Here is a 126,281-nt window from a genome sequence, read left to right as displayed (position 1 = left end):
TATGAGCTTTTCTAATTAAGTCTGTAGTCACAGCAGATATTCCCCAACTGATTTATTCCTAATAGTAGAATATAGGAACACAAACTGCCATACAAGATCAGACCAGTAGTCCAGCAAGCAGTATATTCTCTCTCTGGCCAATACCAGATGCTTCAGTAGAAGATGCAAGAAACCCTGCAGCAGACAGCTATAAAATAACCTACTCATAGGTAAAGTTTTCTTCTTAACCTCCATTAGTTAGAGGTCTTGGACTCCCATACACATAGGCACCCCTTCCAAACTCTTGGCCTTTACTTTGTGTGTTTTTAAAATCCTTTTTACTGTAGCTCTAGATGTAACTCTAGATCAGTAAAAAGAACAGGAGTATTCGTGGCACCTTAGAGACTAACAAATTTATTTGAGCATAAGCTTTCGTGGGCTAAAACCCACTTCATCGGATGCATGCAGTGGAAAATACAGTAGGAAGATAGATATATATATATATATACACACACACACACACAGAACATGAAACAATGAGTGTTACCAAACACACTATAATGAGAGTTATCAGTTAAGGTGAGCTATTACCAGCAGGAGAGAAAAAAAAACTTTTTGTAGTGGTAATCAAATTGTCAACTACTGGAAATGGGCCATTTTGATTACCACTACAAAAAGTTTTTTTTTCTCTCCTGCTGATAAATTTGTTAGTCTCTAAGGTGCCACAAGTACTCCTGTCCTTTTTGCGGATACAGACTAACACAGCTGCTACTCTGAAACCTCTCGATCAGTGGTTCTCAATCAGGGGTCCGGGGCCCCCAGGCAGGTTTCAGGGGGTCCACCAAGCAGGACCAGTGTTAGACTTTCTGGGGCCCAGGGCAGAAAGCCAAAATCTCACTGCATGGGGCTGAAGCCTGGGCCCCTGAGCCCACCACCTGGGGCTGAAGCAGAAGCCTGAGCAACTTAGCGTCACGGTGCCCCCTGTGGTGTGGGGCCCTGGGCAATTGCCCTGCTTGCTGTCCCTTAATGCAGGCCATGACTTTCATATGCAGAAAACCAGTTGTTGTGGCACAGGTGGGCTGTGAAGTTTTTATAGCATATTAGGGGGTAGGGTTCAGAAAGAAAAAGGTTGAGAACCCCTGCTCTAGATAACCATAAAACTGGAAAGATGCTGAGGCTAGAAAGCTAAGAGCAGTCTGAGGGCTAAAACTTGCATTCATTCTACATTTTACTGTGCGATCCTGCAAGATCTCACCAAGTAACCAAGGGCAGGCTGCATCAGTGTATAGGTGGGAGCCCAAGAGTACATCTATACTACCCACCGGATCAGCGGGTAGTGTTCGATGTATCGAAGATCGATTTATCGCGTCTCATCTGGATGCGATAAATCGATCCGCTAATCGACGCCCGTACTCCACCTCGGCAGGAGGAGTAAGCGGAGTTGACGGGGGAGCCGCAGAGGTCAACTCACCGCCAGGTAAGTCCAACTAAGATACTTCGACTTCAGCTATGTGAATAGCATAGCTGAAGTTGCGTATCTTAGTTTGAACCCCCCCCCACTGGTGTAGCCCAGGCCTAGGGTGACCAAATGTCCTGATTTTATAGGGACAGTCCTGATATTTGGGGCTTTTTCTTATATAGTCCCCTATTAACCTTCACTCCCTGTCCTGATTTTTCACACTTGCTATCTGGTCACCCTACCCAGGCCCAAGTAATCACCTGGATGCTGCAGTAAGTGGTGTTGATGATTCAGTAGAAGACTCTCTTTCCCTCCAAGTTAGTACTGAACATACACCCCAATAGGAAAAGGTAAAGCACGTGGGAAAGATTGGTTGTACCATTCTGCTTCTAGCTGACACTCTGAAACAGACCTTGTCTACATTAGACTTCTCTGGGAAACCTTTCAGTGTGTATTCCACTAGTAGAGCTCTACTCGCATTGACAACATTGGCAGTGCTGGTGTAGAGCTGTGTTCACCAAGACTTACAATCACATCATCTAGACCTAAGCACAGTTAGTGGATACAGTAGTAAAATCACCAATTACCTGTCTACACTAGCACTCCAACCAGTGGTTATAAAATAATGAGAAATGTCCCCAATGTCACAGAGGCCCCTTGGCAAAGACTCCCTTGTTCTTTACAAACAACTCTTGCCTCTTTACAAACAACTCTTGCCCAACAAACTCTGCACCAAACACGTCTTACAGGATATTTATCCATAAAGAATAACATGCAAGGTATCGACAGAAAACTTGTAACTTATCAAGATTCATAATCAATGAGAGACATATATATGGGTAATATTAAGAAATAATGTATTTATATCGAAAGTAAGCTTTATATGGACTTAGAGTAAAAAGTTAGTCACCAGGGGACAATACATGAGTGGGTAATTGCCCATTCAGGCAAGGGGGATGGTCAGCTCACTCTGGTGAGCCCATGACATTGCAAGGCTCAATTGTATAGCCTTGTTCCATCCCAAGACTTTCAATGGAAAGCCATCAGAGACAACTGCCAACAATTGAAACCACTTGGGGTTAAAAAAGGAACATTACATCAGACAGGGGATCACCCTGCCAATGAAAAAAGACAAAAGACTGTTTCAGTACAACACAGAGTTGGGGAAGGCACTCTGGATCCTTGTACTGAGCAGACATCTTAGGGAACAGGGATGTTCTCATGAAAAATGGGATCCTGGTTCCTGTGAAGCCAGCCAACTCTACAACAGACTGAACTTTGGAGGAAATCCTTTATTAGATAGGAAAGTTAATTATTGCTGAGTGTAGATCCAGGCCCACTTTTTATGATTTTGTTTTCTGTTGCAACCATTTGTTTCCATCACTTTCTTGTGTTTCTAGTAGAATTTCTATTCTTTCTTAAGGAAACCTTTTGTTTCATTACAAATGCTCAGTTATACAGGATCAGGGAGTTTAAAGTAAAACTGGTAAAATGGGGTACAACTGCTCCTTTGTGGGGGGAAGGAGATTTGATATTTCTGTGAGTAGCCAGTGGCAGGGATTCGAGAACCAGAGTGTTCTTCTTGGTAACCTGCAAGACAAAGACAGTGCTTGAATGGCTGAAAGGCTGCTGATGTTAGGGACCTAACACCCAGGTAGGCAGACACAGGGAAAACTCCGTCACTCCGGAAGCAGAGGGTAGCAAGGTGACTCAGTGCTGGGTGCCCTGAGAACTGTCGCACCCCACTCCCCCACAAAAAAAAAGTCTAATGGAGATGCAGCCTCTGAGACTGCAGAAGCAGTCCTAAGGGGCATATACTCATCCCCTGGGTTGAGACTCCTGAGGTAGCACCTTGATTTGCCCTCCAGTTATGCATTCTGGTCAGACCTGATTACAGGTTTAAATTCTCTGGGAGGAGTTCTGCAGAGTCCACTCTTCTGGGAGTCTGGTGAAATATGTTTTCAGACAGTGGGACATTTCTATTTTTCACTCGGCAAATCAGACTATAGGTCAGACACTGTCACTCCGATACCCTGGAGTCCTCCTGAAATTCTCAGGTATTTGACAGACCTCTGAAGAGCCGATGAGAGGTAGCATTCCCAGCTGTTGTGGTCAGAAGCAGCTTTATTCAGGGTTGAAATTCATTGCAGAAACAAGGATATCCAGAATAGTACATTACTTTCAAGACTGTTGTCTAAGACACATCAATTTCCACTCTTGGGGAAACTCATGAAAAAGCCTCACACACAAGTACCAGTGTTCTGAAATAGTCTTTCCAAAGATGCTCACTTATGTCTTTAATCGAAAGTGTAAGGCTGACTGTGAAATTTGCAACTGAGTATGCTGCAAAACTGACATAAAAGTCTTAGATATAATTGAATGGTACATATCCATAATTTAGAAATAAATATATATAGAGAGAGATAATTATAACTTAGTCTCTTAGGTGTATAATTCAAGATTTCTAAAGTTAGGTGTTTACACAGACAGGATTTCAGAATACTCTGTTCACTCATGTTAGGGACAATGAAATTAAAAGGCCTTCCTAAACATGATTAGAGATACGTCCCAGACCAGAACATGAAATGACATGAACTCCCCAGCCCCAAACACCAGGGTGGGGTTTTCAAAACTGGGACATATATTTAGGGAACATCTCTCTGTAATAGGCAAAACAGACACCACCACTCCCCGTCTCTGAATTTGCACATGCCACGTTGTTATGTAAGTAACAGACTCCAAAGCTGATTTGAACTGTCAGTGGCCTGGGCCTATCTTATTTATATATGGTAGCACTGCAAATACCTAAGATGCTGTGCAGTAGGTGAACCGTGATGACCAGCCTATAATTACAGGCCTTTTATAATCATCATGTGGGCAGGAACTGGATTCCTTATTTTGAAATCTACCACTTTTCACTGTGGTTCTATGTAGTGGTTGTCGGTTTACACTATAACCAGGAATATTATGGTATTCATGAAGCACAGATTCAATAGTTGAGACTGATATCTGGATCCTTTTCTAACATCTTTTTCAGTTTTTTTGTGGGGGAAAATTGGGCTGAAATTTTCCATAGATGGTCTCCAAGCAAAGGATGCTCCCTACACTCTGGGAACTTAAGAGCAAAATTGCTTGAGGTATTAGAGAGAGTTATATCTGCATTAACAAAAAGATATTTTCCCCATATATTCCAGCTGACATGTTTGCACTTGTATAACTCAAACTGTTAGCGACAGAACCTTTAGATTTGGCTGCTTCTCTCCCCTCCCTCACCACTTTTAATTCCTCTTCAGGAAAGGCAAAACAATCCAAAAATGTCTTTTCAGCATTTTTTATCATGCCCATGGACCTTAATTCATGCTTGCTCCAGCTTCTTTATGCTGGGGAAAAGGGGTGGAGTGGTGTCAAGGGGCCCTGAACGCCTGTATCTGGCCACAGCAAGGTTCTCTTTGCACAGGCACTGTGGACACCAGCTGCAAGGCTGCCTTCCCAGCACCACCTCACGAGGCTGGAAACAGTCAAAGAAAGGTTACAGTTTTATTATTTTCTGTTTATTTCAAGCAAAGGAAATAGAAGAAAGGAAAGTGTAACAATGAGTAAGAAGCAGAAAAGGCAGGAGGAGCAAAGAAGCAGATACTGAGCTCACCAAGAAGCAGTTAGAAGAGCTGTGTGCACCGTGAGATCCGTCAGCAGCTGATTAAAAGTCCGAGCTTGTGAACATGCTGCATTCATATGCCATGAGGCAGGATGAGGCACCTGCTCCATATGAGGCCAGAGAAGGTCCCTTTTTCTCCCACAGGGCTGCCTGGCACATAGACATTCAGGGTGTGACCTGCATGCTGTTAGGTTGGGAGCTACAACAGCAGAGAATTCTAAGGCATCTAAGGTTACAGGGCAAGTGGTGACACACCCCCTCGGTGGTTTGGTCTGGATTTGCACCCCTGAACCATGACACCCTGTGACACTGCACTTTTACCTAGAATAATTTAAAATATTGAACATTTGCAGTCAAGGATCCATTTGTTTTTGTAGGTTGTTTTTGTCTTCTTTTTAAAAAAACATGGAAATTTAATTCAAACATTAATGAAACACTAAGGTTGGGGAATCTAGGATGGAAAAGTCAGGAAATATAAAACATTCTGTTTCCAGCAGAGTGTTACTTACTTCTGCCAATTTGTACATAGATAGCATTTTCTAATCCTGTTATCTCTATATATGTGGGTTAGTCATAGTTATTAAATGTATATCAAAGTACACAGCATGTGCAACATGATTCAATTAAGGCTGAACTAGGAAACTTGCCTTTTAGAATTCTTGATTGTGTGCTTGATTGCTGTAGCCTAATTTTATCTTAATATTAGGGTTGAAGATTGGTACTGCTCTACTGAAATCAACAGAATTTTTAACATAGACTTCAGTGGGAACAGGGACTCAAGCCCTTACCAAATAATGTAGGTTGAAATTTTGTTTTACATGTCTGGACTTCTGATTACTGCCTCTTTAAATGAGAAGCTACAGTCTTGAAAGCTTGTGACTTTCTTCATTTGCACTTTCACCCCCAATAAAGCTGAAAAACGTATTGTAGGTGGTGCTTTCTATCCTGATAATTAGAAACTAGGCAAAGTTTTCCCTTCTCATTAGTGTATATGTTGTTATGGATAAGAACAGGCATACTGGGTCAGACCAAAGATCCGTCTAGCCCAGTATCCTGTCTTCCGACAGTGACCAATGCCAGGTGCCCCAGAGGGAATGAACAGAACAGGTAATCATCAAGTGATCCATCCCCTGTAGCCCATTCCCAGCTTCTGGCAAACAAAATATTAAATTACCTTCTTGTCTCCTGATACCCAGTACTGACTCAGGCATGCAGCTTTAAATATTCAGAGATTTTGTTCTCTTGCTTTTTCTTAGTTTCCTGGTGTGTTTTAAATTATCCCTTTTAAATCTTTTTTTCTAGGCTGAAAATGGACACTACCATGATGAATTGTATGCTTAGGATTTTTCTCTCTTAATGCAATACCCTCCCAAACAATAAAAATGACACCTAAACATGGACTTAAAAAGGGTTCTGTCCCCCACCACGTTAGTATTATGTAAATATTTCACAGGGCACCTTCTCAGCTGCCAGGTTGAAATGTGCAGCAATATAAGTACTCCACAGAAAAGGCTTTAATCACATTAAACTTGAAAAAAAAACACCTTTAAAGTATTTATTCATTCATTTTCGGCAAGGCAGAGCAAATTACTGTTGCAGCAGGGGCTCAAAGTGGAAATGCATTATTATATGGGTAGTATTTTCATTGTATGGCTTACCATTGTTTAGTTGAGCACACCCTTACCTCTAGGCCAGAATGGCAGGACTTCAAGTCCCAAACAAGGACCTTGCTGATGCATAGTATTGTGTCAGGATTGCCACCATTGCAGTACTAGGGAATGCTGTACTAGTCGAGATATATTTGAGAGAGAACTTTTCCAGTGGGGGCAAAGGAGGGGAAAAATGGTATGAAATCAAGTTAAAATTTCTCAGTTTGATGAGAAATTCTGTGAAAAATGCCCAACGAGACAAAAATTGTCCAATTGCTTTCCAAATTTTTCTTTGAAACCAATTGTCATTTTTCAGCCAATTAAATTAAATTAAACTATTGGGGAATCCTGACTGATATCGCCTGACTTAATTGGAGCTACTGGAGAGAATTGAGGGGGTATCAGAGGATTTAAACAGACAAGTCTTGTGTGTGTGTGTGCGTGCTTATTTGCGTGCTCTCTCTCAGCCTGTAGCTGCATGGCCTCCTGAATCACAAGAGTCAGGCAGAGATCTCAAAGAAATGAGCTCTCAATATCTTTTACGTCTCCAGGGCTGCCCAGGATCTAGCATTTTGCATGACATTTGGCAGCTATGTCATACAGCCCTGCAGTCCTGCTGGATCCTCACACCACTATCCAGCTTGGCTGCAGTTCTTCCTCCCAGCCACCCACAGGGGACTACTGCGGTAATAGGTCAGAGGCTATCTGATCAACTCAACTCCCCCTGCCACAAGGAAAAAGCAGCAGCTGAAAACAGGGTTGAGAGTGGGAGGAGGTACCAGTGGGCTGGCAGTGGTCAGTTTAGAAGGTGGCGGGGGAGGGGGGTAGTTGCTGGCCCAAGGTTTTCCACAAACTTCCTTTTCTGCCACAGATTCTCCCTTATGTCCTTGTCTCCCCAATAATGCTGCTCTCCTAAGACCTCCCATCTAAAATTCTCCCATGCTCTTCCCCAAACTACAGTCTCCCTCTCTTGCCTACAGTGACAGAAATCTGTTCTTGCCTTCTTCTCCCACCCATGCCAGCTGCCCCTAGGGTGACCAGACAGCAAGTGTGAAAAATCAGGATGGGGGGGGGGGGATAATAGGATCCCATCTAAGAAAAAGACCCCAAAATCAGGACTGTCCCTATAAAATCGGGACATCTGGTCACCCTAGCTGCCCCTGCTTGGGAAAAGGGAATCAGCAAGAAATGTCACACAGGATGGAGCTTTGCCTCTCTGGTATCATAATTCCCAAAATGTTTTAGCTAATTGTCAGCAATGCACTTCCTAGGAAATCAACACAGCAGGTTTCCTCTATGGTGTATGTTTTTGTCCATAGTGTACATAAATCCTATCAGTTATTACACACAAAACACTATGTTAAAAGATTGGTAAGAATACAAAAATCACATTAGGAAAATCTAGAATTAAGGTTGCTTATGCTCTAACACTCCACCTAAAAAAATGTTCCTTGATTAGATTGCTTATGCTTTGGGGCGTGTTATCTAGGTGCATCTATTAAGAGGTGGGTCTGTTTATTCCCCGTTAGCAGGGATAGCTAGGAAGGTGAATCGCAGACCCTTATCTCTCTAAGTCTCACATTCTTAAGCAGAGACAAGTTGGGTTACGTAGTATCTTGTATTAGATCAACTTCTGTTGGTGAGAGAGACAAGCTTTCGAGCTTATACAGAGCTCTTATTCAAGAACGCTTGTCTCTCTCTCACCAACAGAAGTTGGTCCAATAAAAGATATTACCTCACCCATCTTCTCTCCCTAGTATCCCTGGGCCCAACAATGCTATAACAACACTGCATAGACCTGTAAGCAGGCAGTTTGGGCTGCTCTGGTATAACATTAACATTCCAACTGTCTCATAACAGTGAGTGTTTTCTTTAGCACTCTGTACCATCCCAAATAGTGAAACTGTGCATGTTATTCTATCCAATCCCAATATGCCGGGGGAGGCACCTTTCCCTTATTTTAATGAGGATTGTCTCCATCTGTTAATAATAATAATAATTTGAACTTAGATGGTATCTTCTAGCCAAGGATTTTGAAGCTTTTTGCAAACATTAGTAAATACTGCCTTACAAATACCCCCATGAGATGGTTGAACATTACTACCCCCATTTCATAGCTGGGAGAAACTGAAGCACAAGAGATGAAGACCAGATTTGCCCAAACTGAGATGCTTTGGGCCTGATTTTAGAGGTACTGAGCACTCACATTTCTCATTCACTTCATTTGCATTTACAGATGATCACCTCCGAAAATCAGGCCCAAGATGATTCAAACTGGGCTCTCAAAAACTGAGACAAACAAAATTAGAGGCCATTTTTGAAAGTGTAGGCCCATATGACGTGCTCGTGTTCACACATTGAGTCTGAAGCAGAGCCAGGAATAGTACCTAAATTTCCTGACTTACAAAATAGCTTCCCCCACACTCCTGTGCCTCCACAGGATCTTTCCCCACCCCATCAATTGATTTGCTTTGCTTTCCTCTATCTATTGTAAGAAGGCATTTAGACAACAGAAAACAGGATGTTGTAGTTTCAAATCAATGGTCTTTCTTCCCTTTTAAAAAGTTATATTTGGTAAACCAGAAAGTGCTGCACCTGGCACTCACAACTCAGAAGAAAATAACTTCTGGTCCACTCAAGCATTGAAGTGTGAAGAATTGTTAATTTATAATCTCATTTGAGCTGATTTCTACATGTGCAGTGGTTCAAGCGCACACAGCACAGGAAACAGAACAGATGTCTTAGCTCATTTCACTCCAAGCCTGAGAACTTGAGTCTTCCCATTTAAAAAAAATACATTATTTATTTACAATATGTTATCACCACATACTTATCTAATATGCAGGAGAGTATTCCATCCTTCTCTTCTTTAGGCTGACCACTATGATAAACAGTAAAAATAGCAATCCTCTTCGGCTTTTGTGTAACAGTACAATAGTTAATGTACAATATTAGATGTTTGTACTGTGGTGGGGGGGGTGTTTATATTAACCTCTTAAATAAATAAATATATGGAGCTATACCTATCTCATAGAACTGGGAGGGACCTTGAAAGGTCATCGAGTCCAGCCCCCTGCCTTCACTAGCAGGACCATGTACTGTCCCTCTTCATTTACAACTTTTTAAGCTCAGGAATGAGAGGAGGACAATGACGACAACGCCTGAACATAAATAATGCTGAGTGATGAAGTATCTGGGGGGAGAGTGAGAAATATCGAGGGCATGAAGGAAATGGAGTAGTTGTGGGTGAAGCTGGAGGGATGAGCAGTGCATGAAAGATGCTGGAAGTGAGGCATGCTTCTAGAAGAGAAGCAGCAAAGTGACTGGGGAAGGACCTAGTAGCAGCTGCCGACAGACAGCAGCTACGTGGAGCATTCAGTCACCTGGGGGAGTAGCAGCAGAATGCTCTCAGGACAGCTGGCCCTGCACATACTGCAGGGAAGTCAGAGAGCTGCTGTGGCAGCCCTCTGACATACCCACTTGTCCCTGCCATGCCATTTTAATGGCACATTAGTATGTGAGCTAAAACTGAATAGACCAAATATCCACAAGTCAGCAACCCATAAAATCATTAAACATACCATATAAATATGGTATGTTTGTGTGTGTGTGTGTATATATATATATATATATATAAAACTGAGTTTTACCCCAGCTAGGTATAGAATTCACATCACCCCATGCAAATGAGCACCACTCTAATAGCACTGTCCCAGTACACAGCACCAATTCATAATTCTTCCTTTCCAGGAGCAACTCAAATGTGAAGAGACCAGCACTTGTGTTGGTATCATGGTACCTGTACATGTGGGGTGTTATACATTTGATTTAGAGTCCTATCTCTGGGGGTCCTGTGAGGAAAAATACTATCTGATTATGTAAATACAGACGGTATCATAATGCGTAAGGCAGCTGGATTAAGGTTGCACAGACATTTCCTAACTTTGGAGTGTCTGACTTTGCAACCTTAACATTCTTTATATATTTTTTTAAATATATAAAAGATTCTTATATGTTGAGAACTCTTGAAATGTTACAATATTGTAATGCCAGAACGTGATCCTATTTTTATTTTAAATCATTTTTTTTAAATACATTTTGTGCTTAGGATAAGTGTTGGTTTTAAACTCCTGAATATTTTCAATAGACTAGAGATGGCTAAGGCAGCAGCAGTACACGCTTCCCCACAGTATGGTACAACTTGGCCCTGGTGGCCCCAACTGTCAAAGTGAAAAGGCAATCATTCCCTCTGCCAGTTCAATCCTTGGTCTTTGCTGAAGCTGTCATTAAAAGTGCAAATTGAACAGCTTTGCTTGAAGCTGGTTTGAAAAAATTGGAACTTTTAGTTCCAAACTCCCCAAGTCTGATCTGTTCAGCCCTGCTAACTTTTTTTTGTTTCCATTAGTAAGAAATTCTGGGGGTAAAATTTAATGTATTCCCACCCCCCAACATTCTTACTGTTTTCTATTTGCCCTGTTCTTTTTTTTTTGCCAAGCCCTTGTCAGTCTTCTATATCAGTTTCCTATATTATTCTCAGTGGAATTTTAACTCTTAATTTTTCCTTTATGTTTCTAATGTCTCATTTCTTCAAGGCAGCTGTTACCACAGCCTCTATCATTTCTCCTATTTAGTTCCTTAATGTCCACTTTCATAGCTTTTTATTTCTGTAAGTTGACTCAAAAGACTGGCAATGGTCTAAAAATATCTTCTCACATTAATATCTCAATGTAGCTTTGATATCAGTCAGATCATTAACTAGTTTCCAGATTTATCAGATATAATTAGCCAAATTTATCAATTATTCTCATCCATCCCTGACCCATCTGATTTTAACAGAAATATCTGGGGAAATATTAGGATCTCTGGCATATCCATAAACTTGCTTTAGTGAATAGATAATGTTCTTCAGGACCATAGAACTAATAGAATTATTTGTATTTCCTGAAATAGCCACATTAATGATTATGTAAGTTGCTTTTAAAATATTTATTCATTGAATATCACCTCTTTTTCTGTTTCCATGTTGCCCACAAACAGATTACAATTTTCTCAAATGCATTCATTATTTGAAATTAGTTTCTGAATAACTTCTGCAACTAAATATTGCTCTATATTTATTTATTTTCTCAATTTAGAACTATAAAAAAAAGTACAAACACATAAGCTCTGAGTGCCCTTGCCAATTATTTAAAAATTACAGATCAAATTGAAATTTCAGTCCTCTCTCCCATTCTACTAAACAGGAGATCTAAATTCATATGATAATCCACCAATACATTAGCCAGTGCTTCACTCTCTCCTAATTCTCCTTAGGGGTCAGCTGAAATAAATTGGCCCTACCCCATGCCCTGAACATCAGCAAATCCAGCCTGTTTCAGACCAGAGGCAAAAGAGCATTCCAGAGCTCCAGGACTCTTACTGAGAATGTCCTGTCGGCAACCTCGTGTCTATTATATCCAGGCCAGGGGATGTAACATCAGTGCCTCAACTAATCCCAAGCGTGGCAGTGAATAGTGGGAAACAGATGGTATTTCAAGTAGGCTGGTTTCAGGCCATTTAGACCTCTTCAGGCCCAAAACACCACCTCAAAAATCTATCCAGACTCTACTAGGTATCCTGTAGCACAGCTGCTATGTGTTCCATACAGAACCCCTACTTACTGAGCAGGTAATCCCATCTTTGAATAGATTTATGATGTTGCCCTTCATGAGCAATTCTGAAGAACATTTGGACACATAGCTCATACGGTATAATTCTGTTTCTTAGCTAGACAGACATCTGTCTTATAATCAGTTATGAATTTGACATTCAGTGCCACCAGAACATTCACCAATATTCATTTGCAATTCAAGGAATTTCCCTGCCAACAAGTTCACCTACATAAATAGCTGGTATGCCATGCCCTGCTGGACACTGAAGTGATTTCATTTTCACTTCAAACAAAGATTCGTGGAAAAGTTTTGTTGCTGTGAGCCTGTATTCAGGACAAAGAGTTTCTGCAGACCAACATTTCTTCAGAAGCTGATGATGCTGTGAGTTTCTTTTAAAGTGTAAAAAGGGAACTATACCTGTGAATTCAGTACTGAAAGTTAACTGGCAGACAAAGTTTGAGGCTAAAGCTGGATGGAAATGTTTTGGAGCCCACACCTCCTGGGGAAAAAGCACTTTAGTGTGTTCTCTAAAACTACTCCCAGGCTTGTTTTATTACTTGTTAAATGTGAACATTTTAGAACTCACAGATGTTATACCAAAAATCTAATATTAACTGTAAAACATTTGTGTTACAATACTTACTGGAATACTGTTTTCAGTACACAACTTCTGCCTGACAACAGAGCCCACTCTATTGTTAATATTGTGTCAGTAAGAAATAGGGTAACTTAAAAATTATTACATCCTAAAATTCCTATCAGTCCCCACAACATGAAATAATAGGAGGAAATTTTAATTGCCTGTGTCCATGCTGTAGCGGTCTGTGAATAAATCAGATGCTGCCCAGATACCACTGACAGCCATTTTAGAAATATATAGACATATAGTAATCACTAGGGCTGTCAACCCAGAAACTCTCCTTAGCTGTACTACTTACTTAGACTCTAAACTCTTTGGGCAAAACTCTTTGCTCCATTGTTTTTCTTGGTGTTTAGGATAATGGAGTCCAGGTCCATTGGGGCTCCTAGATGCTATGGCAATATAATAGAAATATTCAGTCAATAAATAATAACATTTACTCTCAAATTTTTCAGTTTAAAAATATTTGGGAACCTGACAAATCTGGACAGTGTTCCTTTAAAATATAGACTTTCATAAACTGCTTCTTCCTCAACCCCACCCCTACCCGCACTGGGCTGCCTTTTTATTTTAAATCAACGAGGCAGGGGAACAAACTGCTATTTAAATAAAGTCTTTACTATTAAATGCAAATTTGTTCTTTTCCTACTGTCCCCCTAGAGTATAAAGTTGCACACTTTTATGTCCTCAAACATATCAAACAACAGTTTCAAATGCTGTACTTCAACAATAAATGCTTCACAGGAGGAAACATACAAAATAATAACCAACTCTAATATAGCAATGTACTTCTATTAAATAGCTATGGTTTTGTAGTTTTAACTCAAAAAGTTACCAATTGTGTAAACATACATATATCTGCAAAATTCACAAAATCTGCAATCTCAGCTAACAGACAAATGTCATGGCCATAGTTATAATTCTAAGCTGTTGTTCTCCAGAGATGAGTGTCTTATGGTAGGCTAATTATCTTGCATCATATCTAAGTCATAGCCAAGTTGATGAAGCATCTTCACTTATATCATTACCTATGGTTTTTACTTTGTCTATTGCTTTGGTACACTAACACTAACATAGACCCCTCCTCTCCTAACACACCCACATGGCTGTTTCACAGCCATCACCCTTTCCACCAAAGCAGCCTTGCTGTGTCTTTCCTTGCCACTCCCTAATGCTGCTACTAAATGACATGGTTAGGCCACTTCATGTAACTGAGGAGCGGGAATGGTCTCAAGTTGCAGTGAAGGAGGTTTAGGTTGGATATTAGGAAAAAAAACTTTTTCACTAGGAGGGTGGTGAAGCACTGGAATGGGTTACATGGGGAGGTGGTGGAATCTCCTTCCTTAGAGGTTTTTAAGGTCAGGCTTGACAAAGCCCTGGCTGGGATGATTTAGTTGGGAATTGGACCTGCTTTGAGCAGGGGGTTGGACTAGATGACCTCCTGAGGTCCCTTCCAACCCTGATATTCTATGAAAGGAGCAGGATGAGAAAGCAAAAGATAGGAAATGAGACAGGCTTCAGACTACTAACTGCCTATTCCTAAACACCGAAATGGTCTGGGATGTTCTACTTTGCCTAGACTGCCAATGGCCTCCAGGGGCCATTGCAGCAGCTGGGGATTATCAGGGCATCTACCAGGACAAAGCAACATTCCAGCCACACATGCTTTCCTTGGCCATACCAGAGGGCTTGTCCACACAGAGACATAGAGCACGGCAAGCCAGGGTGTAAATCTACAGTGTACTAGCCTGCTGTAACTAAGTCACTGAGTGGGCTATGCTACCATGCACAAAAAGTCTGTAGTGCACTTTGACGTACTGCTGTTTGCAGTACATCAAGTGCACTATGGACTTTAGAGCATGGTAGCAGGGTCCACATGGCCAGTTAGTGTGCAGTAGGCTACTACTCTGTAGATTTGCACCCTGGCTTTCTGTGCACAAAAGGTGTATCTACACTGGGGCTGGAAGGTTTAATTTCCAGCTTAAAGAGACATACTCATGCTAGCTCTGACCGAGCTAATGTGCTAAAAATAAAAAAGTGTAGGCACAGTGGCACGAGCACAGGATGAGCCAGCTGCCCGAGATCATACTTACAGTCTCAGATAGGATCATACTTTGGACAACTAGCCCCTTCCCCGTTGCTTGTGCTGCCACAGCTATACTTCTATTTTTAGCACACTAGCTCAATCAGAGATAGTGCAGATATATTGACTCAAGCTGTAAATTACACCTCTAGCTCCAGTATAGACATATCCTAAGTCTCCATGCAGATGAGACCAGAGACTAGGGCAAAGAGAAGGGAGCATAGGAGTCATTGGCTTTCCACCTGCTTTGCCCTGTTTGACTCATAAAGAAGAGAGAGCAGTATCTGGCCCATTATGTATGTAAACAACATTCGTACCATGCAAAATATTTCATATCTTAGGACACCCTTTCCTTTCTGAAACCTGCAGAACTAATGTCTTTGTTTGACTCCTTTTTCTGGCCATCGCAGCACTGTTCAAATAATGAAAAGGTTTAGGGCTGAACTGTGACTGGCTCTTGGGTGGGCACTCAAGAGAAGGAAGATTCTAAGGAGCCTTCCTCATCCATACCCCACTCTCTATGTTCTGCCCTAGGGTCACTCACAATCACTCTCCCTGCACTTGGCCAAGTCTCTCACGGTGTACTAACTATTTAGAAGGGAGGCAGGAAGGAGGCAGGGCCCAAGCGATGCTGCCTTGGTGCAGAGAGAGGAGCAGCACTCAGACACTCTTCTCAACTGTACTCCAGGCAGGTGGGTGCCTCTCGTTGGCACAATCATGCCTGAAGTCTCCTCTGGGAGGAGAGGTTCCACGTGGCCCCCACATGGCCCCAAACATTTAAAATTCAGCATTTGATCATACAGCAACATTTTAGTCAAACTTTCTTTTTTTATTGTGAAGAACTGATGATAGTAAAACTAAAAAGCAGAAGTATAACTGTAGACAGTGGGTTTTGTTCTCAGGGGAAATAAAACACATTGCCTGTGCAGGTGTTAAACTGAGTTTGTTCCAGTACGAGAAACTCAAACTGCATAGTGTTGTAATGATACTGCCTAAATACAGAACTCTTGTTCTTTCTGTATTGAAGCTAGAGATGTACCCCAATTCCTATCAGATTTTATTTTAGATACTAAAAATAGATCCACCTTCTCCTAGTCTTGCTATTTGCCTGCTACTTACCACACTTTGAGTGAGATATTCACCATGCAAAGTCATAACCAATTTAGAATTTTATGACAACTAATGCCAGTTTCCAAGTTTCTTCCAAAGTTAACATAGGATTGCACTACTGTGGTATAGAGCAATTTGACCCACAGCGATGAGATGCATTGTGTGAAAAAGTACACACAAAGCATTCATTTAATTTATTTGGCACAGAAAAATATGATGTAAATGAAAAAGGCCTATCTTCTCTAGGGCTGGTGATTGAGAAGTCACTGTACTTCTAACTTATACTTCTTTCTGTGCTAGAAGTTAGTGTTTTCCAGTTTAAAACATGCCACTTAGGGTTTGTATACATGGTGACTTAGTGTGCGGGAAGCCAGGGTGTGAATATACAGTGCACCAGCTTGCTGCATACTAACTTGCCATGTGGACACTGCTACAGCGCAGTAAAAGTCTAAGCTGCACTGCAGGAAATAGTGATGTCTCTCAGGAAACATACTAATAGACTCAGACTGAGTCATGTGACCTATATACAATCCTTTTGGGTGTTGGCTGGAAGAGCTTTGTTGTGCTCCAGTCAGTGTTTCCTAGAGAAGAAGCCAAACAAAAATTACTTGTCAAGCAAAAAAATCATGAAGCATCCCTTACAAGTAAAATCTTCATCATCTTCTGTTTTGGCACAGAAGTAGGGAAGTTCACTAATAAGCAAAATACACCACAAAACAGATTGTGCATGAAATCAATTTTAAAACTCTCTGGTAGCACAGTTACACCTTTAGTGTGGGCAGGGCATAGTGTGGCTAACACTTTTTGTGAAAATCATTTTCACAAGTAGGTAGAAACTGATTCTTGAATATTTCTGAAAACCATTTTAGCCACAATATGCTCTGTTCATGTTGGGGATAAAACGGCACTAACTGAAATCAATTTTAAAAGGGGGGTTTCTAGCATGGTGAAGAAAGAGAATGCCAGGTTCCAAATATGAATATAATTGAAACCTGAATCATATTCTAATCTATTCCTAATCAAGATTCTTAGTTAAAACTATATTGAAGTTGTAAAGTAACACTAGAGTGTAAATCAGAGCATTAATGCAATGTGTAAATTAGTTTCTTCCTGAAACAGAGCAGTGCGTGATTCCTGGGTATTCTCTGTGGCAATACTGTCAACCCCAAGCATTCAGAAATCACAATACTGGCTTAAAAATCATGAGATTTTTCAAAGTAATAAATTTGGGAGTTCTTTTTATTTATCTTCTAGTTTCTAAACTTTTAGGGTATGCTTGGTTCACATTTTCCAATGAAAACTGAGACTCTCACCTTATATTACTCCAGGAGCCAGGGCTTTAAGAAAAAACACCAAATACTGTGAGACTCATGAGAGTTAGCAATACTCATTTATTTATAATTATCTGGGTTACAACAATAATTTATAGTATTTTGTATCACTGCAGAGCTACTCATGAAACTGTAGTGAAGGTCCTAACATACAAAACCAGTTAATTTAGGGAGTTTTATTATACAATGTATTGACAAAGCCGCAAAAATTATTATTGAGTAACAAACCTTGTTTATGAACTGTGCATTGTAAGGTATTATTAACTTCAATGGAAAACAAAGGAAATAAAATACACATCCAGTGTAGACAGTCAGATACAAATGTAGAATCAAGGAAATTCTTAAATCTTAATCCATCCTCTTGTGCCTGATGCTAATCAGCATCTGAAATTTATCCAAGGAAAATAACTATGAGCCAAATCAATTGAGAGGAAGATTTAATCACAAAAATGTTCATGATAATTGAGAAATCATTCAAGAACACCTAAAAAACCCAAAATCCCATAAATGAGGACAAAGGCAATGCTGGTTAAAAAAAACTGACCTGGTTTAGAGGAGAAGAGAAGGCGGCTATAAAAAAGTAAAAAATAGTATATAACAAATGGAAGAAAGGGAAAATTAATAGTAATGAATATAAATCAGAAGTTAGGAAGTATAAAAAAATCAATAAGGAACACAAGGAGATATATGTGGCCAGCAGAATGAAAGACAATAAGAAGGAGGTTCTTAAACATAAAGAATCCTGACAATGGTTTTGGTCCATTACTTGATGTAAATAGTAGAATTATCAATAATAATGAAAGAAGGCAGAATTGTTCAATAAATATTTCTGTTCTGTATTTGGGGAAAACAGCAGATGATGCAATTTCATCATGTGGTAATAACACGCTTTCCAATCACTAGTGTTCTCTAGAGCAGTGTGTTTCAAACTCTTTTACTGGTGACTCCTTTCACATAGCAAGCTTCTGAGGGCAAACCCGCCCCCCTTATAAATTAAAAACACTTTTTAATATATTGAACACCATTATAAATGCTGGAGGCAAAGCAGGATTTGGGGTGGAGGTTGACAGCTCATGACCCCCCCCATGTAATAACCTCACAACCCCCTGAGGGGGTCCCGACCCCCAGTTTTAGAACCCTGCTGTAGAGGATGGTAAACAGAAGATACTAGAGTTAGACATTTTAAAGCAGGTCCAGATAACTTGCATCCAAGAGTTTTAAAAGAGCTGGCCAAGGAGCTCGCTGGACCATTAATGTTGATATTCAATAAGTCTAGAAACACTGGGGAAGTTCCAGAACACTAATGTTATGCCAATTTTTAAAAGAGGTAAAAAGTATGACCTGGGTAATTATAGGCCTGTCAGCCTGAAATCAATTCCAGGCAAGATAATGGAGTGGCTGATACAGGACTCGATTAATAAAGAATTAAAGGAGGGTAATGTAATTAATACAAATCAAATGGGTTTATGGAAGATAGATCCTAACTTGATTTTTTTATGAAATTACAAGTTTGGTAAATAATAATGTAGATATAATATACTTAGACCTCTGTATGGTGTTTGACTTGGTAATGGATGACATTTTGATTAAAGATCCAGAATGACATAAAATTAACATGTACTTGGTCCTGTACTATTAACATAGTACTTGGTCCTGCTAGTGAAGGCAGGGGGCTGGACTCAATGACTTTTCAGAGTCCCTTCCAGCTCTATGAGATGGTGTGACAAAGTTCCTCCTCTACTTTGGTGGGTCCTGCGCTTATTGGCAGATTTGCACACCTTAGTGACCTTCCCCACAGTCTGGGTCAACTCCTCCTGTGTCTGATCAGGAATTGGGAGGTTTGGGGGAACCCGGGCCCGCCCTCTACTCCGGGTTCCAGCCCAGGGCCCTGTGAATTGCAGCTGTCTATAGTGCCTCCTGTAACAGCTGCATGACAGCTACAACTCCCTGGGCTACTTCCCCATGGCCTCCTCCAAACACCTTCTTTATCCTCACCACAGGATCTTCCTCCTGGTGTCTGATAACGCTTGTACTCCTTAGTCCTCCAGTAGCACACCCTCTTGCTCCCAGCTCCTCTCACACACTTCCTCTCCTCCGGCTCCCCCCTCCCTGACTGGAGTGAGCTCCTTTTTAAACCCAGGTGCCCTGATTAGCCTGCCTTGATTGGCTGCAGGTGTTCTAATCAGCCTGTCTGCCTTAATTGGTTCTAGCAGGTTCCTGATTACTCTAGTGCAGCCCCTGCTCTGGTCACTCAGGGAACAGAAAACTACTCAGCCAGTGACCAGTATATTTGCCCTCTACCAGACTCCTGTACCCCACTGCCCTGGGTCTGTCACAATGGGTATAATGCATGGAAGCTGAAGCCAGACAAATTCAGACTGGAAATAAGGCATAAGCTTTTAACATTGAGAATAATTAACGATTGGAACAATTTACCAAGTGTCATGGTGGATTCTCCATCACTGACAATTTTTAACTCAAAACTGAATGTTTTTGTAAAAGATTTGCTCTAGCAATTATTTTGGGGAAGTTCTATGGCCTGTTCTACTCAGGAGATCAGACTAAATAATCCCTTCTTGGCTTGGAATCTATGAATTATATAAATAGGCAAACTAATTATTGTGTCCAAAGCTATGCAAAGAGTCACACTCTCACAGACATATCAAAGCCACACTAGGATAGACCAGCCTGGGTCTAGCATTGGAGTAACCCTGTTTATGCATCATAAAGAAGCAAGAGGTTTTGTTTGTTTGTTGTTTACCTAGAAATATCAGGAATATCAAGTTGAGCCTTCCCTGGTTTTGTTGGAGAAGCTTTTGGGAGGGTGAAAGCTGGGCATCCTCAGAGATGTTCATTAAGAGCTCTCCCACCTCCATAGAAGGGATGGGGAGGCTGGATCTTTAATACAAAATATAAGCTCTTTGGGGCAGAGATGGTCTCTTTGTTCTGTGTTTGTACAGCACATAGCACAATGGAGTCCCCGTGCATGACTAGAGCTCCAACCTATGCGCTGTGGTCATACAAATAATAAAAATAATTAAAAAGGCAATAGGATAGTCTACAAAAGTAGTACTGATTTAATTAAAGGTGTGATGTTGCATCAATTCAATTAATCCAGTGCAACTTTGTGTATAACCACTACAGGTATATCTACCCTAGGAGACCATAGTGGCCCAGCTCTGTCAGCATAGCCCTATAGTGTAGAAACAGTCTACACCGACGGAAGGAATTTTTCTGTCAGTGTAGGAAAACCGCCTCAACATAGCTGCATCTGCACCAGGGCTTTTGTCAGCATAGCTATGTCGATCAAGGGGGTGGTTTTTTCACAGCCCTTACCTATGTAGCTATGCCAATATAATTTTTCAGTATAGCTCAAGCCTGAAACAGGCTAACTCTGGTTTTCAGAGGTTTATCCTGCCCCATCTGGTTTAAGAGTGCTAAATCAGAGTTTCCTCAGTTTAATTAAATCATTGCAACACCCCACCTCTAGTTAAATAGTCACAACTTCTCCCACGCCAGGTCACCTCTTCCCCCAAACACTCATTAGGTACTGAAATGGTGTTTTAAACAGTTTGACTCAGGTCTGCACCTAAAACTTAAGTCCCACCTAAGTGAAAATGGGACAGCGCACAGGGCTAGCCCCAGTCTCCCCACCCCCCACCTCATGCAGGGCTGGCATTGCTGCTTGCCCAAGCCCCCCTTTGCACAAAGCTGGCAGTGCCAAGCATCTCCCCTCCCAGCCCCCTGAGTGGGGCTGGCCTGAGCTGCTTGCCCAAGCCCACATGAGGCTGGCTCAAGCCACTTGTCCCAGCGAACCCCCCTCTCCCTGAGAAGCCTGGCATTGCCGCTCACCCCCTTGAAAGTTCCCCTGCACCCCACGGGGGGGCATGCCTCACCTTTTTTTTTTGGCAAAACTGGGCATTTGTCCTGTTTGGTTTTGCCAGCTGATCATCAGTTGGCAAGGGAAAACGGAACAAATCCCAGTTCTGTCACAAAACATGGTTGGGATGTCCGGGTAGGGTGACCAGACAGCAAGTGTGAAAAAAATTGGGACAGGGGCTGGGGGGTAATAGGAGCCTATATAAGAAAAAGCCCCAAATATCATGAATGTCCCTATAAAATCGGGACATCTGGTCATCCTATGTCCAGAATAGGGCTTAAAAATGGGACTGTCCTGGCCAAAATGGGGCATATGGCCACCCTACCCCTGAGAGATGTAGTTAAACTGACCAAACCCTTGATGTAGACCAGGGGTCTCAAACACACGGCCTGCGAGCCACATGCAGCCCACGAGGTTATTTTCTTCGGCCCACAAGCTCCTCACAGCCCCCACTCTCCCCCAGCGTTTACCTAGAGTGGCTCCGGCCTGATGTGCCCTGGGGGCAGGGCAGGCTCCCTGCCTGCCTGCCCTGCCCTGCCCTGCCCTGCCCTGCCCCCACGCCACTCCGGGAAGTGGACGGAACCTGGGGGAGGACAGGCACAGGGGTGTGTGTGTTGCTGTTAGGGTGACCAGACAGCAAATGTGAAAAAACAGGACAGGGTGTGGGGGGTAATAGGAGCCTATGTAAGAAAAAGACCCAAAATCCGGACTGTCTCTATAAAATTGGGACATCTGGTCACCCTAGTTGCTGTTGCTTCAGGCACCACCCCCAGCGGCTCCCACTGGCTGTGGTTCCCGGCCAATGGGAGATGCTGGGGGCAATGCCTGAAGCAACAGCAACAACCACCCCCCCCCATGCCCCTGCTCCCCCATGTTCCAGCTGCTTCCCTGCCTGCCTGCCTGCCTGCCCTGCTCCTGGTGTGCTCCAGGCCAGAGCCCACCCCCTGACCCCCTCCTGCAGTCAAACCCCCTGCCCTGAGCCCCTTGCCGCACCCTGCACCCCGATCCCCTGCCACACCCCTCTTGCACCCCAACCCATTGCCCTGAGCCCCCTGCTGCACCCCACCCCCTGCCATACTCTGCACCCCGCATCCCTCCTGCACCCCAACCCCCTGCCCTGAAACCCCCGCTGCACCCCTCCTGCACCCCGATCCCCTGCCCTGACCCCCTGCCGCACCCCTCACCCTTCCTGCACCCCACACCTCAACCCACTCCCCTGAGCCCCCTGCGGCACCCCTCCAGCACCCTGATCCCCTGCCCTGACCCCCTGCTGCACCCCTCACCCTTCCTGCACCCTACACCTCAACCCACTCCCCTGAGCCCCCTGCAGCACCTCTCCAGCACCCTGATCCCACACCTCAACCCACTCCCCTGAGCCCCCTGCAGCACCTCTCCAGCACCCTGATCCCCTGCCCTGACCCCCTGCCGCACCCCTCCTGCACCCCACACCCCAACTCCCTGCCCTGAACCCCGCCACACCCCATACCCCTCCTGCACCCCCTGGGGGCAGAGAGGGGGCAGAGTTGGGGTGGGGATTTCAGGGAAGGGGTTGGAATGGGGGCAGGGAAGGGGTGGGAAGAGGTAGGATGGGGTGGAGTGGGGGCAGGGCCAAGGCAGCGGGGTGGGGGGAGGTGTCAGTAATGCGGCCCTTGGGCCAATGTACTTACTAGTCCCCATGCCGCCCTCGTGGTCATTTGAGTTTGAGACCCCTGATGTAGATGCTGCTGGGTTAATGGAAGAATTCTTCCATTGACTTGCTACCACTTGCCAAGGTGGTGAATTTACTACAGTAATGGAATAACCCCTTTGTCTGTAGCAAGTGTCTCCACTGCAGCACCACAGCTGTGCCACTGTTAGCGCTTGTAATGTAGACATGCCCTGAAATTCCCTTTCCCAAAGGTAACTGTTTAATTTCCAGTCTCTTGCCTCTAGTCCTCCAGTCATCTGGGAGTCATCCAAGGTAGACAACACTTTCCTTCCCATTATACCCCCCTAGTAAGATCCTCCCCACTTCTCTGAGCTTTTAACAACCATGTTGCTGCACTCGGTCTTCACAGGGCAGCCCCCAACTCTGAATTCCATTGTTTGTCTGTGGCGATGTTGACACTCAGCATTGTTTTGGAATGGAATGGAGTTGTGAAACACCAATTTAACAGTTGGCAGCTGCAGGCTACTCTGGAAATATCACCACCTTCTCCTGAAAGGGGGGAAATAGTTTCAGACATATCTCTATGGCTGTTTGGAGTAGAGTCATTAAAGGAAGCTACAGTGATGCCAAACCGAAGCAGCGGCACATGGATAATTTCTCAGGACACTGAACGGGATCATTCCTTCCGATAGCTCTCCTGCACTTTTCTGCTACCAGGAAGTAGCCAGAGAGCAGGCGTCTGTGGTGTAAGTGTTATATTTTCCAGTCATGCTATCTGATTAAAACACCAGCTGCATGTAAGACACAAAGAGGAAGTAATAGAGAGGGACTTGAGACACATTCAATTTCAGGGGATTTTTCACGCCCCATAGGTGTCGGCCATCAAGTTTGCATAGCATTCGGGAGTCAAAGCAAGCCGCCTGGCTGGCTGTGTGTGTCACATGATGAACTAGAAACATGAAACTCAAATATGTGCTCGGGCAAGTTTTCAGGTCTCGTAATAAATGAGTATTCTCCTTCTCACAACGTAGAAACCAGGCAGAGACAACCCGTGGGATTCTGTCTCAGGTCAACTGCTCCGTATAGCATTCCTTTTTACGGTCATAGGAAACAGCACATGTTCTCATTAAATGGTCACTAGTTTACCTGATACTATCAACACGGAACATGGACAAGTTAAATAAGATCACTGAGCCAGCTGGTCAGAAGCTAAGGTACGATTTTTTTTCCCTTTTACATTTCGTTTGTTATGACTTTCTGTGTTCCTTTAGTGCTGTGCCAAGTCAGAGGACAGACTGGGTTTGGAAATGGGAAATGCACGCTGTTACAGATTCTGTTAGTACAAGGACTATGCAATTCCAAAAGTACCTGTTGTGTCGAATGCACCTGCCATCGCTGGGGCTAAAATGCTAACTGAAAACGAGTACAACCGATCAAGTGTAGTGTATGAAGGGAAGTTTAGATATAATACATGAGCATTTTCTTCCTCAGTAAAATTAAAATCTATTTCAGCATTCTGCAGGCACAAGAAGTTAAACAGAATATTGAGTATAAAAGAGGATCATTATCTGTATACATAGCTGCAAAAAGAGTCAATAAAATAAACACAAAACAATGTGACTAACACTCTGATACAACTCAACTGTTCGCACTGGAGACTCTGTCCATGCTACTTTTATTCTCTGTGAAAAAGCAAACTGCTTGATATATTTTTGTTTTAAAGGTTTTATTTAAAAAATCGTTAATTCACCATGAGCCTTAAGCACATTAGTAACATTTGATCAGGAGTTTGTTTATGCACAGTAGATTTTGTATTAAGAGGACTCCCCGGTTAAACTTCTTTGGTATCTCCAAATCTTCAAATGGGACAGTGTCATGTAGATAAACAGGAAGCATAAAACACTCTGAAAATAGCACACTTTTAAGTGCACTAGATTGTTACAAGGTAGTATTTTTAGGGTGACTGGATTTGTACACTGGAAATGGTGTCTAGAGACAGAAATAGTTTTTCCATCCTATGAACATTTTTGAAATTTCAAAACATTTTCCTATTCTGGGGAAGAGAAAATAAGAGACCCCAGAATATCCAATAGCCTGATGGTTGCTAGGGCACTCATCTTTTACTCATGTGGGGGAGTCAGGTTTAAGTCCCTATGTCTCCAACATCCCAGGGGAGTGCACTAGCACCAAGTTAGAGTTAGCATCTCTCTGACCCAATGAATATTTAGTTCTTGAAACAAAGGGGAACAGTTCTAAGAAGAGGCATTAAGCGAGACTCATCCACCAATAGCCTGATGGTTAGGAGTCTCACCTTGGAGATAGGAGACCCAGGTTTAAGTCGCTGCTCTGAATTAGGCAGTGTCCTAACCAGCTATTGGCTATCCTGCAGATGGCTGTCTCTCTTTCTTGAGAAGTTTTTGTTGAAACTCATACACTTCTGTGAAAACTTTTGGTTTTGACTAACTGGTATTTTCAGACAAAAAACATTATGTTGAAACATTTCTAAATGGACTACAATGGAGTCTTAGCTTTTAGACCAGCTGTTTGAATACAGCCCAGTTAGCTAGCTCCTGCTCCCCATTCTGTTGGTGGAAGAGCTGGTGAGCCTAAAAGAAGGACACAGGCTACAACTTCACTGCCAAAAAAGGAGTGTTTTTACATGGAGCTAGCCAGCTTAAGATAGCTATCACAATGTAAAATCCTGGTGGACACAAGGCACAACAGTTTTTACTTCCAAGTAGTTAGACAAGACCATTTCCAGGTGGGGGGCGAGGGGAAGCATTGACCTCAACTAGTTATACTGAGCTAAAAATTAGCTGTGCCGTGTCGCCATAAGGATTTCACAGCAAATTAGCTATCTCAATGTAAAAACCAATTTTTTGCAGCAAAGGCATAGTCATAGAGCAGGGGTGGGCAAACTTGTTGGGGCGAGGGCCACATCTGGGTGAGGAAATTGTATGCAGGGCCGGGGCAGGGCGGGTGGAGTGCGGGATGTGGAGGAAGGGGCTCAGGACAAGGGATTGGGGCAGAGAAGGGGTGCAGAGTGTAAGAGGGGGCTCAGGGAAGGGGGTTGGGGTACAGGAGGGGTACGGAGTGCAGGATGGGGCTCAGGGCAGGGAGTTGGGGTGCACGGGGTGCAGGGTGCAGCAGGGAGCTCAGGGCAGGTGGTTGGAATGCACAGGAGTGCAGAAAGGGGCTCAGGGCAGGGAGTTGGGTGCAGGAGGGGTGCGAGGTACAGGCAGAGGGCTTAGGGCAGGAAGTTGGGGGGCTGGGGGCAGGAGGGGTTTGAGCTCCAGCCCGGTGCCGCTTACCTAAAGTGGCTCCGGGGTGGCAGTGGCGCACACCAGGGCCAGGGCAGGCTCCCTGCATGCCTGCTCTGTCCCCACGCCACTCCAGGAAGTGCTGCGGCCCCTGGGCGGGGGGGGAAGAGGGCTCTGCGTGCGCACATGGAGCCCTTTGCCTCCCGGCCCGGGGACTGCTTCTGAGAGCAGCGCCAGGCCCGCAGTACCACCAGGGGTAATCCCACGGGCCGGATCCAAAGCCCTGAACGGCCGGATCCGGCCCGCGGGCCATAGTTTGCCCATCCCTGTCATAGAGGTTCCCACACACACCATTACATAAGATGAAAGTAGAATTTCCTTCAAGCACTAGGAGGAGGTGCCAGCTGCCATGCTAACCTGGGCATGATGGCAAGTTAATTATGTATGTTTCTATTCAAAGCCCATTTCCTCCCTACTGTAGCTTTAGCCAGGCTGGCTCAGCTCCTGTTCCTCCCTCTTCAGCATGTCTAGTTCTAGTGATGTCTTAGCACAGATAGTGGAAGGAGACTCTGCTCCCTTCTGATACCTCACAGTATTATTAAGGCAGCTTCTTCTCCCCTCCTCCTCCTTATGGCCAGTACATGTCTGACCAAAACCTTAACTCAAGGAACTTCAGTATATATCTACCTTTAAGCATGTGAGTAGTCCCATTCTAAATGCACATGCTTAAAGTATCTTGTTGGATATGGGTCCAGATATTTGACCATATCACACTCATGCCCGTCACCCCAATCGGGGTATGGGCCGCCAACCACAGATCTCCAGAGTCCTCTATCCTGGGCCATTCGCTCTAGCTGGTTCCAGGTATAGCCCATTTTTTTCCATGTGCAGATGGTAATCCTCCTGGTTGCAAGGAGGGTGATCGGCTTAGTGGCTTCCTCGTGGCTTTCACCACCCAGCGTCATGCGTCTTTGAGTTGAAGACCCTTCTTTTTCCAGGCTAAAAGTCTCTGTTATCTCTATTGTTGGCGTTTCTGTAGCAAGTTGATTTTTTTACAGGGTGGAGTTGCTAGCCCCACCCCCAACCCTCCTTTACCCTGACTTGGGACAGGCAGATGGCCCCAAAAGACCTCTCTGGTGGAGCTATTTGACCATATGGTTTTAATAAAACTTCAGGCTTTGCTGATTTTTTAGCAATGGTTGCTATAATTGCCTGGCCTGTTTAGAAAGAGAAACCTGCCCAGATTTAAGAGGGATGCACAAGCACAACAAAGTATGAACATAATGGAGCTGCAGTCATTGCCACCCAGGAGTAGTCAATTATTTTTTTCAGGGTCCAGATTTCTTGGTCAAGGTCTTCAGACTTCAGAGAAATATTTTTCACACCACAGTAACAATAATGATAATAAGTAAATAAAAAGATTTTGCGATCCATACAAAAACATCTGGCAGTCCAGATTTAGTCTGCAGTTCACCTATTGACTACCTCTGTCCTACGGTGACCAGATAGCAAATGAGAAAAATCAGGACAGGGTGGGGGTTAATAAGTGCCTATATAAGAAACAGCCCAAAATATCAGGACTGTCCCTATAAAATCAGAACATCTGGTCATCCTAATCTGGCCTCACCCCTTGACATAATCACCCATTTACCTATTTTGTCACCAGCTCATACTACATGGTACTGTCCCAGATGTGTTGGCAAGGCAGTTGATTATATAGTAGGCTCTATCTTCGTTTCTCCTTTACAAAAACTATTTGCCCCAGTGTTTGCACTGAATGTTACATTGGGGAGATATTTGCATTTGAAGTCTAACTATCTTCATGGGCCTATGATTGCAGAGACAAAAAAATCCTACTGAAACAAAGTACCACTTGTGTTATTATAGTCCATTTTCTAAGGCAGTTTTCTTAAGAGTTAATTCAATAGCTGCAAGAATCAAAGTGGCTTTAGTGCTGTATCAGCATTTGTTTGTGCCTAAAGCTTCAAGCTTATCAATGCAAGTCTGAAAGGTTTGATTTTGTGAACTGGGTTTGATAAGCTCATGTTGATATTTATCAGCTTCTCTCCTGTGCTGTATTTTTTATTATATCTGATGTATCTCTTTGTTAACATAATTGCAACAGCATCTCTGGGTCTGTATTTTTAGCTCACTCATCTGCTTCACTTATCTGGGTAAGATGGGAAGTAAGGGAGAGTCATCACATGGCTCTTCACCCGGCATGTTGTAGACTTGGATATGGTGCTTGCAATTGTGAGAGTCATTCACTTTGTCATCTGTTTAATATCACTTGGGTCTGAATGCAGACACCTTGTAGAATTCTACCATTATTATTTTTATAAAGTGTATTGTGCATGCATGGAATTATATCATATACCATGCATGGGATTATACTTTGATAAACTGTCTGCATGTATTGTCATTGTCTGAGTTGCCAGGAAACCTTGGACTCCAGAGAGAGTGAGGTTTTGTCAGGAGAGGAATGAATTATGTGGCATAGACAAAGGATCCGATATTTTTTACAGCAGCATTTCCCAAAGTGTGGGGCACAAAAGACCAGCTGGAGGGACATGGAACAGTATCAGTGCAAGTGTCTGCATGCTGCCCTGCTAATATGGTGGGTAGTGCATCTGGACTCAGCTTTCAAAAGTTAAGGTATTGCTGCTGCATAATCAAATTGGTCCATAAGCAGATATACTGATAAAAACGGAGAATAGTCAGCAAAGCTTAAGTGCAGTTAGCACCAAACTTTCAGAACCACAGCAATAGCTTTTTGGTTCAAGTTCTTTAGAGAGACAGTGATTCTGCAACTTCTGCTCCTACAAACTGTTTCCAACTGCTGTGTGACTGTGTGCTAACTTGGCAAATATATTACGAGCACAAAACTTAAGAACGGCACCTTGACATTTAGGCCAGGTTTAAATGTAACAATTAGATCAACCTGGTTATATCACTGAGGGTTGTGAAAAATTTTGCACCCTGTGCAATGTAGTTAGGTCGACCTACCCCCACTGTAGATGCAAAGCTAGCTACTCAGAGAGGTAGATTACCTACATCAACAGAAAAAAACCTTCACTACAGCAGCACTGCTGCAGTGCCATAACTGTGCCACTCTAGTGTAGATATACTCTCAGCTCGAAGAGGTCTTCATCTTTACCCCCTTTTTCGCTCCTCCAAATGCCTTGCAATGTAACTTAAAATCACCACCTCCAACCACTGCTCCCAGGTATTATTTGAAACCACCATGAAAAGTATTTCACTTTGTTCTGGGGTTGGGTTTACAGTTGCTTTGCAATACAAACGATAACCTTATTGGATTCCCACTTTAACACGTTGGATAAAATTCTGACCTTATTGAAGTCAGTGGGAGATCACCTAAGAGCTTGAGTGCTCACTTAAGTGCTGTTAATGGCCCATTAAGTATAAAAGTATTTGTAGTCCTCACCAGTTTTGTACTGACCTAGAAGCCTTGGAAGTTAGAGTATTTCAGTAAAGTATTAGTTTTGTAGCTTTCCCTCTTCTGCTTCACCAAGTTATTCCTCTTGAACATGCAGAACAGAAAATGAACTCATTTGGGAATGAAGTGACATTTTATTGTAAATCAGCACCTACTATGTTATCCTATACAGGATACTTTATTACAGGGAGCAGTTTTCTTTTTTGAGAAAAAATCAGTTGGGAATATTAGGATATGTCTACACTACAGTTTATGTCGTCAAAATTTTTGTCGCTCAGGGGTATGAATACACCACCCCTCCCCCAACCAACTTAAGTTACACCAACATAAGCGCCAGTGTGGACAGTGCTATGTTAATGGGACAGCTCCCACCTCTCACAGAGGCTGGAGTAGTTAAGTCAATGGGAGAGCTCTCTCCCTTCATCTTGGGGTGGCTACATTAGAGAGCTTACAGCAGTGCAGTTTGAGAAAGTGATGGAAATTTCACCAGTTAAGTTCCTGTTAGTATTAATAATAGTCATTTAATCAAGTTTTGTAATCAAACTTTGACACACAACATTTCATATTTAGAAAAAAAATACCTGGAAAGGTTGCAAACAGGGATAGAACTGTTGATCTGCCAAGCTGCTTATTATGTACATGGTCCTATGCAGTTCACAGATTCAGAATGTGCTACAAAATATACACCACCAGAGATTTCAGCAGCAGGTTCTAAGCCTCCACTCATCTCATTTCTAGCCATTATGGTTGCAAAGTCAACCCAATGTAATCAATGCTTGTTGCCCAAGTCTGCAGAAAGCATAAAACATCAGCTCTAAAAGAAGCATGGATTGCATCATCCATCTGAACTGTGTAATAACTCTGAAACCTAAGGCTTGCTTTGTCAGCATTAACTATTTCATTGCTGATCATTTTAGGGGATACACCCAGAAATTGTGCTTATCTACTGTTGTCACATGCATCAGCTGATATTAAAGCAATGATACAGCTAGTTCAGGGGTTCTCAGACTGGGGGTCGGGACCCCTCCGGTGGTTGCAAGTTTATTATAAGCTGTCAGCCTCCACCCCAAACCCCGCTTTGCCTCCAGCATTTATAATGGTGTTAAATATATTAAAAAGTGTTTTTAATTTATATGGGGGTGGGTCGCACTCAGAGGCTCGCTATGTGAAAGGGGTCACCAGTACAAAAGTTTGAGAACCACTGAGCTAGTTGCTATCAAGGGTTGTTGGGGCGGGGAAACTAGTTCAACCTCTCTCCACCTCCACGCCACCCACAAAAAAGTCTCAGGTCTCTTCTGACCCTTACCACCATGATGAGGGGAGAAAAAGAGATTCATTTCTCTACCAGCCATCTCACCTCCTCCACTGCCAAAAGCCTCAACTGCCTCCTGAGTTCCCAAACCATCTCTATGCCTTCCTGGGTGCCAAAAGTCCCAGCACCCACTCCCATTCCTGCTTTCCCCTGGCTGTTTCCGCCAGACATTGACATGTTGTCAATACAAAAAAGTGCTGTGGCCTGTTGAAAATTGTAGTGCAGCCAGAGCCGTCCCTAGGGTACAGTGAATGGGGGTGACCATCCTGGGTCGCACGCTTTGTGAGGAGGGGGCGGGGAGGTGATGCAGGAGGCAGGTGGGGGGGTGAGGAGGAGCCCTGCCATCAACCTCCCCCTTCCCCCCAGCACCTCCTGCCCAAAGCACCTCCGCTTTCCTCCTAGAACCTACTGCCGATCAGTTGTTTCACGGTGTCTGGAGATGCTGTGGGGGGAGGGGAGAGAAGTGAGGGCCCAGCGCACTCGGGGGAGAGGATGGAACTGGGTGGGAGTGGGGCAGGAAGAGGTGGGGCGAGGCCTGCACGGAGCTTGGGGGGGGGGAGCATCCCCATCAGATAGAAACTTGGCACCTATGTCCCGGGCCCTGCACCCCCCTAGGGATGGCCCTGTGTGCAGCATAATATAAACTGACTCTAATATTATAATAAATCACATGGGGACAGCATAGAAATCTTTTTTTTTTAATCCACTCAAAGCTCATGAATATTTCCCAGGCTGCCTCACTAGAGGTGTTCACAGGATGTAGGCTCAGTTTGCTACAGAGTAGACAGAACTCTGATTATTTAACTTCTGTTTCCTGCAGTTCTTTGTAATTTCTAATCAGCTACTGAAACTTCCTCCTATTTGGCCTCCATGCATCTTATCTCACCCCACTTCAGCCTCTATAAAATACTGTTGTAAAAATCAATTTTCTCTCCAAGTGCAAGATGTCACGGAGTCCCCGGGTGAAGCTCTGGAACTGCTCCCCACAAAGCCAGGCAGGACTTTGGGGAGCCTCCTCTCCCTTGGAGCAGACTGTCTCCAGGGCAAGAAGCTCACATGGCTTCACCTCCTGGGTCTCTCCTTGGAGCATTCAGCATCCTCTGCCCTTCCGTGCGCTTCCCACAGTGAGTCCACACAGGCAGGGTCCTGGGGGAGCCAGAGGGTCCTGCACCCCCACTTCGCAGTCAGACGTGACACTTAGCCAGCCTGTAAAACAGAGGTTTATTCGATGACAGGAACACGGTCTAAAACAGATCTTGTAGGTACAGAGAACTGGACCCCTCGGCCGGGTCCATTCTGGGGCCCAGTGAGGCAGACCCCCATATCTGCCCTCACTCCTCATCCCAAGCCAGCTCCCAAACTGAAAACCCCCTCCAACCTCTCCTTCTCTGCTGAGTTCCTTTCCCAGGCCAGGAGGTCACCTGACCTCTTTGTTCTCCCACACCTTTTGCTACCACCTTGCAGGAGGGAAGGGCCTGGCCATTAGTTGCTAGGCGACAGAGGGCCGGCCAGAAACTGAAGCATCCACACAGTATTCAGGGGAAACATTAAGAACAGTCCCCACCTCGTCACACAAGAACTGTGTGACCTTCATATGTAACTCATCTGCCAGATGGAGTTGGCAGCACCAAGGGGCAGGTTCAATATCTAGGAATTCCTCTTAAAAATACAAAACAGAACCAGTTCAAGCCCCATCCAGTAGTCTGGGAAAATCTAACATCACTCCCAGGAGCCTGTAAGAGGCATACTTCCCACAACCAGGCACTGAGTCTGAGTATAACAAAAGAGAATTTTTTATTAAAAGGGAAAGGGAACCACCCCCAACCACATTCAAAAGCATGTGACCATAGCCAAACCCAATCCTGCAGCCTATTGGACAGTGTCTTTTGCCTCAGTGTCCCACCATGCAGTGGAATGTCCAATGAACGAAGGTCCCTTTAAACACATCATTCCCCTTTCCCTCCACTTCACCCGACTCACAACTGGCTGTCCTTGGTTAGGGAATACTTGGAGTTTAGAGGTGCATTCACAGGGTTCACCTCCCACCCCGAGGTAAGGGGGCGGGAGGTTGAGCAATGCCTCCGCGGCTGCTTCTGCAACTGTCTCTCTGCCACCGCTGACCACAATTTCTCTGCTGACACCACTTGCTGCTCCCACAACGTTACATTCTGAGGTTTCACCTCTTAGCCCAGCTCTTAGTGATTTCAGCTCTCAGTAATTTCAGCAGGTAGTGAGGAATCTGTCAGGTCAAACTGTGCCTGCTACTGTCATGACGGTAGATGATACTACCTGCGGCTCATCAAACAACTGCTTTCTAAGTAGCCCAGGAGGGTGTAAGGCTAACAGAGCAACCCCTGACAGAAGAGCCTCACTGCCTTGTGGGTGGGTTCGGTAGAATGTAAGGCTCTGAGGGTAAACTCAGACAGAAAATCTGGAGTGGAGTCCCAAAGGCAATCAGGCACTAACATTTTAGTATTTTTCTGGCAACACCTGCAGTGGATTGGGTACCAGATGTATTGGTTCTTCCTCTCCTCTGGATTTAATTGGTGATGCCAAGAGGGAGGTCCTGATGCATGGGCAACTCAGGGGCTCCATATCATGTGCCCAGGTTTGCACCGTGGGCAGGCACTCCAGCTTCGCTTCGAGCGTCGACACAACATGGGAGGCAGCAGTAACCAGTTCTAAGCTCTAATTCGATTGGCGTAGAGTTGAGTGCCAGGGGCTGTCTCCGATGGTGGGAAAGATCATCGTACGGTATCTCACTGGACAACCACCGCCCACCATAAAATTGGGCAGCTCCCAACAATAGGGTGTTGTCCTGCCACAGTCTGCCTGCTTCAATGGGTGCTTGGAGCTTAGAGATTATAACTTGACAAGTGGATTTAAAGATAGGGTGCTGGAACATTCGCACCATGACAACTGGATTATCTGAGGACCTTCAACAGATCAATGGTGCACACAAAACTACCATGATCAATGATGAGCTGAAACGGCTCAATGTGAATATTGCATCCCTCCAAGAAACACAGCTAGCATCAAGCGGATCGCTCAAAGGAAAAAAAAAGACTACACATTTTTCTGGCAGTAGAAAAGTGCAGAAGGAATGCGAGAGTACAGAGTGGAATTTGCCATTAAGAACTCACTTCTGGGGATGAGTGAGCTGCCTACAAATGGATCCAAGAGAATTTTGGCACTAGTCTTGTTTACAACTGAGGGCCCAGTCAATCTTGTGAGCCCCAACACTCTCCTTATCTTCCGACATCAAGGACCAGTTCTATGACCAGTTGAACACGACCATCAGCAAGATTCCAAAACACAAATATGCTAGGGGACTGCAAGAGTGGGAGCTGTTCATGAAGTATGGACCAACTGTCTTGATCAAAACAGAACTAGTATGATGAATGGAAACAGTCAGAGACTGCTAGAATTTTGTTCCCATTATGACCTCTGTGTAACAAACTCATTCTTCCAAACAAAGCCGCAACACACAGTATCTTGGAAACATCCCAGATCTGGCCACTGGCACCAACTGGATCTTATCATCACAAGGCATACCAACCTGAATGCGACACAGACCACTCTCTGGTATGCAGCCAGGTCAGACTTAAACCAAAGAAAATACATAGATATAAAGTAAAAGGATATCCTTGTATTAACATCAGTGCCATAGCGGACCAAAAAAAGTCACAGCAGTACAAGAACATACTATAACAAGCCCTTGACACCAGTTATTGTGCCACAAGCACCCAGCTGAAGTGGCAGCAACTGAAGAACACAATCTAGGATGCAGCTCTGTCAGTCTTTGGGAAGAAGGAAAACAAGACCAATGACTGGTTTGACGCATATTCCAGTGTGTTGAAACCAGTCATAGGGGCCAAACGCACAGTCCAAACCAACTACAAGAGAGACCCAAATGAAAAAAAAGTATAAGCATTGAGAGTGGCAAAACTGCTCTATGCTGCACCAATAACAATTGGCTGCACTTATGTGAAAGCATCCAAGTCGGAGCTGATGCAGGCAACATTAGAAACATGTACGATGGGATCAAGAAAGCCTTGGGTCCAGCTTAAAGAAGACAGCCTCATTGAAATCAACAACAAGGGAAACAATCAATAACCACACCAAGCAGATGAATCTCTGTGTAGAACACTACTCTGAGCTTTACTCTCGTGAAAAATATTATTAGGAATGCAGCCATCAGTGCCACCAAAAGCCTGCCTGTTATGAACTAACTCGATGATAAACCAACTGTTGAGGAGCTTAGCCTTGCCATAGATGGCCTCCCCGATGGAAAGGCCCCCGGAAAAGACTGCATACCATCTGAGGTCATAAAATGTGGAAAACCTATTCTACTGCAACATCTTCATGAGGTGCTCTGTCTGTGCTGGAAAGGAGGTGAAGTACCAGAAGAAATAAAACAAGGGTGACAGGAGCAACTGCAACAACTATCATGCAATTATCATGCAACAACGATCATGTCATTTCCCTTTTTAGTAGTATAGGAAAAGCCTTTGCCCAAGTTGTCCTGAACAGACTTCAGACCCTTGCAGACAGAATCTATCCTGAATCACAATGTGGCTTCAGAGTGAAATGTCTACTATCAACATGATCTTCTCGCTGAGACAACTACAAGAGAAATGCAGAGAACGAAAAAAGCCCCTCTACATAACCCTCATCGATCTCACAAAGGCTTTTGACTTTGTCAGTAGAAGTGGACTATTCACACTTCTAGAAAAGATTGGATGTCCCCCCCAAGCGCTTAAGCATAATTCAATCCTTACATGAAAACATATACAACACAGTCCAATATGACAGCTCAGTCTCTGAAACTTTCCAGATTCATAGTGGAGTTAAGCAAGGTTGTGTACTTGCTCAAACTCTGTTTTGGATCATCTTCTCTCTGCTACTGAAACAAGCTTTTGGTTCCTCAACTGAGGGAATCTACTTTCACACAAGATCTGACGGAAAAGCTGTCAGGTTCCCTCCCCACTTGGAACTCTGGGGTACAGATGTGGGGACCCACATGAAAGACCCTCTAAGCTTATAAGTACTAGCTTAGGTTAAAAACTTCCCCAAGGCACAAATCCTTTCCTCGTCCTTGGACAGTATTGCTGCCACCATCAAGTGATTTAGACAAAGTATTTAAGAAAAAGACCACTTGGAGTCCCTATTTCCTCAAAATATTCCCCCAAGCCCTTTCACCCCCTTTCCTGGGGAGACTGGAGAATAACATACCAACCAAGTGCCTATAATAAAAGTACAGCCCAGACCCTTTTATTCTAGGACACTAAAAATCAATCAGGTTTTTAAAAGAAACTTTATTATAAAGAAAAAAAGTAAAAGAATCACACCTGCAAAATCAGGATGGAAGGTAACTTTACAGGGTAATAAAAGATTTAAAACACAGAGGACACCCCGCTGGACTCAACTTTACAGTTACAAAAAACAGGAATAAAACTACCTCTTAGCATAGGAAAAATTCACAAGCTAAAACAAAAGATAATCTAATGCATTTCCTTGCTATTACATTCAATTTCTATAATTTTAGATGTATAATTTCAGGATCTTTTTAGGAGCTGGTTTACTTGCTTGGTCACTCTCTTTGTCCCAAGAGAGAACCAACAAAGAGAGCACAAACAAAACCTTCCCCCCCACCCCGCTCCAGACTTGAAAGTATCTTCTTTCCCCATTGGTCCTTCTGGTCAGGTGCCAACTAGGTTAATTGAACTGATTAACCCCTTACAGGTAAGTGATTCTGTACCTCTGGCCAGGACGGATGTTATGTTACTGCATACATAAAGGTTGTTACCCTTCTCTTTATATTTATGACAAAAGCTGATCAATCTTGTAAGACAGATCTAAAACCAATACTCAGGAGGCCCTTATCCAACACCTCCTCTTTTCTGATAACACAGCAGTGACAATCCACACAGAAGCTCATCTTCAAAGCCTTATGGACAGTTTTTCCAAAGGCTTCCAAGACTTCGGGCTTACTATAAGCTTAAAAAAGGATGAACATAATGTGCCAAGGAACTGAGGAAGCACCCTCCATCAAGATCAACAACTATAAACTTGAAGTGGTGAACAAGTTCACATACCTGGGGTTCAGGACTATTGTCTGCAATACGTCACAGTACTGGTGTAGACAGATCTTATCTAGCATGATTTGTGCAACATGTATGCAAAGGCAGTTAGTTGCTACACTTCTGTTGCTAAAGGGTGAAAGACCAAAGAGAATGCTAATCTACTCCCAGTTCAAAGCAGTGTGACAAGAAAGTGTTGCTTTGAAGAATAAGATGGAGAATCCATCTGAGAGACTGAGAGGGATCAGACCATAAAAGACAAAACAATACCTAAATTCCATCTAAGTATTTGTTTCTTAGATATATAAGGCTCTTGCTGAATCAGGGCCAAGACCATCAGACAAGTCAAGATAGATTTTTAGTTGCTGCTCAACAGATGTCCAGGGAACAGAAAAACAAGTCAGATCTGAGGTGCAGTGGAATATCTATACAAGGGGACTTGCCATGTAACTGTCCCTGGTATGCTAATCTCAAACCTATGATACCAATCCTTCATTCTTCTGTATACAACTGACACATAAAATATACAAAATACAAATGATTTCCATCAGTTAGTTTGCTCTTTGCATCATCTTTAATGGAACAAGATAGTGGTTTCAGCCCACATGCCTGTAGGAATGTTATCTCATCTTTCAAAAATTCTTCTAGGATCTTGATTAATAGTGACATCAGATTCAATGGGTTATAATTCCCTGGTGCCACATTATGCATTTTCTTTATTGGTTTCCCTCCAGTGATTTCATACTTCCCTTTGAAGAGCAATAAAAACTCTTTGGAACCCACTATCCGTGCTCTGCCATCCCCTTCAGGATTTTAGTGGTTTTATAATTTGTATAGGCCTAGAGCTCAGTGAGTTTGGGTGTGTATAATATTTGTTTTTAGGTGAGTGTTAATGCCGTTGGTTTCAAACCATACGAATGAAAAGCTATTCAGAAGAATACAATAGGCTTCATTAAAAAAAACTGCAGTTATGGATCAGCTGTTTACTGACTGACTGATGCATAGAAAAGGTCTATCTGCCAAATAAAATCAATCAAAACATAAGAAACCAGGATCAGGATAACAAGTATCTCAAATTGTTACATCCACAGATGAAATTATTACAACTGCATCAGTTACTTGGTGTACATAATAAAAATGAAAATAATAACTAGCTCTTATTCATAGCACTGTAATATAGCATTGGCACAAGAGATCAATGTTTTCCTGTTTGAAAATGAAGTTTCAGTGTCACTTTAGCAGCAAGGCACCATTAGCTGTTGGCCATATTTGATGGTATTGGAATTACCTCTTAACTTGTCATCATGCTGAAACTAGAGCCCAAATTTTCAAAATATACAAAACAACAACCTCACCATCTATTATTACTGAGTGCGATATATCACCTGTCTCATCTATCAGCATGCTTTACAATGTAGAAGTGAATACTATAATCAAAAACAGCTCAGCCGCAAGTTATGAGGCTTGATGCAGGAATCAAGTGATGAAATTCCTCTGGACATTAAAAATCTATCAACTTACGAAAAAAACATTGAAATGAATCCCCTTCCTCCACGATTGCAGGAGGTCCACTGGTAGCAGAATCCATGCAGTTCTGAATCCAGGCTGTATTTTATGAATGCCAGTTCATTTCAGGCTCCTTACATGGCAGGATGAGAACAGGCCGAGTGAAGGGTCCAAATCTAAAAGTAAAGGTTGTATACTGCTTGCCAAGCAAAAGAATCAGAAAAGTTGCTTGGTCATCCCTCTCTTTCAGCATCCAGAAGAGCCACCAGAGGACCCCAAGATGTAAGATGAGAGAAAGCAGGCCTATCACCCCCATCCAGACCAGAGAGACAGAAATGTTCTATTGCATAAAATATGAGAGAAACACAAAGTTATGACAGATATAATATACTGTTTGTACATATAATATATTGGTCTATTAAAACCAAGAAAGGTGGCTGTCTCAATTTGCACCATTCCCACTGTAGAACTTCATATCACACCACTAGTTAGTTTCCACTCAACACTTAATTCCATTTTTGGACTAATTTACAGCAAAGGTGTAATTTATACTGCCCTTGACTCTGCCACAGATTTTAATGCACTCTGCCTATGCAAAGTAAACCTTCCCTTACAGAAAGGAAAGAATGACATCTTTTTTGTCAAGAGTACCTAGAGGACACACAGAGATGGAAACTAGGCTAAATATTTATTATTTCTGGACCACTGTGTACTATGTAAACAAACACCTGCTCTAAATCTACTTCTACTTTTAGTCTTCAGATGGAGTAGTGAATTATTGAAAAATCAGCAAAATAAAATAGTCTCATGGATTTAAAAAAATTAAAAATCAGATTGAGGAAAAAGGATATTCTTCTACTTTCTTTGGCTTATTCCTTTAGAGAAGTGGAGGAAAGAAATACGGTTAGTTCTGCCTGCCCTGTCCTAAGTGTTGAAAACGTGCTAGGTGCTTGGAATTGATTTCTCCCTATAAGCCAATCAAAACTCTATTTTATTTATTCACAGCTTTCAGATATCTTCAAAGGGATAACATAGGTCTTATAAAATATAAAACCAGATGCACACTTGATATATATGCCAACATTCTGGCATTCTTTGACAGTCACGCACAGGGATCACAATGAAATAGTGGGATAACAGCAACCTGAATCCAAAATGAGGCAAACTACAGTGTACAGTAGGTACACTGTTGTATCAAAATTGGAGGAAGAGACTTGTAACTTCCAAAAAATTCCATTCAAGGGGAGACTTGGTGCTCTTGAAGTAAAGCAGAGAGAAACTGGTGTCAGATATATATGGAAAGTTTAACTTGGCTAATATTGAATTACAGGAATGGGGTGGGAGGGGGGGAAGATGGTGTTTGATGATTAATTTACACACTTCTATCCTTTTAAAATGGGATTGTTTTAGAAACTGAAAACAGGCAAGTAATAAGGACTTTGCCTCCTTTTTTGAAAGAAAGATAGATGAAGATAATACTCAGAAATATTACACTACAAACAGAGCACTTCGAGAGAGCGCTGCTCCTGACCATTATTTTGAACTGCACATACTCAGACAAAGATGGTAAATCATTATTCCATTATTTAAGTTTCTGAAGGTGAAGACAGGAGAGATTTTTGAACTTTTCTAAGCCTCAGGCAGCACATTTACAAACCCTGTTCAGAGCTTGCAAGCTTTATTCATGGCAAGCCTTGCTCTGCACCTTTGTCTAGAAACAATAAACCTCTTCCTTAACTTCTTGCTTGCAGACCTGTTTATAAAATTACAAAGCTAATAGAGAAACCAATCAAAATAAACAGATAAATACCAGGTGGGGGAGACTATTTTGAAATGTGTGTGTGTATATGAGAGAGAGTGTCACCATGAGGAACAATAACAGAGAGGGCTGGATGTGTGTTTTCATTTGCATCATTTCACATTTCAGTCTCTGTATTTAAGTTTCCATCGCTACAGTCTGTTTTGGTTTCTTTAAAATGTTCCTGTGACATACGTTTTTACCCCTACTGCTTCCTTTATATTTTCCCTTCTTTTCTGTTTTCCATATAACATTTTCTGTAGTACCTTTATGGCTATGACAGTGTCAAGTTGTAATTCCCAACTTGAATTTATTAAATATCCCTTCTTATTCAAAGTTCGCACTGGGCCCACTATCAGAGGAAGCATTTGCTATCACAGAACAAGATTGTGGTGGGCTCTTATGGAGAGCTGAGGGAACATATAAGAGGCTTCCTCTGCACATCCTGTCACAATACACCACCTGCACAAGGGGGAATGAAGGCACTCCTCTTTCCATGTGTATCTCCCCAAAAAGGGGCTCTGGCACCACCTTCTCCACGTGTAGAGGACACCCTCCACTTTGGAGAGCAGGATTCTGGACTACAGAGGGGAGATCTGTTAGGGGCAGCTCTGATTTTTGTGTTATGTCATGTTTGAATATAATATATAATTGTTAAATACAAGTTCTCATTACTCTAATGCAAAAACTAGCACACTCCACAGCAGCTCACGGAATGATCTTGTGCACTAGGAGTCTATGACCTCCTGAACACTTCCCTTGCACGCCAGAAAGCTCTGGGTAGAATTCTGGAGAATTACTTGCACAGCTCCCAGTAGAGCAGTGTCCCTCTGAGCGACCACAATGCCAGGCTGTGCCTAACTGGCACAACTGAATCAGTAGTGCACAAGGTTTCTGGCGGGGCCTTACCTCATGTTCCAAATTATGGGATTTGCCTCCTCCACCCAAAAAAAAAAATTATTATTGGTGGTCACTCAGAGAACCCAAATGAGGGCCAGACCTATTGTGTGGTGTATGACATATTAAAGTGACTGTGGGTGGTTATTGTACGCTTAAGCTATGGAACATTCTAGATCCAGAATTCAGAGGAGCCTTGTCAGCTAGAAACAGTTACAGATGGAGATGTGATGTCAACTGAACCCAAGAATGAAAATAACAAATTAGTAATTAAGGGACCCACTCACTTTGCTAACTTGTTTAGTTGTAACTTTATTTTATTTGTGGTGTTATTTTGAATCAGTTAAAGTCATTGCTGTTAAAGGCATGACTGAATTTAGGAGACGGAGCACGTAGGTCACTTGATAGTTTATAGATTTAAACCCAACTCACTATTTCTTCCATAGGTTCCCTTTTTGCCTTTAACTGGTTCCTAATCCTGCTGCCAGAGCAAACCCTCTTCAGTGTGGAGTCCTTGATAACTGGAAAATCTGAGCCTCTAGCACAAACTTAGCTGAGTGTTTCTCCTTTTGCCTAGTTTAAGGCTGGAACTCTTTCCTGAGGTGCAAAAGACAATTTAGCAAGAACTGCAGATAGCAGAAGTTCTAGGGGGCAGGCACCCCTTATTCCTGGAATTCCCCCAATACTCTAGATAGAAAGCTGTGTGCCTGTTAGACATCTATACAACTTCCTGGGTCAGCAATTCATTTCCAACTTCTAGAGCTTTGTTTAGTTTCATTGCCACCACTCCCCTCACTGTCTTTGCTGTTGGCATTGTGCCTAAAACTATTTATATTATTAGCACCACACCCAATTCTGACTTCATCTCTGCTCAGAGTATGGATTCTCCTACAACACTACTAAAACTCGGCACACAGCTAGAGGATTTCTTGAAGAACAACTGCTCAGAAACTCACCCCAGTCCCATTCTCTCTAAGCACCATTTTTTTAATGTCATCACAAATACATAATATTGATAGATACAGGATCAATCATTCATGTGTCTGGAGAGAGAATCTCCTTATTACATAGATCTCACTGAAAATAAAATAGACTTTTCTCTCTCTCTCAACCTGGTATAATTGAAAATCTTAGTTGAAAGCATATAACCACACTTTGTAAAGTTGTTTGCTGATCTTTAAACATGCTCTTTGAGTGGCTAATGTGTCACATGAAAGAATTATGATGAGCCCAAGATAGGGTGGCCATATGTCTCCAAGGAAAAATAGGACACCATGTGGGGCTAGCCTGAGCCCTCCCGCCCATGCCCCTGCAGGGCTTGCCCAAGCTGCTCGCCTGAGTCCTTCCTCCCACCCCCATTCCCCCTTCGAGGCTGGGGCTGGCATCGCTGCTCGCCTGAGCCCTGCCCCCATCCCTGTGTGGAGCTGGCATTACCGCTTTCCCCACACACACACATCACATGTTCCTCCGCACCCCATTTTTGCCAAAAAAAACAGGACAGCCGGGACAGGGCTTAAAAAAGGGACTGTTATGGCCAAAACAGGATGTATGGTCACCCTAGCACAAGATAAATCATTACCTTTCTATTTCACATACGCTCATCCCATGCTCAGCCATCTATGGGGCAGCCCAGCTGGTCCTGAGGCACAGTCAGACATTTAGGGCATGTCTACACTTACCTCCGGAGCAATCGATCCAGCAGGGGTCGATTTATCACGTCCAGTGAAGACGCGATAAATCGACTGCCGAGCACTCTCCCGTCAACTCCGGTACTCCACTGGAGCGAGAAGCGTAGGCGGAGTCAACGGGGAAGTGTCAGCAGTCGCCCTACCGCAGTGAAGATACCACAGTAAGTAGCTCTAAATAAGTCAACTTCAGCAACGCTGTTTTCGTAGCTGAAGTTGCGTAACTTAGACCGACTTAGCTTGCCTCACCCCCACTCCCCCAATGTAGACCAGGCCTTACAGAGCACAAACAAGTTCTTCTTTCTTGATCTACTGCAATTGCAATCATCAGCATTTCCAGTCTGTGCCATATACATCCTAGTTTTCCTCTCACCAACCATTTCGAAAGAACAACCCTGCTGTGCTGAGGATACAGAAAATGGGTTACTTATCACTTCTTTTAGAAACAAATATACAGGAAAAGTTGTAGGACATTAAAGACACTGGTTTTCAAAAATACTTTTCGTGTGCACATAGTCCTTGCCCAAACATTCAAGGAAAATGCCCCCCTTCCTATGATCATTCTTACACCTATTTCCTATAAGTGTACAATTTTCAAGTACTGGGACAAGCAGGTCTAAGGCCTGCCCAAAGCTAGATGTCCACCCCCTCCACTGAGGGGGAGGAGTCATTGGACCCAGGCTGCAAGTCAATACTGGAGACAACAAATGAAAAAACAGGGACAGGAATGAAGGTTAAAAGTTGGTATCCAGCGGGGGACACCCTGCAGAAAACCCCCGACAGCACCCACTGCTCCTCAAAGTGTCTAAGGAATCAGTGGACAATGCCCAGAGGAACTGTGTCAGAGGTGTGATAAGACAAGGGACTGAAATTAGGCCCCTCACTGACAGAAGACCCCCCAACCCATCCAGCTTCCTCTTCCTGGTGTGAAAGACAGGATCTTGGCCAGCCCCAGGAGGGGGCTAACAAAGAGTCTTGCAACTTTGTGGGGAACCTTAGTAAAAGGTTCTGAAGGAGCTGGAAGAGGAGCTGTAACCTGACACATCTTACATAGATGTGCCCCAGAGTCTCCCTCTCACCACAGAAAGAACTGGTGTCAGAGGAGTTTGTGAACCATTCCAGGTACAAACATGTGCTTATGTTTCCATGGAGGAACTACCCACTGATATCCCCAGCGGGCCATGGAACCAGAGTGGCGTACAGTGGAGATACAAAGCCTCTGCCTTCAAGATGCCTACCATCTAAAGATGCACAATAGGTCTCACTGGAGAAGCTCAAGAATATCCATTTATCAGGAAGATTATAAGGAGTACAGAATCAATCCTGCCACTATGCCAGGGTATGTGATCTGGGCTATCCTTTGGATGGATTAATTGGGTAGCTATCCCAAGTACATGAGGCACTGTGAAATAAGGTACAAAATGGGGACTGGAGACAAAGGGATCAATCTATGAAGAATCTTTGAGGAGTATTCCCCTCCTCCCCCACACAGGGGGAGAGGGGAGAGAAAAAAAATCCCTTTCTGACCCTACCACGTGACCAGCTGAAGCCCTCAAGCATGAGCTTATAGGAACATAAAACATAAACCAGAAGTGAGCCCAAGGGCTGCTGAGCCTTACCCCCTATCATCACAAGTTGCACTCATAAGTTTGTCCAGCTCTTTCCTAAAACTAATTACGTTGTTTGCCCCCAGAACTCCTATTGGGAAGCTGTTTCAGAACCTCACCCCTCTGATGGTTAGAAATCTTCTTCTAATTTCCAGCCTGAATTTGTTCCTGGCCAGTTTATTTGTTCAGGCACCAACATTGTCCTTTAGTTTAAATAGCTCTTCACCCACCTTGACGTATTTATAGAAAGCAACCATATCCCCTTTCAGCCTTCTTTTTGCTAGGCTAAACAAGCATAGCTATTCCAGTCTCCTGTCATAAGATAGGCCGTCCTTTCCCCTGATCATCCTATCTAGTAGTTCTTCTCAACACCTGTTCCAATTTGGATTCATCTTTCTTGAAGATGAGTGACCAGAATTTTATTCCAAATGAGGTTTTACCAGTGCCTTGTACAATGGCATTAATACTTCTGTCTCTACTGGAAATGCCTTGCCTGATGCAACTGTGATACGTGGATGTCTTTTTCACAGCCTCCTCACCCTGGTGGTGACTCATAGTTGACCTGTGATCAACCCACAGATCCAGATCACTCTCCTCCTCTGTCACTTCCAACTGATGAGACCCCAGCTTGTAGAAGAAATTCTTATTATTAGATCTAAGTGCATGATCTTGCACTTTGTACTAGTGAATTTCATCCCTTACTGGCATTCCAGTGTTTAAGGTCATCCAGATCTTCCTGTACAATATTACGATCTTCCTCTGTATTGATGATGCCTCCCCAACTTTGCATCATCAGCAAATTTCATTAGCACACTCTGACTTTTTGTGCCAAGTTCATTAATACAATTATTGAAAAAAAGATTAGTCTCAAGACTGCCCCCTGAATAATTCCACTAGTAACCTCCCTCCAGTCTGATAGTTCACCTTTCAGCACAACCCGTTGCCTTCTCCACTTTATCCAGTTCCTTATCCATTTTACAATCTTGTACTAATCCCCATCTTCTCTAATTTAACTAATAATATCCCATGTGGCATTGTGTCAAATGCTTTACAGAAGTCAAAGTAGATTAGTGCATTTCCCATCTCTAAGAAACCACTTATCTTCTCAAAGAAGAATGTCAGGTTAATCTGACATGATCTATCTTTGCTAAACCCATGTTGCATTGCATCCCCCTTTCCACTTATCTCCATGGTTTTAATTATTCTTTCCTTCACAGTTTGTTCCAAAATCTTGCATAATACTATTGAGGTCAGACTAACAGGCAGGTAATTGCCTGCATTAGCCCACCTGCATTAGCCCCCCTGCCCCCTTTCTTAAATATAGGAATGAAGTTAGCTATTCTCCAGTCATATGGTACCACCCCTGACTAGATAGATTTATTAAAAATCCTTGCTACTGGACCAGCAATCTCACATGCCAGTTCTTTCAATATTCTGTGATGGAAATTATCTGGTCCCCCCTTTTAAGTGCATTAATCTCTAAGTTTTTCTTCTACTTTAGATATGGTAGTTTCCATTTCTATACAGTCATTTCAATCAGCCGTCCTGCCTTCCGCCCCATGTTCTATAACATCATCCTTATTGAAAACCAAGGCAAAGTATGCATTTAGTTTTTGGGCCATACCTCGATTATTTTTAATGTCCTCCCTATCCACACTGTATAGGGGCCTAATCTCATCCTTCCTTATTCTCTTCTCTTGGAAAAAATATTAATTCAGTTTGACTTTTAACAATTCTTATTTATTCCTACTTTTTCTGACCTCTAAGTGGCAGCTTTCTTTGCTGAGGTTTCCCTTTTTCCATTCCCTATAATTTCTCTGCTTACTCCTAATAACCTTTTTGGGGTGATTATTCATCCAACTGGGCCTGAAACCTTTCCCTACAATTTCCCCCCTTATTTGGATGCAAAATTGTAACTAGTTTTTGTATTGCATCTCCTCTTGGTGGTTGAGAGACTCTTTGATGAAGAAAACAATCATCTATCACACCCAAGAATGATTATGCCCTACCATTATTAGTAGCATTTATTCTCCAATCTGTATCTGGGCAGTAAGTCTTCCATTATAACACAATTCCCAATAGTATTTCTCTTTCTAATAATAGCAAAGACATCTCTATGCATGTAAGAGTTGCTTGGGGGTCTATAACAGACCCCTAATACTTTCCCAAAAACACTTGTCTTATAGTCCTTCCCCAAAGTGATTTTAGCCCCCAAAAATTCTGTTTTTTCCATACTATCACTTATTTCTTTCATGACATCATTGATGTACAATGTAACCCCACAACCTTTATTTCTCTCTCCCCTAAACAGTATTTGTATTCCAATCCTGAGTGCTATTCTTCCATGTTCCTGAAAACCCTATTTCAGTGGATTGCATTTGTGGACCCCTAAAATATTTCAGATGGAGTTGGAGACCCCTTTGGAAATCTTAAACATAGTCTGTGGAGCCCCAGAGGTCCACAGACCACAGATTAAAAATCACTGCTCTATAATATCCAGTTTACCCTCCTGTACCAGCAGTTCCGGTACCTCCATTTCATTGCCCAGAGTCCTTGCATTCATGTGCAAGCATCTCAGTTGTTTCCCTCAGACTTCTCCCAGTTTTCTAGTTGGATTAGTTATAGACCCTTCCCTAACTTTATCACCTACTTGACTACTACTCCAGTCAATATTTGTACTTTCTTTCTCCCTGCTGTCCATACACTGACCTGCTGGTGTTGCTTTATCCCTTCCTAGATCCCTTTATCCCTTCCTCCTCCTCCTGTGTATTGAAGCCAAGTGTGGAAATTACCTTCTGGCATCAAGGCTGGCATAACTGATAAGAATGGCTTTAAACTAGGATATGAGGGGAGAAACCCGGAAGAGACTCGTGTAAATACCCCAGAGGCTCACCAGTCAAGAAGAGTCTTCTTTCTGTGAACACCTCCCAATAGTTCATCATACCAAAACCTTCCTCAGAACACCAATCCTCAAGCAATCTGTTGATCTTCATTATCTTGTCTTCGCTCTCCGTTTCTAGGGTCTGGAAGTATTACACCTAAGATCACCTGAGCTTCCACTTCTTTAAGCATCTTACCCAGCCAAGCATAGTTGTCCTGATCCATACCAGTGGAAATCTAGCAGTGTCATTCATCCCATCATGCAGCACAATCAGTGTATTTTTCCCCACTCCCATCTGGATCCTTTTCAGCTTCGTACCCACATCTCAGATCCTTGCTCCTGGCAGACAGCACACTCTTCTGTTCTCTGGATCTGGTCTCATGACGGGCCTGTTGAGTCTTCTGAATATGGAGTCCCCAGTCATATAGACCAGTCTCTTTCTGTGTTGGTATGAATCCATCTTAAGTTATTTCTCTCAGTCCCCTGTACATCATCATCATCATCTTTCCTTGGGCTCTGGTCCCTGGCTATCGACATAATCTTTTTCTCGCTTCTGCAGGGACTGGTTTCCCTTCTTTTCTTCCTCACCACCCCATATCCTACCTGTTTCTCCTCCTCATTCACCAGTGCAGCAAACCTATTACTCAACTTGATTTCACCATCACTAGCTGGTCTCATCCTCTGCCTTATTCAGAATTCTTTAGACCATAGCTCCAAGTCTAGCCTTTTAATGAAACTTTAGCTAATTGTCATGCAACGTATAGTTGACATGACTGTGATCACAGTCCCGTGTAATGTTAGCTATCCTGATGTACAAAGTAGGTATTAAAACACACATGCAGTATTCTCAAAGAAAGCAATCAGTGAGTGTGATTAATAAGGGACTAGGGCAGCGGTTCTCAAACTGGGGTCTGCAGACCCTGGGGGGTCTGTGAGGGTACTCCAGGGGGTCCATGAGTCATCTCCAGGACCGCCAGCCCTGCTGATAAACTCCTCCCCCTCCCTCCCAGTGCCTCCTGCACACTGTGGAACAGCTGTTCAGCAGCAAGCAGGAAGTGCTGGGTAGGAGTGGAGCAGGGATGTGGCGCACTCAGGGCAGGGGGCAGAAAGAAAGAGGCAGGAAAGAAGAGGGGCAGGGGTGGGGCGGGCAGGAAGAGGTGGTGTGGGGCCTTGGGTGAAGGGCTGGAGCGGGGCCAGGGCCTGAGCGGGGTTCAGGAGGAGGAGGCAAAGAAAGGTCACAAACAATTCGATGAAACCTATTAAAATTCATGAAATATTTTAGTGGTCACCAAATCTCCAATTTTTTGTTGCAATATGTTTTGCCCAAAAAATTTCGCCCAGCTCTGTGAAACAGGAGCCTGAAGTTATGTACCTAAAGCAAACAGCACTTTCATAACCTCCCTTTGTAAGTGCATTAACCAATCAGGTAGAGTGAATGTGCTCAGCTACAGTGGTGATGTGCACTGTATGAGAACTTCAGTTAACAGAAACGCAAACATTGCTAAGAACTGAACACCCTTGAAAACTATACCTCAGAAAAACTTAACACTAATAAAATAGTACTTAGAGAATGAAAACCATGGCTTCAAACAGATGAGAATGAAGAGAAACCATGTGTGAATTCTGTGAAAACCAATTATATGAAATTCTTAAATTAAAAAAAAAATTTTTTTTCACTGTTTCACTGACTAAAGTTCATCTGTATAGCAAGAATAACAGATTTCACTAGTGGTATCACATTCAGTTATCTTCTAAAATAAATGTAATCCACTTATTTCTACTATAATTTGTAATTAATTAAATTCCCCTTTGGTTCTTTAATTGAGCAGGAAATAAATAGCAAAAAATGCTCATTTCAGTATCAATCAGTACAAATACAATATCACAGTGATCAACTTTAGTTACTTCACAACAACAAGTATCAGAGGGGTAGCCGTGTTAGTCTGGATCTGTAAAAGCAGCAAAGAGTCCTGTGGCACCTTATACACTAACAGATGTATTGGAGCATGAGCTTTCGTGGGTGAACACCCACTTTGTCGGATGCGTCCGACGAAGTGGGTATTCACCCACGAAAGCTCATGCTCCAATACGTCTGTTAGTCTGTAAAGTGCCACAGGACTCTCCGTTGCTTTCACAACAACAATTATCACATAAAAAGCAACCACACCTAGGAGCTGATATTTTAAGTAATTTTGTTCATAGTCAAAGGAAGTGTTTCGTATAAAAAGTAAACTGCTTTTCAAAATAAAGCCATAGTTTTACCATCACAAAGATTCACAAGTGGATCCATGTGCAATGTTCGGATCTAGAATTCAGCAACAAGGTTTGGGATGTTTTCATCTGGGATTTGGGCCCATCTCTAAAGAACAATAAATGTTGGGAACAAAAATACCTGATGCCCAACCGCAATTCTGATTAAGGGCTGGCAAGCCTGTTTGGATACAACACAAGCTCCTGTTGCACACTAACTAAGCCATTTAATTCTCTTCTGATTATTCTTATTCCCTATCACTTTTCATTTACAGACACATCAGCCCAGATTCCTCAAAAATATTTAGGTATCTAACTCCCACTAATTTCAATGAGAGCGAGGCACCTAAATACCTTTGAGGATCTGGGCTGACAGATTCCAGCTGGCACTGGAAGCAGAAATGCCAAAACTCTACAAAAATGGCTATTTATGGTGTTTCAACCCTGACCAGAAGCTGAATTTATTAAAGCCTCACAAAAGAGTCTGTTCTTGTGAGATATGGAGCCTACTTTTGTAAATCCAAATGCACTGATTTATTCAGATAAGAATCCAAACTTTTGAGGTTCACCCATTACTACTTTCTCTGATGGGTTGCTGTTTTAACACCTATAATTTATATTATTATGTTTTAAATGTGATTAGATGGCAGGAGGGTTATTCCACGGATTTCCTGTTCAAATGAAAACCCAAAAAGCCAGTATGGATTAGGTTCTAAACAGAAGTAAGAATATAAATTAAGACAAAGATTTAGGAACATAGGAATTGCCATGCTGGATCAGACCTCAAGCCCATCTAAATCACTATCTTGTCTCAGACGCACGGTGGAATTTATGCCTACATTAGCCACCTACGGCCATATTTAAAATCCTAAACACATAGCCTAATTTCCAAAGTGCTGAACACCTAACATTTCCTATTGACATGTAGGGTATCTGTTTAAGCAGCAAAGAGTCCTGTGGCACCTTATAGACTAACAGATGTATTGGAGCATGAGCTTTCGTGGGTGAATACCCACTTCGTCGGATGCATGTCTCTGTTTAGTTATCAAGAGAGCCTTGTTAATATACAAATAAAACTTGTTCTTTTATAGTGCTTTCCACCCAAGAATCCCAAAGTGCTTAAACAATATTATTCAATTAAGCCTCTGAACACTCCTGTTAAACAAGTACCATAAGTAGGAGTATTCTCATTTCACAGATAAGGAAATGAAAGCACCGAAAAATTAGCTGTCACTCATTTGAGAAAATCACTTCTAATCAATAGCAGAGCTTGGAAGAAAACTCAATAAATCTAAGTCCTGTGCTCTAACCACTTCACATGCTAATTACACACATAAACTCAGGGCCTGAGCCATTGATTTCAGGCCCACACATACGTAATTACACACCTGCTAGGCAAATTACGTTATTTTCCAATTTGGTTTTATTGATTCTCAAATAATTCCAATTTCCTTTGAAAATGATTTTAATTAGTTTAAAGAGACACCCAACATTACTGAGGATAAGCTGGAAGTTACGTTTTGTTTTGGCAAGTCTCACCTATCACTCTGCCGTTTCAATATTTCTGTGCATTAAGACTTTCAGATTATTAAGATTCTAAAAACATACAGTTGTATCTTGAGGATTTTACTGGTCTATGTAGGCAAACCCTCCAACAACTTCCTAATGGACTTCTCCTCCTTTGGAAATATAACAAAGTGAAAATAAAATATGGAATGAGATAACTTCTAATGATTGTAGGCAGGCTTTCAAAAAGACCATTTTTTAAAATCACATTTATTCTTCCTGTTAGTAATGATTTGATCTGAAGATTTTATCTAGTATAGTGCAATTTTTCTCTGAGAGTATTCTGAGGAGAAAACAAAGAAAACTAAATAAAATGGTGTCTCTGTAGAAGTTTGTATTAGGCTGTGCTCTCCCTATTAAAATTTTAACTCATTCTTCCTTATAAAATATATATGTTTACAAAGAGGTTACTTTATGTCATTGGAGTCACCTTGGGTACCTAAATCATTTTCTTTTTTGTTAAGAACTCAGCTTTATTTCATTTAAGTGGTACTCAAATTACCTTACTCACACGAGCATTCCTCCTGAAGCCAATGGCACTAACTGACATTCAGATAAATTGGCTTTAGCCCTAAATATCAGATCATGTAACCATAGTCTAGAACAGGGGTCAGCAACCTTTCAGAAGTGGTGTGCCGAGTTTTCATTTATTCACTCTAATTTAAGGTTTTGAGTGCCAGTAATATGTTTTAATGTTTTTAGAAGGTCTCTTTCTATAAGTCTATAATTTATAACTAAACTATTGTATGTAAAGTAAGTAAGGTTTTTTAAATGTTTAAGAAACTTCATTTAAAATTAAATTAAAATGGAGAGTCCCCTGGACCGGTGGCCAGGATCCGGCCAGTGTGAGTGCCTCTGAAAATGAGCTCGCGTGCCGCCTTCAACATGCGTGCCATACAGGGCCACCCAGAGGATTCAGGGGGCCTGGGGTCTTCGGCGGCAGGAGCCCCTCGCTGCCGAAGACCCAGCACTTTGGCGGCAGGTCCCAGGGCGGAAGGACCCCCCGCCACTGAATTGCCGCCGAAATGCCAGAAGGACCCCCCGCCACAGGTCTTTGGGGCACTTCGGCGGCGTGTCCCAGAGCGGAAGGACCCCCGAATTGCCAACGACGACCTGGAGTGGAAGACGTTCCGGGGGCCTGGGCCCCATGAGAGTTTTCCAGGGCCCCCGGAGTGAGTGAAGGACCCCGCTCCAGGACCCCCGAAAAACTCTTGTGGGGGCCCCTGTGGGTCCCGGGGCCTGGGGCAAATTGCCCCTCTTGCCCCCCCCCCGGGCAGCCCTGGCACCATAGGTTGCCTACCCCTGGTCTAGAAGATCATGGGCTCTCAGCCTAACAGTCATGACTAGAGTAGAGTGAAGATTTTGGAACAAATCTTTTATTCTCCAAAAATGCAGTTTGGGTCAATCTGAAACATTTGACATGAATTTCATAAATAGCTTTGGCAATTTTCTTTTCTTTACTTTGGCACCATTCACAAAATAGCTGGAGGAGAAAGAGATGATGGTGGTCCCCATTTATATCTTTTAGCTCGTAGTTGGACATTCAACCAGCATGTGGGGGATTCAGGTCCAGATCCCCCCTGTGCCTGACGAAGCAGCAGAGAGAGAGAGTGAAAATGGCTCTGTAGCCTGGTTGTTATCGCACTCTTTTGGGTGGGGGTCACCCAGTTAAAGTCCCTGCTCCAAGGACTATTCAAATATTTTATACAAAATGGAACAGCTTCAAAAGAAGAGAGACCTGGCTTAGAATAGTCTCTAGCCCTGAGGTCTGGGTACTCTATTTGGAGGTGGAAGACCCAAGTTCAGATTCCTGCTCCATATCAGACAAAAGGGGGAATTGAAACTGGTCATCCCAATTATTTGCCCAGCTCTAGTCATGACTCCACTAGGGGACTGTTAGATGAGATAGGAGGCAGGGTTGGAAGAAAATGGTTTTTCTGTTGTAACATAGGGAGCGTGGTATGGAGGAGATTGAGAAGCACTGATCTAGATGATTCATATAGATTAGAAACCAGAGAGAATTCCCACCACACATATAGAAAACTGTCGATCCATTTTCTGAAAACATTGCAGAACAGATTCAAGTTTCTCACTTTAATCTAGGTAGTGATGCATCTTGATTGCTTTGCTGCTTCAGCCATTTGCTTGGACTTAGAATGCTGTTTAAACTTCACCAAACTTTGGACTCAAGAACAGGGGCGGGCAAACTTTTTGGCCTGAGGGCCACATCGGGTTTCATAAATTGTATGGAGAGCCAGTTAGGGGAGGGGGTCGTGGCCCGGCCCCCACCTCCTATCTGCCCCATCTGGGACTCCTGCCCCATCCACCCCTCCCTCTTCCCTGATGGCCCCTCTGGGACCCCTGCCTCATCCACACACCCCCGCTCCCTGTCCCCTGACCGCCCCTGGACCCCCGCCGCCCCATCCAACCCCTCCTCTCATTCCTGATGCCCCCTCCAGACTCCTGCCCCATCTAACCACGCCTTATCCCTGTCCCCTGACTGCCCCCAGAACCCCTACCCCTGACTGCCCCCTGCTGCCGCATCCATCCCCCCCTCCTTCCTGACTGCCCCCCCCGGACCCCTGTCCCCATACAACCCCCTGTTCCTCCCCCGACCACCCCAACCCCTATCCACACCTCCACCCCCTGACCACCACCCCAAACTCCCCTACCCTCTATCCAACCCCTCCTGCTCCCTGCCCCCTTACTGCGCTCCCTGGAGCACTGGGTCAGGCTAGGCTCTGCAGCTGCACTGCCCCAGAAGCTCACAGCCCCACCGCCCAGAGCATTGTGCCAGTGGCGGAGCAAGCGAGCTGAGGTTGCAGGGGAGGGGGAACAGCAGGAGAGAGGCCGGGGGTAGCCTCCCGGGCCAGGAGCTTGGGGTCCAGGCTGGATGTGGCCCGCGGGCCATAGATTGCCCACCTCTGCTCTAGAAGGATAATCTTTCTTTCCCCAAATGTAGAGCTTGCCAAAGGGTTCTGTTGAAAGGTGGAAAGATATTGCATATGTAAAGTGATTGTAGCAAGTGAAATACTTAATAGTGAACAAACTCTTTTTGATGTGTCAATTACACTGAAAGGAAAATAATTGTAATACTTTTAAAAAAATAGCCTTATCAGCCACACTATACGATTTTCATGATGTTTTGTCCAATATCTTACAGGCAGCTTCAAAAGATGGTACATGATATCAAGAAAAATGAAACTGGAATAATGAGCAAATTCAAAAAGTAAGTTATAAATGTTGATATAATTGTACCTTGTTTAAAGCTCAGAATATCTAGCATTTTGTATGACTACTTTGAGGGTAGGAGTGTGTGTTTCTGGATAGACATATACTAATAACAGCTTTATTCCAGAGCTGCTCCACATGCAGGATTGTCATTAATATCAGTGGAAGCGGCTGCAGAATCAAGCCCAAAATTATTCTAGAGTGTAATCTGCTGACGGATCAGTTTGAACAATATCTACATATAATGTATTTATTGAGGTTGATTCTCCCTGGCATGTTTGTGTGTCCCCTTTCTCTTTAGGCCTCTGTTCAATCTACCCCCTACAATTTAATTTTAATTTGAACTCCTACCTTCATGCAACTAATCAGCCATAATATTCAAAACTCAATCCTGAACATTCCATACATAATAAGTTTTAAAAGAAACCCATAACACTAAAACCCTAACCTCAAATTCTTAGTCCAGCAGTAAATTGCAGAATGATTATCATTAAATAATCACAATGTACGTGTAGATAAAGCCCGGTGTTTCTTCATGCGTAGTTATATGAATAAGACATCCTTTATTTCCAAAGTCAGACTCATCTTTTAGCACAATAGCTATTAAGCATGCACACTAATTTTTAATACAACATATCTTTCACGTGGGATTAACATATATATGTGACATTCTCATTGATAATCCATGGATCATTTACTATAGGTGTAAGAAAGATGTGCACAAGATATATTAATGAACTTTAAAAAAAATGTTATTTACCAGGTTTTCAGGAAGCATTTGCAATGATAGGACAACACCACACAGAATAACTCAATATAGTCTATCGATGCAGCTCTCATACACAATGGAAACTAAATAGAAGCACACAGAACACTGTGCTTAAGTAACAGCAATCATGATGGATAAATTTGAGATTGGAAAGTATTATTTTAGTATCTGCTAAGTAGGGAGTGTCTTCCCTTTGTGGGGGAAATGGACTCAGTTGTGTGATAGAGCTCTCTCTCACAGTGACCTGGTGATATACATGAGAACAAAGCAGGGAAATTCAAAGCTAACCATAACACTTTTTCCTTCACTCACCCTGTTGTGATTAAGTATTGCTGCAGCTTGCAGAAAATCTCATATTCAGATGTTACATAGGATCTATACCTATTCATTGCCTACACATGGGCACAACAGCACAAGTGAAGGGCTAAACATCTCTTACCTTTGACTGGCACTTCTTTTGTCAGTTAGGTAGAGCCTTCAGTAACTCAAACATACTTTGCCTTTGCAGGGGGTTTAACATGGTGTATGTACAAACTGCAGCGCTCTGGACCTTGATATAATGAGGAGGCTGCCCTCATGGAGCAGAATCAAAGCCCTAGCTTTTATAAAGAAAAATATCACAGTAACAGCTTTAGAGCAGTTAGACTTAATAACATCACAGTGCATCAGCAGCAAATGTCTCAAAGATGAAAGCACATAACAAAAACGAGAGAAGGATCTCAGAGTTATAATTTACAGAGACAAATCATTTTACCATGGCTGCTTTCACCTGGAGATGTATGGCTTTAATGATGTGTCCCCTCTTTAAGAAGAAGGGGGAAAGAATAAAATCTAAATGTACTTACAAGCTGAAAGGGTGGGAGGTGCAGCCTGCATCAGTCAGATACAAAATGGCCATTCTAGGGCTGCAGCTGCCCAATGCTCCCAGATTTAAAGAACCAGTTACCAGAAGAGCAGGCTGGAGAAGCGTTCTGTTAAATGGTGAACCCAGCATAGAGCTCAATAGTAACCAGGAAACTATGAAATAAGCAGCTTCCTCAGGGAGTAGGGAAGTATTGCCAGAAACAAGTATTCAAAATCACAGGTCTAGCTTCCAACAATCATGTGATTGCTTTAAAATAATATTTTTTTAAATTGCCTTTTTATTTGCCTTTGAGATGCACTGGGGTCACATTTTCATGCTTTTCTCTGAAACCCTCAGGACTAGAAACTTACTGGGGGTTTTTAAAGCTGAGATTCTCATATTCACATGGAGCTAGGGCCTCAAGAAAAACACCAAATATCATTAGATGATTAAATGGCAGGAGTTGTAATAATAGTAGGAATAGAAGATTCCAAGGTTCAGAGACAGGACCTGGTGGAAATGAGTCAATGTCTCATTATGTTTTTAGACTATATCCTTGCAGTCCCTTCCACCCCTATGATTGATTCTTTTTGTGGACTGTGGCTGCTTTCTCTGCATAAAGGTGACACAAGTCTTCTAGAATGTCAAGATTTTGTGGAAAGACAAGGCTTCAAAGATATGGATACATGATAGGACAAAAACTGAATTTGTTTGATGCAGCATATGTTTTCTGTGGACACCTGTCTTTACAATGAGAAATGAAAAATATGTTGGCTCACTTGCAGGTCAAGTATAAGTGGGATCCAACTTCACTGATGTCAGTATAAGTGCACATGCTTACACCAGGTCTGAATTCATCCCATATATTATTCATAGAACATTTATATTGCAAGCCTTAAAGACTGACTGTGTGCTCCTGTAATACATTCTGTTTATTATTAATTTGTATTAAAACAGTGTCTACTGACCCCAGTCACAATTGGGGTACCATTGGGATAGGTGCTTTATAGATAAGTAAACAAATTAACAGTTCCAGCCTCAGAGAGCTCATATTCTAGGCTACTTAAAATTATTTGTTGAGAAGAAATCAGAATATATTTGATTGTTCCTTGTGTGTGTGTGTGTGTGTGTGTGTGTGTGTGTAAGTCCTGTTGTATGAATATAAGTAACTACAGAGAAGAGAATCAGGGACCAGACTCTTTGTTTCTTAAAAGCTTATCTGCTCTTCTTGTTTATTCCCCAACCTATGTCACAATCTTCCTGTGAAACCAAAAATTTGGCCCCATATCTTGCTAACATGCCCATGTTTACCTTTAATCATGTGCATAACTGGTTATAGGTTGGGAGCTTTAGGTCCTGTGGAGATCATGATTTCAGAGAGGATTATAAATTCAATTATAGAACAAGTAATGGGTATAGTAGGATTTGTAAGCAAAAGAGAGCTTGTTTCCATGTCCATGTCCTTCATATTTCAAAACAGGGAAATAAAAAACAGAAGTTATGGGCTTTATGCCACAGGGTTTGAGTGCCCTCAACCCCCATTGTATTCAATTGGCCCTGATTCAGCATACTATTGGGTAAATCCTGGCCCCATGAGATTCAATAGCAAAATTCCCATTGACTTCAACAGAGTCAAGATTTCACCCTTAATGCTTAAGTAGTTTGCTGAGGCAGGGTGTGGGAGCTCAGGACACTCAGCACATTGCAGATCAAGCCTTAGATGAAGTATCTGATGAACTGTCTCTACATAAAAAAATATTTTCCAAAATTTCCTGGGGACATCAGTGACACTTCATTGACAAAGCCAGCAGCAGTAAGTGAAATAAAGAGGCTGCCAATAACCAGAATCTGTCCATTCCTTGAGATGACCAGAATCTGTCCATTCCTTGAGATGACCATGCCCACATGGTCAGCTACTGAGATGACACAACACCTGAGATCCTGCATGCCTTACACAAGCAAAACACCCATAGACTTCAGATCTCTTCTGCTCCATAACTCTGTAGCACTTATTGTGCCTTCTGTTTTCATACAATCCTGCAGATGGCAACTGGAACTGTGGTATCTTACACACTATGCATTGAGTATATAATATTGCAAACTAGTCAGGGAAACAAACTGAAGCACATGGAGAAAGAGGTAACAAAACAGAAACAGTATAATCATACATGTATCTTAGCTGAACCAATAGGAAACTTGTGTTTCCATTTATGTACCAATGTAATGTGTTTCAGATTTCTTATTATTGATGCTCAAGGCCTTTTGTTAATAAATGGGACAGTCCATTAAAGTCAACAGTATTATATCATGTAGCCATAAACATTACAGTACCACTGTTTTGTGCAAAGAAAATATGTAAAACCATACTAAGTACATTCATAACACTCATGGGCAGCTTCTTAAATATTTTAAAGAGTTTCTTTATCACCAGACACTTCCAAAGCAGCAACGAAACATTCCACTCTATCATGAGATTCCAATTTGGGATCAGTTTGTTATCAATCAGTTTAACAGAACTAGTTCAGAGTTTTGACAAAGTTTTGACAGGTTCAATTAATTTATTTTTTTAATAATAGTTGGATTTATGTAGTGCACCCAGGGCACTGCACAACAATAAATACAGTAAAAACATAATATCAACTAAAGAAAGCGATATAATAAAAAAAAATCACACTGTAAACAAAAATGGACCAGAAGAAAAGGACACATCCTGTATGAAAGGCCCAACAATAGTAAAATTAAAGTACATTTTTGAAAACAAATTTTTTTCAGCTGTTTCTTAAAAGCTGGGAGAGGTGGGCTGAAATGCAGGGTATAGAGGAGAAAGTGCCAGTCTCTAGCACAAGTGGTGGACTCTCTAAAACAAGTATTCTAGGAACACAGTGTCAGGACAAGGCTCAGGGTTCAGTCCTGAAGTTCATTAAACACCCTGTCTGCAAAGCACTTACACTTACACCCTGTCCGCAAAGCACCCTTCAACATCAAGTAACTGAGTAGTACCTCTGATTTCAGCGGAGTATTCCTATGCTTAAAGTTCAGGACATGCCAAAGGGCTTTGCTGCATCAGCCTCAGAGTGCTTAGCACATTGCAGAGAGGAAGAGTCAGACCATGGTACTTTTTAAAATTGAAGTCATTCATTCACTTAACTGCCTGCTAGGTGCTATCTAGTGTATGGTGTGCAAAGCTGCTAAAGCAGTGCTGGTCTCATATTAAATGAAATGCCTCAAATACCAGCTGATTATTTAGTGAAACTAATGATGCAGAAAGATGTGACGTTATTTTTTAAACAGCTGTAAACATTCTCAAAAACCTGTTTGGATTTATTTTTCTTTTGGATGAGTCTTATAGAATTGAAAATTATATCTCAGCTATGGAATTTCACAAACCTCCACAAAAGAAAAAATCATTCTCTAAGAAACTTATGGGTGAATGCCTGGCCCCACTGAAGTGAATGGGAGCTTTGCCACTGACTTTAGGGGGGTCAGGATTTCAGCCTGTATATTTCAGAGTTGAGTAATTTCTGTAAATCCCTATTCAGGTCTATAAGACTTTTCCAGAAGGATTAACTCACAACTCTATCAAATGTAACTTAAATACGGAACAGAGTATATTTAGGGCACTTTCAAAGTGGGTGACATTGTTTACCACTGTGATTTCTTTTGGAATCACTTCTGATGTAATTGCCTATTTTGCAGATGAAAGATCTGCTAAAGAACAACTATAATCTCTCCCTTGAACAACATGACTTGACCCTCTTCTACTGAAGCCATTTGGAGTTTTGCTATTAACTTCAACAGGAGCAGGATCATGCCCATTGGCATTGCGTACAAAATGAAGCCCTAAAGAATAAAAGTATTATAAATGTACAAATATACAAGTATTATAAATGCAGGGCTGGCTCCAGACCCCAGCACGCCAAGCGCGCGCTTGCGGCGGCGTCCCGCGGGAGGGCGGCAGGCAGCTCCGGTGGATCTCCCGCAGACGTGCCTGCGGAGGGTCCGCTGGTCCCGCGGCTCCGGTGGAGCATCCGCAGTCATGCCTGCAGGAGGTCCACCGGAGCCGCGGGACCGGCGACCGCCAGAGCGCCCCCCGCGGCGCGCCGCCCTGCTTGGGGCGGCGCAAATCCTAGAGCCGCCCCTGATAAATGTACGGTAACTAGACAGTAAGCTCCCAGGAACAGGGATCATGTCATTTGTGTTTGCATATTGCAAAAATAGTGGGTGAAATCATGACCCCATTCCAGTCAATGGCAAAATTCCCACTGACGTCAATGGGACCAGGATTCTACAGTGTTGACACTCACTAAATAATATTAATACGGTGCAGTAACTTTTCTGTGGGTTTGTGTTTGAATTTTAGAATAACTAACATATTTGAAGAGACTAACAAATACAGATGTGGCCATAAATTGTTTCATTTCTGTGACGGAAATATAATTTCTTTTCTATTGCTATTTAGGTTCCAAAATGAACAAGTGGCCTTAATTTGCAAAACTGGGAAAAATACTTGGGATCGGTATGCTATTTCAGAACCACACAAGGCATGATAGATGGCTCAGATACAGAGCTCTTCTGTGCTTCACATGCTTTTGTTATAACATATTTACATATTCTGCCAGGGCCACAGCCAGGATTTACAGTGTCAGTCAAAACACTGAAGCAAGCCTTCTCGATGTATTGTCTGAATACTTACAGTATGGGCCAGGCCACACATCCCTCTCCCTCAGAAGAGTCCCTATTGGCTTCCTCTCCACCCTTTTCCTTTGTCTCTGGTGTCCTTGTGCACCTCAGCACAAATCCAGCATGGAGCAGCCTGCTGAATTTGGGGCCACCCTCTCCATCAAACCTAGACCTGAGACAAAGCATCAGCCATTTCCCCTGGCAGTGGCCCTGGTTTCTTCTTTTTAACATGCCTGTGCTAACCTGGATGAGATACGGGAATAATGCTGTTAACAATGCTTAATAACATACTGCCTGCAGGATAAGTTATACTCATGTTGTCAGGCACTAGTAACCATTCAGCAAGGAAGAATTACCTGTACTTTTTTCTGACACCACTAATCAAGAGAGCTGGGCAAACTCTGTGAAAAATGTTCCATGGATATTTTCTTGAGCTTGGTAATGAATGTATTTTGGCCATGCCTGCATCATGCATACATGTATGTTCACTTTTTACAACTATATGAGCAGTAGAGTTTCACTAGCACGAACTGTGGAAGAAATCATTTGCAGAAACCAAATCTTAACATTTGCACATCTGGGTATTCAGTCAGATGCACTCACCCAATCAGGGTACAGAAACAACATTTAGCTGTGGGTCTTAGCTGAACAGTCACAAGTAAGCAGCATGCCCAAGTCTTGAATATTGAGTATCAAATTATTGCAGCAAACTGTTAAGAAAAACAAAAATAAGAGAAAAAATTGAAGGAAATCACAATGGCTCAGAAACCTTCAAGAGCACAAGAAAAAGTTACAGTCACTGTGGACATTATTCCTGGTGAATTATACACTCAGCTCTGCAAACAAACATAACATCCCAAGAAGCACTTCTTTTGGGACCTGATTGAAAGCCCATTGGAGTCAATGGGAGTCTCTCCATTGACTTGGGCATTGGCTCAAACCCAGGGTGTGGTTTCATCAGTGCTAAGGAAAATTGTTGGATTATATATTAAGAATGAGTATAAAAGAGCATTTTAATGCAAATGATATTAATGCTTTATATTAATACAAAAAGCAAAACATTACTAGCTTCAGATACTTCTGCTCAAGTATGTAATAGCCCAGATGCACCATTGGATCTGACTTGAATAACTTCACAGAAATGTGTCTCTCTTCTTATGAGGTACTGTCAGATCATTAATGGAATAATAAATAGATCACTACACTAAGCTCCTGGGGGTGCTCTCCCAGGGCTTATAATTAAACAAACAGGAACCTGCATGATTTTAAATTCTAGGTAAGCATAGCACAGTTGCAAATGAAGAGAAGCCTATGAAGAATGTTTCAATCTTTCTATAAATAATCTTTTGGTTCACTCAATACTACAGAATCAAAGCTATTCAAATTGTATTCCCTTATGAAAAATAATTGGTGTGAGACTTTCTGTGTTAGTACTTCCATTATTGTACCAAACATGCAGTACCTCATACATGTGACAAGTGCAAAGGTTGAGAGCCCAGATCTGATCTGATACCAATGTAAATCAGTAACTCCATTGACTGCAGGAGCTATACATGTACAAAATCATTGTAAGTGAGATCAGAATCTGGCTCAGAGACAGCCTGGGAAAACTTTTAAGCCTCAATTGGAATTTAAAGAGTATGCAAATCTAAAGTTGTAAATTAGAACCAGAGAGCACTGTACTCTTTTATCACCTCATATATAAACCTCTTACTAGGATTTTTATGAGCCTCAATCAGCTTTACTTCTTTAAACAGATGTGCACATATCTATAATGTATAATGCTGCCTGTAGCTTCTGCTCCTCTGTATGTGTGTTTCTTTAAAAAAAAAAGTTCTTAACAAAAAACTCGGATTGCATTCTATATTCTTGGCTGTTTCCAAAAAGTACTCTCTTTTCAGAGCATTTGCCTGCAGCAATTGGCTGAATATCTGTGACAATGACCTGTGTCTTCAGTTGCAGATATCTTTTGTCATCAGCTTTTTTTATGTGTTGCCTTCCTGCAACTATTACTTATTGGATCATAAATGTAAAAATTATTGTTTACAGGCTAAAAAATAAACCCCCACCAAGTGTACCACAAAGGGATTATGCTTCAGGTAAGGATGGCTTAATGGAACTTTAAACTGTATATTTTTTCTAAGAGTGTTACAACTGCATATTTGCTCACATTTATCTTCTAGGTGTGGTGAATCCTAAACCATGACCAATAACTTATAGTGCAATTCTCTCTGGTAAAACGATGGACAGCAAACTGTGGAGAGCTTCCCCAATGGGAAGAACAAAGACTAAGAAGTAGTTGATAGCCAGCTCAGTGATTTGAGCATTGGCCTGCTTAAACCCAGGGTTGTGAGGTCAATTCTTGAGGGGGGGATCTGAGGCAAAAATCAGTACTTGGTCCTGCTAGTGAAGGTGGGGACTGGACTTGATGACTTTCCAGGGTCCCTTCCAGCTGTATGAGATAGGTATAGCTCCATATTTTTAAGTGCCCTGCTAGCTGACTCTCAGAAGCAGCTTTCACCTATCCTATGGGATCCGGCCATTCTCAAGGGGGAGAAGGCTCCATATCCAGCCATGCTGGATGGAGTGCCAGCCCAGTTCAGGGCTTGTGAAGTGAAAGGAAAGAAAGAAATATGGGCAAATAGGTTTCCTTCGCACAAAAATGGAATCTGATGTTGGTGCTAATATAATGATGGCATCAAACATTATCTTCAAGTGTGAGTGGAGCTATATTTGCTTATTTTACACCTTCATTGTTTTACCTTTGTTTTGAAGTGTTAAGAATGGTTTTGTTAAGGAGAAAAAGTAAAACAGCAGCAGACTAGGTGGGGAGTGACTGGAAGTTGTCAATCTAATAATTGTTCAGTGACTTCTATAGCCAGTTCCAAGTGGACAGGCTTCCACATCCCTAACACTATCATAGTTAATTGGCATCCAATTTGGAACTTCACCAGAGAGGCCAAGAACTGAATTGTCAAGAGGGCTGAGTGAGCTCTTCCTCTCTCTTCATTTCCTTTAAAAAAGGGATTCACGGGCATGGCAGTGTGGGGAAGCTTGCATTGCTACTATTCAGACTGGGGATAAGTAGAGGACTGTGTTGTCCAGCACATCAGTCTGGGACTCTTTCATGAGCACTCCCAATTAATTTCTAAAACCAAATAAGCAAAAGAAGCAGAATTCTAATTATCAACACTATTCAGCCAAAACCAAGTGTGTTTAGCACAAACTCTCAGGAATTTTGTGTGTGTGTGTGAGAGAGAGAGAGAGAGAGAGAGAGAGAGAGACTGGAATGTAACAGAGCCATTCTATTAGTGGCTAAGATGAATGTTTGTGATCACTATTCCATTCCCTTAAATAACTCAAATGTTTGGTTTAGAACATGCAGAGGATGAAGATGAACAATGGTCTGATGATTTTGTAAGTATATTTTCATGGGGTCATAAAGCAGTTACTCTTTCAATTAGGACCACACATGAGATAATAATGAAAGTTTAGTTCTGAATCAGATACTTTCAGTCAAATCTACATTTCCACTATTAAAATCCTACTATATTCATGAGGTTGAAAATTTTCTAAAGTAGCCACTGATTTAGGTTCCCTCGATTTTTGGGTACCCAGCTTATAAATACCTTAGCCCAATATTCAGAAGCATTGTTAATGGTAGCTGTAGATGATCAGCATCTTGGAAATTTAGGGTTATGATATCTCAACTTGAGCATCCAAAAAACAGGGCACCCAAAATTAGTGGCCACTTTTGAAAAAACACTGGACTATTCTTGTTTAGAAGATTTACAGATACTTTTAGATTTCACTTATTTATCAGTGTTGTCAAATTTGTGGTTAGTAACTTATTTTTTGACATCACTTATTTAGACAGTGGTAGCACCCACAACGTGTTAGGCATTTTCCAAACACTAGAAAAAACACAGGGTGAAATCTTGCCCCATTGAAGACAATGGCAAAAGTCCCATTGATTTCAGTAAGTCCAGGATTTCACCTACAATTCCTGCCCCCAGAGACCATACAATCTATATAAATTCACTGTCCTCTGTTATAAGATTTGGTCTCCATTTTCTGACATTTCAAATATATTTAATGTTTATCCATTTTCCTTTATTCCATGCTACTTGAGGTGGACCTGCTCTAGAATCCCAGGTCTGAACATCCCTAAATTTGCATAAATTTGAGGAAAGTTCAGATCCAAACTTTGTAGCTCAGGACAATCTCTAATTGTTTTATGTTTGAGATGCCCAGATTTTCCTTGCATAAAGCGTGTGAAGATTATTCATTAGCTCATAGAAAACTAGCTAATTCCCAGGTAGATGCCAACTGGTGAATGGCTATTTTCTTGGGCTTTAGTGGCAAAGCCCCATCAGGTAGCATTGAGGATGGTAAGGTCTCCTCAGGACTTTAGAGTGAAGCAAATCATGACCCATCCTGCCACAGGGCGAAGAACACGCTTTATTCTACAACTTGCTTCCCTAAAGCCAGCTGTTTCCTCCTGGTGCTAGTTCCTGACCTCTCCCTGAACACCAGAAACCAGAAAGGGGAGATAGAGGTCACATCAGCAGCTGAGGTTGAGACTAGGAAGGAACTGGTTCCCAGGGTAGTGGGCTGGTGGACAAGCATAAGGTTGTTGACTCACAGATGTGGGGGAATGCAGTCCCAGCTTAGCAGAGGGCCTGTGGTGATGGGAGAGAGAAGGCAGAAATAGGAAGTGAGAGGTCGGTGGTTTCCAGTGGTGATGAGACGAAGGCATAGGGGTACTGAAAATCAGGGTGTTAGCACTTTGTTAAATCCTTTTTCTCCAGAGCAAAAATATTTTAAATATGTTTTATGATGAAATAGAGTAACACTAATGAATCTGACCATGTTCATAACTGTCATATGACAAGCAAGTGTTTTTGTAGGTTAGCAAATAATGCAACTGGTGGGATGTTTGAGTATTACTTCCACGAATGAATCCACAAATGTTTTACAAAGTAAGAAATGGGAAGCTGTGTGTTTCTAGGACAGCGATTATGAAAATCCAGATGCCCACTCTGATTCAGAGATGTATGTGGTTCCGAGTGAAGAGAACTGTGATGACAGTTATGAGCCCCCTCCAACTGAGCAAGAGAAAAAGAAGATTCCCTCGTCATTTTCATTTTCAAGGGGAGAATACGCAGGTACCTATGAAATCTTTGGCTACGCAAGCCTGTCAGCCCCTCAGCTATTTATACCAGTGGCACCATTAACAAATTGAAAAACAAGAAAAGAATTTCAGATGGTGTCAATGTGGTGTGAAGCCCGTCCTTTTCTCAGGAGTTAGCCTCAAAAGGAGGAGGGGCTGTTTGTTCCCGACCCCAAGTATCAGGGTGCCTACTTTCTGGAAGGATTCATGGATTTGCTGGCAGGTGAGACACCCCCTCAGCATTGCCGCTGTCTCCCAAGTTTTTGTAGTATATTTTGTAGAAGGCCTACAGGCTTTGTGATGAGCAGTTATAAACCGAATAATAAAACAATATGCATGGGAACATTGGGGAGAAATTTCACTGAGCACGCCCCAGAAATCACCCAGTTAGCCTAATCTGGGGATTGGTTCTTCCCTAGCTGATTTAAGGTCAAGCAGGAAGGGCAAAACATTAAAGGACCGCTGTTTTCTATCTTGTTTATACCCTAACTTGTTAGCCAAGCAAGTGCAAAACAGGGGACATAACAGCATAGGTGCCAACTTCCCCTCTTCCCATAGGTGCTTGACCTCCCCCCGTGCCCTGGCTGTGCCCCCACTCCACTCCTTCCATGAGGCCCTGCCCCCATTCCAACCCAAAGTCCCCACTCCAACTCTACCCCCTGCCTGCCCCTATTCCAACACTTTCCCCAAATCCCCGCCCCAGCCCCGCCTCCTCCCCGAATGAGCCACATTCATACTCCTCCCTCGACCTCCCGGGAGCATGCTAACGCTGCCAAACAGCTGTTTGGCAGCAGCAGCCGGGCATGAAGCTCTGGGAGATAGGTGGAGGAGGGGGTACACGGCGCGCTCAGGGGGAGGAGGTGGGGGGCAGCGAAGGAGGGGAGCTTGGCTGCCAGTAGGTGCAGAGCACCCACAGAGTCATCACCTCTGCATAACAGTCCCAAAGATCTAAGCCTAAACTGCCCTTAACAATTGGGAGTAGGAAGCAGGTAGCCTTAAAAACAGGACTGGAAGGAGATGACTCTGCTTATATCGCACCAACAAATAGACCCTTCTCTTCCCTTCAACATTATATTCTGAGCCAAATACTGTTCCCATTGAAGTCAATGGAAGTTTTTATATTGACTTCAGATGGACCAAGATTTGGGACATTGGGAAAAGGAATATCAACATAACCATCCCGTCACTGCACACCTCTTCCCCCGTCTCTTTCAGTTTCATTATATGAGGCTCGGGTACTGGATATATATAAGGCACTTAACTACTATAGTGCCAGACAAGTGGCTGGATAGGTAATAAACACATTAATTGCACACTTCAAATAATGAGGAATTGTATTACCCATTCCTTGTAGGTATTTTGGTGGTACCCCAGAGAAGCTGGCCATATCATCTTTTTCAGTCTCACCCACCTTGCTGCATGGGAACTTATATGCTACAGTACTTAAGGACTATAGAACATAATAGATTCTCGTCACTTCCAGTCACAGAACATTCTATATGACTTACGCTACAGGCAGAGTAAAGATGCTCAGTTTGCATAGATATTAAAACAACTCTTTGCAGTTAGTGAGTAATTATGTACTAAACTTCTCATTTCCCCACTCATTTAAAGACAATCGCACAACCCACCAGGAGCCACTGCCAAGCAGGCCAAGTCAGTCTTTAATTAAACCCAAGAAACCATCTAAACCATCTCTGCCATCATCGTCTGTCGCTCCGAAACCAAAAGTGCCACCCAAGACCAAAGAGTTCAAAGAGGATGAGGTAATATTCACAGATACATAAGTCTTTACAGTACAGGTGAATTATGGCCCCATAAGTATCATGAACTGTATGCGGCACTTGTTTAATATGCTAGCCTTTCACATCTGACTGCTGTGGTTCAAATCATTACATAGGTCATAAAAATAAATGCATACTCTCACACTAGTTTCTAGTGGACATTTACCCACATCGTAAATCTGTGGAGCCATTCAGCCCACTTAGCATTCTCTGTTCACCAGAGACAGATTGCTGACAGGTGGGGAAGGAACGGAAATATTGAGCACCAGGGCAGGGCTACAGAGTACTGAGACAGTAAGTGATCAATCAGCTGTGCCACAATTGGAGCTGTTTGGTGAAGGAGGAAAGTCCATGGAAAAGCCCAGCCTTATCCAGCCACAGAGGGAGTTTAGATGCCTGAGACAACCATTGGCGTTAGTGAATCTTGTCCATCCCTGACAAAACAGGCTTGTGCCATGTGGTGTATTTGACATGTAGCTTAGCTTGTAGCTTTTCTCTGCATTTTTCTCAGGATGATTATATCGTGCCTGTAGATGATGAAGATAACTACATTGAACCTACGGAAGGCAGTACTTCACAATCTACAAAACGTGAGTTTTACATGATAATTTTACTCTAGGGTAAACACAGTGCCACTGGATGTCTGTTGCTAGGGTTCATGGTACGGCTGTCAAGCTATTAAAAAAATTAATTGTGATTAATCGAACTACTAAACAATAATAGAATATCATTTATTTAAATGTTTTTAGATGTTTTCCACATTTTCAAATCTATTGATTTCAATTACAACACAGAATACAAAGTGTACAATGCTCACTTTATATTTATTTTTTATTACAAATGTTTACACTGTAAAAAAGAAACAGAAGAAATGGTATTTTTCAATTCCCTCATTACAAGTACTGTAGTACAATCTCTATCGTGAACATTAAATTTACAAATGTAGAATTATGTACAAAAAATAACTGCACTCAAAAACAAAACAATGTAAAACTTTAGAGCCTACAAGTCCACTCAGTCCTACTTGTTCAGTCAATCGCTAAGACAAACAAGTTTGTTTACATTTGCAGGAGATACTGCTGCCCAAGTTTGCTTACAATGTCGCCTGAAAGGGAGAACAGGCGTTCGCATGGCACAGTTGTAGCTGGCGGCACAACATATTTACGTGCCAGAAGCGCTAAAAATTCGTATGTCCCTTCATGCTTTAACCACCATGCCAGAGGATATGTCCATGCTGATGACGGGTTCTGCTTGATAATGATCCAAAGCAGTGAGGACCATCACATGTTCATTTTCATCATCTGAGTCAGATGCCACCAGCAGAAGGTTGATTTTTGTTTGTTTGTTTTTTTGGTGGTTCAGGTTTTGTAGTTTCGGCATCAGAGTGTTGCTCTTTTAAGACTTCTGAAAGCATGCTCCACACCTCATCCCTCTCAGATTTTGGAAGGCACTTCAGATTCTTAAACCTTGGGTTGAGTGCTGTAGCTATCTTTAGAAATTTCATATTGGTACCTTGTTTGAATTTTGTCAAATCTGCAGTGAAAGTGTTCTTAAAGTGAACAACATGCTGGGTCATCATCCAAGCCTGCTATAACATGAAATATATGGCAGAAGGTGGGTAAAACAGAGCTGGAGACATACAATTCTGCCTCGAGGAGTTCAGTCACAAATATAATTAATGCATTATTTTTTAATGAGTGTCATCAGCATGGAAGCATGGTCTTTAGAATGGTGGCCAAAATGAATGTTTAGCATATCCGGCACATAAGTATCTTACAATGCTGGCTACAGAAATGCCATGTGAATGCCTGTTCTCACTTTTAATTAAGAAGCAGGCAGAATTAGCTCCCATAAATGTAAACAAACTTGTTTCTCTTAGCAATTGGCTGAACAAGAAGTAGGACTGAGTGGATTTGTAGGCACTGAAGTTTTACATTTTTTTTATTTTTGAGTGCAGTTATGCAACAAAATAAATCTACATTTGTAAGTTGTACTTTCATGATAAAGAGACTGCACTACAGTACTTGTATGAGGTGAATTGAAAAATATTATTTATTTTATCATTTTTACAGTGCAAATATTTGTAATAAAAATAATAATATAAAGTGATCGCTGCATACTTCGTATTCTGTGTTGTAATTGAAAACGATATATTTGAAAATTTAGAAAAACATCCAAAAATATTTAATACATTTTAATTGGTATTCTCTTAACAGTGCAATTAAAACTGTGATTAGTCATTGTTAATTTTTTTAAATTATGATTAATTTTTTTTGAATTAATTGTGTTAATTAACTGTGATTAATCAACAGCCCTAGTTCATAAAGAAGAAGGGAAAGTACTAAAGAGACTGCAGTCAAGTGAAGGGCAATGTGGGACCCGTAGCTAGGACAGTCCCAGGGCAAAAGTTAGGGTTGTCTTTCCCAACTGGATGTTTGGCTCCTACCTCTCTTTCCATGACCTTTCACAGTCATGCATCCCTACAACTGAGAATCTTGGTTTGGTTTGCCATGCCTCTCTTCTCATCCAAGAGTTCTGCTTCATTAAAATTCTCCACATGCTGGGGTGTCCAGGCAGATTTTTAACAAAGAGATGTGGGGCTTCCTTTTTTACTTCAATTGCACCCGGGGTTTACTTAGCTGGGAATTAAACTTACAGTGCTAAAGTGAAAAGTCAATTGAATAGTATGTAACTCTGCACTTTCATACGGTTGACAATCTTGGATATTTACGGCAAGGTGGAAGCACTGAGAATAAGGTTACTCACATGAGTCAGAGGCTCTTTTTCTGCCACAAATGAATTTCTCAAGGTCTCTTGACTAGCCCTCAGACCTTCTTTGTATTCGTTCTCATTTCATAGATGTGACATTGGTATGTTTGTCTCCTTTTTTGTTTTAAGCTCCTGTAAACAGATCTATCAAGCCAACAAAGCCAGTTCTTCCTAGCTCTGCCAAGTCCTCTCCTGCTCCTGTGTCTCCTTTCATGAAAGGTATGCAATGTTTATATTGGTGTAAGAGGATCATCTTGCAGACACCCTGTTTTGACAAAGGGGTTTGGAAATGCAATAGTATGATTTCTGGATGGAAAAGGTATTAATATGTTGCACATAATTAGGGAGAGCTGAACCAACTCAGACATTTGCTCCTCCCTGGAAACAGCCAGCTATTTGTCATTTATTTCCTCCAGTGGCACTTGGTGCAGGGGCCAGTGGATAATCTTGCTCCCTATCTATAAAATTAGGAAGTCTGAAAGCTGGCTATTCCCTCCAGTGGCAGGTATTCTTCGGAGTGTGGCCCATGCACCGCAGGTTCATCCTCATGCCTCACTTTCATTTTCAGCGAAAAGATAGGCTGTGTCTACACTGCCACTTTCAGCGCTAAAACTTTAGTCATTGAGGGGTGTGAAAAAACACCCCCCTGAGCGACAAAAGTTTTAGCACTGAAAAGCACCAGTATAGACGGCCATACTCCCGGCGATAAAGCTACCACCGCTCATTCGGGGTGGTTATTTTTTAATTGCCGGGAGAGCTCTTCCCCGACGATAAAGCATGACTACTCTGCCCACGTCACAATGCTGCCCTGGCCGTGCTGTAACATTGGCAGTGTAGACATACCCAGATAGCATTCTGCTTAGCTGGAATGAGAGCCAGTAATCCTTCCTAACTGGGTATTCCCATTGATCTTGTTGCTTGGTAATGTAAAAGGAAATTCTGGAGCATTCAAGATCCTTCCCTACATTCCCACAAGCACTACCCATCTACATGCTCGGAGATTTTCCAACACTAGGAGGCATTCTGGTGCATAAATTCCAGAGTGCTTGCATGGTTGGTTTTTTTGTTTGTTTTTAAGTTTAAAGCAAGGAGATCAGCTCATCCCAATGTAGGGCTTGCTGGGTCATGTTGCTCCAGAGCTGTTGAAGAGGTTGCCCAATAACCCACTTGATGGTGAGTTAGCACAACACTTGATCAGGAGGAGAATGCTGAATAGGACTTGATGATGAAAAGAGAGGAGACCTATCACAAGGGGTAATAAGCACATGTAGGGTAGAGCACAGCTCTTTTGACAGCAAGGTAATTATGTAGTGAGGATTGGTCACAAAGCTGGCAAGGGACTTAAAGAACTTCAGGTTACTTGTATAAACACACACACTCTCTCTCCCTCTCCCTCCCTCCCCATCTCCCCTGCTGCCTCCCTCTCTCTCCACACTGAACCTGACAATTCTGACCTAAACCTCTTGTGACTGTCTCATTGCTACAAATAAAAGTACTATTCTATAAACGTTTTTCTGTATTCTCCAAGTCCTATTAAAAACCTAGTATTAGCCCAAAGCAATTTACTGGGTGTTTTATTTCAAAGATCCATCTGCTCATCTCTTCTATTGCAAAATATTAAGTTACATTTGATGTGTTCAAAATATAAACCTATCACACATGTCTGTAAAATAAAAGCAAGTTCCCCTTCAGGTATTTCTAGTTTATAACAGCCATTTTGCCTATATTGTGTTTGAAATAGATCCCTGCACTATAAATCTGTTTAAGAATGAATAAAACTGGAATAAGCTACTTGTCTTGAATTCATTTCTGCTTTTTATTATTTTACTTTAGTAAAAGTCAGACTCCAAATGGATCAACATAAGCTAAAAACACTTACCAGAACCAATAAATCATTGCTCAATTATCTCATTACAGCATAGGATACCAAGATGAGTTTTTAAAATACTGAATCAAGACTCAATCTTACTGAGATTATGTGGATTCTGATCACTTTGTATATGCTTCTTTTGTTGTCATGTACTGTAAAAGGAAGTTTATTTGGAAAGAGAAAATAAAGCAAATAAAAGGGTGGGATATTTTCTTCTGTAATTGCAAACATGTGTTTAATCTTCTTTAGCTGAGTAGTTCCAATTCTATGCTGTATTGCTTTCTAGTCATGGCATTAATTGCCCAGACTGTAACCTTTACAAACTAGTTACACAATTCTTACCAAGCATTGCACGTGTTCATTTTCATTAGGAATTTGTTTAATTTCCAAGCCATAGTTACAAAAGATCTCTGTGATTTGCAGTTTTATCACATAACTTTTCAGACATCTTTAAACACCTTTTCAGTGTTGTGATTTCCTGTTAATCACAGTTTCTAAGAGCCAATTTTCTTGATGATTTTAAACAGATAAAACAGCTCCCTCTAGTGGGTATTAGAGCACTTGCCAGATTACAGTTCTTACTTTGCTAAAGTTAAAATATAATACAACCTAGCGTCACTACCCTCAGTGAAGTTGGATTTAGATTATGGCATTAATTATTTTAATATTTGTTTTTTAATATTCAGGATTTACAATCTGTTGGGATTTTTGTGAGCAAGTAAAAACCCTGCGATAGTGAGCAGGAGCTCAGGGCTAACAGTGTGGCGATACAAAGGACTCAGCCCAGTAGATTCTCACTGAAAGTTCAGGGTTTATGATTCATTAGGTCCCTTCTTCACCAAGGTTAGAGGAAGGTTCAAAGGTCATCCAAATGTGATAACGTTAAAAACTGTTCCTAGTTCAGGCTCTTTTCTTGCCTTTTGCACTAAGAATGGTACAAAAATAAAGCAACAAAGAGTCCTTGTGGCACCTTATAGACTAACAGACGTATTGGAGCATAAGCTTTTGTGGGTAAATGCCCACTTCGTCAGACGGTGCTTTATTACTTTTTACAGATCCAGACTAACACAACTACCCCTCTGATATTGGACAAAAATAAAGGTTATTTGGGTGCAATGTAATTCCTGTAGTTGTTGACTGTGAATATGGATTTTTGTCCTTTTCATCATGTTTACAGTTAAAAAGGAGTAAGGCACAGTTTATTATGAATAAGACAAGAAGAATCAGTCCCTAAGTGAGAACAATCACATCTCAGAAAATTACCTTTTCCCCAGAAGAATCTTATTTTCTCTTTAAAAGCAGAACTTTGATGTAAATTCCAGACTGTATTTCTGTCAAAAGAGACCTGTGATCCGCTTTTGTAACTACAGAATATTCTTTTTCCTTCAGACGTGTATGAGGTTCCCGAAGAAGAGGTAAGAGCTTATGTACATTTTATGGGTCATAGTTCCCGCACTATACATGCATGCTGCAACTTGAAAGCACTGTATCCTGTGGTGCAAAATCATTCAGAATAAATGTGAGAGTAAGCCATTGTATCAACTCTTTAACAGAGAGGAAATTGGAACAAACCTTTGCCACTGCGAATGGTGCCCCATTTCCCTGGTAACTTCATAACTCCATGTCCCTCCACCAAATGGCAGTGAAAACTTGTTCTACCTACTACAAGTTGTTAGGTGGGGTAAGGCTTTCAGCTCTGCTTAATGTGATCCAGCCTTAGAAGCACAGGCCTACTGGAGCATTTTCTAGAAGTGATGCCCCAGCGAAGGAAACATGAACTGTTTTGATATGATCATTTCCTTCCCACCTCCCAGTACTGACATGGCACATAACTTAGTAGCATGCTTGGGGCTACACTGATATAGCAGTGGTCATTTTCTGGCTACCCCATCTTTACGCATGTTCCCAATAGGCAATGTTTTGCTGGAGATACATGCTCCAATAAATAAGATATCACAAAGGCAGCTTAAAATCCTCTATTAGCACAAATGCATTTTATTAAATACAGATATGACCAAGTTATTAACAGTGCATTTTCTCTTAAAGGAAAAACCGTCACCACCAACAAGCAGGTAATACATTACCATGAAATTCTGTTCATTATTAAAAGTTTCTTAGACCTTGTCAAGAAATATACTTTGATAACATGTGAGCATTGTCTAAATATCTATATATTTAATACCTATGTATCACAATAGAAGAGGTACCAAATTAATAAAATATTGTAATATTTCTTGATAAACTTTGAGAATGAGAACACACAATACATATACTCAAATACATTGTGTTGTCTAGGATTACAGAGACTTTTTTCTTTTTAATTCAGTGTTTTTTGTATAATGTTTCTAACTTCACCTGTGTTGTCTTAATAGGATCACTAAACCTCTTCCACCCAAGCCTGTTCAGAGTACAGGAGGACATTCCCACATGCTCAGCTCAGCCAAAGAATCCTCTAAACCAGACACTTCTAGGTTAGTTAAAATCAGCTTACGTCTCCTCAAGTGTAGAGCAAACACTGGAGTAAACAGATTCTTCACCTCGCCTCAGAGTGCCTAGCTATTGCATGGCCTTCAGAAAATGAATGATTATTAGGCCATATGTATGAATTACCTAGGCAAGAGGGGGTGAGTTAAGAATGAAATTTCTCAATTAACTCTTAGTATCCTGGTTTTAATAGATTTGCCAGAGGTGTAATACTTCCTTAATGTATTTTTTGCTGTTTAACGTAACATGAAGCAGGAGATTGCAGTAGCTGATCCCTGACAACACAAATGATTTGAGAAGTAGGCAAGGTTAGGACGCTTATTATCAAAACCAAACCCACATACCCATTTTGAAAAGAAGTGTTAGAGCAAGATAGAGGGGTAGCCCTGTCCTCTCCCTTACCAAGGCATGGAGGGTCAGGACAGTGGTGGAACAAATGGAATTCCACCCACTGGAGTGGGGACACAATTCTGGGACCCAATAATTATGGAAGTGAGAACCCCCTGCATGCCAGAGCCAAGCTCCACAAGGGGTCTCTGTGCCCAAGCAAATATGGAGTTTTTAGGTTGGGTGCAGATTGAGGGGTAGGGCAGGACTACATGACCCCCACCCATGGATCAGGTGCATAGGAGCAAAGCTAGCTCTTGCCTATAATCTCTTCCTTCCATGTGTCTCCAGGAATAATACAGTGCCCATAAGAGAGTGTGGAGGGGCTGGAAGGAGACAGGGGCTCATCCCCACCCATTGCTCTTACAGAGTAAGCCAGGGTCACCAGGAAAAAGCAGGCTGCCCTCACCCCATGCATAAGAGGGAGCATGGGGAGTGAAATTGCAGAGCTGCACCAGGCCTCCCCATGGGATAGCACAGCTTCACCCAGTCTCCAACTCAGGGCTGTGTGTTAAGGCACAACCTTACCCAAAGCAAACTGCAGCAGAACATAGTTATAACTAACAACCTATTTACTAAGGAATACTATGTATCTTGAAACTGAAGAGAACTTACACCTTTGGGCTCAGCAATTTTAAATGAAATCAGAAAAATATTTACCATTTAAATCATTTTGTGTGTTTTCCAGAAATATTCTTCCTCTTCCCAGAAACCATGCTCCGCAAAAAGCAGTGAGTAGCTAAACACCATTAGAAAAGAATGCATTTAAATGGTGAAGGGCAGTGCTGGTATCTGCATTATATACTGCTATTTGTTATTATCTGTATTAGAGACAAGTATAGAATTGTAGATTACTCTGGAATGTAAACAGATCCAAAGCATCAAAGAGCTGCAGACTCATGTCATAATATTATAATTGTGGAATTAAAACTCCAAATGTATCCTTCGTGTTCAAAATATTAACATGATTTCTTACAAGTCCTGATGGTATGAAAGGAATAGCTGACATATACAACCAAGATGCTGATGCTTTTACATCCATGAGTAAACCCTGTGTAGCCCTGTTAAACTGAGTAGACGTATTTGCGTGAGAGAGAAAATGGACCTTTTTCTGTATTTTCCACCCTTTGGGGTCTAATATCTCCCATGCATTGATGGAGAATACATTCATAATCCCCATTAAATCCCCAGTCTACAAATAAAGCCTTTTCAATGGAAAAATTCCAGTGCCTGCACCCATGAACTTGTTGTGAGTTCAATCCTTGAGGGGGCCACTTAGGGATCTGGGGCAAAAAATTGGTCCTGCTAGTGAAGGCAGGGGGCTGGACTCGATGACCTTTCAAGGTCCCTTCCAGTTCTAGGAGATTGTTATATCTCCAATTAATTATTATTATTATTTTCAAAAGTGACTAGTGATTTTTGGTGCCCAACTTGAAGCACCATCAAGGATCCTGATTTTCAGAGGATGGATGATCAATGCTTTCCGAAAATCAGGCCTCTTTCGAGGTGCTCACTTTATATTATTATAAAAATGATAAAAAAGATAGTTCAATCTACAAGTTGAAGCATGAAGGGACATATGAATGTTTAGTATATCTGGCATGTGAATACCTTGCATCACCACCTACAACAGTGCCATGCGAATGCCAGTTTCCACTTTCAGGTGACAGTGTAATTAAGAAGCGGGCAGCATTATCTCTCATATATGTAAACAAACTTGTTTGCTTTAACAATTGGCTGAAGAAGAAGTAGGACTGAATGGACTTGTAGGCCCTAAAGTTTTACATTGTTTTGTTTCTGAGTGCAGTTATATGGGGAAAAAATCTACATTTATAAATTGTACTTTCATGATAAAGAGATTGCACCACAGTATTTATATGAGGTGAATTAAAAAATACTATTTCTTTTATTTTTTTATAGTGCAAATATTTGTAATAAATATAAAATGAGCACTGAACACTTTATATTCTGTTTCAGAGGGGTAACAATGAGGAGTCCTTGTGGCACCATAGAGACTAACAAATTTATTTGGGCATAAGCTTTCATGGGCTATAATCCACTTGGTCAGATGCATCAATCTGATGAAGTGGGTTATAGCCCATGAAAACTTATGCTCAAATAACTTTGTTAGTCTCTAAGGTGCCACAAGGCTCCTCGTTGTTTTTGAATTCTGTGTTGTAATTGAAATAAATACATTTGAAAATTTAGAAAAAACATCCAAAGATATGTATAATATATTTAGATTGGTATTCTATTATTTAACAGTTTGATTAAAACTACGATTAATCGCAACTTTTTTAAATCTTAAAATTAATTGTGATTATTTTTAATCGTTTGACAGACCTATAAATAATTAAGTTATATTTAATAACCAGACAATTCATTAAGCGCTAAATAAATTTTAAAAAAATTAAAAAAGTTAAAACAATAGTCAGAACAAAATACTTTTATTTCTATTTTGAATCTTTATAAAATATTGGTCACATTTATCAAAATCAACAAATTCCCATTAAACTTCTTGATTTTGAAGAAACAGCATTTTCTGATGGAGGAAAAGTGTTCCACTGAAAATTTTTCAGCCAGCTGTAGGTTTTATATTATCGTTTCTGAGGCACAGAATCAGTAGCAGAGGTGGGAACTGAACAGTTCTGACTCCTCAGAATTTACTCTAATCATTATGCCAAACACCCATAATGACTCTTATGATAGCAAAAGTCGTAACTAAAATTAAGTTGGGACCTTGATTATAACCCTACATTCTCATATGCTCACATCTGAGAGACATTCTTCTTTGGTGTTTAACCTTTTCATGCTTGATGATGAATTTTTTGGAAAAGTATGAACATGATCCTGTCAGCATTTCTGAGTTATTAGAAAATTTAAAAAACATAACTTTCATGCATGGTACATCTTGGAGTTGGTTGCTCACACGAGTTGCTGTGGAGGAGGGAACTAAGTGTTCAAGACCCCTAAAAGTCACCTCTGTTTACAAGAAGAAAGGAAAGATTAAATGAATCTCCTTCCCGCTGCCAAAGTCATCAACTGTGTTTTGGGAAACAGAAACCCAATACATTTCCTTGTTATCAAGTGCCCCAACGGTTCTCCAGATGTCAACGCCTCTGACTGCTTCTAAAATGTAGTGTTTTCAATGATAAAAATAACTATAGCACACTGAGAATTTGGGGACAGAGTGAAAAACACAGTTGATGCTCTACTGATTGTATTAGTGAATTTTTTTGTTCCCTGGTCTGGCATGCTATGTGAACTAGGGTATCTTACTGCTGAATTTAGCTCCAGTTTACTATGGAGTACTTGGAGCCTGAGGTTCAGTAACATCTACTATGCTGGGGTGTTAAGAGTTAAGGAATGGTTTGTTAAGTGATTTCAAATAGCTGGATGAAATGTACTAGAGAGGCTTAATATAATATACACTCTATACGAACATTTTAGACATTGGTGCAATTCTATATGGCCCATACCAGAACATCTTAGTCCCTTCTCCATAGATTCTACTTACATATTTATCATTTTTTACAATTGCTGCATTGTAAGTGTGAGCTGACAAATACTGTGTATTTCAATTTCAGGAGCACGATAGAATTGAAGAACATAATGATGAAAGTAAGTATTTTGCACTGAAGACATGGTGATTGCTAGAAAGATTTTTGGTCAACATATTATTGACGACCTCAAATGCAGTAGTACGTTCCTTTAAGTTTAAACTACAACCATCAGTGTTAAGAAAAGGAGTTTAATGAACAGTTAAAGAGCTTAGTCAGTGTAAAGACAAGTCAGTAAACAACTTGCTTTAGACTTGAGTTGTTGTTTTTGCACTCAGTGTAGACCAGGAGTTCTCAACCTTTGTGTGCCATCCCCCAAGCCCAACATGCTGTAAAAAGTCCATAACCCACCTGTGCCATGATAACTGGTTTTCTGCATATAAAAGCCAGAGCTGGCATTAAGGGGTGGCAAGCAGGGCAATTGCCTGGGACTCCATGCCACAGGGGCTCCCGCAAAGCTACGTTGATCACGTTTTGGCTTCAGCCTCGGGTGGTGGGGCTCAGGGCCCCAGGCTTCAGCCCCATGCTGGGGGGCTTTGGCTTTCTGCTCTGGGCCCCAGCGAGTATAATGCTGGCCCTGCTTGGCAGACCCTCTGAAACCTGCTCACAGCCCCCTAGGAACCCTAGGGGCCCCCCTGGGCCCCTGGTTGAGAACCGCTGGTGTAGACTATATACAGAGATGCTCTGTACTGGTAGAAGTAGTGCTTTCACCAATGTGACTTACCCTGGAGAGTTACAGAATGAAGACCTACTGTACTTCATTGCATTAAGGGTTTGCACTGATGTAGTTACACCAATGCAAGTTTCCCAAATCTAGAAAGCTCTTAATCATGAATTCCCCTCCATAGCTATTGATGCCCAGTGTCCCCTTACCACAGTCCTTGATGGCAGCAATGTAGTGGAAGCACTCACCACCACCAAGGAAGTATCTCTCCACTCAGAGTATGAAAATAGAGTGATGCATAATCTTTTCTTCAGGGACTACAAGTGCCACCTAAGCACATTTCAGTATGATTATTAAAGAAAAAAACAATGCTCAGATATGTTAAATATTATATACTAAATATGTTGTGTGGGTATTTAGATCACAGCAACAGTGGAGCTCAGGAATCCAAATTTCCCTCTATTGCAACTCCATCACCATTACCAAGGGCAATGTGAGTAACAAAATATCACTGCTTCTCTTTCATTGTTAATTGCTAGATTTAGTAATAACTAAATCCTGCTCTTACTGGAGGCAGCCATCGAAGCAAGAGTTATCTATCCACGAACCATGAGTCCAGAGCAAGAGGCATCCTGCCCTGGCAAGAACAAGGTGGGATTGCTAGTTGCAGGCCACTCTACTATTTCTCCAAGCTGGGCCGGTTTGCATGCTGGAGTTGTTTCCAATTACTATATGCTGCTGCTGACAGAAAACCTGCTGGCCTGCTTGAGACAATCAAATGCTGCAGTGATGAGATCTTCAGCAATACCTGTGCATGTATAAAGCCATTCTCCTTCTCTTACAAACCACCCTCCTAGTAGCCATGGCCTGGTTCTTTGCAGGACATAGCTTTCTCACACACCTTGGTATGGTTCCCACCGCTATCTTTGAAACCTATATTAAATGCAACATAGCCTCTCCCCCTTTTTCTCTATTACATCAGCCCAAGGAAGGGCAGGAGTCAACCCAAAATCCCACCTCTGCCAATAATATTATAGTAACAGTTAACTATATATACTTGATTGTTCAATGCACTGCATGTGTCTTTTAAATGATCACTTACTTTTTCAATCCTCAGAAAGAAGACACCTAATCCAGTAAAACCAGCAGTAAGTGGACGTTGTATTTTTATAATGATACTGTACAGTATCCCACCTGTGATTCTTAATATGCTTGTAAAACTGAACTTGGTCATAAATACGGTTTCCTTAATGGGAAGTAAGGAAAGAATTAAGAGTATTTTTGCCCCTTGATTAATTAACATTGATAGAAGTTACATACAGAATTGGAGAGAGGAAGATATACTCCAGAGTCTGTTAGCACAAGAATGGCAGAAAATCCTCTGGCCTGCCACAGAGACTATTCTAACCATTGAAAAATGTTTTGGAGCCATCATGAAGGTTTTAATATATAAAATGTGTGGCGGCAAGAAGGGTGGAAATCAATCATGATAGCATATATGCAATTAAAGGGGGTCCCAAAGACTTGGCTATGGAATGTACATTAACTCAGCAGCAAAGGGAAAAACACCTGGGCATTGCTGGAAACTAATTTAGATTAAATACACCTGGGGTAGTCTTTTTCCCCCAGAGAGTTATCAGTATATGAATTCTCTTCCCTAGGAGATAGTGGTAGAATCCACATTAGTGGGACTCAAGAAAATAAATGAGAGTTATTTGGAACCATGTTCTGCCCTCAGATTGCGTCCAGAAATTCCCACTGATGTGTGTAGGAGTCTCCCCTAGGGAATGAGAATAAAATATCACCCTAGAACAAGAGTCATATCTCAAGGTAAAAATGGGCTTTTACCTTGGTCTCTCTTGCTCACATAAACAGGGTTGGAGTCTTTCCAAGTTTATGTTACAAAATCTATTTGATCATATTTACACAATCATCCATCTGAATTCTTTGTATGAGAAGGTAATGCCCTTATCTCCCCAAGCACAATATCCCTGTCAATTTCAAGTGTAAATAACAAGTGGAAAAATCTTTTCTTCAAAGTAAACACACACATCCTTTTGCCAACATGTCATATTGCTTTGCATGACTATTTACTGTTGCAATGTTGCTAAAGAATGCATTAATTGGGATACTGTTAACTTAATCATACTTTAAACAAGTTCCTATACCTACCAACAACTTGGATTATTAAATCTGGAAAAAAAATTAAAAACAAGTTCATTTCCAACTCTTTTTATTCTGCACTTATTTCTTCCAGCTTGGACAATGAACGATGCAAAATTTAGCTTGCAAATATTACACAGGAGCATTGGTTTCAAAATGTGAACACTATTTTTATAATAAAAATATGTTATGGAAACATTTTTATTGGGCTTAAGCTTTTGGAAAACCCTCTTAAAAATCTAAATTTTGATCCAAATTTAAGGGGCTAGCATCCTTTTAACGTGGTAGAGAACTAAGTCTACATTGTGTAGCATGTTTAAGATGCAAACAGAAAACCAATAACCCTCTTAATCTAACTTTTGTATGCTATTATTTTATAATGGTTGTTTAGGGGTACGTGCATGTTTTGAGCTGTACATATACATGCAATTGTTCGCCACTACAGGTATCGGGGAGTTTTGTATAATACTGAAACAAAGATCCTCTACAGCAATGTCTATTTTACAAAATATTAACTGGATGTCATTTAAGTATACAAAATGTTTTGATTGACATTTGTTTTATTATAGAAACCAAGTTTACCACACAAAGAGAATTTAAGTGTTACTGAAGGTAAATTATTTCTCTTACACTGAAAAAAGTTCACGTTCACAAGAACTGAACTTTTGCTTTTAGTGATTTAGAACATGAATCTGCCCCCGTTTCTTGCGCTGAGTAGCATTTTTCTCCGCAAACAGTCCCATTGAAATCAGTGGGGTCGTAGGCAGAGTAATAGACTACTCAAAGGGTGAAAGTCACACCACAAGAGAGCCATTTGGAGGACATAAGTGGGCCCCCAGGACAGAGGAGAATGCCACCGAAAGTGAGTAAGAGTGGAGGAATCTGGCCCTCCTTGTTTCAGTTTTTCATTTGCTATTGTTATTAGTTAAACGTCCTGTGCTTTAATTCACTAGCATTAAGGGGCAATATCACACCACTCATTTGTAAACAGTCCCCGTTTAAATCAACAGAGAGCACTGCCTGAAAATCTGTGGTACAATATGGCCCAGTGTGCATGAGCATTTCACTTAGTGTGTGAGTTAGAGAAAAGGCACAGTCTAAATAATGTTTATTCTACAAATTAAAACAATGAATTAAAGTTGTCATCTCCCACTTGGGGTGATTATTTTTAAAGCTAATCCTGAATTTACAATTTTTTCCATATTACAGAGAAACCTACAGCCGCTGAACGGCGACGAGGTCCCAACCAAGAGCTCCCACTTCCACCCCTACCAACGACAGCCCAAAAGTAAAAGCTAGTTTCATTTCCTTTCTTATAGCTATAGACACGAGACTCGCTACTAAGTTTGAACAAAATGATGTGAGAGATTCAGAGGGAAGCATTCTTCTCTCTGCAGCTTTTACTTCCCTTTTAAAGTTTTATTTCCTGAGACTTTTACTTCAGTCCTCAACCTCATGGGGGAACATATACATCACCACACACACTCTGTTATTGCTTTCTTCCATACACATGCTCAGTTATTCAAACATAGGTGTTAGGTAGACATCCTCATACCTTTCGCTAATCTCTAAATATTTATTTCAGGCCATTACCTCAAAAGCCACCAGCCCTACCAAGTAAGCACAATTTATCTTTTATAGTAAGTCTGGGTTTATTTCAATTGCCACATATATATTCATTGGATTCTGAATATGTTGGTCTCTGTAACACATGAGATTAAAATACCCAGCTGGTTGTATGGTATTAGCTTAATTAGTACAATTAAGGAAGACCAGTGGGACTTACTGGGAAAGTCAATGGGAGTTGTGCACCTAATTCCCCTTTGTGCCTCTGAAAGTCAAAACCTAAGCCAGTTTGGGCTGAATTCTATAAAATTCCATCTGGCTTCCATACCACACAAGACCCCAAATATAACATTTTTCTGGGCTGGTTCAGTCTGCAACTTGGAAGCCAGATGACGTTTTTATTGAATCCAGCCATTTGTTCTTGCACTACAGAAAAAAATGGAATACTTTCATTATGACTAATGCTTAAATTCTGCTGTAAATAATACTTTTAAGAGGCAGTTGGAAATATTTCAATTTACAGTTTCAGATTTAGGGCAAGATTTCTTATATGCAGTTCATTATTTTTACACAGATAGAATTGTAAATTAGATAAAATGATAATATATATCAGAAAGATTTCAGCATTTCCATTATATGGTTATAAATTATCCAGAGAATTTTAATAGGCTCCAGAATTTACTTTTATGAAGATATTGGTCACTCTCTTAAAGTGGGATGGATTGTTCTCCTTATTCCTTTAGCCAACAGAGTTGTGACAATCTATTGCATCATTGTTTCCTCCTACCTCTGCCCCCAACAAAATAATAGGAATAGTTACATTGGACACTTACACGTGTTACACCTTGTTCTTCCCAGAACCGCTAGACACTGCAAACCGCACAATGGGCACTCTTCCACGCAGCAGCATTTCAGCTAGTTTGGATACTACAGACCAGGTATGAAATTAGCTAAGGGTTAAAAGAGACACATGAGGAAGCATGTGCCATCAGGTTCTGTTGTAAAAGGAGTCTTACAGAGAGACCCCTGGCTCTCTGATCCTACACTTCTTCACACCATCTACTCTCCAAGAAAGCATAATCCTGTGCTGAGGGTGCTTGTGGTCCATTTCCTTCCTTATGATAACAACTTTGGCCCTATCTACAGTGAAATCTTTTGTCAGGGTATAAGTCATCTAGTTGCCCAGTTCCAGCTCAAAATAGGTGGAACACACAGGATGTTAAAGCCATGCTAAACTGTAGAATTACGATTAGATAGAGTTATACAAAACCTAGGCAGGAAAAGTTTTCTTGTGCAATGTAAACAAGAACTGAAAAGCAGCGTAGTCAAACTTCTGTTTCAGGTCTTCACTTTACTCGCTATGGGATTGTTTGATGCAAACAGAAAATGCCTTATTGGTATATTTAGCCCAGTCCTGGGTGCAGATAGATATAGAGTGCACTTCATTGCCCTTTTCCTTTTTGTATTTCATAGCTGAACTCAGCTGCTCACTAGCCTTTCTGAAAGTATGTGTCCACATGTTTAGTCCAAAGCCGTGCAAACTGTCTGCAGTTGTTGTGTCAGTGGATAAATAATGAGAGATCCAAGAATACACTAGTGGGAACACACACTTGTGAACCATGCTAGGTAGAGATCCTCCAGCCTTGTTGGAGCATGAGTCTGCCAGAGATAGTACAACACAGCAGCACAGGAATGCACAAGACAGAGTCATATTTAAAAACATTGCCCTGTTTAATGCAGTTTGGTTCGTCAGCAGAGATGGGATCTAAGAGACTAAGTGAGAGGCCACTGGTTGCCCACACCCTTCTCTATGAAAACTACGATCCTTCCACCTGACAAATAATCTTAGTCCCTCCCCATCAGCCTTGCGCCCTGCTGCTCCCTAAAACAGATTTCCTTTCACTATAAACCCCTTTTGGAATTAGTGCCAAGTTATCTTTGTGAATAACTGGAAAACTTTTTCTATTTTGTATTTCAACATAACAGGTTTGAAAAAATCTAAGAAAATATGGCTACTTTTATTTCAATATGTCCCCTTCCGTCTCCCTTTGGAAGATGGCAGAAGACAGAATGCAGGAAGTCATCCTGTCTAGTAATCACAAACGAAGTAGAAATAGTTCTGTTGAGGGCCGAACAAAGGCTCTATTATTGCAGAACCAGTAACACTAAATGTTCTAAAGGCTGATATGACAAAGATAATACAGCAGCAAGGGGAACACAAAGAACTTGCAATTGTGGAACAATTTTAACAGTCGGTCATAGTGGATATTATGAAAAATCTTTTTTCATAAAAATAATCCAGCAGATACAAAAGCAAACAGCTTGTAACAATTATATTTGGAGCTTTTAATATAGCAGCTATGGACAAAACCAGAAGATTGACTGACTAAAAGATCCATTTCACCAGAAAAAGTGAAACATTGCTGATGAAATCAATGATATTTTCCCCAAAATTATAATTTACACTGGCATTATCATTTGCTGCAGCAAACTGTACAGCATAGGTGCTCTTTGAGTTTGTTTGGTTCATGAAGGCAACACCTTCATTAAATGGTTGACTGCACAGCTGGCATGAGCTCTCTGTTCAGCTAGGTTATTCCCAACAGTTTGTGACAGAAGGAAGAAGGAAGGTTTCAGGGAGAAGCTGTTTTTGTCTATTCTATATAGGTTTTTATACAGCGCTAATCACCACAGTACGAGAGCATTCCAGATTTGCCATTGCTCCCCCTGCTCCATTACAGTTAACATAACAGTTCCAGTCACACTGTATTATGTTTGAAGGACTCGTGGACCCCTTGCACTGTAAAGAGGAGAGGGGTGGGTTGTTGTTAAACCTTCCTGTGAAAGCAACAACTTTATTGTAATGCAGTTAAGATGATGTATGAAAATAAAATGACATACTCCTTCCCTCAAGAAAAAGTGACATCATATGTACACTCATGGAACTCAGAAATGATGAAGGTTAAATTTAAAATGAAGACAGGGTGGCACGGAGTTCCTGGGTGATGCTCTGGAACTGCTCCCTACAAAACCAGTCAGGACTCTGGTGAGCAAACTGTCTTCAGGGCAAGAAGCTCACATGGCTTCCACCTTCCTGGGTCTGACCTTTGGAGCATTCAGCATCCTCTGCCTCTCCGTGCGCTTCCCACAGCGAGTCTGCCCTGGTGGGGTCCTGGAGAAGCCACAGGGTCCTGCACCCCCACTTCGCAGTCAGACATGACTCTTAGCCAGCCAGTAAAACAGAGGTTTATTAGATAACAGGAACATGGTCTAAAACAGAGCTTGTAGGTACAGAGAACAGGACCCCTCAGCCAGGTCCATCCTGGGGGCAGCAAGCCAGACACCCACATCTGCATTCACTCCTGGTCCCCAGCTAGCTCCAAACTGATGCACCCTCCAGCCCCTCTTCCTCTGGGCTTTGTTCCTTTCCCGGGCCAGGAGGTCACCTGATCTCTTTGTTTTCCAGCACCTTTAGCTATCGCCTTGCTGGGGGGAAGGGCCCCGGCCATTAGTTGCCAGGTGATAGAGTGTCAGCCATTTATGTGCACTGGCCCTTTGCTCTGCAACACTCTCACCCCCTAGAGACTTAAGAAATGCATGGGGAAACTGAGGAACCCACACAGTATTCAGAGGAAACATTAAGAACAGTCCCACTTCGTCACACAGGGTATATTCTAGCAAATTCTATAAAGAGTCTTATGAAGAGGTTGTATGCATGACACCCACAGAACAGCACTAACTATACAATGAACATTTATTGTGACAATTCCAGCTGTTCGCAGTAATAATTGCTAACTTAGCAGCCACTTGACATACAAACTATAAACTCACAAGTCTGCATACACACCCTTAAAGGGAAAAAAAAGCCCCAGATCATTCTCCCACTTTATTTTTTTTATGAAAATCCAATAGGAAGGAATAAAAAAAACCCTCTTGGGATTGTGTGATGGGAGAGCTACAGGAAGTATAGTGAAAACATTAAGATTTGCTAAGCTTACCTGCATCTTCCCTTACTTCATTCTGTACAACTCCATATGCCTAACCATTGAATGCTTTCAGAGCCAGTGGCAATCTGGAGTCCAGTAAGTCATTACGGACTTATATCCAGATTCTGTCATCCTATATTTCACTTTTGATTCTGCTCACACATACAAATACAACTGATGTCTTGCAAATATACTTGCACTCCTGCATTAACCGCTTTTATAGGGAAATGGGAGAGGCTTTTAACACATAGGGCCCAGGGTAATGGCATTTATAGCAAAATGATGGATGCATTATAAGAAGTTAGATGGATTAGAACTATCATCTATAGAGAATGAAAGGCAGTCAAGAATAATTGTTACTTCCAGGGGGGGAGATAAATAACTATTTTAGACATATTTGGAGGCAGAAATTCCCAATCAACAGTTAGCACAAGCAACCCTTAAAAATAATAACTCATTATCAAAAGGAAGCTTCACTCTGGAAACACCCTACCACAAAGAATTGAGTAACAATCTCTCCTTTTAAAAATAAAAATAAAAGATAGAATAAAGATTCACTTCCCCAAAATCTGGAGCAGTTAGGGAGAAAGTATTTTGACTGTAGTATTTAGGCCAGCCCTCTTTCTTTTCTTCCAGGGACATGTGGGGGAAGGTCAAAGATAGCAGAGAAGTGCTGAGAGTCAAGGATGTGCTGAGCTCTCTCTTTCAGCCTAAGTACTAGCTCTATAACAAATTTTAGCTCACTTCAGCCATACTTTGACCGTAAGCTCTCACATATATGAAGAGGCCGTGTTTTATTCCTGTTGTCTTTGCTGCTACACCTTAGTACCCTAATCCAGTCCTTTACAGACAGAGGCTGCCTTGAAGGTTTCAGATCTTTTCAGAGGTCCTAGTTTTAGTTTGTTTTACTTTTTACCTGGTTCTAATTAAATGATTGAAACCACTTTAATGCCAATGCTATTCAGACCCATACAGTCTGGGGTTCCTGAAGTCCTGGTTATTTCCCCCACTCATGACTCTTCCCTTAGGACAGTACTCTTTTGTTTAATAAAATGCATGTTTCTAGTGAAGGGTCAGCGGGTCTGGCGGACCCTTGCATCTCAGTCCATCTGTGTGTACGTTATGTACCGCATATCATCATATGATAGAATAAAATAAAGCACATTTTTAAAATATTACAATAATTCCCCTTCCTGTACAGTAAGTACCACTGTTCCCCAACTGCAAGAAAAAATTTAATCTCCCCTCTGAATTACAGGAAAATAAATCTGAGCAAAAATATGTGCTTCCAGATACGCAATTAAGGTAATTTTTTCTAAAGCACCTGAGTGACTTAGGCGCCTAAAGGACCAAGTAATTTTGGAAAATGGGAATTAGGTGATTTTGACATTTTTGTCCTTACTATTTTTCTATACAGAAGATCCCAGCTTTTAATGATAACACTCTGCCCTTATAAACTGAGGTTTCAAAACATTTCACAGATATTAATAAATAAGTCTCACAACACTCCAAGAATTAGAAAAGTATTGTACCCATTTATAACTGGGAGAACTAACGCAGAGAAGTTTAGTGGCTTGCCTAAGATTATATAGCCAAGTCAATGGCAGATCCAGGGCCTGACCCCAGGAACTGTGATTCCTGCAGAAGGATCCTTTCAATAAATAATCAAAAGTTATCAGTACTCACTGGGGAGGGCGGCTTGTTCAATACACAGTCCTGCTGTCTGAGAAATGTTTGGAGGTATAAAAGCAGCCATCACCTCTAGCATCTAGGAGTATCCACTGGATGACAGAATCCAACTGGAGTGGAAGAAAAGAAATGGGGAGAGTGTAGTTTGCAGGATGCTTTAACCAGTTTTGAAAACTCTGTCAGTTTGGAGGAGAATGTGGTATGAATAGAATTAATGGCTGCTGCTTTGAGGAGCATGGGAAATTGATAGAGCAAAGGGGAAATCAGAGTGAAGTTTCCACCCATACAAGCTAAAGTTACTGTTACCTCTTTTTGAGCATCTAGTGAAAATATGGGTCCCTGCTGATTGTTTCAGCTGGGAGGCGAAATGGAAGTTGGAGTCTGGTACCTCTGATGCAATCTTATTTACAGAAAACATACAAAATTCTATTTCCCCAAACATGGGAGGAACCCCATAACAGGAGACAGTGTCCTCACTCGCAGCACTAAAAACTTTCTCTCTAGGCTTTCTGCAGTGTAATGCTCCCAGGTGCTTGTTCAGGCCCTCTCTGTCCTGCTTCTCTACTCACTCATACACTCTCTGTCTCTCCCCCGACCTCTCTGGTTAAGTCTACACTACGAGCTAGGGGCATGATTCCCAGCTTGCATACACATACTCTCAGAAGCTATCATTGAGCTAGCACATGTATAAATGGTAGTGGATCTGCAATAGCACATGTCAAGTACAAACCTATCCGAGCCCCACGGGTATGTACTTGGCTAAGCTGTGCCGCTGTTGCAGTCTGTGTTATTGCAGCTACATTACTATTTATACTTGTGCTCAGTCTCATTGAGCTGGTGAGTATGTTACATGAGCTGGGATTCACACCCTTAATTCACAATGAGACATAGCCTTACACACACATACACCCCCCCCCGTACCCAAAGACAATAACCTATGGAGCCTTCTACCCACATGGTCAAAATGACTGGGTAGGTTCATATACCCTTGGTCTTAGGGCATGTCTACACTACAAAATTAAGTTGACCTAACTTATGTCGGCATATAAGCACCGCACTAATTACATCACTTGTGTGTGTCTACACTTTGCTTCTTGTGTCAGCAGTGCGCATTCTCACCAGGAGCACTTGTACTGTCAGCATGAGGCATTGTCGGATAGCTTCTGAAAGCCAGTCAATGTAAGCAACGCAGTGGCTACGCTGATACTGCCTCAACCTAATTACATCAATATTGATTCTATGCCTCTCCTGGAGGTGGAGTCAAGTTATTAAGTCAGCGTAGCAGAGCAGTTACATCAGCGGGAGTGAAAATTTAGTGTAGACACTTACATAGTTAGGTCGATGTAAGCTGCCTTGCATCACCCTAACTCTGTAGTGTAGACCAGACATCATGTGGGGCTGTTTAGCTGTCTCACTCACCTATCTTAAATGAGGGGGTGGAGGTCATTACAGTTTAAATGGGGTTTAACCCAACCCACAGCGATATATTCAGAACTGAGAACAACCTTAGGTAGGGCGGAGTCACCACATTATACAACTTGCTTGATCTGGAGGGTGTAAAAGAAACCTGGCATCCTGTGGCCAACACCCACTGCAATACACAAAAATATGTTAAATCAGTATGTAAATATCAGCAAAAAATTATATTTAATTATTAATAGTTAAAATGACTCACAAGTCTCTCTCTTAATCCCTTCTCTTTCCACTGGAATAGTCTTCTGCTATACAAATGCCAACTATCCTCCATCTCCACATGGATACCTCTCCTTAAGATCTCCTCTCTTAGCATTCACTGACTGGTTTCAACTCATCCTTCATTTGAACTGCATCTGTCCAGTTAAGACCATGAGCTCCTGACAGAGGCCTGTCTTAACTATGTGTTTTCTAAAGTGTTCTGCCCACTTATGGTTCTCTATAATCATCATCATTTGGCAATGGATACACTACAGTATGTGTCCATATTTTATGATCCCTATCTTATAGCTGTGTAGTACAGAATATCCAATGAAGAAACCATCATTCTATTTTGCTGTAAGTTACAGAAGAAAACCAGGCTTTTCCACTGCATTGACAAAGGTCTCCATCTCTCTCACAGGATGCTGGTGTTCATGATAAAGCATGGTATGCAGCTTATTGTGATCGAAAAACTGCAGAAGATGCATTATACAAATCAAATAAGGTAAAGCAGGGAGTTACCATTTGCAGTATGCCTCTTTTAAGAACATTTTAGACACGTGGAATGGGGAATAAAACTTGAATTGTTCCCAGACAGTTTGGGCCCCACCCTGAACAGGTTAGAGTAGTGTTGGCTGAAGTGTGTCTACACAGTTTAGATTTGGTTGAAATGGTGATCTCTAAAGCCAATTAAAGTTGCACCTGTGTAACTCAGTACAGATTTTTGGCCCACTGGAGGCAATAGCATTATAGCAGCTAGAGATGGAAAAGATCTATTAACTCAGATACATCCCTTACAATGCAAGAAACAGGCCACAGATACTAAACAAGCTCCATCACTGCCCACTGTCTCATACTCAAATGCTGGTATCTGTAAAATTGGTCCTACCACTTTATTTCAAAATGATAACTTAACAACCCCCACACACACCACTGAGCCCTCTGACCTGGGCTTTAGCCTTTGTCTGAACTTCCTGACTGAGACTAGATCAGCCTGCACAAAGCTCTAATGCCACAGGGAGCATCACACTTAGGGCAGCACCCTATGTGCCAGGTAAAGGCACAGTCTTTCAGACTTTCTTTCCCCCAACAAATATTTCTTTTTTTATGGCTCCACCACATGGGACAGAGGGACAGAAGAGTGGGGTAATCTTTAGGATAGGATATCGCTGGCTAGGGAGCATTAGGGTAACCCCAACACTGGCTCTCAGTGTTCGTTTGCTGCTTTTGTAAAGCTGTTGAGAGCATTTCATCTGCTCAGGTTCTCTCTCCTTCCTTGCCTACCTACTGCCACTAGTGGCAGCTTGTACAGTCTTCACTTCCTAATGTCCTGTGATCCCCAGGAAGCTGTTATTACCTGCTACTAAACGACACCTGTATAAGCTAATATTGGGGGGAAACTCCCCCATTTCTCCCAGTGAATTTTGATACATCCTCAATGATAGCAACAAAATAAACTAATAAAATATTATTGCATTTCCTTTCCTTGATATAGGATGGATCTTTTCTGATAAGGAAGAGTTCTGGTCAAGATTCAAAGCAGCCGTACACACTGGTTGTGTTTTACAACAAAAAAGTGTATAATATCCCTGTACGATTTATTGAATCAACTAAACGATATGCACTGGGCAGAGAAAAAACTGGCGAGGAGGTGAGTGATTTTTCCTTTTTCAATTTTATGCCCTAATAAGTAAAAATGAAGGGGTCTATTTTAATTACATTGTTAGGATGTAAATCTTCATTCACCAAGATAAAAATATACCTCATCAAATAATTGATTTATCCTTCAGACTGAAAAATCCAAAGAAACAAATATAAAATAAGGTACTTTAAATCAGTGGCTCTCAACTTTCCAGACTACCATACCCCTTTCAGGAGTCTGATTTGTCCTGTGTACCCCCCAAGTTTCACCTCACTTAAAAACTACTTGCTTACAAAATCAGATGGCATACAAATTCAAAAGTGTCACAGCACATTATTACTGAAAAAAATTGCTTATTTTCTCATTTATACCAAATAATTATAAAATAAATCAACTGGAACATAGTCTTACATTTCAGTGTATAGTATATAGAGCAGTATAAACAAGTCATTGTCTGTAGGACATTTTAGTCTGTACTGACTTCGCTAGTGCTTTTTATGTATCCTGTTGTAAAAACTAGGCAAATATCTAGATGAGCTGATGTATCCCTTGGAGACCTCTGTGTACCCCGATTGAGAACCACTGCTTTAAATCCACCTCAGAAGGCAACTTAGGTTACTGCAAATTGGGACTTCAAAGTCACAGATTAGTTTAAAATATACAAATATATTTTATCATTTTGGACAGTCATCAGGATCAGAACTTCTCTTACTAAGTGTAAATTCTCCATCCTTTCTTGAAAACCAATCTTCTAACCATCCTTCATGCAACAGCTCCCATTGAACTCAATGGGATCTTTGAAAAAAGAACAGTTACATTTAAATACTTAGGGAGAAAATTATTCTGAACTGCTCCCTCTGTCTCCCCACCACTTACCAAAAAGAGAGTTGATATCTTGGGTTGCATTTGCATAACTGTTAAAACTCTTCTGGAGTGTAATCATAGAATCGTAGACCTGGAAAGGACCTCAAGAGGTCATCTGGTCCAGTCCCCTGCACGCGTGGCAGGACTAATTACTTAGACCATTCCTGACAGGAGTTTGTCTAACCTGCTCTTAAAAATCTCCCATGACAGAGACTCCACAACCTCCCTAGGCAATTTATTCCAGTGCTTAACCACCCTGACAGTTAGGAAGTTGTTCCTAATGTACAACCTAAACCTCCCTTGCTGCAATTTAAGCCCATTGCTTCTTGTCCTATCCTGAGAGATCAAGAAAAAAAATTTTTCTTCCTCCTCCTTGTAACAACCTTTTACATACTTAAAAATTGCTATCGTGTCCCCTTCCAGTCTTCTCTTTTTCAGACTAAACCCCATTTTTTCAATCTCCCCTCATAAGTCATGTTTTCTAGACCTTTAATCATTTATGTTGCTTTTCTCTGGTCTCTCTCCAATTTGCCCACATCTTTCCTGAAATGTGGAGCCCACAACTGAACACAATACTCCAGTTGAGGCCTAATCAGCATGGAGTAGAGTGAAAGAATTACTTCTCATGTCTTGCTTACAACACTCCCGCTAAAACTTTTTGCCCGAGGGCCACATCTAGGTATAGAAATTGTGTGGCAGGCCATGAATGCTCACAAAATTGGGGTTGGGGTTTGGGAGGGGGTGAAGGCTCTGGGGTGGCTCCAGAAATGAGGAGTTTGGATGCAGGAGGGGGCTCCAGGCTTGGGGGTGAGAGGTTTGGGGTGTAGGAAGGTGCTAGAGGCTAGGACCAAGGGGTTCAGAGGATGGGAGGGGGATCAGGACTGGGGCAGGACATTGGGATATGGAGGGGAAAGGGCTCCAGCTAGGAGTGCAGGCTCTGGGGTGGGGCTGGGGATAAGGGGTTTGGGGTGGAGGGTGCTCTGGGCTGGGACTGAGGGGATCAAAGGGCAGGAGGGGGATCAGGGCTGAGGCAGAGGGTTGGGGCACCAGGGGGTGGCTCAGGAGTGCAGGTTCGGGGTAGCGCTTACCTGAAGTGGCTCCCAGAAGCAGCAGCATGTCCCCTCTCCAGCTCCTACGCTGAGGTGCAGCCAGGCAGCTCTGCTATGCACTGCCCCATCCGCAGATGCCACTCTGGCAGATCCCAGTGGCTGTGGTTCCCGGCCCATGGGAGCTACAGGGGCAGTACTTGGGGTGGGCGCAGCATGCAGAGTGGAGCCCCCCCCGACTGACCCTACGCGTAGGAGCTGTAGAGGGGACATGCCACTGCTTCTGGAAGCCGCATGGAGCAGCCCCAACCCTGCTCCCCAGCTGCAGCAGGGCAAGCCCCAGACCTCACTTACCAGCTGGAGCTCGAGGGCCAGATTAAAACAGCTGGCAGGCTGGATGCAGCCCGCAGGCCATAGTTTGCCCACCCGTGTGCTAATACATACCAGAATGACGTTCGCTTTTTTTGCAACACCGTTACACTGTTGACTGATATTTAGCTTGTGGTCCACTATGACCCGAAATCCCTTTCCACAGTACTCCTTCCTGGGCAGTCATTTCCCATTTTGTATTTGTGCAGCTGATTGTTCCTTTCTAAATGGAGTACTTTGTATTTGTCTTTTGAATTTCATCCTATTTACTTCAGACCATTTCTCCAGTTTGTCCAAATCATTTTGAATTTTAATCCTGTCCTCCAGCACTTGCAACCCCTCCCAGCTTGGTATCATCCACAAACTTTATAAGTATATTCTCTATGCCACTATCTAAATCATTGATGAAGATATTGAACAGAACCAGATCCAGAACTGATCCCTGCAGGACCTCACTGTGTCAATGTTATGCTACATTGATAATCAGGCTATTTCTAAAGCAGTATGGAGATTTGGAGGTTCAAATACCATTATCACATGGTAGGAGGCCCTTTGAGGGAATTAGGCTTAGCCCCACCTGAGCTTCATTATCTGCCTCCCAGGGGATGGGTTTCAGGCCAGAGATGAGATAATAGCCTGAAGACCACCTGTTCTTCAGATAAAAGGCTGGCAAGGAGGTCAGGGAGACCTGCAGGAGGGATAGCTCAGTGCTTTGAGCATTGGTCTGCTAAATCCAGGGTTGTGAGCTCAATCCTTGAGGGGACCATTTAGGAATCTGGGGCAAAAATCTGTCTGGGGAGCAGTCCTGCATTGAGGGGGGGTTAGACTAGATCATCTCCTAAGGTCCCTTCCAACCCTGATAGTCTATGATTCTGGGAAAGGGGACAACCAACACCACCTTGCTTATGTATTTGATTTATGTTGGACTGTTGATTTTGAGAAATAAACCAACCCTCAAGTAAAGGGAATGAAATTTTACTACTGTTTGGAGCATTATTTGACACACTGGCTAGGGATTGGCTCCTGCAACCAGCTTCCAGATCACCTAGATCATCACCTTTGAATAGCTCAGCCTTAGTGGCCTGTCCCAAAACCTTCTTCCTAAAATGAGCAATAGGAGAACCGAAACATAACTATCATTACCACATATTTGTTCAAATTTCTCTATTCTACTGCCTCCTTCTACTGTTAGAGGACACAAAGTACACAGTGGAGGCAACATACTTAGGCACAGGGGAAGGGAGACACACCTATTTGATAACATGATCTCAGAAGATCCTGTAGTTCCAAAGATGACCATGACAGAGAGAAAGAAGATGAGGTAGTGATTCTTGTGATTTTCATTTTGTTAGCCAAGTAATCTATGAGACTTCTAACTGATTTCTGTTTTCTCAATCCAGCGCTTCACAAGTGTTGCTGAAATAATAGAGAATCATCAGCATACACCCCTTGTTTTAATCGACAGCCAAAACAACACAAAAGATTCCACCAAACTGAAACATATTGTTAGAGTTTCATAATTACACTGAACTGTAACAAGATCAAGAGTTTTATATGTATTTTTCCAACTTCCCAAAGTTTCTGGATCAAGTATTTTAAACAAAAATTTTTTTAAAAATTCAGTGCTTGAAGAACTACATCTACTACAGCTCACTGTTTTCAAGAAAGCAATTCCTTTGCAAGATCCAGAGTTCTTGAAAGTAGAATGACTGTAACTAAGAAATGGACCGCTGTATGCAACCTGACAAGGATAGTATTTTATACCATGTCTGGGATTTCGAGATATGAATGGATTAGCACTGCCTAGAGCTCTACTCCGAATGTCTGATTCATGAGGTTTTTGGTTGTATTTTTAAATGTGCAAATAAAATGTAAAAATACTGTAAAATGAATAATGTACAGTAATATTACTGGTTGATATTTATTGTTGTGCTTCTAACTGCTGTCAGAGTACTTTAGTATAGCTTGTGTTTATCTTAGTGTGAATATTATCTTTCCATGAGCTGCTTCATACCTTCTATTGTTACAAAAAATATCAATGTACAGTTTGCTCATATGCCTGTATTTTTTCTCCCATGTATATTTTTGGCTAGACAGTTTTCTCAAATGCCTGTCTGCAAATTGTTACCTGTAGGATTTAGTGCTTAATGTAGGAACACCAGGTTCCTTCATTGCTAAATATTACTTAAACACTACATTCTTGGGCAATCAAGAGGGAAATTGAGGCAGGATTACTACAGTGCCATGCTGCAGGTTGGCATGTTCCAGGATCACCACCTGTACAATTCAAGCATCTGCCATTAGTAGATAAAAGAGACAAGGTGGGTGAGGTAATATTGTTTATTGGACCAACTTCTTTAGGTGAAAGGTACAAGCTTCCAAGCTACACCGAGCTCTTCTTCAGGTCTGGAAAAGATAATCAGCGTCCCAGCTAAAAACAAGGTGGGACAGATTTTTTTTAGCGTAAGGGATAAACAGCTGTTGCAAGAGATCCTTTAAGATGAAGTGGGCAATTAACAGCTCTGCAGTCATAGGACAAAGGAGGGTTAGTGGGTTACAGACTGTTGTCATGAGTAAAATAAGTATCTCTATTGAGTCCATGATTTTTTTAATCTAGCCAAGTTATGAGTTCAAGCTCCCAGTCATGACATGACTAGGAAATATGTCAACTGTTTTCATCAGATACCAAGTCAAGTGGGTTCTAAATATATTAAGTTGTTTTTAGTCTGACAGCTGAGGACATAGTAATTATTTGTTCAGATATCTTCCATATTACAATGCAATACAAAAAAAGTACTCCAGTTGACTTTAAGAATAATTAATGCATAGATAAATGTTGAATCAGTGAACAATAATTTTAGGGCTAAAAGTAAGGCTTAATTGTAAGGAAGACAAAATGTAGTACTCAACCTGCTTTTAATTCCAGAGCTTGGCGATGATGCGGAACGATCTCACTTACTTATTCATATTAACATGCAAGAATTAGAGTACTTGATGTCTGCCTGGTACTAAAATTGCAGCATAATGACCAAGTAGTGTAATTTATTCCTGCCAGTACTGTTCTTTGAAAGACATGGGAGCTCACATTCTCAAAATTCAAAAGCTGAGACAAAACTACATTTCTTTCTGTCTCTAAAACCACCCCTAGTAGGCAAGTTGTAAAAAGTCAGAAAAACTGGGTGCTGATGTCACAATAGCTCTGGAACAAAGCGATACTAAAACTTGTTACAGAAGTTGTTTGTTATACTTTGTGTATTGCTATTGTAACAAAGAATACACAATGGGCCAAATTCTAGGCCCACTAAGGTCACTTTGCACATCTGGAATGGCAGGAGCACAGCGCTGTTAATATTTTAGCCCAAAGCATTTAGTTATTCTCCAGATTTTCATAACAGGAGAAATGCTAGCCCCATACCTGTAAACAATTACCATCCACTCCCAATAAGTGTGCTAAAATTTTAATGTCTGTCTCTTTATATACATATACACACTATATGCAAATTACATTAAGAATGTTAACGTTACTAAGCACTCAGACATTAGGAAATGTCAACATTAGGCTCTGTGCAACCTTAATTTGGCATACTTGTGCACATGCATTATGATATAGTCTTTAATTACATGATCAACTACTATTTTTCTACACAACCACCACTTCATTCAGTACACAGGATGGTGTGTGCTCACTTGAGTAGCTATTCAGTATTTTGTTTTCTATATATGGCCCCATACCTTATTTACTGCATAATATTCAAACCTACTCTGAAAAGAGAATTATTTCCTCACGGGCTTTTCTATGATGCTCATCACTATAGTATCTGATTGTTGTGAAAATAAATGAATATACGAGAAGCATTCACAAAGTGAACAGTGGTATTATCCCCATTTTACAGATGGGGAACAGAGACAAAGAGGTTAAGGTCAAAAGGCTCCAATAATTTTTGGTGCCCAATGTGCAACTCCTAGGACCTTACTTTAAATTTTTTATTATATAGCACTTCATATGTTCAAAGCACAGCTCCCCCGATTATAGTTCCCACTGTAAGTGCTCAGCACTTCTGTAACAGACTCCAGGTTATCAAGTCAGACACTCAGAAAACAGTGAACACACAATTAGTGACCACCTGTGAAATTCTGGTTTAAGTGACTTGCCCAGCATCACAGAGGAACTCTGTGGCAGAGGCAGGGATAGAATCCAGTTCTCCAGGACAGCACTCAACTGTCTAAACCATGAGACCATCTTTTCTCTTCTTGCAATCTTCTACCTCACTCACTACACAACTTCCAACTTCTGCAACAAATAAAACAGGTCCTACAAACAACAGCCCCCTTTACTACGCAACACTGATTATCCCTAGAGTACCATACCTCTAACCCACTGAATGAAAAGGGGGTCCTGTGGGGGAAAAAAAAGTATGTGGTCATGTAATTAGACTTATAATACATATGCATGCATCAGGGAGGAAGGATAGCTCAGTGGTTTGAGCATTGGCCTGCTAAACCCAGGGTTATGAGTTCAATCCTTGAGGGGGCCACTTAGGGATTGGGGGCAAAAATTGGTCCTGCTAGTGAAGGCAGAGGGCTGGACTCAATGACCTTTCAAGGTCCCTTCCAGTTCTAGGAGATTGGTATATCTCCAATTATTACCTTAAAATTAAGGTTGCACAGGTAACCTTACTTCTGACATTTCCCAACTTTTAAGTGCTTGACTTTGCAACTTTATTCATGTTCTTTTAACATAGGATATTACACAAAAAAACTAGGTTTTTAAGAATTGGAAAAAATTGGAAAAAAGAATTCTATCGTGGCATCATATTGACACCTATATGGAGCCACAGCACAGAACTCTGCCTTTGAGTTAACAGACTAACTGATAGCAGCAGTAGGTTGTCATCCTCAATATGGACCAGCCACTAGAGGGGAAGACACTTTGCCGGTGCATTTCCACAGATTTTTGCTGACAGCAGAGGAATGATTGAAATCTTGAATTCAATTCCAGGTTCTGGAAGGAAGTGTGCTCTAGTAGACACAGACCAATCAGCCCCTGTTCCTTCCTCCTCCACCAAAAAAAAAATACATGGTCCCTTCTGCTCCTGTCTCAGTCCCATCTCTCCCCAGCCAGCCTCCTCATCCTAGTCCCATTCTTCTCCAACATGCTCCCTAAGTACCAATTTTCCTTCCAACACAGCTCACAGTCCCAGTATCCCCACCCATTTCCTTGTGCAGCCAGTCCCAGACTCCAGGCCTCTCATCCAACCTCAGTCTTCCTCCTCCACCTGTTCTCATTTTCCATTGTGCCGATTTCCCCTTCCCATGCTCCTTGTCCCATTCTACTCCCACAGTTGCTGTCAGCCTGGTTCTTGTCCCCACTGCAATCAAATCAGGCTGTTGCTCTTTCACACTACCTAGGCACCAGCAGAAATGCCAGGACTGGACAATGGGATGGATTACTTGATAAATTCTGCTCTTCTGTTCATTCCCTCTAAAGCATCTGGCACCGGCCATTATCTGAAGACAGGATACTGGGCTGGGTGGAATCTTCCAACTCTCAGTTCCTGTGCCTAATACCACAGCAACCTGCATGGAAATTCCTGCTCAGTCCCTGCACTCCAGACTGTAGCATACTCAGTGGAGACCAAAATCCTCAATTTTGTTGCTCAACTTCAAGTATTTATGCCACGTGAATGAACAAAGATCTTTCAAAGGCTTAAAATTTGGCCAAATTTGGGTGGTTTTTCACAAGAAGAGAAAAAGGCACAAATCTGACACAAAGACCGTGCCATGCCCCTGCCAAATTTCAAATCCCTGCTCCCACATATAAAGGCACTAGAGCACAACTAAACTATTTTCCCCAAATGTTGTTTTTGGAAGTGGCTGAACAATTTTTGCTGGAACTTTCAAGAACAGCCTGAAGTAGAAACCCAGCATGCAAAATTTCAACCCAAACAGTTAAAAGTTTGGCAAAATAATAAGCAACTAAAGACAAGGTCTTATAATGGGAAATGTCAGACAACCTCAACAGCAGGCAGCACTACCAACTGCAGCTATGTTTAATAAAAAGATTCTGGTGTGTGGTCTATTTATATGATCTTTACTTTGATGTTAGCAATAACCAATTCTAAAAAGTGTTTCCATATGAACCAACATTTTTTTTTAAATCAATGAAATTTGGTAACTGTGTGGCTGCAACCCTTGCCAGTAGGTTTTCAGAAAGATATTTACAAATGCACTTTATGTACCTCTTAATACCTCTTAACAGGATCCTTCATCTGTAACACAAAGATGCACACTGAATGCTTTAACTCTGAAGAAGCTGATATTTTCCAGACTATCAGCCACACAATACTTATGAAAAATGTATACAGACAATGTGTGTGTATAAATATAGTTCCCCCAAAAATTTGGAGTGATACCATATTACAACAGTCAATCACTGCATCCATATAATTCTGGATGGTGCAGCAGAATGTGTGAAGGTACAATTAAATCCTCAAGAGTCTTTTGTAACTGGCTCAATTAGTAGTTAGAGATATAAAATTGATAAATCATATTGAGTTTTATAAAGGATCAAAATTTAATGTCAATATTACAGGAATGAATTTCAAAAGCAACAGAATTTTAGATTTACAACAAAGATCCATATACCCACTCAGTCTGCTTAAGAGTTGCTTTGCTGCAGCCAGGGGGCTAAAATCACCATTATCATGTATGCTCTCACTTAGCTGCACTGCAGCACAAGCCACACAGAAGTAGCCCAAGTAGTAGATTCTTCATAAATTAGTGTTAAAAAGCCAGGCAAGAGCCTCAGAATATTTCTTTTCTCCCCACTATATTAAAAGCTTTGCAAAATTAACAAATTGTGTGACAAATTAATTATGAGGCTTAAATTTAATCATGAAAGGAAAATATTTCACACTTAATGAAATATTTGATCTGAAATGCTGCTCCATATGTGAATGCAAATATATATGTTTCAATCTAAATCCACTTATATACCCATTTATTACAGAGCTGAAGTAAAAACACCTCATGAATGACGCAAGTCATTAATTACACAGTTTTCTACCACCAAATTGCTTATTTTCATTTCCAGTAAAGACTGCTGCTTTGCTTCTACATAACAAAGCAACACACACTCTTAAGCACCTTCAAAACACATACCAATGCATTTTTTCATACTTCCACTCTCCCCCACCAATTTAGGTGTCGGCATTATTCATGCGTAAAAAAACACCTGCACTGTACACCAAAACAAACAAGCCAAAAAGTCACAACGAACAAAAGTTTTAGTAGTCACTAGGAGCCACTGTGTGCTCAGCACTTTTTGGAGGAAAAACAAAAAACAAACAAAAAGGGATGTTTATTTTGGGACCTAAATATAAGTTTGGAGCTTAACTTTAGGCACCCATTTTTGAAAAATCTTGGCCAAAGAAAATATAAGTTAAGACAGTTATAAAACTATTTGCATCTAACAATCTGTCGATGATAAACTTTTTTGCAGGGAGAGTTTAAGAGGAAATTTCTAAGTGTTTAAATGTTGAAAGCACATACTTTTCCTGATATAAAGTACCAATCCCTATTTAAACATTAAAACAATTTGAGACATTTTAAAACAGAAAACATACTAACACTTATTACACCTTATGAAATAGAAGTTTAATCATTAGTCTAATTTTGTTCCCATTAGCATCACTGAGAGGTTTACCACTATGTTCACCGGACACGGGTTCAGGCTCCATATTCATGTCAGAGTGACATTCACCCTTCTACAGAGAACCAGTCCAGGGAACCTATGTTCAATTTAAGACCTCACAATGTTTTAAATGTGCAGAACCTTTGCTGAGAGCACAGGGCTGAATTTCATCCATTTAAGATTTCCAGCAACATTTCAAAAGTGAGTCAGATATTTAGAGTACAATCCTGCAGTCCTTATGCAAGACTCCCAGTGACTCCCTAAGGACTGCAGGATACAGCCCTAAATGTAGGAATCTCTGTGGGTCAGATTGTGATCCTGGCTGTGTGTCCACATAGGAAAGTAAGGGAGCATAAACTCTTTTATTCCCTTGCATGAGCCATTCCTATTTACCAGCGGCAACAGGAGGTAGAGCAGCCTCTGCAAGGCTGTTACTCCCCGTAGAGATGGGTGGGGAGTGGGCAAAGTTTAGGCCTCCCCAAATACCAGACAGTGCAGTTGAGGAAGCAGAAAGGGAGAGTAATCTGCACTAGCTATAGGAACTGATTGTTTTCCTGGAGCAAAGTATAATCCAATTTCTGGTCCTAGGACAGTGCAACTACATGCTGCCATTTACCTGGGATTTGTGATGGGGGTAGTACATACTGGGGCTAGAAAACATACATTTCTATAAACTCTCACAATCATTCTGTAAACACAGTTATAGCAAATTTAATATTGATAAGAATCAATACAGATTAGGAATGTTCACCATTCTTAAACACCATATACATTATGAATATATACTGTATCTTTCCAACTGATTCCATTCTCAGGCTCAATGTATTAGCCACAATTGTAACATGTTTTATTAATTTATATGAAAAATACTTCACTAAGAAAGTAGACAAACTGCACAGAAATAGTACAAGTGTCATGTGCATAGCAATACAGCTTAAAGCATTCACATATGGCTTTGTTTAAATGAAACTATTGGGGAAATGGTCCTATTTGGACCTATGGTTATACAGTTGACATAATGTAAACTGTTTCACATCTTTTAGGCACTTGCTAACAATAGTGTTCAATCCCTGAAAAAGCAAAATCAAAAACAATTCAAATTGAAAACAACAAAAAAACCATGGGTAATAGCTGTGTGTAGTTGAAAAACCTTTAAATCAGTTTTAGTAGTGCATGCACAGAACCGAAAAGGGAAAAAAATTCTGTGCAAGATTTATAGCAAGTAACTGAGCAGTACAAAAATATTTACATGTTTAGGTTTTTAAATATGTACAGAACAAAAATCCTGGGAACTCATTCTATAGAATAATAAAAATATAGGACATGATAGTAATGAAAAATATATGCAGTTTTATGGTACTGTAATTGCAATTAGTTATACAACATCTAACCCACAAAGTTCTTTGTTGTATCTCAACATTTGATGCTATCATTTTGCATTATTTTAAAATTGTTTTGTATTTATATACCATACCTAAATAACCTGTGTATCATAATTCAACTTGGTTCTTTTTAAAACGAGTACTGTAAGGTATTTATTTTTGCTTTCTTCGCTAATCAAGATTATACTAATGAATTCCAGTCTCGGGTAGCTTCCATCAAATGTCTCTGTCCATGCCCTACCCAATTATCTTGATTGTCAAATACCCTACCACAAAACCAGCAACTAAAGTTAGCTTTCAGGGTATTATCAGAGGTAGTTTTCACAATCTGATAATTGTTTTTGCTTGTCTTTTTCAGTGTTAATTTTAACACAAATCTTTCTTTTACAGGACTAACAGGTTTTATCATCCTGTGCCTCCTTCGAGAGAGATCCTCAGTAGCAATGTCCAAAGTATTGCAGTATGCCGGTTCCAGAAGAGCATCAATAGTTCTTTTTGACAATGAGACCTTAAGAACATGTCCTTTAAATTTAGTAATAGTTTTCATTACATTTACAACTTCTGGAACATCTGCATCAGGATGGTTCAGAACTACAACTGGCTGATTTCTCCGAGGACATTTTACAAGTTGTTTAGAATTAAAAGGAAGTAGTTTCAAAGTCCTCACAGTTTCCTTTGATGCCCTTGGTCTGTAAGGGCCACTTGATTTGCTAACAACTTCAGTCTGATTCTTTTCTTTGCACTTCCTGTGCAACATTATTTTCTTTCTAGGGGGTTCTTGGAAATCATCCTTAGTTTTTCGTTTGGAATTCTTGTTTCTTTGTGAAACCACAGCTTCAGAACTTTTATGACCAGTTTGTTTTAAGCAAGGTTTGACTTTTGAAAGTTTGTTTCTGGTGTTCCACGTGGACCTTTGGCTACCATAACTATTCCCTTTGTTAGCAATTACTGCTTGTGTAGAATTAATTGAACACTTTTGTGACCATGCCCCTGGAGGCTTGGTGGAACATATAGGTTCTACAGGAAGTACACAATTAGAGCTTGCCAAAGAGGGATTTGCTGGCATCAATCTACCTGGTAAGAATAAGGCATCACTAGAAGTAAGAATAGTCTGTTTCTGCCCTATTGCAGGACTTTTAAAGGACTGCATTTTATCCAATTGTAGTGAGGGCACTGAGTTGCTAACTGATTGTTTTAGATCAGTAGTTGCATCAGAAGTAGAGGTCTTAATTTTCAGCAAAAGCTTTTGTTGCATGGCTCCAGTTTTCTTTGGTTGACAATTTTGATTATAAGCATTTTCTTGAACATTATGTTTCTGTACCACAGGCTTGTTTGGAGTCATACATTTCAGAAAAACTGCCTGTCGTCCATCAGGCAAAAGCGCATAAACAGGCTGCTTCTGTGGAATCTCCTGTTGTTTTACTGACTCCAAGGAACCAAACACAGTGCCGTGATGTTCTGGTAACATTTTTTCAGAAGAAATTCCTTTCACAGAAGAATCAACTGAATTTGTAATTACAAGAGGCGCTTTGAATGGCACGCTATTTGACAAATCACTTACTGCCCCATCAGACACAGTGCTAACACCAGAGGAATTATTTACACTTTTAACACTGTCATTTTTCAACTCGGTCTTTGAAGTTGGTACTGTTATTTTACCATACTCTTTAGATGCAACTCTCCCTAAAATCTGAGAGCTATCACCAGTGACATTTGCAACTGTGCCAAGTGTCCCACTACTAAATGTCAATATCATTCCAGGTCTTTTATTTAAAAGGAAGGATGCAGGTATGCTTTTAGTCAAATGAACCTCTGATGAACTTGCTGATGGGAGAGGTTTTCCTGAAACAACTTGTAAGCTTGGTTGGTTAGCAAGATGCAAAGGTACAAGAAACCCTGGTGGAGGTGTCTGAACTAAAAGTGTTTTCTTCTGTTCTGGAAGAACTGGTGAGAAGCCGCTAGGATTCTGGGTTGTAGATCGCATCCTATCTTTTACCAACTGCTGTGTTATGATTGCATCTGTATGAGTTTTAAGCAATGTACCAACACCCGCAGTTCTAGATAACTTATCCATTTCTTCTGCATCAAGTGATGTCATTGGTGCCTGTCTTTCTTTCCCAAAACATATACCTTCATTTATTGTGCTACATTTCATGTTCAACTCTCTCTTCGACATATGAACACCTACATTAGAAGGACTGGCTAAACCACATGCAGTGGAGTCTTTTAAGCGTGTAAAAGTTTTACTGTCTGTCTGACGACATGAAAATGACTGATCACAATGAAGTTTTACGCATGTATTTAACTTATTGTGAGATTCTTGCTGAGTAGTTGATTTTACTTTTAGCACATCTTGAAGTAATTGGTTTACTTCAGGTGACAAATAATTGGATGCCTGTTTACTATGTAATGAAAAAACTGATGTGATTTTAGGCATAAGGGATGAATTAGCACAATCTGAAATATTTTCTGCTTTAGATTTCTCAGCTACATTTTCAAACACTTGGTTTATATTAGTGTCCAAATACTGTTTGCTACCACCATGCCATTTTTCCATAAAACACTGTCTGTCAATAACACATTTTGATTGGTTTCTTGAAGAGACAGAATTATTCTTAGTGTTTACATGTCCATAAGCTGAATTAATATTTAACTGGGATGATACACATTTTTCGGGATTTAAACCTCTCACTGACTGTGAAAATGAGGCTGTAGAGTCACTTCTCAAGCTGTTTTGAAGAAGAAACATTTTGCTGGACATAAAGTCTTTAGGTTTGTCATCTGTTGGCATCCAAATGCTACATGGATTATCTGAAGAGTCTATTTTAGAGTAATTATGAAAAGGCAGTAGTCCCTGGCTAGATGAATCAACTGAAGGATAGTAGAGATGATTAGGTCCACCGTTATTGCTCACTCCACCATTTTGTATTTTAAATTCAGTAGGGAAGGGCATTTTCATGGGGTCATAATGAAGTGTATTTGTAACGGTGGGAGATAATACCTGAGGACGACTGTGAGCAATACAACTTTCCCATGAGAGAACATTACCCCTAGTTCCAACCTTTGTCACCAAGTCACATGGAGGTGCAGTTGATCCAGGCTTCATCGACAAATGAGTTGCATTCTTTCCTATAACTACAGTGGGAGATTCTACAGTCTGAGAAATAGTCTTACCATGTGATAAAGCATTATTTTGTTTTTCTGCTTTTGTTTTTCCTGAACAAGGAGTAGAAAATGAAAATGGAGTGGAGGTTAAAGAGTGAAGAGAATTATTCTTCAGAGTTTGCTGATTAGTTACATGTGATGTAGCACTGGAAGATAAGCCAAAAGTATCAGCAGTTTGTAGCAAAGAATCAGCTGAGGCATCTTTAACACCATCAGATTTTTGTCCCGATAAATACACATTCTGTTTATTTGTAGGCAACAATTTTATTACAATATGCTGTTTTCCATCCACCATCTTAAATCCCATAAATTTAGCACTGTAGTTTGCCGGAACAGATATTTTATTATTTTTCACCATCAGAACTGTAGGTCCATGAACAGCATTTTTCAATAATCCCAAACCAAAACTTGACCCATCTTCTGCTTTATTGTATTGCATGGTAGTAGGCAACACTGTTCCACCTTGGAGATTATGCTTTTCATTATGTATAATTTGATCTTTTTCTTCATTCATATGCAGCTCCTTTACAGACTGGTTTAGCTCTTCAGATTTGGGTTGAATTTTATTCAAATTCCTAAGCACTTGTGCATTTTGCTCTTCAGTTTTGTCATTTCCATTGTTAATTCTTTTCCGTCTCCAAAGTGCTTTCCTCGATGCCCCTGTTTTGTACCTTCTCAAAATAAGCTTGAGCCCTGCTGGAGTCTTTACTATTCTTTTTTCACATTTATCCTTCTCCAGTTTATCTTTTGCATATAAGTGATCTCTATGCAAAGCTATTACATGCTTTAAAAGGTAGTCCTTCCGTGGTGCACTATAGTTGCAATACTGACAACTGAAAGGAAATGCACCAGTGTGAACAAGAAGATGCTCCTGAAACTCCCCTTTTGTAAAGCTGACATGATGGCATTTACCACATTTATACTGTATTTCGTTATGTCTATGAATGTGCTGAACAAATGTGCCCACATCTCGGGTAGAAAACCCACACTTTTCACATTGAAAATGACCATTTATACAATGCTTTGATGTGAAGTGTTTTGTCAAGTCCAACAGGGTATATATATGCTCATCATTACAAATCTCACATTTTACTAAAGTGCTGCGATGGATGCGGCGATGTTGTTTAAACAACTGGAAGTCATTGGCTGAAAAATTGCACATTTCACAAGGATATGAAGGCAACTCTCCATAGTGTAACAGTTGAAAGTGTTTCTGTAGATCATTTGGGCTATATCTAATTTTGTCTCTACATTTTGTACAGGTGAAATTCAGTATCTTTGCTGAAGTTTTCAAACTCTCTTCTTCAAACTGCACTTCTGGTTTACTTTGCAAATTGTAGCTCTCTGAACAATTTAGATGACTTCCATTTACTTTCTCATGACTTAAAGATTTTCTTGCAGTTTGCTGTTTACATTGAAATAATTTTCTGAATCTATCAACTTCATTTTTCAATACCACTTCATTTGGAATGTTCACTTTGGGCAAATCAATTTTCACATTTTTCAGTCCATAAGAAAGACTGACATCTAAAATCAGTGGTGGAGGCATTACACTTCTAGTATCATTCACAAATGCTTTTTCCACAGCATTATCTGGAATACAAACACAAAGTTTCTTTGCAGCATTATCTTGTAATAAAGTGGTCGGCTTTTTATCACAAAAAGTTTGTTCCTTTTCAGATGGCATGGTTTTAAAAATATTCTTTATTTTGTTTTAGGGAGATCTTGTGAGTTTTTGTAATTTTTGCAGCAGACAAGCCTATTATGCAGAAATATCTTCAGAGTTCCAGGACTTTCTCCATTTTAATTTTCCTGAAATTAAAAATAGCACAGTGAATGCTACTTTTTAAAAGCTGATTCAATTGTAACATACTCCTTACGAAATTATTTAAAGTATAGTTTATGAGCCAGCATTTTAAATATATTTTAACTGTTTATTACTTTTATATATTTGTATTAATGTGGCACCCAGGAGAAACAGCACCAATCCAAAAAAACCAAAATGTCTCCCTCCAACAATTACATTAACTTTATTTTTATGAAACTTTTTTGGATCATTTGGGCATTATATTTTTAAATATATAAAAATATTTTTTAAATTGTATGTGCTATACCTATTGACAAAAGAGAAAAATACACTTTAACAGTTCATAGCTACACCTTTATGTTTTTTGTTTTCCTCACAACATAGCTTTTTGTAAACAGAAGTCTTCAATACATGTTCATATTGTGTAAGCATCAGAACTTCTGAGTGCCTTTTTTATTAAGTCAGATTTTATTATTTACTCAGGAACAGATAAACCTTGGATTCAATCCATATAAAAATAATTAACTTTACTATGACATGGGTCATGAAATGGCATCTACTGTATTATGAATGAATTTCTAAAGTATGCAGTGAAATTTGACTTCATTAAAATATGAAAATGCCCCTATTTTTGCTAAGTTTTCACTACTCATACTAGTAGCTAAACGTTGTGTAACAGAAACCAGTATCATCTAATCTTGGGGAATAGCCAGATTTAAGTTTTACTTTACAAATGATGTGGACAAAAAATCTGTATCAATACAAAGCAGCACAAGAGGCTTCACTGGCATAAGGTCTGGAAGCTCAAGTCCATGTTTGGAAACAAGGTTCCCACATGGCAACATAGTATCAGGTCCAATAGACTGTCACAGAAAATCATTTTCACTCCTTAAAGGTAAACTGCAAAACAAAAACAAAACAAAAATGGGGGTTGCCCTTCCCTGCTTCTTCAAAATCTATAAAATTCTCTTTCCTGCTTAGGGTTTGGGTTTTTTTTTTGTTTTTTTTTTTTAAACGTTAGAAAAAATGATATCTTCACATCCCTCTTTTCTGGAGTGCTTTAGCAAAATTTTTGGAGATGTTGCTTGAGTAGTAGAATCACAAGATACTGTAACATGAGCAGCAGCCTCCACACACACACATGCATATCTACACAAGGTGATGAGGATACTGAATCATAGATCATTTTATTGGTTAACATCAAACTGTAAGAATGAGTTTTTTCATCCCCTCTTGGTTAGGGGTATGCAAAAGCTATAGCATAGGTAACAAGCTCTGACAACAGCGCAACTGAGGTTCTCCAAATATTTTATCATAGTCCTCTAGCAAGAGAAGACCCAATATTAAACACATTAAAATCAAGCAGCAAGATAGAAGCTGAAAAAAATTCCAAGGCTCTATTTACACATGAGGAGCAAGAAAGGCAAAAAAACATTTACACACATATTCTTTATTGCACACCTTTAAAAAATATTATTAGGATTCCTAAACAAGTCTTCCAAATAATAAAGAGCAAAACATTTTCCAGTATTTTATACATCTTTTCAATAGTAATATATTATATGTTATTATTATAGTATAGTAATAGCAATATTTTAGACAATTAAAATTCAACTAACAGTGTTCCTCAGTTAAGTGAATCACAGAATTTTAAAATTACACATTTGGTGTTCTTAAAACCAATAAAAATACCCAACACACACACTTAGAAGTCTTTGGTAACGAAGACCAATGACCTGGCATACAGAAAAGAGGAATTTTATTTTTAGATAGGCTACTGTACATTTCCTGTTCATACTCACAAGTGTGAGATTAGTCCATCGATATTACTCTATTTTGTGCCATCACAGAGGCACACTTCATTGTCACTAAAATAAAAATATACTAATGTTTCCTCTTGTCAACACTAAGATCCACTGATGTACTGCTATATAAGTAGAGAAAATAATCTAGCTCCCAAATAAAGCATGGGTGACAAAGTATGGCTCAGAATTCTTCACTGTAGCTGGATATTATTAATAGACAAGATGCAACCCATTCAAATTATATGTCCCAGCATGCCATGCTCCATCCTGATGCTAGTAGCCAGCTGCTCAGATGATGATGGAGCATTATACTGAACACTGAGACCAGTAATAACTACAGACTGCATTTTGCATTAAAAATGAAGGCAGTCTGCTGTATTTTATGCAAAGGTGAACTTCAGGTTCCTATTATGGCACCAGTGTGGTCCTGAGTTGGGCAACCTTTCATTATCTGGATAAAACACAGATGCTCTTGGCAAAGTGTTTGCCAGATATATCCAACCAAGTTAAATTCTACTTAACTTGTAACTTGTGTGGTTAATTAGTTTAACATTCATAGGCTAATATAAAACTGCCTCACTGTATCATAGGAAATTTTTTCTAAGTGTAGCTCCCCACACAACAAACAAAATTCTTAACTAGTAAACTTACAAAATAGAAGCCCAGTGAAATTTTTGTCTTTTAGCTAGCCATACATTGAACTTACTCAGTAGGGAAAGATTAGATTTCAATTCTTCATTTGCCTTTTCAACATTTTTCTTCCACAAGAATGAAAGGCATAAAAATACAACGATCAGAAAAGGCCACAGTCAGGAGAAATACTTAAGAGAAGAATCTGGAAATAAAAGGATAGAGATTTAAAAAGCTGTAAACATAAGAATTTCAAAAACAAGCATAAATTCTTCACAATCTGACATTTTGTGTGTTTTTAGCCAAATGAAGGATGGGACAAACTCTTGTATGACAAATATGGTTCTGTCAAGAAGAATGGAGTAATTTGTGATATGACCTATAAATCTATGAGTGGAATTAACATAGTTGGGAGAGTACATTTTTGTTTTTTGATTGCCATCGATTTCTTGGTTACCAAAGTTATAGGCACCTTAGAAGTACCCAAGTAGCCAGACATGATAGTTGTCAACAAACCATAGAAAGAACACTACTTGGCACCACAGGGCTTGTATACATTTACAACGATGCAGCTGCAGCACTTTGTGAAGATGCTACCTAGGCCAACAGGAGAGCTTCCACCTTCCCAAGAAGGAAGAAGACCTCCCATCAACATAGTGCTCTCTACATCAGGAGTTCAGTCAGTATAACTGCGCTAGTACACCAACGTAAGTTTGTAGTGTAGACCAGGGCTCAGTCCATTGATTTCTGAATCTGCACCAACACCACCATAAAGTTTAACTTTGGCGAAGCCATACAACTATTTCCAGAGGATTTTGAAAAAATGCTTTTTAAAAAGAAAAGGGGGGACATGAAGGGAAAGGGAACTAGTCTACCCACCACCATTTGAAAATAAAACTGGATTTACATTTCTTATATTTGATATCATGAGTAAGGATTCAATCTTGAAAACATTATGCATATGCTTAACTTTACTCAGATAAGTAAGCAGTTTCTAGATTTTTCTAGGCCCCAATCTTGTTTTGAAGAACTTCCAGTTTGCCAATATGTTGTTAAAACAAGATGTAGGTGAAAACAAAAGCAAGCCATTGACTACAAAGAAGAAATGACCCAGTTTAATCTGATGATAATCAAGTATTCTTATTTTTAACATAAAAAAAACCAACATTAGTCCTTTGTACACAAATTTAACTCCATGTCAACTATAATACATTTTCATCAAATAGTAAGGAAAAAAAATTAAATTTGAAATAAGGTTACAGCCAATTAATATTGTCAAAGTCTTGCATAAATTTTGTTTCCACTATCTTAAAATTTCTAGTTTAAAAATAACTTTCACATTTTTGGTCAAACCTGCAAACTTTCACTTATTTAAGCAGATCTTTGACTTCAACAGGAATATGCACTTGTTTAAGGGCTTACAGAAATAGGGTCTGATGTTAAAGTATATTTGAGCTCTCATATCTTTATTTTATGAAAACAAAGTGAAACTTGTTAAATTTGAACACAAATCTGAGACTAAATTACGATGGACATTAACTGAGAAAGGTTTATTGTTTATAAAAGCATCTTATGTTAGAAATACAGTGCTATGCAATCATCATAAATATACCTACAATTACTTTCTTGAGCTACATTTCTAACAGTCTATAAAAAGCTTCATTAAATATATTATTAGCACAGCACAGTGTATACATTTTAGACACTCTAAGCACCACAATTAAGTAGCTCTTTCTAAAGGCTACCAGCTGACTACTCTACTCATGGTAAGACATAAAACCATTGTGAACAGTTTTCTAGTCTAGGGTATAAGCTCTCAGGGAAAAAAATGTAACGTGTGTGAGTGCATACACATCTATGGTAGACAAACAGGGCTGAAATACAAACCCTAAGGTGTAAAGAGGTGTGTTTAGCTACCTTTATGAACACTTCTGAAGTGGTACATTTTAAACTATTACCAGGCATTACAACAAGACACTCTAAGCAAAAGTGGAGCTGGGGGGGGGACCCCTTTTCTGAGGCACTGAGACGAGAATCCCTCCTTGTAGACTTACTCAAGCTTTTCAGGCAACCCAGGCTCTGGTGAGACACAGGGCACCGAATGGGCAGTGAGTGGTCTCCCCCCGCAGCCAGTCACCTCTCCCCAGCCTGATCCCCATCGGGCTAGGCAGTGCTGGGCAGCCCCCCACACCTGGCTGCCCCGCTTCGGGGCCCCAGGGAGCGGGGGGTTCCCGGGGACACTGAACTGCTGCTGCTGCTGCCCACGGAGATGGCAGAGTTGCCAGGCGGGGACTCTACTGGCCCCTCAGCCAGGCGGCAGGATACACGGGCACAGACCATGGGACCCCTGCCATGCGGCCAAGGGAGACACTTAGTGCCCGCGGAAGGGGGCTCAGCCGCCTTCCCTCTTGCTCCCCCCTCGCCTCCCGCCCCCCACCCGGAGCCATCCCACAAACTTTCATGGCGGGAGGCGCACGGAACTATTTGATGGCTCAGCCCTACAGCAGGGCGGCTTCCTGCCCCGCCAGGGAGTCGCCCCCTGCTTGCCGCAGCCCCCCTCCCGTGCACGGGGCCGCACGAGGGCCCGTCCGCCCGCTGAGGACCGTGCCCTGCGCCCACTTACCTTGCCCGTCTCCATAGCCCTCCGAACCACAATTGGCGGCCATAACAGTTTCCATCCGGGGACTGTGGGGCTGCCGAGCTGAGCCCAGCCCAGCCCAGCAATGGCGGGTGGGGGTGGCGGCGGAGGGATACGCGCTTCACCTGGGACAGACGGACGGAGGCCGAGGAGGCCCAAGGAGGGGAGTGCGTTCTGATGACCCTCCAGGCCCCCAGTTGGGGGGAGTGGCAGGCCCCTGGATGCCCCCCGTGCCCCTGTGCTGGCAGCTCTGTGTTGACTGCAGCTGCTGCAAGGCTGAGATCCTGCTATATATGAGGCAGCAGCATTGACAGCCCCATACACTCTCCCTCCTCCTCCTCCTCTTAGGGTGACAGATAGCAAGTGTGAAAAATCAAGGCACTTTTTGGAGTGGGGTATAGTTGCATATATAAGACAAAGCACCTAATATTGGGATGTCTGGTCACCCTATTATCCTTGTCTATGACTGGAGGGGCTGAGATGGGGGGGGGTATGGCACAGGAACATAATACATGACCCCCAGTTGCAGGGCACCAACCTCCCACACATCCTCCTCTGCCAGCCAAGTACATACCCCTCACTCTACACACAGACACACACAACCCCTTCAGAGCCTCAGACCTTGACCTTTTGAAATGGGGCCCTAACCCTGATGGATTATATGCGCACTAACCCCTCACCTACCCACCACTCTTATCCAAACTAAGGTCACCTTCCCTCCCCTCCCCACAATACACGCCAACCAATTCTGTTTTTAGCAACAGTTTGCCATTCACCAAAATGAACCTTTTCTGTGGCCAGTGTACTTCAGTGGAGTAAAAAGTTGTATCTCTTATTTTTCTCACCAAATATTGCTATTTATTTAGCAAGTTTATAATACCTTCACAGAAACACACATGCACCCCATTTCATTCAGATTCATTGAACAATGACAGGGTACTCATCATCATGCAGACATAGATGAAGATATGGTTTCTGCTTCAAGGAGTCCGTGCAGATACAGACTATGCAGCTCACACGTTTTAGCATATTAGAAATACCTGGCATAGATAAGATTTTTTTACACACTCAAGGTAATGTAGCAACCAAAGCTGAAAAGTTCTGTGGAAGAAATGTTTCTTCAGAAAGAAGTTGTTTACTTCACTAGAAAAGGGAGACTGTTCCATGTATAAGGGTTAAACTACAGTTGCCATTTTCATAACAATTATTGTTAGTAGAGTGTTGTGTTTGTGGTGCTTTACAAGACATATGAAAAGGCAAGATCCCTGTCTGAAGAATTTGCAATCTCAGACACATACAATACAATAAATTCAAATGCAAGAAGGTGAAGAGGTGTGATCAATGGCAAGATCAATATAGGAAAGATTAGCGGAAGAAGTGAAATTTGAAGGAAGAAAGGGCATGGGAAAAGGGATGCTGTTCCAAACAGAGGAGGCCACGAAAGAGGGTGCAAAGGCAAGAGGAAGGAGTGAAAAGGACTGATGGTGTTTCCAGTTGCCTTCGGTGAGAACAGAATTGGACCCAAAGGGAGCAATTCAATTAAAAATATGACTACACTAGAATCGGTACAGTGGCACTGCTTTTGTAGTGTAGACGCTTTCTACATTGATGGAAGGTGTATTTCCATCTATGTAAGTCAGTGGTTCTCAAACTTTTTTTTTGTGGACTACTTGAAAATTGCTAATGATCTTTCCAAATGTTATTTGTATCGTTAGGTAATTATTGTAAAGCGCTTTGGATAAAAGCACTATATAAAAAAAAACTTAATAATAATTAACTTTTTTTGTTCTTCAAATAAAAGCATACAACTCATATTTTAATATCAGTAGTCTTACCTTTCTAATGCAATGGATGTGCCCTCTCTCCCCTGCTGTGGCAGCCCCTGAGCTAGGGCTGGGAAGGAGGGCCGTCTCTCCCCGGGAGCCACAGCCCTGAAGCTGGGGAAAGTTGCCTCTTTCTCTAGCCACCACAGCCCTGCACATCTTAAATTCCACCCACCCCCTCTTCTGACCTCACTTTCCCCTTCCACCTATCTCCTATTCCCCCCAAGGCCACCACCTCACTTACACGGAGCAAAGAGTCTTGTGGCACCTTATAGACTAACAGACGTTTTGGAGCATGAGCTTTCGTGGGTGAATACCCACTTCGTCGGATGCATGTCATGTCACATGTCACTTCATCCGACGAAGTGGGTATTCACCCACGAAAGCTCATGCTCCAAAACGTCTGTCAATCTATAAGGTGCCACAAGACTCTTTGCTGCTTTTACAGATCCAGACTAACACGACTACCCCTCTGATACCTCACTTACATGTGCATCTTCTCCTGCACAGCTTCATTAATTAGGTGGATGGCCCTTTGTTCTCTCATGTGCGACTGCCCAGGCATGCACCTTAGAGGGAAGTATCTGCGGACCAGCTGAATGGAGCTCACGGACCACTGGTGGTCCACGGACCACAGTTTGAGAACATCTGATGTAGGTAATCCACCCTTCTGAGAAAGCAAGATTTTTCACAGCCCTGAGCGATGTAGCTAGGTCAATCTAATTTTTAAGTGTAGACCAGGCCTAAGTTCTCCATACCTGTTATTAAGTCTCACTAACTGAAAGGAGGAAGACTTCCTCTGAGGATTGAATTTAAGTCAATGTTTAAAGTTTCTCCCTTCGGAGATGAAGGATTATATTGTGTGTGGTTCATGTGTTAAAAGGAGCCATAACAAATTTCCATAATTTTTTTATATTTCCCTCATTCAGATTGTCATCACAGCTTGAGATATTGCCCCTGCATTTCTGATTTTAAAATGAGAATGAGAGGAAGCCATGTCAAGTTTGTGGTGTGCCAATTTAACACGTCAAAAGATGCATATTTCTACAAACCCTCAGATGAAAAATCTTTCATATATGCTATATTAACTATAGTTCTGTAATGCCAAAAGCAGGTCCATTTATCTCTGGAATATTTTGCTGCCATCATGTTCTTATTCACTTTTATGTGTTTTTCCGCCTGCGCTAAATGTGGAACTTCAAATAAGCATTATGCAGTTAAAATGTTACAACCATGAATTTCCACAAAAATATGCATCAAAATACACAATCGATTAGAATCCAAAAATGGAGATTTTCTTTCATTTATGTTGGAAGATCTATGTTTGCTATTCGCCATTTGTGAAAGACTAGGGCTTTACTTTTAGGGGTAGTATTTACCGTATATACTCGTTCATTAGCCCTTTCGTTTATAAGCCAACCCCCCAAGATAGTTAGGTAAAAATAGCAAAAACAGTATGACCCTTTCATAAGCCGACCCTATATTTCAGGGGTTGGCAAACTTTGGCTCCCGGCCATCAGGGTAAGCCACTGGCGGGTCAGGACATTTTGTTTACTTGGAGCATCTTCAGGCATGGAGCCACTCAGCTCCCTATGGCTGCAGTTTGCCGTTCCCAGCCAATGGGAGCTGCGGGAAGTGGCGGGAGCTGAGGGGCTCCATGCCTGCAGACGCTCCAGTAAACAAAATGACAATGTATTAGATATTCAATTCAATGATTCCATAGAGTTGAAAATCATCAAATTTTGGTGTAGACCCATTTATAAGCCGACCCCCATTCTTTGATGCGTCACTTTTTTACCAAAAATATTTGGCTTATGAACGAGTATATACAGTATACACATGTGCACACACAAACACATATGCACTCGTTTTGCATTTGCACATTATTCAATTTTCATGCACAAATCCAAATCTAGGAGGGCATAAAAATTGAACTTCAGCTTCCTCATTTGTAGAACAGTGATAGTGATGCTGTACTTCCATATCTCAAATACATGTTATGAGCCTTACATTATTAAAGCTTGTGAAATGCTTTAAGATTCTCAGATGGATGGTGCTTTACAGTTGCAAACCATTAGAATATATGAAGTATTTTGTAGACTTATGGTGTGAAGGAGAGCCTACTGATTCCTACTGTATATCATTTTTTCAGACATGGTTTACAAAATATTTAAAGTTCAATACTACAGTCCTTATTCAACCTAAATTTTCACTGACTTTTTGTTTCATTAATAGTAGCAGTCTTTTGTGGTATACTGTTGCTCCTGTGCATTGCTTAATTGACTGCTTCAGAGTGGGACCAGAGCAGAGCCCTCAGTAATAAAAGAATGCCATCTGTGTCTCTAAAGTCCATCTTTTATTGGACCAGCTTCTGTTGGTGAGAGAGACAAGCTTTCGAGTTACACAGAGCTCTTCTTCAGGTCTGGGAAATGTATTCAGAGAGTCATAGCTAAGTACAAGCTGGGAATGGGCAACAGAGGACGAATCACTTGATTACCTGCTGTGTTCATTCCCTCTGGGGCACCTGGCATTGGTCACTGTTGGAAGACAGGATACTGGGCTACATAGACTTTTGGTCTGACCCAGTATGGCGGTTCTTATGTTCTTAAGATCAAACAGATAATTTATCATAAGCAGTTACCACATATTTTAAGAGACCACTCAAGGTGAAGTGGCCCATTAACACCCCTGTAGTCATGGGACAAAAAGGGGGATTACTGGGCTAGAGATTGTTGTAATAAACCATAAATCCAGTGTCTTTATTAAGACCATGATTTTTCGCGCGAAGCAAGATTATAAATGTAAGCTCCTGGGCTTGTCTTTTGAAAGTGTTGTGCAGGTTTCCTTTGAGGATGAGGACTCAGATATAGAGTGATCACTTTGTGAAAAGGGTTCGTCCATAGGTGATGTGATGTTTTTGTCTTTTATCTTTTGTATTTTCTGTGTGAGTTCATTTGAGAGCTGAATGATTGTGTGGTTTCACACCATGTAGTTTTTATTGGGGCATTTAATCCACTGGATGAGGTACACCACATGTTGTGATAGGCCTGTGTTGGACTCACAGATCTTGAAAGTTGTGTTATGGGGGGTGTTGATTATAGTAGCGGTAGGTTTTGCATCTGTTGTTCTGGCAGGGTCTGATGCCACTTTGAGTTGGTGTGTCCTGGTCTGTGGGGAGGTCACTTCTGATGATGATGATGAGCTTGGAGAGGTTGGAGAGTTGTTTGAAGGGTGTCTCTGTCACAGCCAGATAAAACAATTAGAAAAACTAAGTAAAAAGTGAAAAGTGAAGTGGGTACTAGCCCACTAATGAACAGAGGTGTATCCAACATTTTGTATGCACGCCATCAGATTGTTGTTCTGGTCAAGAAATAGTTCACTACAACTCTAAAACAAATTCATTAGTTGTGACTAGGAGACATTAGTCTTTATTAATAAAAGATAGCATAATATTCACAAAACCCAAGAGAATAATAGGAGATATTCTATGTCAGAATATAAAGTGGAGAAGAAACAAAGGTAAAATATTCATTGTGTAAATCTGAAGACAGACAAATGAGGACTCTATGACAAGCTAAACAAACTGCTCTAACAAGAGCTAAATTTTCATAAGTGGTCAGGGATTATCAATGTTTGAATTGCAACTGCTGTTTTTTGGGTCAGAAAACTGTCTGTACTTTGAAAACAGAAAAAACAAACAACACCCCAGGATGTATATACATTGTTTTGTTTGCTTCCTCAGTGTGAATACTTGTCAGAAAAATCATAATGAAAGAATTATCTATGCATATCAGAGTGCAGTTCACATCTATAGTACTATGTCACATTCATGTTTGTACTTTTTTGGGAGGAGGGCATGAAAATATAAATTGCATTGTCAAATATGTTCCCATGCAGATTCTACAAAATATTAACATTTGAGTTTTATATATATACAAGGGCTGAAGGACCGATCGATCAAGGTGAGATTACATAGATAGATAGATAGATAGATAGATAGATAGATAGATAGATAGATATGCTGGAGATTCAATATAATGGCAAAGAAAAACCAGGAACATAACTGATACATATTACACAGGAGTATACTAATAACAGTGACTTTACAGTGAAGTCAAGATTCATATAAGAACGTACGGTATGTATAAAGAAATATATTTTGTTACATTTAATACTAAAGTTCCTATTTTAAAAGTTGTAATTATTTTATAACTGTTCTTACCAAAAAATAATTATATAAGGGTATATCTACACAGCAAAGAAAAGCCTGTGGCTGGCCTGTGCCAGATGACTTGGGCTCTCAGGGCTCAGGCTGGAGGGCTATTTCATTGCTGTGTAGACTTCTGGGCTTGGCTGGAGCCCAAGCTCTGGTACCCTCTGATCTGGAAGGGTTCTAGAGCCTGGGTTCCAGCCTGAGCCTGGAAGTCTACACAGCAATGAAACAGCCCTACAGCCCAAGCCCCACGAGCCCAAGTTGGCTGGCCAGCCCAGCCATGGGTTTTTCTTTGCTGTGTAGACATACCTTAGACTAAGTCCTTAAGATATTTGAGTCATTACCCAAAAGTACTCTCTGAGATTTACCAGGTGATACCATCCACTCCCTCCAGGTCTGCAGAGGTATCAAAAACACCTCAGAGACAATGGCTTCAAAGGCTGACTAAAAAACTAATTGAATCAGAATAGACACTTGATCACTGCCCATCACTAGGAGATCATCAACCAATGGGACCAGATCTGAAACTAAACTGAAAGGGATCAAGGAATTTTAAGGACTACAGATGAGTCCAATGTCTCACTAAAACCTTTTCACCAACCAATATTCAGAGTGTATCCAGCTGAATGAAATAATACATATTCCTCATGTATATTGATGTTAACATCACACTGTGATTGTTCTAATGTGGTATCAACACCATAATGTTTTGGTTAGGGTTTGGCAAATGCTGCTTCTGAACCAGAGCCTCTTAGTGTTCTCCTACCCAAGAGTGAAAACACATAATACAGCTGGAGGATCTAGAGATTTAAATATCACACTGAAAATGCCTAGATGCCTAGGGATCTCAGGTTAAATCCAAGCAGAGCCAACTCAGTTCTTCATTCTTCTTTAGCAGATAAGTTGAATTTGATCCACTTTACTGTGTGGGATCTTTCAGATGAGATATTAAAATCCAAAGTGCTCTATGTAGGCATGAAAGATCCCATAGTATTTTTTATAAGAAAAAATTTGTTCCAGTCCCCTGGGCCAATATTTCCCTTCTTCCAGTGTTCTGCAATGTTCTGCGGGCTGGCAGGTTGACACCTTCTTCTGCAGAAGTGGCTACATTTATGTGGTGCGGAGCATTTATTCCTTTTACAGTGATTTAGAATAAAGGTACTATGTAAATAAAACATTTTATTATATTATGATATTAGATTAATAAATTATCTGTGATCCAGACTGTCCCTGTTTTCAGATAATGCAAAATGAGGCCCACAGCTAAGAGTCAATGCTTAAATCCTTAATTTAAGGATTTTCTCAGAAACTCTGAAAAGAGAACATTGAATTATAAGGTCAATTTTGGAGTAAGAGGTCAACACAAATCACGTTGGAGGACTCCACATTTTCATAAGAAAGCCACTTATCCCCGTTAATGACACTGCCTGTGGGTCTGCCTGACATACACTTGCCTAATTCTGAAATAGCTTCTTTTTGAGGAATTTTAGAAGAAATGCATTAGTGTTATTGATAGCGTGCTCCGTACTTGAATTAATAAAGTGAATATGTCTGGCTAAAACTGATAGCATTATTTCACGTCTTCTGCTGTGCTTTCATCCCATAGCTAACCTAGATAATTTGGGGCATGTTGTATTTCTTCATAGACACTGTTTATCTGGAGTTGATTTATGGTATCACATTAGCTGAGACTAAATTCAACACTGAGATTTGAAATGGTGGGGGATTTTAGATTTTTTAAAGAACTTGATCTATAAATATACATATAAATAACTACTGATGTGAGTATTATCATTGACATGGAGAAGTAAAAGGGACCACTCACATGAGTAAAAAGGTACTCCCATGTGTAAGTATCTCCAAGATCAGGCCCAAACGACTGGGTCACAAATGTTCTTTGGATCCACTTCTGTTCTTAGACTTGGTTGAACCTCTAGTTTGTGTTGAGTCTAACATAGTTTTAAGTCAAACTTACTTTCTACAAACTATGACAATATTGCGGATGTCTTCTGTAGTGCTTCAAACCTATTACCCACACTCCTGCAACATTAAAGGAATTGGCTTAGATGGCTCTAATGCTGACTGGCACCATGAAAACTACAAAGAAAGTTAAAATATCAACCACTTTTCTATTACAGTCTCATTGCATGAGCAATGCGGGCAAGACCACTCTGAGAATGCAACGACATCCTGATATTAACAAAGACATCCCTGGGTGTAGGCATTAATACTGGGATATTTAAGAGATAACAAATCAGTGGGGTAGAACAGCATTGCCATTTGATTATGCTCTCCTGCTATTTTAACTGTTCAGGCATTTATCATAAATAAATATGAGGCCAAAGCAAGATGTTTATTTTTATATCGGTGACAGTTGTTCACTGTATCATTGTGCATTCTGATTGGCTCAGTCAACAAACAGGCTACTTCAGCCAATCAAAAAAAATTTATTCATCAAGAGGCAGGTTTTTTTACTTTTATGAATAACCTGAGTTTCTGCAGTACACGATTTTGGTCTCCTGGACTCTGTTTGTCTTAGAGAAATTATTTATCGGGTGTTCCTAATAATTGCAGCTCATGCACAAAAGTGCAGTAGTTAAAAATGTACACTGTACTTCATAAAGAAACTGATCTATGAGTGGCTCATCTTTTTAGTTTGTTTTAATTATTAGCATAAATTGAGGCTATCTGAAAAAAAAATGAAATGTGAAATCAATGGATAAGTACTCAGCAGACCCTACTGAAAGGTTTTAATAAAGGACTGTTTATTATGAGGAAGACAGTGAGCATCTTGTAAGGTATGACCTTGTAAGGTGACTACATAGAGTAGAATGATGACACAAATGTGTGTTTTCTTTGTATTCTGCAGTTACATTGCATTGTATACCTATAATGTTACACTCTTTATTTAAAAAAGTAATTTTAAAACAATTGAAACCAGCCATCTAACAATCTGACTACTTGGTACAGATTCCATGTTCTACATAAATCACCTTTGAATGTTTTGGAGCCATCTTTTTAAATACATATACTCTGGTTAAACTTTTTAGATAAAATTATTGTTGAAACTCTTTCTACCCCAACAATAACAATGGAATTTTCTATTAGCCATTTACAACATAAAACATAACATAACATAACATAACAAACTCTCTCTCTCTCTCTCTCTCTCTCTCTCTCTATTTATAGATATGCATATATATAAAAGAGCACCCAGACTGTCTCCTTCTGGAAATAAAAATGCTCCCTTGAGCAAGCAAAATTCTCCATGAGATCTATGGCAGAAATGTCACTTCTTCAAATGCTTCTATGTGTCAAATGGGGATTTGTAACTATTTTCTAAGATGAAATCTTGGCCCCATTTAAGTCAATGCCCAAAATCACATTGATATCAATGGGGCCAGCTGAGAAGCCTAACTTTGTGGAGTCCTATGTATGCCTGGCTCATGCAAATGAGTGTTTCGCAATGTGTTTGTCCAACAATGATATTCTTTATACAGTATATTCAGCAGAAGGATGTGCATACCAATTCCATGTGCTTGTGGCAGCCAGGGAGAACCAAGACCAAATGGATAGCTGTATATCATTTGAACACTGACTATCTGCAGGTCAAATCTTGGTCTCCAAACTTTTCCACCCCCAACAGATCTGCCTATAATGATGGGTATCCTACAAATGCTATAAATAATAATGAGAATAGTCTTTAAAACCCAGATTTCAGGGGCAACCAGAGAAGGTTTGAAATGAGTTCCATGGGTCTGCTTGTGCACAGCGATCCTTAAACTATGAGACAATCTACAACCCTAGGAGGAGAATTTTACCCTTAGTAGACTAAAGAACAAGAAACCACACACAATTGACAAATGTCTTCCTGATGCAACATTTCAAAATACATCCTGAGTACTGGTCTTATTTTCTTTAGCAAGGCTGGCATTAATTCTCCCCACTAAAATTTAATGGTGTAGAATTACAGACATAAAAACAGGAAAAATTAAAATCAGCAGGTTATTTTAAATCATAACTGATGAAATTACAAAACTGCACACAGCTTTTATCACTGCAGAATGTATAATTTGAGCCTGCTGACAGTTTCTGGTTTAGCTAATGGCTGCATTCTAGCTCACCCCTCTATAACAACTCTCTGCTGTACCAACCTGAATAGGCATCTTTTGAGTACTGTCATAAGTCATTGCCATCCAAGTGTTCATTTGAATAATGAAGACCCCAGCCTAGTTTTGGGCAAGTTGTTGAACCTCTCTGTGCTTCAGTTTACCCATCTGAATAACCTAATGCACTTACACCTCACAGAGATGTTGTAAGACTTTAATAGCTGTAAAGTACTTTGAGATCCTTCAATGAAAAGTACTGTCTGCACTTAAAGTATTTCTAAGCACTGCATACAGACCCAAAGACTGATATTCATGTGAGTATTTGACATACGTGACCACATTTTACCCTCAGATACGCACATACAACTTTGCAAACCAAGTAGATGACTCTGGTTAGAAGGATAGAAAATCCAGTAGGTAGTGGACATCATGGATACATTTTTGCCTTCAGGACTGAATGAACAATTCCTGTTGACCTCAGTGGGAACTAGCTGTGCATATCTGTGTGCAGAATTTGGCACTACTTGTTTCCTCTGTCTTCTATTTTCGCCCTTTTAACACCAATCACCTATATTCTGGTCACTGCTCATTGTAATCTTGGTTCCTGTACCATCCTTTGAATGACACTTAAATCTAATATTGAAAATGTATTTTCACTACCAGGAGAATGCAGATTGACTAATACACTTTCTTTCCCCTCACATACCATTATGCTTCTCCAGACTTTTGTTACATTACCACATACTGAATTTTAGTTAAGTCTCCCACAACATGCCCTGAAAAACCTCTAGATTGTTCATCATACCAAAGGTATTAATCAACACAAAACTTTGCCTTCTTATTTCAGCCATTTGTTATTTATTGCACTGCTTCCCAATAAGATTGCAAATGGATTTTTAAAGTGATATTCTCAGTCTACAAGAGCATTTAATAGTCTATTGCTCTGACACAGTCATATGATCTTTCTCGCCCTTTTTTGTCATCTCACACCTTGTGTCTTTGGTTTAGTATTTAAGTCCTCTCCACAGAACAAGTTTGGCAGAGGCAGCAGCACAGTTTGAGCTTCCCCATGCCATCCTGCAATTTACCTTTGTCCTTGATTTAGAGTAACCACTCACCAAGGCAATGGCCATTTCCATGTCCATTCACCGCTTGGCATCTCTAGTATCAATTGTGATGGTGTTTTTTGTGATGATAGGGACATTTTGTCCCCAAGGAACTAGACTGAGATTAAACTCTTTTCATATAGCCATCAGTTGATTACAATTATCAATCTGGGCTAAATTTGATCTAGGAACCTAGAGGGGAAAAAAACTCTATATCCCATTACCAATCCCTTGATGAGACTCATAGTCCCCCTACTAGTTATTTCAAAAGAGTCATCTGAGATATCAGGTGCCAGGCTGGCTGTTAATTGTGCCCCTAGGTTTTAGAATTCACTGCCTAATGACAGCAGATCAGTTACTCTGTGTTTACTTCATACTTCAAACAGACTGAATAATGACATTTTTGTTTTGCGAGCTCTTTAATTAATCTGAGCTATATAGGCTATTATTTTAATTCTGTGCCCTAGGAGGCTTCCTATGCACTATTCCAGACATGCATATTGTATCAGTTCCTGTTTAAAAAAAAACTTAGTTGAATAGGCTATTGGCTTGTTTGTTGTTTTTTAGTGAAGTACATTTGCGTGGGGAAAAATAATCCTATAAGTGAAATCAACTGGTAGTATACGCCGCCACGTACTCAGTGATACTGAGCGTAGTTTTCCATTTGAAAAATATGGAGCAAGAGAGAACTGATGGATTTCTTCTTTTAACTAAAAACTCTGCAGCTGATTTTCCTCTTAAATATGAAATACCCAATCACATAAAAGAGATCAGTAAAAACTATTACATAGTAACAATCACAGGCAGCACTGTTGGATTTATATCAAAGAGATTTTTACATATAGACAATTAATTGCCAGATGACAGCAACCTTGTTAAGATTCATCTATCTATAGCCAGCCAATTCCCTTGAAAGAATAAATTCATGAAGAAAAATAGTTCAGGAAATATCAAGCTTCTGACACAACAGAATGTGCATTTGGGGGATGACAAAGATGTACATAATACTAAGAAAATATAAGAGTTGATACCCCAGACCACTGGGTGAGGCACCACATTGTCATTAAATATGACGGACTCCACATTATCTTAAAACTAATTGTTTTTGCCTTCAGCTACAATTCTATTGCCATTTCTCAACACTCCTTGTGGAACATCTATGCAAGAGTGAAGATGGATTTGACCCATGATAATGTGTTTTGATTTTACAAATACACCTCTACCCCAATATAACGCGGTCCTCGGGAGACAAAAAATCTCACCGTGTTATAGGTGAGACCGCGTTATATCAAACTTGCTTTGCCCCCAG

At 41.1% G+C, this 126,281-nt stretch overlaps 2 protein-coding genes across 8 annotated transcripts; one reads left to right on the top strand and one right to left on the bottom strand.

Annotated features, from left to right (window-relative positions):
- The first annotated feature begins 23,761 nt into the window (after positions 1-23,761).
- BLNK (B cell linker) lies at positions 23,762-96,137 on the top strand. Of its 7 annotated transcripts, XM_045023022.1 has the most exons (24): positions 23,817-23,831; positions 24,117-24,299; positions 54,551-54,616; positions 60,691-60,747; positions 62,961-63,010; positions 64,288-64,328; positions 65,923-66,079; positions 67,699-67,850; positions 68,380-68,458; positions 70,767-70,856; positions 73,897-73,922; positions 74,554-74,579; positions 74,880-74,978; positions 76,067-76,109; positions 78,966-78,999; positions 80,023-80,095; positions 80,720-80,750; positions 82,335-82,377; positions 82,975-83,053; positions 83,351-83,382; positions 84,190-84,269; positions 91,102-91,185; positions 92,176-92,331; positions 96,002-96,137. In XM_045023022.1, the coding sequence occupies exons 2-24, from the start codon at positions 24,253-24,255 to the stop codon at positions 96,119-96,121; spliced, it is 1,665 nt and encodes a 554-aa protein (XP_044878957.1). In that variant the 5' UTR covers positions 23,817-23,831; positions 24,117-24,252; the 3' UTR covers positions 96,122-96,137. The 7 variants fall into 7 exon arrangements, with proteins under 7 accessions (XP_044878962.1, XP_044878957.1, XP_044878960.1 ...); XM_045023023.1 differs by lacking the exon at positions 23,817-23,831 and having other exon boundaries at positions 24,037-24,299; positions 64,297-64,328; XM_045023021.1 differs by lacking the exon at positions 23,817-23,831 and having other exon boundaries at positions 24,038-24,299.
- Positions 96,138-102,989: 6,852 nt separating this feature from the next.
- ZNF518A (zinc finger protein 518A) lies at positions 102,990-113,794 on the bottom strand. Its single transcript, XM_045023019.1, has 3 exons — positions 113,707-113,794; positions 111,160-111,288; positions 102,990-108,653 (listed from the first exon to the last, which is right to left on the bottom strand). The coding sequence occupies exon 3, from the start codon at positions 108,526-108,528 to the stop codon at positions 103,858-103,860; it is 4,671 nt and encodes a 1,556-aa protein (XP_044878954.1). The 5' UTR covers positions 108,529-108,653; positions 111,160-111,288; positions 113,707-113,794; the 3' UTR covers positions 102,990-103,857.
- Between the last annotated feature and the right edge of the window lie 12,487 nt (positions 113,795-126,281).

The sequence above is a fragment of the Mauremys mutica genome, chromosome 7, assembly GCF_020497125.1.
Source record: "Mauremys mutica isolate MM-2020 ecotype Southern chromosome 7, ASM2049712v1, whole genome shotgun sequence".
Taxonomy (NCBI): domain Eukaryota; kingdom Metazoa; phylum Chordata; order Testudines; family Geoemydidae; genus Mauremys; species Mauremys mutica.
The sequence above is the reverse complement of the archived record's forward strand: the minus strand, read 5'-3'. Positions and strand labels throughout refer to the sequence as shown.

Bases quoted from the DNA above. Each gene is read 5' to 3' on its own strand.
- BLNK (XM_045023022.1), top strand. From the start codon at position 24,253: ATGGACAAGTTAAATAAGATCACTGAGCCAGCTGGTCAGAAGCTAAG. The intron at 63,011-64,287 runs GTAAGGATGGCT...TGTTTGGTTTAG, and splicing joins ACAAAGGGATTATGCTTCAG to AACATGCAGAGGATGAAGAT. The intron at 67,851-68,379 runs GTAATATTCACA...CATTTTTCTCAG, and splicing joins AAGAGTTCAAAGAGGATGAG to GATGATTATATCGTGCCTGT.
- ZNF518A (XM_045023019.1), bottom strand. From the start codon at position 108,528: ATGCCATCTGAAAAGGAACAAACTTTTTGTGATAAAAAGCCGACCACT.